A 120,183-nucleotide genomic window follows, 5' to 3' on the forward strand; every position below is an offset into this window, starting at 1 on the left:
AGCCACATGCTGAAGGGGCAGAGCATGAAATCCCACAGGACTGTAAAGCAACCTGTACTGGGGTGGGTGGTGTGGTAGGCAGGAATTCCTTCCCCACCCCAAGAAATATGGCCAACTGTCAGATCTTTAGCACAAGCAAAAAGCATTGAATTGACCCAAGGGCACAGCTCGATGAAAATGTCCATCCAGTGTGCGGCTACTGTAAAGAAGGCAAACTCCATGTTAAGAAAAGGAATTGAGAGTAAAACTGCCTGTATCATACTGCCTTTATACAAATCTATGGTGCGACCACACTTAGAATACTGTGTACAGTTCTGGTCACCACACCTAAAAAAGGATATTATAGAGCTGGAAAAAGTGCAGAAAAAGGCAACAAAAAGGATTAAGGGGCTGGAGCATCTCTCCTATGAGGGAAGGTTACATCAACTGGGATTGTTTAGCTTGGAAAAAAGGAAGCTAAGGGGAGACATAGTAGAGGTGTATGAAATTATGCATGGTGTGGAGAATGTGGACAGGGAGACATTTTACTCCTTCTCTCAAAACCTGGGATCATCCCATGAAGCTGATTAGTGGGAGATCCAGGACAAATAAAAGGAAGCACTTCTTCACACAGCTCATAGTTAAATTATGGAACTCACTACCACAAGATGTAGTGATGGCCACCAATTTGGATGGCTTTAAAAGGGGGTTGGATAAATTCCTGAAGGCAAAGGCTATCAATGGCTACTAGCCCTGATGGTTGTGTGCTATCTCCAGTATTCGAGGCAGTAAGCCTGTGTGCACCAGTTGCTGGGGAACATGGGTGGGAGGGTGCTGTTGCACCATGCCCTGCTTGTTCATCCCTGGCCGATGGCTGGTTGGCCACTGTGTGAACAGAGTGCTGGACTAGATGGACCCTTAGTCTGATCCAGCATGGCACTTATGTTCTCCATGCCACCAGAACCACCACAGATCCCATCTCTGGTTCATGTGGCAGTTCATGATGCCCCACAGGGAGGGGAGGAAAATATACATAAAGCACAGGCAAAGAAACAGCAAGATAGCCTTCAGCGATGGTCTCAATATCCCGTGATGTTCTGTGCTCCCATGAATTAACTCATTATCAAATCTCTTATTCTCTGAGAAAAAAACAGCAAAAACAGCCTGAAACAGGATATTTCCCCTGCCCCCACACTGAAGAAGTTACCGGTTTCTATCCTGTCTTACTTTGCAACACCTCCCCACACGCACCAGTTTGTTTTTCAAACACTTCCCCCTCCCTGCATTTCTCCAGTACTCCATGTGGTTTATTTTCCTGCCTTTTGCAACTTTTGTTCTGGCTTTTTTTAAAAAATCTCACCTTGCGACTTACTTTATCTCTCTCACTCCATATGTAATCTTTCACACCTCCCAGCGGCTTTGTACTTCTTTGCTGTCTCACACCGTCCTCCAGTTTCCATTTATTTTCTCCATCCACGTAAACCTTCCTTGCTTTGATTTGTTTTCTTCCTTTTTTGCGGGGGGGGGGGGGTAAAGTAAATAAGTTCTATTCGCTTCCTCCTCATAGCTCTTTGGGGCTAATTTCACACTTTCTTCTGCAATGCTTGGTCTGCAAATTACTTTTCGCTCTTCTTGAGGACTGGCTCTGAGCAGCATCAGATCTGGAAAGGGGGCACTGAGAAGCCAGCTGTATGTCACAGCTGAAACAGTACCTCCCGGTTGGTTTGTTGATATTGGTCCCAAGGTGTGTGGGAAAGTGACACAGCACTGCTCCTACCTCCTCGGTCCCTTCTGAGCATCGTAGATCTTGCAGGAAAGAAACGGAGGAGAATGTGGGCAAAGCAGCATAAGGTGAATTGCAAGCTTAAGAATCTGCCCAGGTTATTTATGTGGGAACAGACATTTCTAGGGGGTTGTCTTCACAGCGCTGCGTTGGCACTGTGTTGCCCGTAAACCCCATGGTTTTGCTCCTGTGGGGTGGTGTTGGGTAATCTCCATGCCAAAGAGGGAGTGCAGGGTTTCCAGCAGTCATCCGGCTACTAGGGTTGCCCCACCCTCGCCCTCTTCCTGGCTTCCAGCGACCAACCGGAGCGAAGTCAGATGGTGGAAGAGCCGGGGTGACCTCGCTCCCACCAAAAAAGTGGGGGTAAGTCCCCAACTTGTTTTACTGTGCAGCTCTGTGGAACACCCCCCCCCCCCCGGCGCTGGCTGTGAATCTGGGGCTGCATCATGTAACTGATGCAGCGCCTATTCACAGCTGCTGTGGGGTTTTGAGCACCTATAGGACAGCTCCTAGTTCTCCTGTACCACTCGGCATCTCATTTTGGAACTAACAGCGCTGAAGTACAATGGTCCTGGAACCAGAATCTCATTGAAGGCAGCCAGCCAAGAGTCGGCATGGTTGGGCATCTGTTGAGGGCGTATACTCCAGCAAGGGCCCACTGACAAGAGCCCTCGGGGGGGGGGGGCTCCTCCTCTTCCCCATTGCAGCTTCTTCTTGCTCTGGCCCAGACAATGGTACAGGTGTGAAGGAAGAGCAGTGGATGCCACAGCCTACTTGTGCCCTGGTTCCCTACCTGTCAAGCAAGCAAATATTCTGCAGAAGGCCTCCCTGCTGACAATGTCTTGCCCAAACGCCATCCAAGAACTGGAGCCGGCACTGCAGCTGGGCGTTTCTTGGGCTGATAGAAACACCCAAAGACCCATGGCAGCGTCACTGTTGGGTAGGGTGACCATATGGAAAGGAGGAAAGGGCTCCTGTATCTTTAACAGTTGTATTGAAAAGGGAATTTCTGCAGGTGTCATTTGTATATATGGAGAACCTGGTGAAATTTCATCCCAACAGCTGCAGATGCCCTGCCCTCTTTTAAATCTGGTCACTCTAGTATAGCTCCTGCAGCTTTAACTGTTTATTATTTATTTATTTATTTATTTTTATTTATTTATTTATTTATTTATTTATTACATTTTTATACTGCCCAATAGCCGAAGCTTTCTGGGCGGTTCATAAAAATTAAAACCATAATAAAACAACCAACAGGTTAAAAGCACAAATACAAAATACAGTATAAAAAGCACACTCAGGATAAAAACCACGCAGCAAAATTGATATAAAATTAAAATACAGAGTTAAAACAGTAAAATTTAAATTTAAGTTAGAATTAAGTGTTAAAATACTGAGAAAATAAAAAGGTCTTCAGCTGGTGACGAAAGGAGTACAGCGTAGGCGCCAAGCAGACCTCTCTGGGGAGCTCATTCCACAACCGGGGTGCCACAGCAGAGAAAGCCCTCCTCTTAGTAGCCACCTGCCTCACTTCCTTTGGCAGGGGCTCACGGAGAAGGGCCACTGTAGATGATCTTAAGGTCCGGGCAGGTACATATGGGAGGAGGTGTTCCTTCAAATAACCTGCCCCCAAACTGTTGTGATGAAGAGGAAATTTCACCAGGTTCTCCATATATACAAATGACACCTGCTGAAATTTCCATTTCTATGCAACTGTTAAAGATACAGGAGCCCTGTCCTCCTTTCCATATGGTCACCCTACTGTTGGTGCTGAGAACAAAGTCGGGGGGCTTCCAGTAGGGATTTGGGTGTGTCTGGGGGGCATGATGGTGCTATTATTTAAGTGAATTTCAAAGGTACATGCCCAGAGTATATATTTGTTATTTAATCAGGGCTGTTAAATAGGGATTGTTGTTGTTCTAGAAGATATCCGAAATGTAGAAGCAGTTATAAAGCATGGAATGGTGGTGGTGGTATTAGTGTGTGTGAGTGTGTGTGTGTGAGTGAGTGAGAGAGAGAGAGAATGAATATGAATAGAAATGTTGGTTGTGTGCTTCGCAACTGAAGTAATAGACATGGCTGTCTAAAGCGCCTCCATAATAAAATTAAGTCCATGGCTTAAACCAGGTGGGGTCCCCAATGGGGACTGCCTGCAGCAGTCATAAAGCTCTCCACTCCCTGGTCTCCGAAATTTTATTTTAAAAAAAATCTTGGAAAATGTTAGGGTGCCAGGTTCTACTTCAGTGGGCAGGAAGTGAAGAGAAGAGTTGCTTCCTGGCCTCAGCCATCTTCTTCCGTCCCCTCAGACCTTTCTCCTTTGCTCTCTCTCATCTCCCCACTCCAGGCCTCTAGCCTTGCTGTTTCTTCCCCTCCTTCCTAGCCACCTTCTTTCTCTTCCTGTTTCTTCCCTCTCCTCCTTTGCCTCGCTATTTCCCTCTCCCTACCAGCCTCTAGCCTCGCTGTTTCTCTCTCCCCACCACCTCTCTTGACTAGCCAGCACCCCCCCCCCCCACACACACTAACCCCAGCCTCCATTTTGTACTGGTGCCCACTTTCTCAAATTCCCAAAAGTGCCCATGGGCCCCAAAAGGTTGGAGACGCCGACTTTAAGCTGATTAGAGAGCCTGGCATCAAGGCACGGAGCTTTGGCGCCCAGCAGGCAGGACTGCCCACCTTCACCCGTGTGTGTGTGTGCTTGCTTTCTCAGCTTTGTGTTGACCTGTGCTTTTCTGACACGGGCTGAGTTCGGACAACACGTTAATCTACTGGGGGTGGGGGGAATAGGCACAGAATGGGAAACAGCCGTTGATTAGTGTGTTGTCCGAACTCATCCTGGGACTGGGGTTGCATGCATGTTTTTGAGATTGTGGGCCAGGAAGGACGGAGACAATTAACAAGCGATTGATTGCCCAGGCGAATGGACTGGTTGGTTGGTTGATTGATTGGGAAGGGAAGCGAGGTTGAGCTGAAGCTCCCGCCGCCCAGAGTGAGGCTGTTCGGAGGGGTGCGACGCAGATGGCGTTGATACTTTGGCTTCTCCTGGCCCTGTTCTGGGGCGGGGGGCACCTCTTTGAGCTGCAAGAGGCGATTGAGGAGCTACAGAGCGAAAACATGCAACTCCAGGGCAAGATCCAGAATCTCACGGAAGCCCTGAGCGAACTCAGGCTCTTCGTATGGAATCGGTCACAGGGTGAGACCCAATATCCACATCTGAGCCACCCTACCATAATTCTTAATCCCAGCGTGTCTCCCCCCACCGTGCCCCATATCCCATTTTTCATATAGAGAGATTTATGGGAGCCCCATATTTGTTGTGTGCAAACAAGTTCCTAGTCCTCATCGGCGCTAGAACGCTTGCAAATCTCTGGGCGGTATCTGGTGAAAGATGGACGCGTGGGTGGAGGGAGCAGAGTGGATATCCAGGTGTTAGGAGGGCAGGGGTGCAATATTATGTCTGCTCCTGTTGACCAGCAGAAATCCTCTGTATTCTAGGGTTCCAAATATGGGGAGGGGTCAGAAATGTACTTCTTCGATCAGGACAGTGTTTACTATCAAGTAATGGTGCAATAGGCAACGGAGAAGTTCTTCTGTGGCACAAAGTCCAGGTGCAACCCTACCTGGACACAGATACCCTGACCTCAGTTATCCATACTCTGTAAACCTCCATGTTAGACTACAGTAATGCACTGTATGTTGGGTTGCCATTGAAGACTGTTCAAAAACAGCAGCTGGTGCAGAATGAGGCTGCTAACCACCTCAAAATGAGTGTTATGATCATATTACACCTGGCTTATTTTCATTTTGCCACTAGACAAAGACCTCTTTATTTCCCAAAGCTTTTTAGATGCAATTGTAATTCTGCTTATTGTTTTATGCTACTTATGATTTTGTGACTTTTAGCTAATTTGCTTTGTTTGTATTTCCATTTTAATTTATTTATCCTTTTTGAAAAGCATCCTGGGAATATAATTGAAGGGGCAATATAAAATACTTATAATAAATAAACTAGGTATTTTACTTTTAAGGTAATTAGTAGTTGTGTGTGTGTAGTTCAGTACATTACTAGCCATAACAAAACACCAACAAAGTTAAAATGTAAGTATTAAACAGTAAACTATCTTGAATAAAATCAACCATCTGTAAACAATTCATTTTTCCTTTTTAAAATCCATTTGTGACTCAGCCAGTGCTAATAAAAATGCAGCAACGTTACTCCTAACTTTAAAACCATTATCAAAAAGTATAAACATCTGTCTTTTGAAGGACACGACAGTGATCAAGTTTCCTTTAAATATCTGTGACATTTATTGTAATAATTAAATTGTAATTACATGGTATATAATTCTCTAATTCTTTAGTATTTGTGCATTTTTCTTTTTAAGGTGTGCATAGGGTGCCACCCTTTGTATGTTTAGGCAGAAAAAAAGCACCTACAACTGGCTGAGGGATGCTGGGAATTGTAGGACTTTTTTTTCTGTCCAAACATGCATAGATTGTGTCACAGAAAGAAAGAAAAGTGTGGGTCCTTATTGTTAGAGAGAAACGAAGTGTATAGGAAATAGACGCATGCCAAGCAAAACTGAAATGGTTTACCATCAAGAAATGAGGAGTGGGGAATCAGTCATAAAAGTTGGATACCAAATGAGCACAGTTTCCTAAATCTGTTTCTGATGCCTGGACTCAAGTAAAAATTAAGGGGGAAAGGCGCCATGGGGATCTGTTGGTGTCTGTGCCTAAAAGAAGGTATTGTGGAGCTGGGAAAAGGGCAGAAAAGGGCAACTAAAATGATCCAAGAGGCTGGAGCATGTCCCCTATGAGGGAAGGATACAACAGCTGGGATTGTTCAGCTTGGGGGAAAAAGAGGGTAAAGGAAGACATGATAGAGGTGTACAAAATTATGCACGGTGTGGAGAATGTGGACAGGGAGACATCTCCCTCTCTCAAAATACCAGAACCTGGGGTCATCCCATGAAGCTGATTGGTGGGAGATTCAGGACAGATAAAAGGAAGTACTCCTTCACACAGCGCGTAGTTAAACTGTGGAACTCACTACCACAAGGTGTAGTGATGGCCACCAATTTGAATAGTTTTAAAATGGGGTTGGATAAATTCCTGGAGGCGAAGGCGATCCATGGCTACTAGCCCTGATGGTGGTGTGCTATCTCCAGTATTTGAGCAGTAAGCCTGTGTGCACCAGTTGCTGGGGAACATGGGTGGGAGGGTGCTGTTGCACCATGTCCTGATTGTTCATCCTTGGTTGATGGCTGGTTGGCCAGTGTGTGAACAGAGTGCTGGACTAGATGGACTCTTGGTCTGATCCAGCATGGCTCTTCTTATGTTCTTAATGGTTCATTTCAAAATATGTCTTTTCCCTCAGGTTCCGATTCCACCTCTGAACACCTTCTCCATGAACGCCTGCCTTGCCACCCTGATAGCCATCAGAGAAATACGGCTGCTTCCTACATTCTTGCATCGCCCTCCTGCCTTTTTGTTGCTATGTCGCTTATAGTTATGTTGTCAAAAGTCATTGGTTGAAAAACAAAGCAGACCAACAAGACTCCATTTTGGACATTGGGGTACGTGTGTGCGTGATGCTCCTTTGCGTCTTCAAGGACTCCCCTGCATGTTCCTACCCCACCCTGTAAGGGGTGAGATGACTTCCATCCACACAAGCCTCCAGGTGCCTCCTTTTCTCTGACTCTTCTATGCTTCTCTTCCACATAGTGGACTCTGATTGGCTCGCCAGCCCCTGCATTCAAAAAGCAAAGGTGGTTTTCAGCTTCTGCTAGCTTGCCTTCTGTTTTGGGATTGTCTTTTTGTTAGGTCTTTTCTGTTCATCAGTTGTATCTACTTTTGGTTTCATTGCAGAACCGAGATCTGAGAGCTGTATGAAGAGCATTTCCTTTTCTGCTACATAACCTCTAGGTGGCACTGCAGTATAGCAAAAAAAATGCAAATAAACAAGAAATTGTGCTTTTTTCGCCATCAGAAATAAAACCCCGTTTTCCCTGCAGAAAGTTCTGTTTAAAAACAGAAGCAAAAGTGGAGTGCCACAAAGTCATCTAAAGAACCTGTAATCAACTGTGAGTCTGAAATGACGAGTTCACAATGAATGCCTTGTGTAGAACAACTCTTAGAAAGCAGATTTGAAGAGCTCAGAGAACATGGCATTAACAACCAGGGACAAAATAAGGGATAGGAGTCAGAACTGACCTTCTGGTCAGTTATAAACTAGCCAAGTGTCTGATTCTTTCCACTTTAAAAAAAAGGGACATTTATCTGTTTTAGAAAATGGACAACAATGGACAGTTGAATGGATATATGTGAATACTCAATATATGTGAATACTCAATGGCCGTTGACTATTTAATGTTCAACCCTAGATGTTTGTAGGGTATTGGTGTAGAAACCTATGAGGAAGGAGAAGTTTTTAAAGGCTATCTTTGAAAAGTATAACCACACACAGACTGAGCAACCTTATTGAAAAAGAAACAACTATTAATGAAGCGCTGGGCTCAGTCTTGTGTTATCTGTCATCATTGACAAAAAGGGCTTGTTTATGGGAGGGCCCATGAGAAGCAGTCAGGTTGTTGGATTATTACCGTTTCTGATCCTGAGGGAAGCAGTTGGGATCTAGGCCAGCCTTCCTGCAACCTGGTGCCCTGCAGAGGTGTTGGGGTACAACCCCCGTCATCCCCAATCTATTAGCCATTGTATGTTAATGCATCACTCCTCCCAAGCCCTGCCAATTCTCAGGGTTTCAATCTAAAGAGCCTTCTCTAGAAGCCCCTTCAGATGTAGACATTTGGCGTATGTATTTTGCATATCTGTCTGTCTGTCTGTCACTGCCATAGCTCCAAAACCATGAGAGCTCCTTCAGACAGGGTGGGGGTGGGGAATTGCATTCCCTTACTGTTGGCTCTGAAGCTGCATCTCTTCTGCATTGAGCTGCAATTACACAGAGGAAGAGAGCAGGAAGAGAAATGACCACGTGACCCATTCAGTGCAGTGGGACTGCGTGGCCCATTCAGTGTAGTGGGACAGCGCCGTGTAGTGGTCATTTTACAGTGAAACTTTTGCACATGGCCGGAAATTGCAACAAACGTCACTCTAACTCAGAAGTGTTCCGTTTTCGGAGGATTATTTTACAAAGAAAAAAATGGCGGGAGAAGCGCAGGAGGGACACATTTTCGTCAAAATGACCCGCAAAGATCTGTGAGTGGCAGTCACCAGTGCGATAGAATGCTCGTATGAAGAAACTCCTAGTCACCTGAAACCTGCTGTGTATATTAAGGGGACCCCTTGGAGTGGGGCCCTCAGGGTTAGTTTGTTGGCAAAACACAATAATTAAATTTAGCTATCGTAAATGTTTCCATGTGGTTGAAGCCTGAAGTAACATCTTCAGCCGCTAGGAACAGACTTCACTAACCATCACATAAGTTTGCAGTATATCCAGTTTGAAGACTAATAGGCCGAGGGACAGAGTTACACACCTGCCCCCCCCAGTCCCCTGATTTGGAGCAGACCCCCCCCCCAGGGTAATGGAGTAGGCAGACCTCTCCCTTAAGAGGCTACAGGGCTGAACTGTGGCAGAGACTGTGCCTATGGGTGCCAATGGGCACAGCTTCTCTCACATTCCCTCAAGCTGTGTAAGTTTGCCTTCGCTGTAACGATTATTCCCCCTTGTGCGAAGCTAGGTATTATTATTATTATTATTATTAATAATAATCATTTATATACTGCCCCATAGCCGAAGCTCTCTGGGCAGTTTTACAAAGATTTAAAACAGTGAACATTAAAATCAAATATACAAAATTTAAAAACAGAAAATCAAAATATCCATTTAAAAACAACTGTTCTGCGTCAGTTAAAAACAAGCTCAGCAAATGCTGTTAAATGCTAGTCTGTGTATGTATGTTTGCGTTCGTGTGTGTGTGTCTGTATATATGACTGAAGTGGGAGAACTCTGAAGCCTTACTATAAGATTGAGAAGACACAACCTTTTAACAAAGCAGCCTTATTTGTGGTTTTCCAGTGAATTCCAAATTTAAGGGGGAGGGGGGAATTCATGAGTGATTTATTTTGTTTTATTTTCCTTCAAGAAGCTCAAGAAAGCACACGTGGTTCTTTCCTCCCCGTATTTTCCTCACAACAACCCTGTGAGAGGTAGTTTAGGTTGAGAGAAGGTGACTGGTCAATTTGTGAGCTTCCCAGCTGTGTGGGGATTTGAACCCAAGGTCTTCACAACCCTACTCTGACACTCTAATCCCTTCCAGATGTGTTGGACTGCAAATGCTCATCATTCCCAGCTAGCATGCTTGTTGGGAATGATTGGAATTGTAGTCCAACACTTCTGGAAGGCACCAGGTCAGGGAAAGCTGGTCTGACACTATCAGGTACTGACTGTCCCTCCTTCCCCAGCTATATACTTGGGTCTAATGTTCTAAAAAAAATGAGGGATTCTTTATTCTGCTTCGTAGGAAAGTTGCTAGTTTGTTATTTATACCTATATCGGCAGCCTGAAAAATGGGAACGTAACTGCTGAAGGTTTCCCCACTATTTTATCTTCATGCCTGGAAAAGCGTCACCCTGCTAAATTTCTGCAGGATTAAGCTGCCATTAAAGCGCAGGAACAGAGCCAGAAATCTTCCTGGAAGCCTCCTGCCTGGCTTACATGCTTGTGGGAGTTTGGATTTGGCTTCTCAGAAATCATCTGCACATGTTCGGAAAAAAAGGAGGCCTCGATTCTTGATCTGGAGCTGAGTTTTGGATCCTGCACAGTAAATGTGATTACCTTAGAAATGGGCTATTTGTGCCTGTTTAAAGTATTTTTTTTAAGAAAGAAAACTGAGGAATCCATAAAAACAGCCACATTATCCCCACCCCAGGGACAGCTGCATTTCAACAGCAAGCAAACATTCTTACATGAGCAGCTGTTTGATTTTCTTCCCCCAAACCCATACACACATTCCCTTGCACTGCAATGTCCTTTCAATAGTTTATTAGTGACTATTGCTAATTGTGCCTTCCCAAGGGGAGAGGCTGAGGCGCCTTCTGGCAACACCACGATGTGGCAAATGTGGGTCATTCAATGGACTTTTTCCATCACGTAGGACACGTCCCTGAAACTGTTTGCCCTTGCAGGCCATGCTACATCCCTCTCCCCACCCCGCTCAAGCCTCAGGGGCTGATCGTTCCCAAAAGGGCCTGAACAATGAAAAATTATAATGACCCATATTGAGTTGGGTATGTTTGGCTTGGAGAAGGGGCACTTAAAAAAGCGATGTAGGGGCTGTCACATAGATGGTGGCGCAAATGTGTCCCTCTGTTTGCTCCGGAGCAGCCTTCTACTAGGGTGACAATTCTACTAGGGTGACCAATCCGGAAGGGGGAGGGGAAATCCGGATTTTTTTCAAAGAGCAGCTCTAATGGGAATTAACAAAAGTGCTTATAACTCCGTCATTTTTTAAGATAAAGACATGAAACTTGGCACAATGGTAGCTCTTAGGAAGGGCTTTAGTCATACGAAATTTGAAACAGATCCGTTCATCCATTGTTTTTTTTAGGAATTTTTTAAAAATTGAGGTTTTAAAATTATTATTTTTTAAATTGTTATTTTTAAAGATAAAGAGATGAAACTTTGCACCATGAAAGGATTTAGGTAGAGCTTTAGCCACACCAAATTTGAAACAGATCTGTTCATCCATTGATTTTTTAGGAATTTTTTAAAAATTGAGGTTTTAAAATTATTTTTTAAATCATCATTTTTAAAGATTAAGAGATGAAACTTTGTACCTTGATAGGATTTAGGTAGAGCTTTAGCCACACCAAATTTGAAACAGATCTGTTCATCCATTGATTTTTTAGGATTTTTTTTAAAAATGAGGTTTTAAAATTATTTTTTAAACTGTCATTTTTAAAGATAAAGAGCTGAAAGTTGGCACCATGATAGCTTTTCGGTAGAGCTTTAGCCATACCAAATTTGAAACAGATCTGGGGCCAGTAGCAAACCCTGTTAACAACAACAGCAGCTTGCAATGAGTGAAGATAGTCAGAAAAGATATTTGAGGGAAGGGGAGAATGTAACACACAGAGTATAGCAAAAGCTTCAAAGTACAGCAAAACCTACAAAAGTAGGAGTGAGTGAAGTTAATTTCAGATACATTGAATCTCTCACTTGTTCTTTATTTCAGTGATTTTAACGTTAAGATGTTATGTAGAACAGATTTGTCTTAAATGTGTGCTGTAAAATCAGACATGTGACCAAGGCTATGTTCGAATGGGCACGCCCCCTTGGTACTGGACACGCCCCCTTGGGGGCGACCATGTTGTCCTCCTTTTTGGTTTCCAAAATATGGTCACCCTACTTCTACAAACTGGTGCCCTTTGGATGTGTGGGATTACAACTCCTATTATCCCCAGCCAGAAGTCTGCTCCATTGGGTACATCCCGAACCAGCGGGTTCAAATGACAGAAAAGGGGATTTTGACTAAACACTAAGAAGAAAGTCCTGATGGTATGAGCTGTTCAGCAGTGAAACGGACAACCTCAGAAGATGGTGGACAATCCGTTTTGAAGCAAGGCTAGGTGGGTTTCCTGCATCAGCAGCGGGATGGTCTCAGTGGAGGCTGTTGGCTCTGCTGTCAATGGAACGGTGAATCCACTCCGGGTATCAGTCAGGACCAGTCAGAACTCTAAAGGAGCACCTTAGACAGCTTCTTTAGAGTTCTGACTGAAACCCAGAGCAGCAGCACACGCCCCTCACTGACATTGGAGCCTCTGTGGGTTGCACTAGATGCCTTCTGAGGTCCCTTCCAACTCTGAGTGTGTGATTCATATGTCACAATGAATATGACACCACACAGTGATGTTTATAATAATGTGTCCCTTTCAGTGATAATGAGACACGTTTAAGGGGCTGGAGAATTCCAGGAACCTGGCTCCGGCTCTTCCATATTCTCTAGAATTGCCCACCCTACTTGGAGAGAAGGTTTCAAACATTAGCCAACCCGCTCTCCAAAGAATCCGGGATTCCCAGTTAAATGGATCAGAGGACAGAGGAACTTCTACTAACAGACATATAAAGGAGGGAGTTATGGAGGGGAAAGCTGAGGCTGAGTGTTAGAGCACTTGTTTTGCATGCAGACCCAGGTTCAATCACTCCCTGGCATTTCCAAATAGGGCAGGGAAAGAATCCTGCCTGAAACCCTGGAGAATGGCTGCCAGTTAGTGTCAACAATACTAGGCTAAATTGACAAGTAGTCTGTAGGTTTATATAGCAAGTTCCTACATTGGAGGTGTAACCCCCCCCCCCCTTCTGTGGCACTAAGAGGTGAAAAGCTGTACCCAGTGAAATTCCCTCTTCTACCATTGTCCTCTGTTGCATCAGGTCATCTTACTGCTGCCCCCCTTAATCTTCTGACTAGACTCTACTCCCCACAGAATTTAGGTGGCCCTCAGTAAGTCTTCCTGCTGTAATCTGGTAGCCTCACAGTCATGCTCCCCCCCTCTTTTTTTAAAGAAGCCTGGAGTTCTGGCTTCCAGCCCATCCTGCTAGATCCTCTCTGTTCTAATTACTTTGCTGTGTTTAAGTCTGTGCCGGCTTTGGTGAAAGTGGTTTGATTCTTTAACATGTTGATCTTAATGAAAGGGACACACACAAAAATCTCCTTATTGCCAGCTGGAAGTTAATCCCGAGAGATATGGCCCCCAAAATTAAAGACTGTGAACTTGGGGCAGGGGTGAACCAGGATTGGGATGGGGCAGGGATGAGCAAGGGAGATGGGGCCACACATAAAGCAGTCACGACACTCAACAAAAGCGTGCACAAAAAGAAAACCCAAATGTTTCACCACAAGAATTTCCCTCTCCTCTCTCTCTGGATACACACAGCTAGCAGTCAGTCTATTCATCAATCCACCCACCCTTCTCTATATGCTCATATCTACTGCACCCCTAGATATATTTTTTTCTCCATGTTGGCCTGTCTGTGCATCAATGCATCTCTATATATTGACACTTCCCAACCTCCCTGCTTTCATGTAAATATTTTTGTTTGTTTGTGCAGGGACAGGAGTGGTGGGAAGGACAGGGACAAACAAATTCACAAAAGGCTACACCCTTGCGAGCATGTGCGACTTGCAGGCATCGTCAACAACCACGTTACTTTGGTACCATCTGAGTATCTGTTTGAATTTTTTTAAAAAAATGTTTGACCCCCAAATACTGAAGATCTAGGTTTCAGGGAAAGCTTTCATTTCTGAAATAACTATCTATCTGTGGCATCGATCAGTCCACCCATTAACATGCATGTCTCCCACTGGTTATTGATCGATCTCCCATTATCCCTATATCTGCATACAATTTGCTTTTCTATCTACCCACTTCTCTCCGTTCTCTCTCTCCCAAGCCCTCTTGCCTCCCTGTCATCCTCTTTCTCTGCCTCCGTCCATGCCGCCGCCTCTCTGACCCCAGCTGCTCCCTCATCTCTGCATCCAGTTCCTCATCCTCTCCTGGGAGCTGGCCGATTGCAAAGGGAAGTCGCTCTCCCAAGCCTTCCCCTTCCCTTCCTCCCCTCCCCTTTATTAGATGCTAATCCCCAGCACTTGGCACCGGTACCCCCTTGGCACTAATGAAGAGGATTTTTAATCAGCGGCTGCCGCTCTTCCCTGCCTGATTCCTGTCCCCCAGGGACGGTACCGCACTGGAGGGTGCCGGAGCTCTCCGCTGCCTGCTCATTTATCACACCGCTTATGCCACCTCTCCACTCAGCCCAGCCGGCTTGGAGAGAACCTCTTCATTCTTCCTGCTGCGCAGCGCCTGGAGAGCAGTTTAACACATGTTGAACCCTTGGGAGCATCTCTTCTCTTTGACTCTCCCTGCCGAAGGCTCCTCCCGTCGCTCTTTTGGAATGGCATCCACTCAGCACCAGTCCTGCACTGGGGATAGACCTCCAGCAGCCCATCTGTCCACTGGAGGTCCACGTTTGGTTCGACATAGTATTTGGGGGTTGGTCTCTAACTGAGGGACTCAGGACGACACCTGTGACACTTACGTTTGTGAAGTCTTCTTGGGAAGCCTGCGTTCCAGTCTGTTGGGCAACCTGTCCTCGGAAGAAAGAGAACCAAAGGTTCCAGAGCATCTGATTTGATTGGGTCATTTGGAACAGGATCGGGTGATCTTCCGTCGAGCTAGAGCATCTGAGCCACGTTGTCACCTTCCACTGTTAATGGATGACATTTTGGACTATTTTCCGTACTGGCTCTTTCAACGCTCTTAAGTGACAGATCAAAAGGCCCTGTCCAGTTTGTGTCGTACAAATTGCTGCTTTTCTGGGCTTCAGAACCACTGGAACACTTTGACAAAGCAACATACCTTCAGAAAGGACATTTCCTCTCTTGCCTTCTCTCTCTCTCTCTCTTTAAAGCACTATTATTCTCCAGCTTCGTACAAACTTTGGGTTTTGCTATTCCTTTCTGGGCAGCTGTGTGACTTAGCAGATCTCAAGACGCTGAAGAGATTCAAGAGATTCAGCAAGCCGCATACTTCCCTGCAACCTTTTGGGAGAGAACCGGAGGCAATTTTTGAAGGGAAGTGGCAATGGATTCAGGACAGAAGGGAAGAGAGTGGATTCCTTCGTGCCAGGGGGAAAGTGGATTAGGATATAATTCTTAAAGGAGGACGAACAAACAGCCTTCAGAGCTGTCTGATCTCAAAAGGGACACAGCTGTGTGGCGCAGGGGGCAGAGGACTAACCCTGTGTAGGCAGGCAGAATCTGAAAGCAGTTTCTAATAGAATTGGAAAGCCAGAAGAAGAAAAAACAAAACCAGACAGGAGTGATGAAATTGTATGAATGAAAACTGAGGGACATTTCAGAGGGTGGTACGTGGTTTTTAGAGTGTGCAGAGCCATGATGTCTAGGTTTGTCTCTCCACCACAGGGAACAAGCATTGTGGGTGAGTCGGAGACTGAGTCATAAAGGAACGGCAATTGTAGGCCTCTTGACCAAAATTTGGATGCCACATTGTGGGGTATTACCTGGCCCCCATATTGTCAGTCTAGAGCCAAAAGAGGGGCGTTATGTGATAGAACAGGACTTGTTGCCCGCCAGTCACTTTGGAAACTAGGAGTTGTAAACTTGGCCCTTTCTCTGTTCTCAGAATGTCCCCCTCAAAAAACTAGTTGTTCACTTAGCAGAAGAAAAGCAGAACCAGCAAGCACCAAACTCCTTAATGCCTCATAGCAACATTTTGAGTAGCTTACACAGTTACTCTGAATTGTGAGGGAATTCTGCCTTTCACATTTCTTAAGCTGATTTCCTAACCCTAAGGGGGAGATTTTCGCACTTTGGAACTGTTTCCACGCTTCATATTTCCAAGGGCATCTGTGCAGGATTCGGACCACAGCAGTTGCATTGGGGCGGGGGGCGGGGGGGCACAGGGGAAGTCAAAATGTTGGGGGGGACCCCTCTGCCTGTTCAAAGGAGACTTTCTTAGTCGAGAAAATGTGGGCAAGGAATCTGAAATGATTCTAAAATACTTCCCACCCATCTCCTTTAAGCTCCTCAGCACTCTTTTCCAATCTTAAACGAGTTAACATTTTAATTAGAAAGATTGTTTAATCTGGGCAAATGGCCTATAACTACTTTTTAACAAGACATTGAATTACTTTTTTCTTATTAATAGAGTAGTGAGAGGGGAAAAGGTTGGCAATTAGAGAGACAGAGAGAATTTGAAATATCTCTTTAAAGCATTCAGCACAAGCTACTTTGTCTGCCAATAATTAATCTGTCCAGAACCCTTCAGAAATCATCTAGAGCGCCTTAGAGTTGTGGCTCCTAGATTTATCGTGTTCATTTGTCTACCCTCTCTTCTTTCCCAGAGAACTCCCACTCTCCTCCCTGGAGGTCTCTGATGCCACCCCTTGCATTCTCAAGTAACTAGTCCCTAATAAAAACAGAACCCCAGGCTGAGTTTAATTTCTGACCCAATTTTCATTTTGTGGCTTATTGCTTTACAGTGGACATATTTAATTGATCGTCCACCTCATATTAATAAGGAGAAAATCATGGCATTAGAGAGGCAGTTTTCTTATTCTTTGCAAATGGAGGTTTGTTCCAAATGGTCTCCTATCCATTAAAACGAGGAAACACAAGAATTATCCAATAGAACACCGTTTTCTGGAAAGTAGGGTGGATTTGAACACTTAGGTTTGGCTTCAAGCAGCAGAACCGTCGGATCCTGCAATAACTTGGAAAACTGGGACAATGATTAAACTGAGCCGGAAGTCTCGTTCGATGCTCTCCTTGGGCCTCAACTCTCTTGCCCTCTGCTTTTCCGTGTCGGCGTTCTGCACCAGCTATTGGTGTGAAGGGACCCACAAGGTGGTAAAGCCCCCCTGCCTCTCAGCCGTCAAAAAAGGGAACTGTGTGCCTGTCAACAGCAATGAGACGATGGACGGGAACGTGACTATGGATCCTCATGTGGTCCAGTACATCTGGGAGACGGGCGAAGACAAGTATGCTTTTCGGTATTTCCACACGGGCTTCTGGCTTTCCTGTGAGGAACATCATGGAGGTACAAAATGGGTGCACAGCTCAGAGCAGTAGATGTCATGGCTATGATGATGGCAATGAGTGTTAGGACCCCACTCAGAGGGCACAAAGATAAGGGTGACCATAACAGTTGTATAGAAAAGGGAATTTCAGCAGGTGTCCTTTGTATGCTTGCAGCATCTGGTGAAATTCATCACAACAGTTAAAGCTGCAGGAGCCCTGCCCTCTTGACCAGATACAAAACATGTAATATATTATAACAAGTTGCCATGTGATATATTCCTGTTCAGGGCTCCAGCCAGCCAGCCATGTCCTCTTCAAGGATACTCTATTCCATACCACCCTTCATTTTCCATATCCCATCCCTGAGATACAGGGTGGAATCTGATTTTCAGAGACCCTTCTCATTCACCCCCACCCCATAGTTCACAGCATAGCTGTATGGGGAGGGATCATTTCATGCACCTAAATATGGATCCAACACTCTGTGTTTTGGGGCCTGGAGCATGCTCAATCCTCATTAGGATATTTTGTAGTTTTTCTGCCTCCTGAATTCTCTCCCCCCAGACTTTGTTTTGGGGGGTTCTTTCAAGCTTGCTGAGAGCTCCTTGTATCTCAGTAGCTCCAATTTGGCTGTCCGTACTCACCAGCTGAGTTTGGTATTAGAGGGAGCAACAGCAACAGCACTGTTACATGTGACTGACAGGAGTATTTCCAGGCAGTTAGAAATGTCAGCTAGGATAGCTTGTGAGGGGAAAAGGGTGTAGTCAGAAAAGGGTGTGAGAAAAAAAGAGGACATAAAGAGAATTTTCCTACTATTTATAGCAATAGGATTTATTGTTAGTTATTATTAACTTGTTATTGTGATATTGGTTAATACGATGTCTGTTTATTGTTCCGTTCTTCACCAGTTATTTACAAGTTCTTTGATAACCATTGTTCCTGCCTCTTCCAGGTGTCTGAATTTTTTTAAAAAAATGTCTGCCTGGACCTCTTGTGGGTCTCTTTGACATGGTGGAGCCAATAGCTCTGCAGCCTGTCACTGCCATGTGAATGGGCATTTTCTTCACACTCCAGCAGCCTCTCACTGAGGTGTGGTGGAAAGTTCCCAGTCTGTATAGTGAGCCGCTGCCAGCAACCAAGGGCTCTTCACATGATGACAGGCACTCATGTGGAACAATTTAAAAGTGGCCTACGCCTAGCGGCCATGTTGTGTCATGTAGCCCTGAGGTAGTTCTAGAACTGGGGTCCTGAGGAGAGACTTGGAAAACAAAAGACAACAGGACCAATTTCCTCCTCAGTCTGCAAATGAATTAAATGACTATTTAGCTCCCAAACTCAAACAGTTTAATACCACTCAGAATTTTGTTGCCTGAGGCTGCCAACCCATTTTGCTTAACGCTGGGATGGGCAACTTGTGTTCCTTCTGATGTTTTGGCTTACAACTCCCATCATGCTTCACCATTGCTTGTGCTGGCTATGGCTAATGGAAGTTGTAGGCCAAAATATCTAGAGGGCCACAAGTTGCCCACCCCTACCATAAATGCAATGCCAACCTGAACACTTTGACCCTGTTCAGACCTGTTTAACCTGTTAAACCATGGTTTAAACATGCTCACTAACCATTTGCTGCAAAGGGGTTAGTGGCCTAACCATGGCTTAGCATGTTGTCTGAACAGGCCCAGTCTGATGGATTGCATGGAGAAAGTCTATTTTCAGTTACAGGAAAAAGACTTGAGGCACAAATAACAGTGTGGAATTAGGGAACCTTTGGGGCCAATGGTCAATGAACATGTGCAGGTTGCTGGTACCTATATGAAAGGGGAAACAAGGGGTGGTTCCAGACACAGGGCCCCTAGCACTAACCATTAGAAGGCACTGTGCACTATTCCATGTTTTCTTCCTTAACGGTTTTTCTGTGGTAAGAAAAACGGTGGAACAAGTGAGGGGAAAACATGGGAGGGTTACAAGTGGAAGACAATGACACCTGAACCGTTTCACCCCCAGCATCACCTCAAGAATGTGACAGGGCAATAGTGTGATACAAGCCTCATCTGGAAGCACCCAAGGAAAGACATAGGCCCAATTCTAGGGATGTCTGTTGCTGCGAAATCTGGCCCTTTGGGGGCTCGACAGACTCCCACTGAGCACCTGACTCAGCTTGCATTTGCAGGCCGAGCCACGTGGTTTTTCCCAGATTCCAGGAGCTTTTCCATTGTGGTTTTATTTGCGTGGATAGAAATTTGCACGTTTTGCCTGGAATTTGCGCAAAATTCTATTTATACAAATAATAAAAGACACGGAAAACCTGCAAACTGGCCTGACTCAATGCAGATTAAGTTGGGCCAGCTCATGGGGAAACAAGCCTCAGTAGCGGAGTCCCTCTCAGCAGCTGGGGTTCAAGGGGAGACCTTGGGCGAAAGGGCCCCTGATGGGGCGCATCCTTAATTGGTGGCCCCCAGGCCACCGGCTCAGTGGGAGTCAAGTAGCAGTGCTCCAGACAGCACCTGGCAGCTGGGTTTGGCCACCATTTTTATTTATTTATTTACTGTTTTAAGTATTTTTATCCCACTCTTAAGCCGAAACGACTCCCAGATTGGCTTGCGTATAATCAGCAAAACAAGACAGTCCTTGCCTGCAGGCTTGCAATCTAAAAACAAACAACACACAAGGAAAAAGGAATGCGGAGGGAAGAGGAAAGAGTTAGGTAGTGTTGCTCCAAGGCACTGTGGTAAATTTAAATGGCATTAGAACCAACCAGTCCCCTCCCTCACCCCCAAAAATCAGAGGGGGCATCAAGGATAATGTGTGAATCAGACCATATTCTGGAGAGCTTTGAAACTCCTAAACAACATGGGTCCTATGTAGCCATTCATAGACCGTGCTCTCCCCATATGAGATCAGAAAGGGGACTGGACTCTTCAAGCTATGTTGTGGGAGTTACAGGGGATTCAGGGCAGGGCCTTTTGATTGTGGCCCACACCCTTACTTTGCAAGGCATTCTGGGATGCACCTCTTGGATCACATGCTGTATCTGCTTCTCTTGTTCACATTGTCCAATGCCTCATGGTTTTCTACCCCTAATATTAGATCACTCCATGTGTTGTTGGCATTGTCCTACTCCTCCCCCACCCTCACAAGTTCTGGAGCTGTATTCTGGCTCAAATGAAGCCAAAGCTGCCTGTCACTTCAGAGACAACTGCATTTCAAGGCTGGATGGACAGCAGGAATGGAAAGTTCCCATTCTCTGGGGTGGGGTCTTGACAAATATTGGAAATAAGTCATTGTCCTGTTCAGCGCCAGCTTTGGCTAAACTAATATTGTCTCCTTCCATTGTTCCAATTGCGCCAGAGGAGAAGTGCCGGAGTTTCATTGAGCTACCCCCAGAGTCGGAAAAAGGTGAGAATTTGGAAGGGCAAAAAACAGCAGGCCAAGTTGCTTACGTGCAAAATGGATACAAACTGATTGAATACGTGAAGCTGTTTTAGATTGAGACAGACCGCTGGTCCACCTAGCTGAGTGAGTATTATCCAGTGGATGAGTGCAACGCGTCAGGCCCTCTTGGGGTCCCAATCCAGCGTTCTCCTTATGGACATGCTCCCTTCCCCTGGTCACACTCCCTTCTCCCCAGACACCAATCATTTGGTGGGTTCCCAGCTTCTATGCAACTTTCCCACTATTCTAAAATAAATAAATTGCTGAGAGATTTTACTATACTCAGCAGTTTATAAATGCTGTAAATAAAGCAAACAAGAAGGATGCAGACAAGCTGGAGCGTGTTCAGAAGAGGGCAACCAGGATGATAAGAGGTCTAGAAACAAAGCCCTATGAAGAGAGACTGAAAGAACTGGGCATGTTTAGCCTGGAGAAGAGAAGATTGAGGGGAGACATGATAGCACTCTTCAAATACTTAAAAGGTTGTCACACAGAGGAGGGCCAGGATCTCTTCTCGATCCTCCCAGAGTGCAGGACACGGAATAACGGGCTCAAGTTAAAGGAAGCCAGATTCCGACTGGACATCAGGAAAAACTTCCTGTTAGAGCAGTACGACAATGGAATCAGTTACCTAGGGAGGTTGTGGGCTCTCCCACACTAGAGGCCTTCAAGAGGCAGCTGGACAACCATCTGTCAGGGATGCTTTAGGGTGGATTCCTGCATTGAGCAGGGGGTTGGACTCGATGGCCTTGTAGGCCCCTTCCAACTCTGCTATTCTATGATTGTATGAAATAAATAAAAGATTGAAATGCCTCTCCTAAGGCTTAATTACTGGCAGTGAGTGTTTACGCTAACATATGCTGGCATTTGGGGTTTTTTTTTTCCCTCCTCCTGTTGCATTTGGCTCCTCCCCTTTTTCCTACTGGAGTGCCGCCCCCGGGAGCTTTTCCAAAATGTGCTGAAAGAGGTTCTGTACCCCTATTACATGAGTACAATTGAAAGCAGTCCTTCATGGTCACAAGCAGAAGTCTTTCCTGCCCTACAGGGCCAGCCCAAAGCGTTTTGCTGCCTGAGGCGAAGGAGAAGATGGCGCACCGTTCCTCTTCCATGTACAAAAGCTGTCCAGACTGGCAGTTTAATCTTACTTTAACTCTGGCGAAGGCAGACTGGTTTAGAGGCCACAGGGGAGGTTGCAAAGCACATACAACTCTGTCCTCCAGTACTTTCTGCTACGCCCTGCTTCCCAGCATCTGCCGTCTGACCCAGCCACCTCATCCTGTCTAATGGTTGGGCCGGCCCTGTAAAATATTTTAAAACTGATGTTGGAGACTGAAAGCAAGATTGTCTGCATGCAAAGAAGGCGTGCCACCACTGACCTGTGGTCTGTCCCCCATATACAGCGAGAAGCAATTTTGTAACGTTTGAACTGGCATGGCTCCCTCACACCAAAGAACATTGGTGATTCTAGTTTTGTGATGAGAATGAGAATTCTGTCAGAGTTGTTTGCAAGTTCAACTTATCCTAATTGCCCCCCTTGATCTCCTGGTCTAGCCATTCCGGTATCATACTACATGATACACACAAATTGTGAGTGTGTATGTGTGTGTGTATGGATGGATAGATAGGTCCTGTTCAGACATCATGCTAAGCCATGATGGTTAAGCGTTTTGAGCTAACCATGATGACTTAGAGTGACGTGTGAACTGTTTTTTCTAACCATGGTGGCTACATAACCCGGGTTTAACCATACTAACCACTTGCTGCCAAACGGTGAGCGTCTCTAACCATGGCTTAGCATGTTGTCTGAACAGGCCCATAGATTTAATGTGTGACTCTATCTATTCCAAAGGTGGGTATGGGCATGCTTTAAAAAGTCTTTAAACCTTTACAAGTTTGAAGACATGCCTACCCAAAGCTCTGTGGGATGCATAGCTGATATATCAGTGGCTTACCATGTGCTCTTCACCACATTTTCCCCCTAGGGGTGCTCTGGCTCTCTGTTGCCTCAGAATTCCTTTACATTATCCTGTTGACTGTGGGATTCTTGTTGATGTGCTTGGATGCTGTCTACTATGCCAACTTCATCGATGGACTCAAGATCAATGCTTTTGCTGCTGTGATCACCGTTCTCTCAGGTATCTCAGTCTATGCTTCCCACGCATCCCTGCCCAACAGCTATCCATATACAACTCTGAAATACCCATTATTCATGTATTTCATTTCCCTGGTTCCTGAGTTTCCTTCCCTTATCTTAGGGGTGGATAGAAAGTACATCCAAATCTACTGGTAGATCTCGGGGATTTGCAGTAGACCAGCAAGGGTTTTAGACTACCCACGGTTTAACCATAGCAACAACTAAAAGGCTTTTCCCTGCCTCTAAATTAGGCTTCTCTAATGAGGAAAGCTTGGGGGAAAACCAGGAATGAATCAATGTGTGTGAAAGGCTCAGTTCTGGTAATTAACATAAGTTCTTGGGTTGTGCACATGCTCAGAGATACCCTGATCCTTAATTCTAAGTGTACAGAAGACTGCCTAAAACACCACTATGCATCTAGCACTTGATGATGCATCTTAGGGATGTATGAGGATTTTGTATTTGTTGGTCAGAACTTGCCCCTTTCACACCTTGGAACACAAACATGAGCGCATTATGAGGGCAAAGCTTGCATTTTCCTGAGCTTGTGATGCTCGTTTGCAAAATGCATACTTAGGAAAATAGGCACTTTAAAAATGATTGTGTAGAAATCCAAGAGCTTTTTTACATGAAGCATTTATTGCATGCTCATGATTCCTTACTCACAGTTGTTTACAAGTGCTTTACATGATCCTCCAGCTTTGCTTCTGTTTTTCAGAACACTTTCCCAGTTTTTTTAAAAACAGGGAACGTGGGGTATTATTTCTGAACACATTGTTTCTGCTTGGGTATTTGGGCTATTCTGCTAAAGCACAGCTCCACCTAGAGGTTATGTAGCAGAAAAGCAGGAAAGGAAAAGCTGTTTATGTAGGGCTCGGATCTTGATTCTGCAATGAAACCAAAAGTAGATGCAATGATGAACAGCCTTGTGTAGAAAAGCTCATTGTCAGTGGAGGAAAAGTATGCATTTCAGTGCTCACTTCAAAAACAATGTGCACCCAAATGCATACTTTTTCTATTTCAATGGGGGGTGTTCACAGTCGGGATGGGAACAAAATGGATTGAGCCTTCAGGTGGACCTCTAAGAACCCTGATGTGCTCGAACTTTACTGATTGTCTCATCCCTAGTGGATCTTGAGATTCTAGTAAAACCTTGCATTTTAAGCTCACCTAAACTATTGCACCATCTCAACAAGAAGAATAAAATGGAGTCTGCGTCTGCTGCCCTGATGCACAAGATGTAGTGATGACCACCAATTTGGATGGCTTTAAAAGGGGGTTGGATAAATTCCTGGAGAAGGCTACCAATGGCTACTAGCCCTAATGGTTATGTGCTACCTCCAGTATCTGAGGCAGAAGCCGGGGGAACATGGGTAGGAGAGTGCTGTTGTACCGTGTCCTGCTTCATTGGTCCTTGGTCAACAGCTGGTTGGCCACTGTGTGAAAACAGAATGCTGGACTAGATGGACCCTTGGTCTGATCCATCATGGCACTTCTTATGTTCTTATGTTCAGCATTTAATTGTGGAATTTGCGCTTTTGTGCATTTGCGCTATTCTACTATAGCATAGTGCCACTTAGAGATCTCAGTTCTGCAATAAAACTGAAAGTAGATACAGCAGTTTAGCAGCTGATCAACAGCCTCATGTAGAAAAGGTCACTGCCTTTGAACCTAGATCTTTGAACAAAATTCCCCATGGAAGGCAAAACAGTATGCGAGAGAGACAAGCTGGCAGAACCTTTCTTCCCAACATGTTAGCGTCATGTGTGCACGAATATTTCAGCCACCTCCGGCTCTGTGCTGTTGAGAGGTATTTATTTTATAGATTTCTACTCCACCCTTCAAGCAGGTGCCCAAAGTGATTCACAAACAGATAAATCAGAATAAAATGGTGAAAATTCACAAACAAAATACTAAATGTGACAAAATTCTAAAAGAAGGTCAAATCATGATCAGGGATAAAAACAGATAAAATTGAACCCATAAAGCATTCACATCACGTCTCCCCTGAAGCTTGATGTGGTTCATTCCTGGATTTTTCTTATTGTTGATTGTTGAAAATGGTTGAGATTTTGTGTTTGTATGTAAATGGTTTTTACACTATATATAAAATGTATTTTTAAGGTTTTTAATCTTTGGAAGCTGCCCAGAGAGCTTCAGCTATTGGACGGTATAGAAATGTAATAAATGAATAAATTAAATGAAGAGTTTTACCACCAAATTCTGTTGAATGTATAAACTGGGTTTTTGTATGCTTGAGCTCTGACTTGCTTCCTAGTTCTGCCTGGAATTTCTGAAATAGAAAGTTAGACTCCTTGGACTTAGATCTCCTAGTTCGGCCAAACTTGCTTTCTGCTGGACAAGAATGGCTCAATTCCCATCCAGCTCAGGCTCTAGAAAGTGGTATGGTGGCTGTGGAGGGCACTCCTGGGATGTAGGAATACTGTGGTTGGGTATGCTTTGAAATGTCTCTTACTGACCTGACCTTCCCAACAGGGCTCTTGGGCATGGTTGCCCATATGATGTACATGACCGTCTTTCAAGTGGCTGTGAACCTAGGACCAAAAGACTGGAGACCTCAGACGTGGTATTATGGATGGTCATTTGGGTGAGTAACCAAGTCTTGGAGGAGAGTGCATTGTGGGCCTTTCCATTGTAGAGTTTGCCATCTTGCCTTGTGACTCTGTGGACCAGTTAAGGATGGAGAGAAAGAAGTGATATGAGAAAGGAAGTGGAAAGGAAGGAAGAAGAGATGGAAGGATGAACAAGGGTGGAAGACAGGAATTATACAATAAGGGAAGACATTATAGATGTGTGAATAGTGGAGTCCTGTGGCAAAATAGCATTAGAATTTGATCTAATAGAACCCATGTTCAGTTCCTTGTTCAGTCCTGACAACACAGCCTGGTTTTCACGTAACAATAAGCCAGGATTTCTCTGAATTCTGGCTTATTGTTGATAATGCACACTGCCAAATCGCTCCCTCTTGGATCCTTCTGTCAGCAGGAATGGCTAAACTAAGCAGAAAGCCATCAGCAAGCAAAACTTAGTGTTATGTTCAAACTGGGAGTCTTGACTTTCTAATCTCAAACAAAAATCATAAGCCAAGAGCAAACCCTTGCTTAAGATTCTGGCTTGTTAGGAGAGCAACAAGCCAAGAATCTCAGTTCAGATGTAACACTAAGCTTTTGCTTGCTAGTGATTTCCTAAGTTTAGCTGCTCCCCACAGTACAAATTCATAACCCTCTTAATTGATGAGCCAGAATTCCCAGCAATTATGGCTTTTTGTTATGTACGAACTGGCTCAGTTCGTACATAACTGGATCAATTTTTTAAAAGTTCAAATTTGTATTATCTTAAAAGCATTCAAATTTCACTTTAAAAAATTGACTTTAAGGAATGAATACTTTTGAAAAAGGAAATCTTTCATCCTGTTGATTATTTGTACAGCCATGATATCACAGTGATATTCCCAATGTGCATCTTCTATTCCCCACTAAAATCCCTAAATCCATTTTATTTGATTTTTTATAAGCAAAGGCAAAGGAGGAGAGCTGTCGGAGGACTACCACAACGTTTGCAAATTATTTGAGCTCAGCTGTTTGGGGGAAACCATTCTCTTCCAGCCTCAGTTTCTGCATTTGTTAAATGGACAAAAAACAAAACAAAACCAACCACCCAATAAAGTTATTGTTAAGGATGAAATATATGAGCGATTTTAAAGCTCTGAGCTCTGGGACCCGTTCCCATAAGCTCCGGAGTTGGGCTGTGAATGGCCCTAATATGTAGACACCAAAAGAAGGAGCAACAATGTATGGAAAGATGAAGTAGAATGTATGGATAAATGCAGGGACGTTATCAGGCACTTAAAAGATTTAGAGGCCAGGTTGATAGGATACAAATCTGTATATGCTAACTTAAATTTATGCAAATTTATCTATGTATCTATTCAAATTTAGAAATAGTTACTATGATTTAGTTAAATTTCACAGGAGGCAAAGCCAGCCTATTTATTTATCATCCAAATAATCTCAAATAAAACAAATTCTTCAATTAATTTCCATCCTGATAATCTTAAACCAATGGAAAACACACACCCCACCTCCTAAATTTAATTGCAGTGCAAGGAAAGATTGGGGCGGAGGGTGGGGGAGCTGTTGCAGCATGTGGAAAGGGGACAGTTAACCCTTCCTCCCCAGCTGCAATCCCCTTTGAAATTTGCCCCCTGCTTGGCAATTAAGCAGAACCCCACCACCAACGACAACGGACACTCAGGGCTCTTGGGAATAGATGTGTGGCCCTAGGAAACAGATTTGGGGATGGGTCCCTGTGAGCCCAGGCCTAGCAACACCCCGGGTCGGGGGTGGAGGGAGGAGAAACGGGTTCTCAGGATGCAGACGACTTATTTTCACGAAGCCTGACATATTTCGGCCTGTATTTTATTCAAAGACTCGGTCGCCATAGATTATCGTAGGAGATAATGATCTTGCAAGAGGAAATTCTGCAGACACTATCCTCCAACAACGCCCCCTCCCCTCCCCTCCCCTGGGGAAGGCCTTTGAATAAAATACAGGCTGAAACGCGTCAGGCTTCGTGAAAATAAATTATTTGCATCCTGAGGACCCGTTTCTCCTCTTTCCTGACCTAGCAACGCCCCTGGAAAAACGATAGGAGGGAGCGTTACCAGTCCTGATGGAAGATGGGATAGACGAGGCAGTGCAAGGATGAACTTGAGGCCTGTCCTTCTCCCCCACTTCCCTGATCTTCTCCTCCTCCTCCTCCACAGCATGGCCTGGCTGTCTTTCACGCTCTGCATGTCGGCCTCCGTGCTCACCCTCAACACCTACACCAAGACCATCCTGGAGTTCAAGTACCGGCGGCGGATTTTCGAGAAGCACACGGCGTCGTCGGTGGGCAGCGCCAGAGGCCCCGGCTCGCCCGCTCTGGCCCCCGACCTCGAACGTTTCCTGTGGGATAAATACATCTTCAGCGTCAGTGACTCTCTGGACTTCTCCCCCAGCCCGCCGGGCCCCATGGCTCCCAGTGGGGGACGGAAGGCCTATGCGGGGGGTTACGCCGGGCTCGCAGGGGGTTACAGTGGGGATGCTGGCGATGAGGATGATGGGGAGCCATGCTAGAGGGAGGTGGGTGGGTGCAGAAGGAGCCCTTCATGTCCCTACTTGTCGCCCCCCACAAATATACTTCCATCCCGCCTCGTGGCCATTTCACACCCCACGGAAATGTAGATTCTTTGAGGACCCTGCAATAGCTCATCAGATTTAAAAGGTGGGCTTGTGTTCATGGGTCAGCGCCATCCCCGGTAGAGGCTGATGCCTCCGATTTTGGTGGGCAAAGATAGCATTCCGGGTTTTAGTTACAACCTGCCAGAAGTCTAAAGGAGCTATACAACGTGCTGGATCCATTTTGGGGATAGGGTCCAGCACCTTGGACAGCTCCTTTAGCCTCCTGTCTGGTTGGGATGGAATCACCGCCCCCACCAAAATCAGAACCACCAGCTTCCTGTGGCCATCTCAAACCACACAAGTAGGCTAAGCTGCTTCTTGGGCATGGGGTGCTAGCAGCAGGCAAGCTGAGTGGGCCCCAGCAGTGACCCCTTTACTGTGAGGCAAAGGGAGGCGGCCACCTCAAGAGGTGGATTTTGGGTGACTGTAGGAGATGGGCAGATCTGACCCACGGGCCACAATCTTCTAGGGCTGAATTAAATGGGAGCTGAGCAAGAATATTATTGTGCACTTGTGTAGATGTATTCACTTTAGGACGGCCTGCACACAAGAATATCCTGGTGGATTGTACCCCGTACCAGTAATGAAGAGCCATGCTGGCTGGGGATGATGAGTGTTATTGTATATCTGGAGAGCACCAGGTTGGGGGAAAGGCTGCTGTATGTGTATTTCCCTGAGGAGAGATTTCCAAAGATGTGGGGCTACCACTGAAAAGGCCCTACCCCTGGTACCCGTCAATCAAACAACAAAGGATCATGGGGCATACCCCTTGGAATATGCACTGCAGTTGCCTGTTGGTAATGGTAGGACATTTTGGCCCAATACCGTTGCGGATCCTTTGATTTTTCAGGCTGTCCTTGGAAACAACCATTGTGACAAACATTCAGCTTTGTTATTTAGATGTTGCAGCATCCATTTATATTGGTGGATACCCATAGATCTCCTTCAAGCTTGCTGCTGTTCAGTCTATTGCAGCAGAACCCGCTGCTTATCCAACATCAGTTGATGCATGACAGGGAACTTTAATTATCTATTTCTGTAAGGCTGCAGTATTTGTGTGCATTTACTTGGGAGTAAGCAAGTTCCACTGAACTCAGCAGGCCTTCTCAGTAAATCCTGCATAGGACTGGTCTGTAAATAAGATTCCTAGTAAACGCAGCTTGCATCACACAAACATAGCTATCTTTCTAGCTGCCACTGCAAATCTCCCTTCATTCTGCCTGGGGCTAGTTGTGAAGGGCAAATTCCCACAACGCTTCAATTCCATCACATGTTCCTGCCTGCCACTGCAAATCCCATTCCTGCCCCTTCTCCCAAACAGAGGCTGGTTCAACTTGTGCAAAGGGGGAACTTCCACACCTCTGCCTTCTATTGTACGTTTCATGTCTTGGCTTGCTCTTGCTGAGGAGGAGCTTGAGCAATGATGGCTCAAAATAAGATGCGCTTTTAATATGATGTCCTGTTGTCAAGCTTTTCAAGTCATCAGAGCATCTCGGAGTAGTTGTGCATTAAAAGCCATTTTTCTATCTCTTGTGGAACTGCTCTAACTTAATCCTGTGAGTGAGGCCCTTTATGTATATGGTATGTACAATATTTGGTTATTTGCGTAGTAGAGTAGGTATAACCCTTCCCAATTTTCCCTAGAATATGATCCATTTCAACCTGGCATTGAACCTTAGATGTCTCCCTTTCCTTTCCTGAGATTCCTCCTGCCGGCCAGGCCTAGCCTTAGCCCCATCAGCAGTGCCCTCACAACACAACACAACACACACCCCAAACCTGTTTGCAGCTGTCTGCTTTATCTCATCTGCTTTTGCTTTGTGTAATTTTTCCCATCTTCGGGGAACGAGGAAGATCAAGAGTTGTTAATTTTGGGTTGATTAAAGGAATTAAAGAATTAATCAGTGTCAGTTTGCTTCATTTCATAAGGACAAGGGGAGGGTAACTGAACAGGCAGGCTAAGTGGCTGATGTTTTTCAGGCGCAACAGAGATAAAGGTGGGCAGGAGGGTTAGAGGTATCAACCACATAGCACAGGGGTGGGGAATGTGTAGCCCTTTGGGTGATATTGGACTGCAACTCCCACCATCTACTATTTATTTATTACATTTATATCCCACCTTTTTTCCTCCTTAAGAAACCCAAGGTGGTATACATAACACTCCTATCCATTTTATCCTCACAGCAACAACCCTGTGAAGTAGGTTGGGCTGAGAGTCTGTGACTGGCCCAAAGTCACCCAGTGAGCTTCCATGGCAGAGAAGGGACTAGAACTCGGACCTCCTGGCTCCAAGTCCAACACTCTCGCCACTACACAACACTGGCCCTCGCTGGGGCTGAGGGGAGTTGCATGCCAACATCTGGAGGGCCACATCATCCCTACCATGGCCATAACAGAGTAGAATCCTAATTTGCCGTGGGGTTCTCCACCCGATTTCCCCTTACTTTCCCCAGCTTTTGTGCAGTTTCTTCCCCATTCTAAAAGGATGAAGTACCTCTCGTAAGGCTTAGTAACTGGCAGTAACAGCTTTAAGCTACAATATGTAGGTATTTTGGCCCCGCCCACCATTGGACCGTGTCCTCTTTATAGCTGGACACTCCACTTATACTACACTTATCAGTGCCTTTGTCGCTTCAGAGTGGCAGGTCAGGAGATTGCTGATGGCTGGCCATTTAATTAAATAATATTTTTTATTTTTTTATTATTCAATCATATTTTTAAATTGTAGAATGACACTATTCTCTTTCCACATAAAAACACAGCTTTTTCATTTGTAGCCTTTTAATTTTTTTTTATTTCAAATTTAATTTTACCCTTTTTTAAAAAAAACACACACCCTTTTTCTTACAAAAAGAAAGAGAGATTAAAAAAAGAGAGAAGAGACAATAAATACTTGGAAAATGCTCAAAATAAAATAACGTTCAAATAATAATAATAATAATAATAATAATAATAATAATAATAATAATAATAATAACCACAATGACAACAATAATAATTAATAAAACAAACCAGACTTGGAACTGATAAATAAAAAAAAATAACTTACAAGGTTTATAATTTACAACTTATAAACCTCATGGCTTTATAAATACCCGGGAGCAAGAAGTGTTCATCATAAATATCTGAAATGGAGGAAGGGAGTTAACTACAGTCACTAACACAGGGGTGGAGAACCTGTGGTTTTCCAGATATTGGACTACGACTCCACCATCCCCGGCTATCCATGATGGCTGATGGGAACTGGAGTTCAACAACACTTATTTCTTCATTTCATTTCTATACCACCCAATAGCCAAAACTCTCTGGGTGGTTCAAAAAAATTAAAATCATTAGGTACAACATAAAATATAAAATATGGGAGCTTAAAACCACAATATAAAAGTACAACCAGAATAAAACCAAGCAGCAATGCAGAGATTTAAAACACAGATTTAAAACAGCAGAGCTGAATGACTAGGATGCTAAAATGCTGAAATACTGGGAAAATAAAAAGTCTTCATCTGGCACTGAAAGAAGGACAATGTTGGTGCCAAGTGAACCTCTCTAAGGAACTCGTTCCACAGCCGGGGTGCCACAGCAGAAAAGGCCCACTTCATGGTAGCCACCTGCCTCACTTCCTTTGGCAGGGGCTCATGGAGAAGGACCCCTGAAGATGATCTTAGTGTCTCAACAGGTACATATGGGAAGAGACATTCCTTCAGATAACCTGGCCCCAAGCCATTTAGGGCTTTCAGTATTAATACCAAGCACTTTGAATCGGGCCCAGACATGGACTGGCAGCCAGCAAAGCTGGAAAAGTACTGGTGTAATGTGGACTCATTGGCCAGTCCCTGTTAACAATCTTGCTGCCCTATTTTGGATCAGCTGAAATTTCTGGACCGTTTTCAAAGGAAGCCCCACATACAACGCATTGCAGTAATCCAGATGAGAGGATATCAGGGTATGGATAACAGTAGCTAGGCTATCTCTGTCCAGATAAAGGCGTAGGTGGTCTATCAGCCTAAGCTGATAAAAGATGCTCCGTGCCGCCAAGTTTACCTGTGCCTCAAGTGACAGTTCTGGCTCCAAGAGCACCTCTAAACTATGAACCTGATCCTTTAGGGGGAGTGCAACCCCCTGCAGAACAGGTTGAACATCATTTAGCTGGGCAGACAAACCTCCATCGTGTCTGGATTGAGTCTGTTTGTTGGCCCTCATCCAGTCCATTACCATGCCCTGGCTCTGATTCAGAACAGCCACGGCCTCACCTGGATTTGATGAAAAGGTGAGATACAGCTGGGTGTCATCCACGTATTGATGAAGCCGCAGTCCACACCTCTGGATAACCTCCCCCAACGGTTTCATGTAGATGTTGGACAGCATATGGATAACCTCCCCCAACGGTTTCATGTAGATGTTGGACAGCATAGGAGATAAAACAGAGCTCTGTGGAACCCCATGGCCTAGTTGCCGCAGCACAGAGCAATAATCCCCCAACCTGGCATTCAGCAGCAGCAGCAGCAGCAGCAGGCCCAAGAGCAAGCTGGTAAGGCTGCCAGGAACCATCTGATTGTGGGAAGAACCAGAAGAGGGGATAGCTGTAAGGTATCTAGCCCCTCTTCTCCTCAGCTGGCCTGTTAATCCCCTAACACCGTACATTCTCCCACCTGTGACCATAGTTCCCCAGGCACATATTAACAATACGAAATTGTAAAATGATATAAAATAATATTAAGGAGAGAGCAGCAGCTAAAATGGAGCAGATGAAGAGCAGCATTTATTCTTGTTCCTCAAGCTGCTGCCCTCCGTTGCTGCGCATTGCTGCTGGTTGCTGCTTTGAGCTGGTTGTAAGTATCCGAGAAGGCGATAGGATCTGGATGACCACAGCTTGCCTACCCTTACGTTAAAGAACATTAGGTATGGGGTGAACTCTTGTAAAACAACAACAACATTTTTCAGCCAGTCACTGATAGCCAGAGTGGAAGGTATTGGTCATGATTTTAATCTGTTCGGTCAAAATTCAGCAAAGTGGAATAAACATTCTGGCATTTGAGGTCAATGTTCTTTGTCGTTCTAAAACTCTTTTTGAACTTGAAATCAAATTATTTGGTCGTTTTTGAATCCCACCGCAGCTTTATAAAGCAACCTTGTGTTGGCTGGTTTGACAAAATCAAAATGATCCACCAGGGGACGCTGCTGGTAAAGGAAAGCAGAGTTTGTCTTGAGTTTAAATGTTTCAGCAGCATGAAAATTACTTTATAGACTCAACTTTCTAACTTCCCTTCCAATTTTTTTTTACACAACATCGAGACTTGTGTGGTGGTGGTGGTGGGGTGCATGTCATTAAAACAAAAGGAGATTTTGATAACTAAAATCTGCTTCTACAATTTCTCTAAGAAAAGGTTTCCCAAAATCCTAAAAGCTCTCTTAAAAGTTTACCTGAAATTTTAAACTCTCTGGAGTGGCGATCATTTATCTGGCTAATTCATTGTTGAAATCTGCATAAGTGTACATATGAAAAAACACGAAGCAGCCACCCCCAGCTTGGGGCCTTCCCCCATCCTGGTGCTTTGACTGAGATTCCCATAATCTCGTTATGATGATGGGATCTGCAGTCCAACACATCTGGAGGGCACCAGGTTGGGGAAGGCTGCATTAGGCACCAACTTAGAAGAGACCATTTCCTCTTGTGTGAAGCGAGAGGTGGGGAGGGGAGGCCGCGTCTAAAATGGTGCCTGCCACTGTACGGTTTTCATTGGTTATCTCATACTCAAAACAGTAAACTTCTTTTTTTTTTAAAAAAAAAAAAAGATGCAATCCTGTGTCTCCCAATTAATTTGGGGACATGATGAGGATGGGGACCTCTTTTAGTTATCAAAAAGCTATGTACACACACAAAGGCTCCAGTTCAGCACATGCTGTATGAGGCGTGTTGAAGACCATTAATTCTGTGCTGGATTGTGGCCACAGCTTTGGCTTGTTCTGGACTCTGCAGACAGATAGGGGAAGAAACAGGCTGGGGCTATTCCTGAAATCAGACCTGTGGAAAACCAGGAACTACTGGTAGATCTCTGGATGATCAGCAGTTGATTGGCTAGGGTTTTTTTTTTTTTTTAACTCCCAGTTGTTTAACAGTTAAATGACCATCCCACCCACCCCAAATTACACTGCTGTAATAAAGCATAGGGGTTTGTGTGGAAGGAATATGAGCTCCGTTCAGCTTTGGTAGGCGAAAAGAAATTCCTGGGCTCAGAATTCTTTAATTTTAAGTGTATATTTTTTTGTACCAGTCTCCGATTGGAGGATCTGCAGGCTCTAATTAAAAAAAAAAAAAGTAGATCCCACAAACGTGAAGCCTGCCCACCCCTGGACTAGAAGGCCTGGCATCGTGGAAAGAGTTAAATGTTCTATCTTCAGGGGAGTCCTTTCCCCACATCACTCCATATGCCCCAGAACCTACTGGAGGATTCTGGGTCATGTACTGGTCAACCAGCTGGGGGCATTATTGGCCATAGCTTCCTCTACCCCCTCCCCGTTATTGTGTGCATTGCAGGGAGAGATCAGTAATGGCGGACAAGGTGACTGCTGCTCTTTATCCACCATTACTGACCTTTACAAGGCAGGATTCCAACACGCTACACACCAATGAAAGTTCCCCTAGACGTGACACAGATCAATGAATATCTTCCAGATTCCATCAACCGACAGCAGAAGAGGGCAAAAATGTCTCTGGAAGAAGGAGAAACAGCCTCTCCCCAACTATCTTCTCAAGCCTGTAGGGAGAATGAGGAGAGGAGATGGTCCTTCTGAGAGTAAAAGAAACCAACTCTCATTCCACAACATCCCCGCAGTGTAGGAAAGGTGTGAGTGGGCCAAAGGTCTCGGCCACTCCCACCCGGCAGCACCCCCTAGAGGAGGAATCCAGCAGCACCCCGTCTCATCGATTTCCTTACACCCTCCTCCACGGGTATTGCCCAAGCAGCATCCAAGAGTTCCAAGTCTGTGTGGAGGTTTTCCAAAATATCCACGGCGGTTCCGTTTTCGTGCTGTTCACAGCTTGTTCCGAATCAGAACCAGCACACGGGCCGCCCAGTCTAAATAAAGGTGAAACGAGTGGACGATGGCATGTCCTGCTTGAACCACAGACCAGTGGGTGCCGTGGGCTGGGAGGGTCGGCACAGGGTCGTTGGGCCGTGAAAGGCTGAGCTTGGCCATCTGGGGAGAAAGGAACATGGGTGAGTTTGATCTTCTGGAGAAAGAACTGGGGTTCCACTTTAGCCCTCCTCAGTCCCTCATATTAGCCTCTCCCTGCTTTGGATTATAGGATCATAGAGTTGGAAGGGACCTTATAGTTAGGGGTGGGCAGAAGGTAGATCTCAAGATGTTTGGGACTTCAGCTCCCAGAAGCCCCGGTTAGTGTGGCCAATGTACAGAGATCTTGGGAGGTGAAGCCCACAACATCGGCAGACGTACTTCCTGCCCACGCTTGTTGAAGGCCAGGGAGTCCAACACTGCACGTTCTCTGAACCATTCAGGTCCTGCTCCTTTCTCTCAAAGCCTTACCAGGTGCTCCAGTCTTTTGAGAAGGCGCTCAAGTCGGTTGTGCACAGTGCTGATGTCGTGCTCCATGGGCCGCAGCAGTGGGGCCGCCTTCCGCAGCCATTCAAAGTGGCGTTGGTAGCACTGCAAGTCAGAGCTGAGCCGGGCCAGACCCCCAGAGACCTGAAGGAGAGAGAAACGTTATATATATATATATATATATATATATATATATATATATATATATATTGAGAGAAATAGATGACAGAGAAGAACCAAGGGGAAAAAGCAGGTCAGAGGCTGCCTGGTCTGCATATCCCTGAAGGGACAGGCTGGCGGATGTCTCTCACCAATCCCTGCCTGCATAGGAAAACTGGGTGCACTACAGGGGACTGGGTGCAGCTAGAGCCACTATGGGGGAAGAAGAGGCAGCCCAGTTAAAGAGGCTCGCCTGGCGCCAACATGGTTATCTTTTCGGTGCCAGGTTAAGACCTTCCTCTTCTCCCAGGCATTTAACAGCATTTAACAACATATGCTGAGTTTGTTTGTTTTTAATGGACCCCAGAATAGCTGTTCTTAGAAGGATACTGTGTTTTTATGCTTTTTATGTTTTTAAACTTTGTATATTTGTTTTAAAGTTTACTGTTTTTAACTTTTGTAAACCGCCCAGAGAGCTCCGGCTATGGAGCGGTATATAAAATGCAATAAATAAATAAATAAACTGAAGATACAATAAGAACATAAAAAAGAGTATTGTAGCACCTTAAAGATGAACAAATTTATTCTGGCATAAAATTCTGTGGACTATAGCCCACTTCATCAGACACCTGAAATGTTTTTGAGAGTTTCAAGTATATATGTCTGCAGGACGGGTGGAATTGTAAACAGTGAAGTCAGAAGGTAATTAAACGCAGAAATTACTGACAGTGACAATCACATTATTAACGGTAGCCATTCACAGTAATGTTTACCATTACACACACACACACCTCAACGTATTAGATTGTAAGCCTATGTGGCAGGGCCTTGCTATTTACTGTTTTACTCTGTACAGCACCATGTACATTGATGGTGCTATATAAATAAATAAATAAATAAATAATAATAATAATGTACTGTAGATATGCCTAAAATTCTCGATAAGACTCCATTATCTCATGAAGTGGGCGATTGTCCACCTCTGGCTGCCAAAAGTGGGGAAAATGGAGCCGCCAAAATGGCGGCAAGTCAGATCCAACAAATGGGGTGTATGTGTGGGAAACCTGAGCTACTGTGAGGGATCTAAAATCACCTCTGCTGCCAATAAGAGCGCCTACAAGTAGTTAGAGTGGCTCTGGGAAGTCAGTATTCCCTAAGGCCACCATTATGTTCCAGTCAGAATGAAGATGAGGTATGTTGCTTATTATGGGAACAAGCTGTGGCACAAAGGGGAACCTGTAGGGGGCACCAGTGAGGATAGGGAAAGGGAGGTGCCTTTTACCTGGATGTTGGCAAGTTCCACCGCATTCATGGACAAAACCGGCAGCGTTTCCAGCTTGTGTTCACCTTCCGCTGGGTAACGGCTTTTCTGCGCAGGGAAGAAAAATGGAGGGAATCAGATCACAGCAGCAACAACGGTCTATCTGAACAGTCAATTCAAACAACTGATTATAATCTGAGAGTAGGGGAAATAGAACTCCCCCCTCTTTAAAGAATAAACAATAAGATGAAATATTGTTATCTTTTTTCTTTTCTTTTTTTAAAACAAGAATGTTCCTCTCACCCCATCCCCAATTTAAGTGGCTTTTTTTCCCTTTTGCAGATGTATTTGTGCCTTCTTTCATAGGGAAGAAGGTCCCAACTTCAGCCATCTTCTAAATCTGAGCCCCTTCTAAATCTGGGCCCGAAAGCAAAAGGCAATGCCCATTTAATTGACTACATGATGCTACCCAAAACCCTCATCCTCAGCAAGCCCAGTAGCTCAATGGCACAGCACCCAGTTTGTGTGCCAACGGTCCTAGGTTCAATTCCCGGCATTTCCAGGCTACAGGGATTCAAGGATTGGAGTTTTTGCAAAGCAGCTGCCTGTTGGAATACAGGAGACAGGACTGGCGTTCAACGGACCAATGCTCTGACTTGGTTACAGGCCAGCTTCCCACGTTCCCATCAAGGAGGGTGTTTGACTCACAAAGTGGTTGAAGAGGTTCTTGGTGTCGCTCAGCAGGTTTCTTGCCAGGTTGACGATGGAATCGAACTCAGCCCGGTGGTCGTTAGGCCTCATTCGGGGAGCAGCCCGGAGTCCCTCACACAGACTCAGCAGTGCCACTAAGACCTGACACAAACAGTCTGCAAAGAGAGAAAGAGCAAGGTTTATTATTTTAAAAATTCAATTAAGGCAGCAGTTCCCAAGTTTTTGGTATCGGTGGGCACATTTGGAATATTGAGTGTTGTGGATGCTTTCACAAAATGGCTGCCATGGAGGAGGGGCTTGCGCATTCGTAAAATGACTACCATGGTGGATATGGCAAACCAGCGAGAGTATAAGAAAAGAAACGTGGCCAGGTTCCACCTTGGAGACCCCAGTGTTAAAGTTTTCTTGTTTAAAATTGTTGTTCACTACCTTGATGGTATTTTAGCAGATTTTACATAATAAATAAATAAATAAATAAATAAATAAATAAATAAATATAATAATAAGAGCATAGGTAGAAGAGGGAGATTTTAGGCCTCGTCTACCATGGGGTTGTGGTGGGCTGGGAGGAAAGGCAAGGTGGAACTCCGTGCAAGTAGAAAGTACCGTATTTTCCGGCGTATAAGACGACTGGGCGTATAAGACGACCCCCAACTTTTGAGAAGATTTTCCTGGGTTAAAAAGTAGTCTTATATGCCAGAAAATACAGTAAATTCAGCCTTTCTCTCTAATGTGCTGGGTTCTGTTTTAACATACAACATTGACTTTAAAGTCCCCTGTCAAAAATCAGCTGAGGGGATGGGGGAACTTTTTCAAAATGTCAAATGTGCTTGTGGGCCCAGAAAGGTTGGCTTACACTTGACATACAATCGATGTTTGTTATTGTTGTTGTTATTATTTTAATGTGGGGAAGCATTCAAAAATGCTATCCCCACCGGTAGCCTGAAGAGTTACAGTCCATCTCATTCTGCTGCATGGGCAGACAAGTGTAATCTAGTCGTTTTCACCCCCTGAGGCTATGAGTTCAAATCTTGTCCCACACCATGCCTTTGTCAAGTGCAGCTGTGGCATCCATTGAGCAGGAGACCAGATGGACAGGCTTGGCTGTGGGTTAAAATGTCATTTCATAGACATATTTTCTTCTGCAATCCCACCACCCACTCTTTCTTCAAAGGACCTTCTTTTATTCTTTTCTCTTTTTTTGCTGGACATGAGAGAGGAAGTATTGAGATTAATTCTTTAATAATATTTTCTTGGGTGTGTGTGTGTGTTTTCACTACTTTTTTTTCCTAGGGCTTTGGGTGGTCTGATCCCAGCGGCAAAGAACACGGGAAGTCCCTGGTTCAAACTTCTTGGTACTCTTGATTGTGTTCATTCAGCCTCAGAAGAAACCCTGTGATGCTGTGGCATTCTGTTATTCCCATTCTATAGGTTGGGGGGGGGGGGCACTGAGGCTGGGTGATTGTGACTAGGCCCAGGCCACACAACTGAGTGGAAGAAGTGGAACTTCAACCCTTGGGCCTTCTAGATCACTTCAGAAACTCTCAGCCACTTTGAGCAGAGATGGCAGGAGACATTCTGGTGCTTGAGGCAGAATGTCCTAACAGCACAGCCCCCTGCATGGTGGTAAAATAATATATGTAATAATACAATAAATGAAAAAATTTGCTGTCCTGGATGGGCACCCCAAGAATCTGCCACATGCCTGCCTCTTGGTAGAGTCAGCGCTCTCTCTAAACTTCTCTTCTGCCCTTGGTGTGAATGTTATTTGTGCAGAACAGAAAGCCATTTTTTTTAAAAAAAATCCAATGCAGGTTTTAGGCCTGCCTGGTAGGCATGGGGGTATGTGGGGTGGGGTGGGGGGTGGAACTGCCCTGCACCTTTCGAGGGCATGAAATGGTGGGTGTGAAACTGCCCTGGCTTGGATGTAGAGGGAATTTTGAAGGGAATAAGGAATGGCCCAAAGGTGCCCCTGTAAAACATCTGGCAGGAGTTCTGAGCATACGGCTGGTTGGCAGGCAGGACGGGGAAGGAGGGGTTGGTTGAGTTAGGGAATTCCTGCCCCGCGACAGAGTCATCCCGGCGCCTTTGCCGTGAGGTAAGGAAAAAAGAAGCCGCTGGTATTCGGAAATAGTGATGCTGTTGCAGGAGGGAGGGGTAAAGGAGGGGGTGAGTCAAGGTGTTTTCATGGAAAAGCCGTCCTGTGTTGTCTTAGAGAGCAAACTGCATATTTTCCCCTTGCCCAGGAGCTGGGGAATCAGTCTGGATTTCAAAGGAGGTGAGGGTTTGGATTCCCGCCCCCTCCTCCTGCCCCTAGAACCGAAACTGTTCACCAATTCGCGGGTGCAACCAAATAGGCCGCTTTCGTTACATGAGTGGATGTAAAACAATGGGTCCCTTGTTGGAGTTTTGCCGGAGCTGGCTACGATGAAAAGGGTATAGGGTGGCCAAGTGTTTTTATCAGACCGTGCTACTGTGCTCTTAACAGCAGGTCTTGCAGAAATCTTGCACATTCCCATGCTGCGTAAAGCTTTGTCTGCGAACTGCTGCATATCAAGCTGATGGAACAGGAGCGGGCCCAGGTAGGCCTTCTCTGGAAAGCTGGCAACCCTACGCTGATACCATTAATCAGAACAACCTTTGAATATTGAACATGACTTCATTCTGCCAATGTGTGTATGGCCATTTTCACACCTCAAGCTTAAAATTGTTATTTCCCCCTGCCTATTCCCTGCACTGATATTCTAATATGGCACCAACCTGGGTTGAACACACATCTGATTTCAAAATGGCTTGTGTGGGTGTTTTATTGTCCGTCCGTCCCCGTCCCACACACATAGAAATAGAAGGACCCAAAAGGACGAAAGCCGTGGCAAACTCAAGTGGGATTTACTTCTGAGTAAACACGCACAGCCTGGCACTGCAGACAATGAACGGCCAGTTGGCAACCTTACAAGAGTTGTTCTGCAGGGCTTGTATATTTATTCTTGGTTAATTCATCCATTCAGCAAGAGAGCTGACTGAAAACCAGGCTTCCTCATTCTAATAAACAGGCAGGAATCTCACAGAGCGTGCCTCCAGATGAGGCTTTCGTTGTGCAATCGCCCTGCGTCATTCACGGAATTTTACCGGGGCGGGGGGGGGGGGCGCAGTGTCCCGCTAGATGTCGACGTCTTCTGATTGTATCCCCCTAACCCATCGCTTCGTCTCTCTTTTTCCTTTCCACAAAATAATCTATTAAGAAGCAAAAGACAGAATAGCTACACGGTGCCTTTGGATTGGTAGTGCTTGGGAGAGTTGGTGTCAAGGGGAGGCCTGGTCGGGCTTCTGTTGAGGGCCCACAACCCAGCAAGGGCCCCTGGCCTTGGCTCCTCCTCTTCACCTGCTTCTCACCTGCCTTTTGCTCCAGTCCAGACAATGGTCGTGATGAGAAAGGGACCACTTGATGCCACGGCCTGCTTGCTCACTGGCTCTCAGCCTACCAAGCAAGTGGTAGCAAGGATGAGAAACAAGAGCTGCTGGTGACAATGGCAGCGAGAAGGTAGACGCATTGAGGGAGATCTGCCCAAGGCCCTCAAAAACCTGTCACTAGGAGCCGTCCGTCTGGAAGCACCATGATGGAAGCGTCCACCTAAGCCTCGTCACTGGCATAAATGGCCCCAGCACCTGCTTACCCCTGTCGGCAGCATGGAGATAATACTATGGGACTACCTTGCAAGACTGTTTTAAAAAGGGTTACAACATAAGAATATCGATGGAGTATTTTCAACTCAGCAAAATTAGTTGCGTGTCTACTCAGAAATCAGTCCCATTGAGTTCAGTGGGCTTTACTCGCAGGTACATGGGTACAGGATTGCAGCCCAAAGCCCCATACAAACCCAAAGACTCCTTTCTTTGCCCCGCCCCCAGCATGGCCAATGCTGATAGGCACTGGCAGCCACTGTGAAATGCAGGAAGGAAGGGAGAAATGGAGGCAAACAGGTAGTCGTTCTATTGGGATCAGCTGCAGATGGAATGAAACCAAAGTATGTAGCACTGGGCATAATCACAGGAGTGGAATGCTACATACGTCTCTTGGGAGGCCAGTTGACATAAAAACCCAGTCCCAGGGGGATTAAACGTGGAACGGGGCAGTGGTTCCTTCATACACACATGCTGCCCCACTCTCACCCCCCCTCCTCCCTCAGGCCTTGGACCAATCTAGCAAGACAAACCCTCTTCCCTTATGTCACCATGTTTCCTTACGTCACCGTATTTACACCATGTGCTGTAATTGCTTTTCTTCCTACGTTACATACGGCTTGGCTAGCGATATGATTGGAGGCGGATTGGACACTTGAAGCTTTATTTTAATCTGCCTTGGTGGCTTTGTTAAGGAAGGCGAGATAAAAGGACTTTAGAACAAATAGACACTCGAGAGGGAAGAGGGAAGAGGGTAAATTCATCCAAGGACCTGGGCCGCTTGTGTTTACACTGCAAGCTCAGAAGCGAGGAGGCTGGAGAAGGTTCCAGTTTTCCCACCCACGGCCTCGTAAAGAGCTGAGACTGCGACTCTGTTAAACAGCCTTCCTTCAACCAGCTCCGCCATTAAAACCACTGACCCCTGAACTGCTCCAGCTTCTCTTGTGAGCGAGTGGAGCCGAAAGATCAATGGAGGTGACACAGAGCATTAAATCCGCCGGGTGATATGTTCCCAGGCAGCGTTGTGGAGATTCGAGCATAAATGTTGTAGTGGATGTGTCTAAGGATCAATAGGTAGGATGCACGAGGAGGGAGGGGGGCATGGAAGAAAGGATGATGGGATAAATCGGCAGGACAAAAGGGCAGGGAAAGGTTTAGTCATAAAGATGGAAGGACAGGAATGGGGAAAGAGAACGTGCAGGGCCACGGAGTGCAATGGATAGAGGGCCAGGTTGCTTGTCTACGCGGTGAGATGGACTGATGGACAGAGGAGCAAAGGGCTGGCGTCAAGGGTAAGCACAGCCAGGCACATGCCAAGGGCCCACTGACAAAAGAACCCCTGGACTCGCTCCTCCTCTGCACTATTGCAAAGGGCTTGCCCCTTGCTCTACCTTAAAGCTCCATCCGACGGGCGTTTTATTGCACGCTCGTTGCTGGGCACTCACGGATGCCTTAGCTCACGTGACGTCTCCTGCCTCTCGCACGCCTTCCGCCCTTTCTGGTCTTCCTTGCGCCGCAAGAAAAACCAGAAAAACGCCGAAATATTTTTTAAACCGAAGTTGCTGCTCTCTCCTGCTGTGTGTGGGAGAAGCAACGTGTTCACGACGAGGGACTGAATGGCCCTGGTGCACCTTGTTTACTTCCTGTTTGAAAACAGGAAGTAACTGAGCATCCACGGAGAAGCGACGGTAGCCAGCGTTAGCCAGCGTTCCTTCCAAGGTGTGATGGAGCTTTTAGACAAGGCTGGTGGTGAGAAGGAGCAGCAGACTGGCTCTGTGCCTGTCAAGCAAGCAAGTGGGAGCAACGATGAGAAAGAGGAGGAGGAGCCAGAGCAACTAGTGACAACGGTGGAAAGAAGACAGGTGAGGGAGGTGCCTTGCCCAAGAGCCCTAAAAACACAGAGTGAATAAATAGTGAATAAATAGGGCTGCTTTGCCTATCACACGGTGGCAAAATGCAGATTTTCCAACGCAGGTGTACATGTGGTTCCCAGCCGCAACTAATCATGACTTCCTGGAGCTGAAGACCAATAAACATGTTTGCAAAGGTATTCCTGTTGCATGCACGGTTGCATTCTTAGGAGGGCATGTAAAACGTCCTAGGTGTTCACCTTAAAAAAAGTAATGTTGGTGGCTCTTAAACATGACCTACAGATGGAGGAAGGGGTGGCTAGACCAGGGTTTAGTATCTAGCTGGCAGCTTCTCCTACTTCCATTTGGGGTGATTTAGGCCCAAACGGGAAGTTTTGAACTAGTTCCTAGGAAAACAAGATACGATGCGGCAGCCTTTCCCAACCAACACCTCTGGAGGGCACCAGGTTAGCAAAGGCTGTAGTAGGACATCAGACAGCCCTCAGTGTGGCCTTGCGCTTGGCTTGTAGAGAGTGCCGCGCTTGCTGGATCAAACTGCAATGAAGATGGTAGAGAGTGAAGATCCACAGGCGTGGGTGGGTGGAGAGGTGGGTGGCGAGAGCCCATCAAAAAGAAAGACCGGTAAGGTGTCCATAGATAGCAGTGTATGGGGTGGGAGGAAAGGGTGAATAGATAGGCAGACAGAAGTATGCACTATGGAGAGAATAACAGACAGTACTGTGCGCATCTATAAAGAAGGAAGGAAGGAAATAATGGAAGAAGAAAGATAGATTTTAAATTGATATTACAGAGAGGTGGGTGAATAATCCAAGTGATCATTATGGATTGCAGTGATGAAATCGAGATTTGCTGGAAATCCTGCCCTCAAATTCTTCCCAGCCAGAACAGAGACAAGGATTGAGCTGCAAGAGACAGAACAAGCCGGCGTCGCATGGCGCACCACGGAGTCCCCCAGGGGGCCCGTTGGTTTCACAGCTCTGGGATTTATGGGCCTGGCTTAGCAGGACGGAGCCTTGTAAAGTAGCTCAAAGAAGGAGCAAGGGAAGGCGTGAAATGCAGCGAGTTGGTGCAGCTGGCGACCCACACAAACACATCCACGCACACCGATTGTGTGGGCAACAGCCACTCAAACACACCTTGCCTCCAGCGATGGCCACACAGCTACATGCACGAGTGTGCACTAGATACAGCAAGACACGCAACACAAATTCAGCCACAAACGTGCACACACAGACAGACGCACAAGCAAGCAAACCCATTCCCCCAAAGGACACACAGAGACAGGTAGAGAGAAAGATGCAGCTGTGCGTGGGCACGTACATACAGGCAGGCAGCTATCCGGCCATATACCAGCAGCTAGACACACAACTGCAATGGAAATGGTTTCTCTCTTGAGTGATACAAACACATTCCTAACACACAAAGTCGCTCTTTTTGCCACAGCAGCAAGATGGAGCAGAAAAGTAGAACTACATAAAATTGCGGTGAACTGCTGCAGAGGTACAGTGACGTAATCAGAATTCAAGTTTGTTCCTCACGTAGCGTTGTCTTCCTGCTAACGAAGAATTCGGGCTTGGCATTTTAAACTTGATATTACTGTCCTAGGTTTGTTGCAATGTGTATTTATTACAGCCTTAGGCTAGAACAATAGATTAAAAAAAATCTATTTACACAACAGAGGCTATCTAGCATGGGCAAGCAGAAGAAATCACAAAGAACTGCCTGCTTCCAACTCACACCTACAAGTGTATCAAGCGCATGCAGCTGGACTACAGAGACACATACAGAAATGACCACATTGTGCACACAGTGGCACAGTCATATTTACCTACACAGGTCTAAAATGCTAAAACTAAGGTACGTGTGGATATCAGGTGAATAAACACACATGCACACTTAATAATTCCCCTCCCCCTCTATCAAACATGCTGTCTGGCACATCAAGAGTTAAGCTCCTCATTCTCACCACACAGGGGCTGTATGTAACGCTATTCAGGTCAACTCTGGACTCAAAGGCACTTTAGTTTAAAGTCTGTAACTGTTGCCAAGAAACATATGGAAAGGGCAGATCCTAAACATATCAGTCAGAAAGAGAGGAAAGCGGCCAGAAAGAAACAGGGGGACATCTTTTATGGACTTCCAGAGGGGTAGCCGTGGTTGTCTGTTCCAGCAAAAGCAGCAAAGGGGACTTGTGGCACTTTGAGCAGCCAGGTTCTCTTCATGTGGCTAAATACAAAAGACAGCAAATCCGGGGGATCTACACTACAGCTTTAAAGCGCTTTAAAGCGCTTTATAACAGTTTTGACAACTGTTGGAGCCCAGGACACACTGCATATACAGTTTTCGAAACGTTTTCAAAGTGCTTTAAAGCGCTGTAAAAGCAATAGTGTAGATCTCCCCCCTCCCCCCCCCCCGGAAAATACGGAAAGCGAAACATAAATGTGGGAGGTTTTCAGTGGCATGTTAAAATCATGGGTTTTGTCCACGTGACAGAGGGCAGGGGATTGGGGGCGCTTCCAGATGGACCGACTAGTGCTATCGGTACAAAGGTACTGTGCAGCAGTTCCGTCTTTTCTTGCTTATTGGGGTTTTTTTGTGTGTATGTGGGAAGAATAAAGACGATCAGTGGGGAAACATAGGAGAGTTACAAGTGGAAGACTGCCACTATCCCATAAACTCCCATGAATGGGGCAGGGCAATTACACGATAAAGGTTTCGTCTGGAAGTACCTGCTAACCATCCATACAAAGAAGAAAGTAGCCTTTTTCTCTCTTTCTGGCTCTGAAAGGGATTGGGAAGAACAGGTTGCTTACCTATAACTGTGGTTCTTCGCGTGGTCATCTGTGCAGTCACACATATGGGCTCGGCGCCTGTGCTGAGCTCGTTTCGGGAAACTTCTAAAGCTGAGGCTAAAGTTTTCAGCGGGAACCCTTCCCCCCCCCCCCCACCCACTGCGCATGTCTATGGGTTCCCGCCCTTCCCCTTAGTTCTCTGAGACCGAATTGTCGGGCCCATAACGAGGAGATAAACACTTGGAATCGAACAAAAACATCGACACGGATGTGGGGACGGTGGGTGGGTTGTGTGACTGCACAGATGACCACTCGAAGAACCAGAATTACAGGTGAGCAACCTGTTCTTCTTCATCGTGGTCTCTGTGCATCACACATATGGGCGATTAATTAACTCACTTACTGGTGGAGAGTAGGTGGAGATGCCCTAATGTAAAATCGATGACAGGACGGCTCGCCCGAAGGAACAGTCAGCTCTGGCACGGACGTCCAGATGGTAATGCGAGATGAAGGTTGAAGGCTGGGCTCATGTCGCTGCCTTGCAAATGTCCGGTATGGATACACCCTTGAGAAAAGCCGTCGATGTGGAGACGGCTCGAGTCGAATGGGATCTGACACCATGTTCAATAGTTAGTCCCGCTATCTCATAGGCTAACTTTATGGTGTTGACAATCCAACGTGCTAAGCGTTGTGTTGAGATTGGGTGTCCTTTATTTGGACCATCATAGCACATGAAAAGTCTTTTGGTTTTACGGAAGGATTCTGTTCTAGCCTTATACAAAGAAGAAAGTAGCCTTTTCTCTCTTTCTAGCTCTGAAAGGGATTTGGAACCGCTTGTTCCCTTATGGCCCTGCTGTTAGGAAGAGCGAGGCAGCTGCCTTAGGTAGTTGCTTTTGGGATGTCACAAAAGGGCAGCAAATGGTTAATCAGGATTGTGTTTTTACTGCCAAGACAGGGGAGCGGAGCTTGTGGGATTTTCGGTCTCAGGTCCATACCAGCCTTGGGTATGATATGCACCTCAATTAGGGTGGGCAGGGGCAGCGTCAGAGGGCCATTTTTGCTTAGGCAGCAAAATTATCATACCTATGTCTAGGGCTGGTCTATACATGCAGCAGAAGGAGGTGGCATCATTGAAGTGGTACCTCATTTGTGAAGACCTCTAAGTAGAAAACTAGCTCTGCAGGGAGAGGGCTAGGCAAAAACCCTTTTCCTGAAAATGTTAGTTTTTTACTTGCAGGGAGTTTTGCATGGAGGAGCATTCAAAAAATGGTATGAGAGTGGATTCAAATGAAGTAAAGCCAATATTGATGATATGCTAACTTTGCAACACTGATTTGACAGGAAAACTCAAATTTTGCTGTCAAATCAGCAAAATCCTGCACCTAGCATGTGTGTGTGTGTGTGTGTGTGTGTGTGTGTGTGTGTGTGTTGTGGGGCTGAGTGGGACAGAATGCTCCATTTAAGGCACTTTGTGGGGCAGAAACAACCATTTCAAGGGCAGCCACTAGGGGGTCCTATAGCTGATGTCCTGCCTAGATCCAATGGCAAATCATGGCCAGACAAAGGCAACATTTGCTGATCAATTCATTAATCAAGCTCCTTACGAGGAAGAGCATGATATAAATGTGGATAAATAAAATATTTTTTTTAAAATGGTGCTTAAAAATTTATTAGTTGCTGGTGGTGGTATGTGTGTGTGTGTTTAATTGTAATGTGTATGTTCATGTTTTTGTAATATTGTAAGCCGCTTTGTGATGGCAGTATGCCCTGAATTGCTGAGTTAAAAAATCTCTTAAATAAACAAACAAACAAACAAACAAAAATAATAAATAGTGCATCAGAAACTGGCCATTGTGAACACTTCCCTGCTACCCAAGAGGAGAAATCATTTCCACTAATTGCTAGTTCATCCCTATTCCATTTGAACGGCTTCACTGTTTTCTTTTCACGCTGGACCTGATGGGGATTCTGTCCCCAGTGGCCTCTCCTTGGGCAGCCCATTACAGGGTCAGACCAAGGCAGTTTTGGTATTCTAGCAGAAAATCTAAACAGCGCCAACCCACAAGATACAAACAATAGAGCCCCCAAGAGTTGAAGATGTCTCATATATGATCCATTTATGATGCTATGACAAAGTACACTGTTAAATTCACTTCGTTATGCTGAGATCCCTTTCCATCACACTAAAAATCCCCCAAACCTACTGCCTGAATCTGTCACCTCATTCTACCTCATTACAGGGCTATTTAATTACTTAATTTTCCTTCCTGCTATTTTTTCTTTTAAAGTAGCATTATTTTTCTCGTCTTAGTCTGCTTGGCTATAATTCTGCTCTTGGTTTGTCTCACTTTGCAAGACCTGATGTCTGATGCTGACTCCCCATAAAGAAAGGTTTGTATCCAGCAATCAAGTTTTCCCGTCATCTCCAAACATTACTTAATGTTTATAGAGCATGTTTAATGCACAAATCATTTCACGGCCCTTAGATCATTCATTTGGAATCAATCCTCTGCAGTAACCATCACCTTACCTACCTCCCAGGGTTGTTGTGAGGCTAAATGCTAAATGAGATAAGGATGATAAAACACACCATACCCACTAAAAATATCTTTAAATACTCAATAACTATGGCTGGGTATACAGACAGCTGGTGCCAGAAAAAGAGAATCATAGATTAGATAAGTTTTATTTCTTTTGGATCAGGACTGGGTGTTTTTAGTTTGTTTGTTTTACCTTTGTGCCGGAGTATGTAAGCTTATGAGTTGCATAGAATTCTTCACCCACTTGATTAAGAATTCTGTGCAAGTTGAAAGCTTGAACACTCCCATACCAAGAGCAGAAAAAATGGGGGGAAACCAAAGAGACTGGGAATATTTATCATACAAATAAAATGGAGGCTACAATTCGATGCACATTTTCCTGAGAGCAAGTCCCACATGAACATGTATAGGGTTGTGTGGTAATAACAGTCCATGCAAGTTCCATACATCTCCAAAGGCTCAGATAGGGGAAATGGGAGCGAAGTGCAGGAAATCTATTCCGCCTATTTGCCAGCAGCAGCACTAGAAGCCATGGCTTTAAAGTCATAGGAAGGTAGGTCTTAGGTGTGTCATTAGCACACATTTTTCTAACATTAAGAGCACTTAGGATCAGGCAAGATAAGATACACCGCCCACACACAATCTATAAAGTATGTGGGGGAAAGAGTAGAAAAAACCCTGAAGAAAACAATGGTGTATATTTGCATATCTTTGCATTAATCTGCAGTTTACTCCTACATTAACTTTAGTGCTAAAGCACTGCGCTTTTGTACGGATCGTCTTCCGAAGGGAATGAAGTAGTGCTGTCTTTCTCTGCTTTGTCTTCAGGCAATGAAAAAAGGTTGTTGTGAATATCCCTTCATTCCTTAAGGATGCAATCCTATGCATGTTTACACAGAAAAAGACCCTACAGTTCCCGGCATTCCCCAGCCAGCATGGCTGTCTAAACATGCATAGGATTGCATCCTATAATACAATGCAAGGAGAATGGGGAGGGGATCAATCTTTTTAAAGACCACTCTACCCAACTATTTCTGCTCAGGAAGAGAGAAGGAGCCACAAGTTGTTCCTTCTTGGCAACCACTTGGCAACCATTTGCCAGTTCCTCTACCTAAGTTTAACAGCAGTCACCCACAGCTGAATTTTCCAGCAGTGATGTCACAGACACATCCAACAGGAGCTTGCAATACCGTCCCAATTATGATCCAGACAACGGTGACCACGAGTGATGCTGCAGGTCAGGGAACAGTATTTGGCTGCAATCCTAAACATATACGCTTACCAAGGAGTAAGCCCTACTGAACACAGCAATACTTACTTCCAAGTAAACATGCCTAGGATCAGGCTAGAAGTCCAGCATTTTCAACATTCCAAGCTGAGAGCAAGGAGAATGCCATTTCTAAAGCACTGAAGAATGTGGATTTGGGGATGGGCAGGTTTAGAGCCGGAGATATGGGTGTGAGGTGCATCTGTGTTGAGGGTTCTTTATAAGAACAGTAAGCTTGCAACAGCCCCACTTTGGAAAGTTAGGAAAACGCCTTATATCAATTTAGGAAACTACAGATCTAGTCCAGAACGGCCTACTCTATTGGCAGTGGCTCTCTTATGCAAATAGATGCCATTCCCACCTTCTATTGCCTGAGGTTCTTTGAGCTGGAGACGCCAGGGGCTGAAATTAGGATCTTCTGCCTTCAAAGCATTTGTTCTGCTCCTGAGCTGTGGTCTCTCCCTGCCTACCTTGAGCCTAAATGCATAGCTCTGAAGTCAATGTTATCACAATAGTTGGGATTCCAGGAGGGTTTGCACATCGGCACGTGTGCTTCCACGTCTGAATTAGCCATCGCAGATCAAACAGGGCACAACGTTTCAATTGTCTGCTCTTTTTCAGTGGAGTCACATTTCAGCTTAATGCTGATAAATCTCATTCGTAGGAATTCTTAATAGTGCACCCTTTGCTCCACTGATTTCAATAGGAGAAATAAGAACAGGTGTTATGGCTACAGTCCTGGGGACACAGACCTGGGAGTGAGACCCTTTGAACATAGTGGGATTTATTGCCAGCTAAACACGCATAGGATTGTGCTGTAAATCTCGTCCACCAAGATCAATGGAGCTTAAAAATGTTTAAACTTTGGCTGGATGGTGCTGAGTGAATTTTTTAAAAAATCTCTCTCCCTTCCATCATTTTCGAAACCATTATCAAACAACACACCATGGGTTTTTTTGTAACCCAACAAATCCCATACTGCTTATGCTTTTCTTCATGAGGGACATGATCACTGCACAGAACACTCCTTGCGTGTATGCAGGCAACATCGCAGATCACAGCTATAAATGCTATGGGCAAAATTTTCATAGGATCTTAAACAACATTTTTGGCAAAGCTAGTTCACACATTCAGTCATCATGTGCACAGTAACCAGGACATGAACATGCATGTGTGAACCAATCCAGTGTGGAGTTAGTGTCCATTCTGTTCACAGAATCATAGAATAGTAGAGTTGGAAGGGACCTATAAGGCCATCAAGTCTGACCCCCTGCTCAATGCAGGAATCCACCTTAAAGCCTACCGGACAGATGGCTGTCCAGCTACATCTTGAATGCCTCTAGCGTGGGAGAGCTCACTACCTCCCTAGGCAATTGGTTCCATTGTTGTACTGCTCTAACAGTCAGGAAGTTTTTCCTGATATCCACCTGGAATCTGGCTTCCTGTAACTTGAGCCCATTATTCCATGTCCTGCAGTCTGGGATGAACGGGAAGAAAACTTGGTCCTTGAAGAGTGCTATCATATCTCCCCTCAGCCTTCTCTTCTCAAGTCTAAACATGCCCAGTTCTTTCAATCTCTTCTCATCAGGCTTTGTTTCCAGACCCCTGAACATCCTCATTACCCTCCTCTGAACCCCGTCCAGCTTGACTGCATCCTTCTTGAAGTGTGGTGCTGTTACTCTGGTTCTATCCCAAGGGGGCCTTTACAGATCTAAGGGTGTCTTATTTCATGAATCAGGAATGGCTTAAAACAAGGCGCAAACATTTAGGTTTGCGCAGATTGCAGCTGTAAAGCACGTTTTCATACCTAACCAATAAGGTCTGAATCATTCTCATGGGTTTTAAGAAAGGCAAATGCAGGGGAAAGCAAAGCAAGAAGGGACAGTTTTAAGAACTAGGTTCAAATGAGGTGTGATGCCACTAAACAAGGACAATTGAGGTGTGCAAAGAAGAATGGAGAAGAGACGCAAGTTGTATTGTCTAGGACACATTCACAGCGAGACCACTTCCTCATTTCCAGTGTAGCAAAGTGGCTAAAAGGTGTGCTAGTTTAAGTCCCCAATTCAAATCTCACCTCAGCCACAATCTCACTAGGGCAGGATCTACACTACTGCTTTATAGCAGTATTGGTGCACTTACAAGTGTTGGGCTCATGACACATCTACACCAAGCAGGATATAACACTATGAAAGCGGTATATGGCATGTGTCAATGGGCCCCAACAGTGGTCAGTGCACTTCAATACTGCTTTAAAGCAGTAGATCCTGCCTCCGTATACCACTTTCATACCACTTTCATAGTGCTGTATCCTGCTTGGTGTAGATCCGGCCTACGTGGCCTTGGGAAAGCTTCCGAGCCCCAGTGCTGTAATCCTAAACACACAACCATCTGCAATATGAGGAAAATAATACCGGCCTAATTTACAGGATTGTTATTCGGATTACAGGAAAAATCTATGTGAAGCACTTTAAACACTCAAAAAGGGATATATAAATGATACCATCATCATCATCATCTGGTGCTTTATACAACAGAAGGATAGGTCCCTGTCCCAAAAAAATTGTAATCTAAAATGCTGCATAAAAGCTAAGTGTTTTCATTCTCCCTCAGCTGAGGACCAGTTCCTGACATTTCCCCAAAATCTGAATGGCTCTATGGTTGGCTAGATCTCATGGTAAGTATCTGTTTACATCATTAAAAATTGACACGTGTAAGTTAAGAACTTAAGAAGAGCCATGCCGGATCAGACCGAAGGTCCATCTAGTCCAGCACTCTGTCAACAGCTGTCAACCAGGGACCCACAAGCAGGACACTGGTGCAGAACCCACCCACCCATGCTCCCCAGCAACAGCTGTATATAGGCTTTCTTTTGTGTTATAATTTGATGCTGCACACATTGAACAATGGATGTGGCATGTCTGAATTGGTCCCAGCCTATATCAAACTGATTGATGAAAGTTTTCCTGACTTCTCTGTAGGGCCGGCACAAGACATTTTGGTGCCTGCATCCTTCCCAGGTCAAGACGTGTAGCACCAAATGACAGCCAAGTCATTCAGACACCTGAACACAGACTCCAACTAGTGCGTCTCCCCCTTTCTAGCTTTATTGCCATCAGCATGGGATTTTACAGAGGGACCAAACATCCCCATCTCGTGCTGGCAAGGCCCCCCTCAATGGCCCCCCTCCTTCTGTGAACTACCTTCTCACTGCCATCATCACCAGCTGCTATTGCTCCTTTTTTCATTGTTGCTATTGCTTGTTTGCTTGACAGGCAGAGAACAAGGAGGCCGTGGCGTTTAGTGCTTGTCCTCGTCCTACTCTTCAACACTGTTATCTGGGCCAGAGCGAAAGGCAGGTGAACAAGCAGGTTGCAATGTGAAGAGGAGGAGCCACTCCAGGCGGTGCTTGTCAGTGGGCCCCTGAAGGAATGTTAGCCCTGAGCAAGTGCCTGGCTATGCCTACCCTTGGCCCTGTTGTCATCTCCCATTGGTAACTCTCCTTGTAACTCTCACCACGTCGCCCATCTTTTTTCTTATTGCAGAAAATCCTTTAATAAGGGAAAGAAGGAAGAGTTGCACAATGCTTTTTGATTGGTACAGCTAGCAGTCCTCTATCTAGAAGCACGCTAAATAACTACCAGCTTGCTATCCTTTCAGGACACCCAAAAGCAGCTGCCTGAAGCGGCCGCCTCGCTCTGCCCAACGGCAGGGACCGGCCCTGGTTCTGTGCCTAAAGAAGACAGGTTCCTTGTATGTTTGTGTGAAGAGCTCAGCAACGGAAGCAGTGTTGTGATCAGGTAGGTAAAAATGCAGCAGCAAGTGAACTGGTTTTGGAAGGGGAGGGGGCGCTCATCCGACGAGAAGGGAGAAATCTCCTGTGATGGGAAGATGAGTTACCAGGAGTGGGGAAGACTATATCACATAATTTTGCATATATGAGATTATTCCCATTTTATCCTCACAGTAAGTGAGGCTAGGTTAGGCTAAAAGTCGACTGGCTCAGGCTTTAAGACTTAAAGTAGGACGTGAATCCTGTTCCCACCAATCCAAACGGCAAACATTGGTTTGAGGGACTATTCAGCCACGCAATGAAAGGGTTCTAGGGTGAGCCACATTTGTGATGTGAGGATGGAGGGGCAGAGAGAGAAAAACGGAACTACAGAGCAACAACAATGGGATTTTGCTCCTTTCTCTTCATACTGAAATCTTACCAATGATGCTAGTTTTTGATAATGTTAAATATTTAGCACCCTCCACCCACCCTGCAAAATGCACATTAACATATTAACTGCTGACTTTCCACCCTTGCCATTGGTCTTTTGATCCCTTGTATCCTGTTGGACTTGCATCTCAGTCCTAAGACCCCTTACTTAGAAATAAGACTGCACCTTTGTTATTTCCAGGTAAAATGTTTTTTCAGGGCTGCAATCCTATGCATGCTTACCTTGGTCTCAGTTAAGTTCTGAGCAAACATCCATGGAAAAAACATTATAAGACTCTGATGCTGAATAATGAGTCCTTGGAAGACAGGCATGCTCCAGCCCACCCCATTTCTAAAGGTATATTTTGGAGGCATAGAGAAAGGAAATATATATGCATAGACCAAATCTGCCCATCCCCAATAATAGAGCTACTCAAAAGAAAAAGAGCAAAGGGTAGTGGATGAGATATAGGCACAAAGACTATTTAGCCCAAATAAAAGACAATTCAGCCAATATTAAGCTCACTTAAGCCTCAACCATGGGAGTGCTTAATTCTCCCCCTTTGAGATGATTAGGATTAGAAAACAACCAACCAATGTAACCAGAACATGTGCACCAAGCAAAGTGGAATCTGGCAGAAGAAAGGCAGCTACGCTTTTTGGCAAAGAAAGTACACAGCTAGAGGCATACAAGTATTTAGATCGGCAAGATACAAATTGATTCATACTTAATAATCGTATCACTCTTACCCAGTACCAGAAAGATAAATCTACATTGTAAGTACTAAAGACTCAAAAAGTTCTGTCTATCAGCAAGTCTAGGATAAAGAAAACATCTGCGTAATCTAAGACAAAAATCGACCACCCCACAAAAAGCAATAAAACTGAATTTATGAGACCATAAATCATGCAAAGTCAACGGGGTACGTGCATTATCTATCAATGTATACATTTTGAAATATATAGTGCTGTCAAGAGGAGTTTTCAACAGGTCAATGGCACATAACATTAAAGAACATATATATTGCCAAAACAGAGAGAGAGAGAGAGAGAGAGAGAGAGAGAGAGACTGACTTACTTTTCATGATTTGGAGATCTGAGGGTTTCTTCCCCTGAGTTTAAATTCCCCCTTCTTGAGGGCAAAAAAATGGGTGGGGGGGAGACTTCTTTGGTTTTAGTTTAGCGTTCTTCTTTTAGGGTTTTAATTTGGAATTTGCTCGCCTTGTGGGGGTGTTCCTTAAAAAAGTTCTCTTTGGATTACAAACATCTCTCACATCACACCTGTTCAGTTTTTACAAAAAGTTCAGTCCTTTGAGGTAGATGAGTTTAAACACACACTCACAAAAACTTGCAAGATGACAATTGCCTCTCCGATAGATAGATAAATAAATAAATAGATAAATAAATAAATAGATGGATATATAGATAAATAAATAAATAACAATAAAAAGCAACAGCCTCAATCAATTTTTAATCTCCCAAATTTGCCTCTTATCCTGTTCAAAAAGTGTCTTTTTTAAAAAAAAGGCTAGTGGGAGAATACAAACTTAATTTTTTTAAAAAATCACTCAGAGCAGCTTTTAACTGTTCAGTATTTGTATATGTGCAAGTGTGTGTGTTTTACATCACTTAAACGTTCTTCTTTATATACACCCGGGTCTAGTTTTTTTAAGCGGTGACACATCTTGACTCACACACTTTTCCATTCAAAAAAAAAAAAAAAAAGCCAGAAAGAAAGAAATAAATAAAAAAGAAAAACTCTGAGTGGCTCTGGATGATGACACATATTCTTTGTAATGCTGTCCCTTTAAGATGGATTTTTAAGGTGTCGATTTGGGCTGGGGGGGGTTGCGGATTGCGAGTTTGTTGTGTGATGAGGTCATGCTTGAATTCCCTATTTCTTCAAAACTCCACAGGTTTTGTACTGTCTTTGGCTCGGCACTGGGGGGAGGGGATTCCTCCCCCCCAAAAAACCACCCCATTGCCCTCAGTCACACACATTAGACAGAAAGAGAAAGGCGATTGAGAATTCAAGTTAGAGGTAAACTGCTTCTGAAATGGAGTTTCAGTATCTAGCTAATAAGCCGCTGATGGGCAACTTCTCCAGCTTTCATCCCTTTAAAAGCAGCCTACCCCAGTTTTCCTGGCAATATCCAGTGGCAGGGAATTCCATATGTTAAGTATACATTGCATGAAGAAGAGCTTTCTCCTGGCCCTGCTGCCAATCCATTTCGTATGATGACCCAGACTTCTAAGGTTTTGACAGAGAGGCCATGATCCAGCCAAAAGGAAGCACATTTCAGTTCAAATGCTAACTATGGACTCTTAGATTTTTTGCCTACAGATTTTTTTTTCCTACTTCTCCAAACTTTCCCTGAGCCTGTGAGGGGATGGTGTTGTTTTGGCTACATAAAGAGCTTTTCTACATTGTGTGCTTGTGATTCCTTACTCCCGGTTGTTTATGGCTCTTTATGGCATTGTGATCCTCCAGTTTTGCTTTTGTTTTTTAAGAGCAATTTCCTGTTTGTTTGTGTGTGTGTGTGTGGGGGGAGTTTAGAGCAAGGAAAATGGGGTGTTTTTTTCTGAAAGCAAAAAGAGCTACTTGTATATTTGAGCTATTCTGCTATAGCACACCACCACCTAGAGGTCATGTACTGGGAAAGCAGCCCCAGCTTGCATGGCCAATGGTCAGGTATGATAGGGGCAAAGAGTTCAACAACATCTGGAGGGCCATGGGTTACCCAGGATTCCCCCCCCCTTTTTTAAAAAAGAATGAACATAATTTATATTGTGAAGGGTGAACCCCAGTATAATCTATGGCTTTTCCATTTAAATTATTTTCAGGTGGGCTCCCAATAATTTCTCCAGTCACTGAGTGAAAACAACAACCGAACGTTATATATAAGAATATAAGAAAAGCTGTACTAGACCAGACGAAATGCCTATCGAGTCCAGCATTCTGTTCACACGGTAGCCAACCAGATGCCTTATGGGAAGTCCACAAGCAGGACATGAGCACAGCAGCACCATCCCGCTCAAGTTCCCCAGCAACTGGTATTGAGAAGCATGCGGACTTAGATACTGGAGGTAATATATGGCTATCAGGATTAGTAGCCATGGATAGCCTTATCCTCCATGAATTATGCTGCATGCATGCATCCACCCTTCTTAATGCATTGCGTACTTGAGTATCGAGACACAAGTCCAATAGGCACCAATATGAAGCTGCCGCCTACTGAGCCCCATTGCCAGAGGTCGAGAAGGCAGGGGCAGCTTCCAAAACAGAACGACCGCGGACAGCATATATTTTAAAATGTTGAAGCGATGTAAAAAAACAAACCAAAAGGACAAGATTTCCTTCCAGGGAATGCTGGTTGGAAAAGGTGTTTTTGGTAGGTGCCGAAAACCCAGAAGGGTTGGTGCCTGCCTAATTCGTAGTGGTTGGGAGGTCCAGACAGTGGGCGGCATGACATTAAAGGCCTTATTCTAAGCCATGAAGGACCAAATCTTCGAATTCTTGGGTACCATTAGGACGGTATCTCCTGATGAGTGAAACAACCAAGAAGGCCAGTAAGAGATTGGTCAGTCTCTTAAGTATCCTGGTCTTGAGTTGTTTGGGCTTCGTAAAAAAGTTCCAAAGCCTTAAACCTGGCCTGGCAGCACACAGGTAACTAGTGCAATTCCCTCAGCATAGGTGTACCATTCTGGTGATTAGCCTTTCCCATTACCAACCTGGTTGTGGTGTTCTTCACCAACTGCAGCTTCTAGACCAACCTTAAGGGCAGCCCCATGTAAAGCGCATCGCAGTAATCCAATTTTAAGGTTTGATAAAAACAAGAGCAAATCCCATGTCCCAAGCTGGCCAGAGGGTGAGAGCAGAAGGCCTCCGAGAACAGCCCAGACTGTTTATCCCAGCCTTCGAAGCCCAGTGACCTGAGCAGCCCGGCCCAATTTCCTGCCTCAAACTTTCACCTACACTTCAAGGAATTTCATTGGGGGGAAAAGCTTCTTCCTTGTTTGCATCGCCTCAAGCGAGAGCCGGGCCCAGCCACAAGCCTCCCACGTAAGGCCCAAACCTGACAGACAAGGTCCCACTGCCAGACTGCCCCGTGTGGGGTGTGCGCCGGGGTCAAAGGGTCACATCCGCCCCTGTACAGATTTCCAAACCACATCAACGTACCTGCCCACAAACACGCACATTCCAGAAGAGGCTTTCCTTTCCAGAGCAGGCAAGCTCGGAGAAGGTTCAGCTGCTTCTGGGGTAATGGCAGCGGATATTTATACAGGAACCCCTCTCGTCTGGGCCTGAGCTGGAGCTAACTCTGGGGTGGGGGTGGCTGTTTATTCAGAAATCCCTTCTCCAGGCTCAAGCTGCAGCAGACTCTGGGGCTGGGGAGCAGCAGTCAAGACTCCAGCTCTAAAATGAGATGGTGTAAACCCACCTTGTTACCTGCGCAGGGCATGTGTGAATAAAGGAGGCAGACTATTTGTTTATTCATACATTCATAGCGGGCCTGTTCAGAAGACACCTTAAACCCTGCAGGTTAAGGCTTTTGGTTAAGCAGCAGGGTTTAAGGTGGTGTTTGCAATGTGTTTTGCTGAACCCTAGTCACTTTCTAACCCCAGCCAGACCATCTGCAGCAGGGTTAGCAGCTCTAACCGTGGCTTAAAGTGTTGTGTGTGACAGCACGGCTTGTGGTTAGTGCTAACCCCAGAGAACCACAGTTTCACTAACCACAGTCCCTGAAGTGTCATCTGAACAGGCCCAATATTTACAAACCACTTTTTAGGGCCAAGCCGTCACCAACTGATATGCCCAAGAAGAGCTCCATTGGGGCTCATCAGACTGGTATGCATTAGGCACACAAAATAAGTGTGTACAATTACTATTTGATAACTGCTGTGAATTCACACAAGCCATTCACACTCGTAAGGAAGGCAGCAATGAAGAGGTATGTTTTTTAAGGTCTTCTCTAAGGCCTGTACTGAAGGAGCCAATTGTCAGCCAACTACAGTTCCATAACTGTGGGCCACCATTGAGAAGGCCCTGACTCTTGTGCTCATCATCTGAGGGCATTAATGGTAAACATACAAGCAGGATCTTTGACGCATATGCTAGTTCACAGGCAGGGTCACATAGGTGAAGGTGGTTCTTAAGGTAACTTGGTCCCCTCTAGATGTTTTGGACTACAACTCTTGGAGTTTCCATATAGCTATCCAGATTAAGAGTGAACTGAACTGAACCCAGTTCAAGGTAGGGGTCACTACAAGGTGCCACACTCACATCCAAATCAGAAGTCATGATGGACATTCTTACAGGATAGCTGTGACTCCTGCTTGGCAATGAAAAAAATGCTCTCATTGTTGTTGTTAAAATTAATTACCATTCCAGTGGAATACTGGCCATAATGCTACTTTAGCCAGTGATTCATGAAAAGAGGAGTAAATCATGTCTGTGATTTGTTCTAGCATGTTTTGGTTCATGGATCCCTTTCAGGCCTTGGGGGTGATATCCATAGTTCCATTTGTAGAGTTTTAGCTAACCTCTTAGAACAAGGGTCTCCGTTGCAGTACCCATGAGGAGGTCCGCAATGTAATGTGATGCCCACAGGTGCCTGCAGAACTTTTTTCCTGTTTTTTTAAAATATATGTACATGCATTTGTATATATCTATAGCAATGAATACATACGAGATGCATTCAGTTTTCTATACATAGATCAAAAGTGGACCGAATATCCAAATATATCCATTTGAAGGTGGCATCTATATGCCACCCGCTCAAATACTGAAAGCGTTGTAAGGTCCTCAATTAATTGCATTAAAGGAAGTGAGTGCTTATCCTGCCAATGTTGTAATATCAGTCTTTTAGCTGTGAAAAGGGCGTTGAGAATTCATTTACGTTGAGCATTTGTTAATTTCCGTGAAACAGGTAAATAATTTAAAAGAGTATCTACATCAGAGAATATTAAAGACTGTTCCAGTTCAAAATTTATCTGTGAAATAATCTCCTCCCCAAATGAAGCAATTACTGGACATTGTCAAAATATATGTTTAAAAGAAGCATTAGATTTATTGCACCGCCAGCAGTTAGCCAAATTAGAGAATCCCATATTAAAGAAATGTTGTGGTATCCAACAGACATGATACAAAAGTTTTTTCCTGAATAAGATGCAACCTAAGATCCATAGATGAGACAGGTAGATGCCAAAGCGATGATCCATTAGTTAGACATTTTGTGGTGGTGCCTACAGCAGTTTCTCAAATTCCCAAATGTACCCATGGGTCCAAAATGATGGGGGGGGGTGTCTTATAATATAAAGCTTCCATATCATTTATTTGTCACATTCATCCAGGCACTGACCACAGCCAGAGTCAAAAGAACAGGGAAAGAAGATGGAAGAGAAGAAGTTATTTAGAGAAAATAGGAGGTAGTTATCATATTCCTTCAGGGAATAATGTGGCTGTGCCTTATCTTATGTCTTGGAAGCCTTGCTGCCCTGATCTCAGATGTGTGAGGGCTGAGTGTTATCCATCATTAGTAAGAGAAATGTACTTGGCACATGTTCAGAAGCACTCAGCCGAAATATTCTTTCGTATCATGATTTGAGTCATGACTTGTGCACTTGGGCTGGAAGCAACTCATCAGGGTCTCTCAGGCATTTCCCATACCCGCCACCTGATTCTTTGAGTCTGCAATCCTATGTCCGCTTCCCTGGGAGCAAGTCCCATTATGTTTAATGGGGCTAATTCTGATGAGACATGGCTAGGATCACACTGTTAGCTGAAGATGCTAGAGACAGGACCAGGGACATTCTGCATGTGAAGGCTATGTGCACCACTGAATTATGGTCCCTTCTCTTCACAATGAACATTGGTTTGGGGAAGTGGAGACCTAACTCCCCTTCAATGTGGCTAAACTGGGAGAATTGGTGTGGTGTAGGAACAGCAGATCCCTCTGCAGGAGGAGGGGGGGCTGTTTCCATAACAGATCTACATCAGTTCCCACTAGTCCCTCATGTAGCAGATATATCATCCAAAATCAGGACCAGTATGGATCCAGTTAAAGGTTACGAAGTCATATTTTGGGGATATATGTGACTTACTTTCAATCTGGGATCACATGATTGAACCAGGAGTCAAAGGAGCATCTACAAAGGCATGCCTCGAGTCACCATTTTTTTCAGACACCTGTAAAACAGAAACATAAATGGTAGTTATGGCTGCTGTAAGAATGGGATAGTTATTTTGTCCTCTAAACAGCGCTGTTGAAATGTGTGATACAGGCTACGATCCTATGCACGTTTACATTTAAGTCCCATTGGACGGAGATTTACCTTTGAATAAATGTGTGATAGGGCCAAGTTTCTAGATGTTTGGCTGGGTGATGGAGATGCAGCTGCCTCTGGGGTGGAGGCAACTATGAAGGAAGAGTGTGTAGGATGCCAGAAGGGTCAGATGCAGGGAATAGGAGCTGCTGGATAGATTTTAGGACACCCTTCTCAAGCCTGGTGCCCTCCACATGGATTATAATTTCCAGCACTGCTGACCATTGATTAAGTTGGCTGTGGTTTATGGGACTTGAAGCCCAAAACATCTGAAGGGCATCATGTTGGAAATGGCTGTTTTAGGATATAGAAATGCATGAACCAGCAGCAACACTGGGTGAGGTGCAACATATTTTCAAGAAGCACTTGGCAAGAAAGCATCTCAGACCTGGGAGGAAATCCCTCCCTTTACCAGTCCTCTAGTGCAGGGGCAGGCAACTCTTTTGGACCCAGGAAAACATTTGGCAATTTGAGAAACTGTGCTGGACATCACCTCAAAATGGCTGCCATGAGAGGTGTGGCAAAGGACAATTAACCTGCCCCAAAGACCTTGGTGGACACCAAGAAATGTGTTTGTGGTGTATTAGTGCCCATGGGCACCACGTTGCCTGCCCTGTAATTAGAGTGACCATATGGAAAGGAGGACAGGGCTCCTGTATCTTTAACAGTCACATAGAAAAGGGAATTTCAGCAGGTGTCATTTGTATGCATGCAGCACCTGGTGAAATTCCCTCTTCATCACAACAGTTAAAGCTGCAGGATGCCTCTTCTCTTTAGCTAGAGTGACCAGATACAAAAGAGGGCAGAGCTTCTGCAGCTTTAACTGTAGTGATGAGGAGGGAATTTCACCAGGTGCTGCATGCGTACTAATTCCCTGTCCTCCTTTTCTTATGGTCACCCTACCTGTAATCAGATGTTTCAGATCCATAGCTGTGTAGACAGATACCAAGCTTGAGTTGAGTTGGACATTCTCAACTAAAACGTCCAACTCAAAATTAGGGAAGCAAATGAATGGCACAAGAACAGGGAGGATTTGGGAGAGAAAATATTTGCATGCTTGAGGTGAGTTCCTTGGTATCAATGGTGGCAGTGGCCTTTTCCCTTTAAACTTTGTTTTGGCCACCACATGGCAGTATTCCTCTCCGTACCTCTTGCCGCAGGCAAGAGGTACTGAGACAATTACAGGAGACAATTATTTTGCTAGAGATAATTCTGCAGACATTACCTTCTAGCAATCCCTTGAGGCAGCCCTAGAATAAAGAACAGTCCAAAATGTGTCAGGCTTCTTGAAAATAAATATTTTGCATCCTGAGAACTCCTTTCTCTTCTTTTTGACCAGCTTGGGATGCATACCTCCTTTTGTTTTTGGTTGATAGGCCCCCATTTCCACACACCTACAATTTCCCCTCAGATCAGGGGTTCTTCCAGACCGATACCTAATCCATTGTTTTCTATGTTTCATTATGCTACATGGTGACACAGCATCATTATGATTGGGGGGACGAAGGGGAGGCAATTGCCAGAGGAATTCTGCTGCTGCTTATAGTGACGGCAAAACAAAGTTTTAAAAAAAGGAAAGGGAAAGTTACTGTTGTCCAGTAAGCAACCTCCACTCAAGGAAGGGGTCATAGCTCAGTGTGATAGAGCATATGCTTTGCATGCAGAAAGCTTCAGGTTTGATCCCTGGCTTCTCCAGGTAGAGTGAGGAAAGAGTCCTGCCTGAAACCCTGGAGAGCTGCTGCCAGTCAGTGTCAGCAATACTGAGCTCGATGGGCCAATGTAGCTTAGTAGCTTCCTCAGTAGCTCTGAGTTGTCGATAATGTTTGCTCCTTCCCCTTAAAATGGCTTTCCCAGATTTGCTGCTGGTGCAGTGAATGGGGGAAGGCATTTTCACTCATTCAAATGTATAGATAAATTGATGGATAAATATACATACACATCTTTCTCTTTGTTTTGAGAGCTAGGAGGGCAGGATTATACACCATTAATCATTGTGGAAAGAAGAGAATTTTGGCAGAGTTTCCCCCCATCTTTTTTACAGAAGTGAAAAGCTTTGGCTCAAGAATTTCCTTCTTCTTTACAACTATTGACACTAAAAAACCAACCACCTGTCCTCTTTTGCGTTAGGACACCCCTTGAGACCTCCCTCTGTTTCTTTCTCTTATAAAACTATTCTCTAAAAGGCTGGTGACTACCTTCAGTCAAGCTGAGATGGGTCCTGACCCAACTATTGGAAGACCAGTGCTCTGAGGACCTAACAGCGTATTCTATGAGGGAAGTATGCTTTATTCACACTCGACGGCTTTCAAGTTTAAGGGCAAGAAATTTTGTCATTTTGTTTCCCATGCCACTGTTTTTAGTGCAAGGAGGAAAGCAAGATGTAGCAAGATCTGTCTCTTTATGGGAGACAGATGGAGCATTGCATTCTGGGAACCAGGAGACTTGGGTTTCTGAAGACCGAAACTAAAAAAAATCTTATTAGACTAGGAAGGCCTCAATGCACAGGGAATGAAAAGAGGGCTCTAATTAAAGGGAAGTTGGGAGTCAGGAATCTTGGAGGTTTCGCTGCCACTTGATCACTTTTCACACAGCCCCCAAGAAGATCAGAAGCATTTTGAGAGAATTCTTAGTTTTTACCTCTTCCAGGTAATATAAAGACCACTGAGGGTACATTGCATGAAAGAACTTCCATTCCTTCAGCAGGTTCTTGATGTAAAGAAACTTTAGTTTTTTTTAACTCAAGCAAGCAAAGCGGAGGGTGGGGGAGAATTCCTGAGGTTTCTGGAAGTAGGCTTGAGGCCTCATGGGATATGGGACTCAGGGGTTCTTAGAGAAGAGACAAATGAAGTCTAATCTATGTTCCACCTCTTAAATCTGCCTGGGCGCCATGCCCTGCGACTATAGCCCTAGACGTGCAGAAATGTGTTGTGTTTAGTTTTACCTCGATATGGTGAAACTGCACTCTGCACATGTTAAGAGATACTCCACTCAAACGAGACTGCTGGTTTCCGGAGGAAAGCCTCCAAAAATGTGAACACAGCTTATGGATACAGTACAGTATGACTTTGGAGACTGGTTTTGGGGGGCTGATCTCTTCAGCAAGAGCCAGTGCAAACTAAGCTACAAATCACAAGAGTTAGTTAGCACTCCGGGGGTGGGGGACCTCAAGGAAAAGGAATGGGGCAGACAAAGAGGAAGTCTTGGAGCCAGGACCCCTCTGGATGCCATCCTGCCCCTGAGTCACTCCTGGGTAGTCCAAGCAAGCAAGACGAGGTAGTTAGGTCAGTCACCTAACCCTATGGTCAGATTGTGGTTTTGAGGCCAGAAGATGAAAGTTTGTGATCGGAGACTCTGAATCTGCAGCTCTGACTCTCTCCAGGCCAGTTGCACAAGATCACAGACCCCCCCACACACACCTCACCCCACCCCACCCCAGGCACATACACACACACCCATGTCCTGCTCTCTGAGTCAAGGACATGCACCCTTTAACACTCTCATTAAGTGGAGTCACCAGCCGCTTAAAAATCATTGACACACAAGCACGCAACGCCAGGGGACCACCAGTCTTCCGGACCTAACAAATACGATGTGTCAGCTTGACAGGAGAACCTACAAATCACTGACTGTGTCACAGCTTAGGGTGGGGGGTGTTGCTGGACAACGTCACGCTGCTGACACAACGTTCGGGGGCTGCGATGAGAAGGATTCCACGTACTCTGGGAAGAGAGTAATAGGGTGTCATGAGCGAGAGCTCAGAGTCAACTAAAAGCCAGGATTCCTGGGTTTTCTGGGATTTTTTTATTTTTTTTGCAGGCTAAGGGTTAACAGCCTCCTCTCCTTCCACGCACACAGTTACAGGTGCCTTTTCACTTCCTCTATGCCTGGCAGAGATGAGAAGATGTGGGGTGGGAGCCAGCCAGGCTGGCTGGGAGGGGAACGGGGCGGGGGGGTGGGAGAAGAGGGTCGTAATTGGGAGAGACAGTGACACAAACTCCACACAAAAACTGTGCAGTCATCGCATGGTGCAGTCCGTCTGGGAAAGCAGTATACAGTGGATGGGAAATCTTGCCTCTTCCCAGACTCCTCTGCTCTAACCCATGAGGTCGTACTCTGCTCCTCTGCTCACAAAAGAGAGCCCTGTCTCCAAGTTCTTTTTACAATCATATACATGCTGCGTGCGCACGCACACACACACACACACACACACACACACACACACCCTATTTAACCATATAATTCCCACTTTCCTGCCAGACAAGTTTCCCCCCACTTGGGGGTGTGGGGGAAAAGTCTTTCCAGCCCCATTTAGAAGCCTGTTTCCTAGCAACTCTGAGCCTTTGCTGTGACCCTTGAGGGCAGGGGCATCAATATCATAAGTCTTCAGTGTTGCTAGGAAAGGGCCTTTTTGGGTGGTGGGAAAAGTAGGGTGCTGTAGTAGATATAGTATTGGATTTAGATTCATCATGTTCAATTTGCTGTATCGCTAAGAAATATACTGGATGATCTTGGGTTGGCCTGCAGTAGCCTGTCATGGGGTGAATCAGTCACGTGGTATGGTACCTGCCACACATTTTAGTAAGTGTGGAACCATTTTTGGACACTTGCCTCCTGCAGCAACTTCTCATGTTCTTCAAACCCAGTGACTGAAGCCAATCCAACTTGGTGGGTGGTGGGCAGAATTCATACAGACTGTGGTGGGGTGACTGGAAGTCAGTGTGGCTCAAAGTAATCTTGTAAATGAGCCTTAATAAGGCAATCAGAATAAAACACACACACATATCCCAACATTCAGGCCTACCATGCAGGATCTTCCCACACAACATTCTGCAGTAAACAGAAGCAAACCAGAGCCACCAAACTGTGCTGCTTCCAGAGTACGTAGATCTAGATGGCTCGAGCAAGTTAGTCAAACTACAATGCTGGAAGAAATATACACACAAAAATCTCAGGCTTTGTTGTGTTTGTGGGGTGGGGAGCTGCTGCCAACCCTAAATACAGAAAATCAGAATGAAAGATTATTTCAGTTCCCTTCATTCCCAGCAAGAGCTGCTGAAGGAAATCAGATAGACCCACACAACCAGTGCAACTCCAGGTTTGGATGTAACCTGCCCACTGCCCTAGGACTTTCTGTCTGTGTTGCCCCACACTGCCACCATGTGGCAACTCACCCACAAGCCATTCATTCCAGGGGAAAGTGGGGTGGACATCCTCCACTAGTGAAAAAAAACACCCCATCAATAAGACAGATAGTAATGCTACCTCGGGATATGGCTGCCGGTTAAAAAAAATCTGGTAGGGGCTTCTATGCCTTTAAGAGCTGTGTGACAGACAAGAAATTCAACTAATGATACTTTCTCCATCACAGCTTCTCCATATTGGGAGTATCTGCACCTGCTGAATTTCTGCCTGCTATCTCTCTTTCTTTCTCTTAAAGACACCAGAGTTCTTCCAGGAAAAAAGTGGCAAGAGAGAGAGAGAAAGAGAGAGAGTTCCAGGACGATCTTAATTCCCAGAAGGAATGACTTCCAGTTCTCCTTCATACACAGTAGGTCCAGGATAGCCAATTTGTGGCTTACCGGATGTCTTGGCCTACAACTAACATCATTCCTCACCATTGCCTATGCTGCCTAGGGTTGCTGAGTTGTAGGCCAAAGGATTTAGAGGCCACAAGTTACCCCCACTGGGAGAAGTGACCGTTTCAGGGGGTGGGGGAGAGAGCTTGCTCCCCCTCCAGTCTCCAAAGGAAAGAGCAGAAATGCCAGGTCCTTGGAAGTAGCTTTGCCGCCCGTGAATGGGGCCTGTGTCAGCCGAGGCTTCATAAACGCTCTGCTCTCCATAACAACGCAGGAAAGCAACGGAAAACATGGGTCAGATACGTCTCTGCCAGGGAGGTGCTGGGGAAGGGCAGGTGTGCAGCAGGAAGAAAGGAGAGAGCCCCACACACGTGTGCCCAGGAACAGTGGGGCGTGTGGGGGCAAAATGAGGGAGGAGAGTGTATTTCTTGCCTATTGTGTACTCTTATCTCGGCTCTGTCTTACTCAACGGCCTTTCACATGCTGCCCCTCCCCAGCCAGGTGTATACCCGTGTTATCTTTGTGCAGAGAGCTTGGAAAACCTCATTGTACCAGCCAATCTCAGGAGATATATGCTAGTCTTTACTGTATCAAAATGGAGGGCATCTTCCCTTGCTGATTTTTTACCTCAGGACATTGTTAGTAAGAAGATGGAATTTAAGAGGAATTTCCAGTGCCCGAAGGCAAGAAGATTCTTCACCCCAGAGTGTCATACACAAAGTCCTTGCTTACTGGGCCAGGTCAAAGAATTTTTGGTGCCCGAAGCAGAAAAACTCAATTAGCATCCTGAATTGGCAACTCCCATATCCTTAGGGGGAGGCTGAAACTATGTGAAACCCTTTTGAATTTTACTCAGAGATTCCAACAAGGTTTGGCCTTAAGAAGAACATGCTTTGAATTTCATTTAGGGCAAAATCAGGCAATAATTTTAAGACGTGGAAAGCCACCCCACCCCACCCTTCTTATCGTCTCAACTTTCTTTTGGCATTCCTCGAAAGTCCTCAGGTATTTTGCGTCAGGTGTTTGCTTGAGGCCATTTTTGTATGTGGCAACTCTGTGGGGGAAGCTCACCAAGCTTCGTCAACACCACTGAAACAAACAAGGATTCTGTCCATGGGCAAGAGCAAGTTGTCTACCACCCTGTTGCCATTCATCAAAATCTACTCCCTGAGGGGCTCAGCTCACCTTGCCTCATAGCAGACAGTCTCACGCAGTTGTGGATGTGGTCAATTTCCTCAACTGCCAGAGCATTTTTCCCCCCTCAGCCTCTGGAATGTTGGAAATTACTGCTGACTATATCTGGGCCTCCCCAAATTACTTAATTATATTATTACAATGTAAAATACTGTAGATAAATATTTATACCCCATCCTTCTTTGTAAAATTTGGCATTTGGATCACAATCGTCAGTATTAATATGGTATTAGCTTAATTAAAAGACCTTCATAAACAGCCAGAACTAATATATCATTATAACAATGCTCCAATGTCAGTTGTGACTCCCTAGTCTCTTCTGAGTGCTACTCAGCATGTTGATCAATCTAGAAAGCCCTACATGGCTTAGGTTCAAGATACCTAGAAGCACCACCTTGTCCCTTGTGTAAAGAATATGATACCTGTGATGCCCTCTAAATCAGGGGAGGATAAACTTTGGCTCATGTCCCATGGCCACCCTCCTCATGCCCTGTTACAGCAATCAGCTTTAGAAAAAAGGTCTCATCTGTGTGAATGGGAGGGATCTTTTTATGAGGTTAATTACTCCTTGGGTAAAGGGAGGAAAAGCAAGCGACTCAGAAGGGGAGACAGAAGGGAAGATGGAGAATTTTTCTTTGGTCCTGTATAGGGTAACCATATGAAAAGGAGGACAGGGCTCCTGTATCTTTAACAGCTGTAGAGAAAAGGGATTTTCAGCAGGTGTCATTTGTATGCATACTGCATCTGGTGAAATTCCCCCTTCATCGCAATAGTTAAAGCTGCAGGTGCCCTCCTCTCTTTTGTATCTGGTCAAGAAGGCAGGACTTCTGCAGCTTTAACTGTTATAATGAAGACAAAATTTCACCAGGTGCTACATGCATTCAAATGACACTTGCTGAAATTCCATTTTCTGTACAACTTTAAAGACACAGGGGCCCTGTCCTCCTTTCCATATGGTCACCCTAGTCCTGCAATCATGTAGCACCCAGAAGGTTGCGCATGAGCAATACCAGCCCTCATGGTGAAAAATATTCACCACTCCAGCTCTAGATGATACCTTCAGGTTAGCATCACGATGTGACAGCAATGACAATCTGACTGCCTGCAATTTCCTCTCAGTGCAGGCCCACCAACGTCTGAGGCCCCAGGGCTTTTCGGGACCACTGTTAAGTTATACCCATTTGGGGTTCAGGGTTACGTTTGCAAAGGGTGGGGAAATGAAGTGCAATTTTTGTGTGTGTTTTGTTACCCACTCGTAGCCCTTGAGATGAGATGGGCTAGAAATATAAATAAATACCTCTCATATTGTATTACTCTTGAGAAGTAAAACTTTCCAATGAAACAGTGCATACAGCAGGGAGGAAGAAGGAGGGAAAGAGATGAAGATGGCCAAGAGAAGAGTGAAGGGGTGGGTGGGAGAAGCAGTATGCTAGCAGTAGAGGCAGCTACCCTCAATTATTTCCCTTTCTCCCCAAAAACTTGTGAGATGGGTACAAATTTACTGAGGGTGGCTGGGGAGACAGAGTCACACAATCATGGAGGACCATGTAAGCCACTTTGGGTTCCTTGCAAGAGGAAAAAAGACAGGAAATCATCATCAACAACAACAACAACGTCTCTTAGTGAGGGATTTGTAGTCAAGGCAAAACCTCCCCTAATGATCTTCATAAACCGAGGCACAAGCCCAAATAAGGGCAGGACAGTTTTGTGAACAATTGTGTTTACTGCCTTTCACTCTGCAGTAGCTGTATACTTAATGGGGTGACCAGAGAGCAAATCCTTTCGCGGCCAAGAAAGCTCACCTAAGGAAGCTTCACTTCCATCTGAGTAAAAACATGAGTAAAAGTAAGATGCCTCAACTGTTGATATAAGGGTAAATAAACATTTCATACATAAAAACAGCCACAGAAATTATTAGTAGCACAGCACTCCATTTTCAGTCTATGTCTCATTACAGGCTGGTAGCTATCAGAGGGTTACACTAGACATTACCAACAGATATGTGTAACTTTTTCCTGACTTTTTTTTTAAAAAAACTGAAAGCTGCCTTAGGAGGCTGTGAAGGTGAGCGGGACGAGGTGGCGGAGGGGTGCTAACAGACCCCTTTCCCCTAGAAAAATAGCCCTCCCCAAGGTACATTTCCCCTAGCGGGGAAATGACATGGGAGAAAAAAGCAAGTGGGGGACAGTTTTAATTGCCTCCTTTGCCACCCACCATTCCTCTACTCCCACTAGCAGCCTCTTAAGCCTGTTTTTTTGTATTTAAAAAATAATATCAGGAAACAGTTACAAACAACCACACGTAACATCTAGCTTGGTTCAACAACTCAGGGCTTGAACTACTGTCTTAGGCTAAGGCCTAGACTAGCAAAATGTATACTCAAGCCTCTCAAGTCTGGAGCTGGAAGAGACACAGTTCATGTCTGGATACAGGGATGCTCTTAGGTGACCTTGGCCTGGCTTATGGGATCAAAAGCAGTAATAGGAACTTTCTTGTGGCACTGGTTTTGCGAAGAAGTAGGGGCTGGCCAATCAGCTGCCTCTACATCTCTAAAATCAGAAGGTGGGCTGCCGATATGATAGGACTGTACTATAAACTTCTCAATCAGTTCCAGGCCAGGGAAGGAGGTGTATCAGCATATTATCATGAGGGGAGAGCACAGTCTTGAAATGCTGGGATCGATGTGTTGTCACAGAGTTGATTTAGGACCTTACATGCCTTTTGGGGAGTTTCCAGGCAGAGGGCTCCTGGCAGTAGCAATTAGAAGGCATGGTGCAGTTGTTCTGTCTTTATCTCCTTAACAGATTTTCTGCATTAAGGGAAAAGATGGAGGAAGCAGTAAGAAAACACAGGAGGGTCATACACAGAAGACGCTACCATTTGGAACCCCTGTAAATGTCTGTTAACGAGGCAGAGCGATAATGCCGAAAAAGCCTTGCCTAGAACCACCCCTAGATGGCTTTGAATGGCACCCCTTATTCTTTAGTGTTTTTATTGAGCGAACAATGTCTCTTGAAAGGAAACTTGAGATCAGAAATTGATGCAATCTGGGCTTTTCCGGGGCCTGCCCCAAACAGGGCTCCTTGAAATGTCACTGGATCAGCAAGAATGACCAAACGCTTTGCTGCAGTTTACAAAACAAACAGTTTGGAAATCCTGAATCTTGGCCAAGGAATTAAAATCCCAGCTCACGTCAGCAATGTATTGTAAACGGAAGTGCCGTCTGAGTCCACTGTAACCACAAGGTATGGGGCTAATGACTGTTCCTTACTTGTTTCCCCTAAGTGCCCTCTGATGGGAATGGAGTTGGGGATCACTCTGACCCTTATCAACATTCCTATCCCCGGCTCCTGCCAGCACCCCCTGCTGGGGTGAAACATCAAATTAATATGCTTGATCAGACCAACTTCTTTTGGGGGCAAGCTTAGCTAGGAAGACTCTTCCATGTATAAACTCTCCCCTAAGCCTCAAGGCTCTGCCTCTGAGGAGTTCAATGGGAGAATGAGTTCTTTGCTGTGGATGCAAAGTCCTTGGTTCAAGACTGGCTGGCACTGAAAAAGCTACCGTAAGCTTATGATTTGCACAGAACTAGCACTGGGTAGATTTGGAGGCAAGAAAGTTATGGAGGAGCTAAGAATTCCCCTTTGTCACACTCTTAGGCGTTAGGAAGTCAGTACAAGCATTGAGATCAAATGCACAAGGTTTTGGGGGATAAGATGCGGGGAAGAAACCATAGGGCAGAACCTATAGATGGAAGAATACAACCTTGCTCATACACACACGCACATGTTCTTGCTCTCTCAAATCTCTCTGCCCCCCCTTACACACACACACACACACACACACACACACACACACACACACACAGAGCTTTCTCAGGTAGACAGTTTCTATCTGTCCATTGGAAGGCTGTTGTCCAGCCCTCCAGCCGGGCGGGCCCAGACGTAGAGTTTCCCCCACTGTGACTCATAAACACAGCCCCAGGCCAAGGTGTATGTGCAGTGAGGTGGCGTGAGGGTGTGTGTAAGCGTGTGTGCAATCGGAACTTTACCATCAGCCGGCCACTCGCCCGAGCGAATGGCGCGCTTAAGTCTGCGAGACAGACAAAACTGATGTCTCACACGCTCCCCTTCAACTCTTTTTTTAGGGGTGGAGTGGGGGCTATGAACCATCTTCTTGCCTGAAGTAATTTCAGCCTGTGTGTCTTAATGGGAATTGGTGGTCTTTTGTGATCCCCAACCCAGACTGTCTCATGTTTCTAAATAGAATGTTATTCTAACAGCATCTGCTCCTATCCCTTCACATACAAGTAAAGAACATGATATTTAAGCATCATCCATATGGAGCTAAACATTATGGCAGGGGCCTAATCTACACCAAGCAGGATATTCCACTATGAAAGCTGTATGAAAGCGGTATATAAAAGGCACGAACCACACTACTGCTTTATAGCGGTATTGAAGTGCACTGTCAACTGTTGGGGACGCATACCACTTTCACAGTGTTATATCCTGCTTGGTGTAGATGTGTCACGGGCCCCAACAGTGGTCAGTGCACTTCAGTACCACTATAAAGCAGTAGTGTGGATCCTGCAGTGCACTGCAATACTGCTACAAAGCAGTAGTGTGACTCCTGCCTTTTATATACTACTTTCATACCACTTTCATAGTGGAATATCCTGCTTGGTGTAGATGAACCCTCGGACGCTCATCATCAGCCATGGCCTTTGGGATATGCAGACCCCACCCAAGGTCTTTGAAAATCTACACAAAGAGACCGAATTCAGAGAACTGGAAATCTTCAGCTCTGCTCCCGGATAACTCAACCAGTTGACTATCATGGTAAGGGCTATATACACCATTCCAGCCACTCTCAATCTTGGATAAGCTCTGAATATCGCTGAATATCAAAAGAGAGGACATTCCTAGAGCAGGAGCCGGTGAAAAATGGACTTGCTAAATTAGCACTTCAGATAAAGCTGGCCCTTTATCTGTAGTACCTTGGAAGTGTGATCTTGTGTATAGGACTCAGATTTCCAATAAGAGAAGATGGTGAGCTGGATGGGAAAGGAAAAAGGGATAGGAATGTAGTTTTATCATTTTAGCACAGTTCAAGGGATAGGAGACTCGCTCGGAGCTACTGAAAGTCCGGAGAGCTGTAACCTCCTGCTCCTCTGTGCCTGAAGCATTTGGAGTGTAAACCCTATAACCAGGATTTATTTACTCCATCAACCCGCACAAATGTAGGAAAAAAGCAGAATGGGCACAGAATTCATCTTCCTGAGAATCCTAGCTTTCTTAAAATGAAATAAGTTTCTAGCCCTTATGAGTTAGACTTGAAACTGTTGGCAATGCCTTGTGTAATGGTCAGCTTATTAACTTTTTAGAAGCATGCTGGGTTGAAAACAGCCTGTGCATGGATGATATATAATAGCAAAACCTGGGATGGAATATCAAGGAGCAGTGTTGGTGCCAAGGAAAACACAAGCCGGATAGGTAAATATTTGGCCATGAGGTGATGGGGGAAACCTTCTCTCCACCTTTGGCTTGGAGCCCATGGGGGCTTTTCCAACTGTACACCAACTCAATGGAGTGTCAGAACAGGATGCCCAGATTAAGCAACTGGGAACAGGTCCATGCACAAGAGAAAAGCCTCTAGCAGAGTTCATATGAATGTACATGCTCTGCCCGCCCCCCATTTTCCAAACGCTTCAGTCTGTGAGGTTTGCAAAGTGGCACACGTACCATCTGCCTGAGTCACTTTGCAAGCATGCAGCAAAGAAGCTTCTTCCTGACTGCATACATGGTGTGGGCCATGTACAACAGGAGGGTGTGTGTGTGTGTGTGTGTTCGTTACTAATAATCCCCAGTTTTATAACCCAGAAGCCCACAATTCTTTGAACGGTATGAAATAATAAAAATTATAATTATAATTATTATTATTATTATTTTGCTTATGTTGTCCTATGGATAACATCTTTAAAGTATCCCCTCTTAGTACCTTGCACCAGGAATGGAACTACATAGACCAGGGAATCAGGATGCTTGAGATCACAGGTGCCATGGGGCTGGTTCACAATAAGTAAATGGGACAAGAGGCATGGTGCAGAAGGTGGGATATAGTTTTACTCTGCTCAAGGAAGGCTGGAGAGCCACACAGACCCAAAGCAGGGAGAGGTTGCTGGCTGCCTATCACTGTGCTGCGAACTCATACATTACACTTTTCAGCCTCAGCTGGTTCAAAATGTGTGAATGCGACAAACACCTACAAACATGGTTATCGTAGAGACATGCTTGACAGGGAGCTAGAATTGCTCCATGTTGAGTGTGCACAGTGGTTAACTCAGGCCTGCCCCAAGTAATGTGTGGAATGATACTGAGCAATCCTTGCGAGAGATTTTTGAACATCACACTTGCAGATTCCTCGTGCTTTTTGGAATGATCAGTGATTCAGTCCCATTTATTTGAGAGTCTGTTACGGTCTGTCTGTTTCCACACAGCAGTAAAATAAAAAGGAACTGTAAAATGAAATACAGCAAAATGTGAAGTGTAAAATACCTAAGAAGATAGTTTGGGCTTTCTCTGTTGTGTATGTCCATTTGCTAGAATGCAAAAGAGAGCCAGTTGCTGTCTACCCAACTTAGATTCTTCAGACATTCACGTCTTTGATGCAGAGCTCACAAGACAAATGTTACTACTGGTTTCAACACTTTATATGTAAGAATGGGTGGCTAAAAGAAATTTTATACTCTTGAGGTAAAAGATAATGAGTCTTTTCCTATCAGCAGGGGCTCCAACCACTGCAGTCTTAAAAGCTGGTAAAAGGAACCATAAAAACGAGCAATAGAGAAAGAAAACCTCAAAGTTACATGGCCAAATCTGATTAAGGCCTACTTCTCAGTATGGTACTAAATCTGTGTCTCCACAGGACCCACTTCTCCCTGCAGGTGGAGGCTCATATGACTGAATGCTCCTCCATTAAAAACGTACGCTGACTTATTTGGGAAATAGCAAGCTGAGACCCTTGTTCTTGGGCATGTTGGTTCTCTATGTCAGTGTGTGGGTGTATGTGAGTTTGCATGGAGAAGCATTCAATCACATCTGCCTTCATCTGCAGTGTGAAGCAGTACAGCCTGCCTTCAGGCTTACCACTTGAGAGACAAACGAGACATGTTTATGCATGTTTGTTTAAAAGATTTCTCGACCGGTCTCCAGCAAAACTATCTGTCCCTACAATGATGAGAAAACGTCAGTATAAATTAGAAAATCACGTACAAACAAGACGACACAGCAGAGCAACCACATAAAACATCAACACAGCAGATTAAAACCAAAATCATAGGGTGAACTGATATTCCCTGTTCAAAGCCTGGTCAAATAAGAACTTGTAGTGCAGGAATGACATCAAAGTTGGCTTCTCTGGGGAAGGCGTGTGCACCACAGGATCTACACTACTGCTTTATAGCAGTACTGAAGTGCACTGACAACTGTTGGGGCCCATGACACATCTACACCAAGCAGGATATAGCACTATGAAAGCAGTATGTGTCATGTGTCAATGGGCCCCAACAGTGCACTTCAATAACGCTCTAAAGCAGTAGTGTGGCTCCTGCCTTTTATATACCGCTTTCACAGTGGAATATCCTGCTTGATGTAGATGAGCCCTTCGTGCGTTTTGTAGAAATGTCCACAGAACGTGTGCAAGTGACTTGCATATGCTCTTTTTAAAGTTCTGGAGGCCACAAATTAAAAGCTGCCATTTTATACAGAGTCGGAATCTGTCTGATCCAACATCGTCTACTTCTGCCTTCTACAGCCTGGTGCCCTCCACATGTGCTGGGCTATAACTTTCACCCCAATGACTATTGTAGGACACCAGGTTGGGGAAGGCTGTCTACTTTCACTGGCTACAGCTCTTCAAGGATCTCAGGGAGGGGTCTTTCCCAACCCCACTACCCCAAATCCGTTTTTAAATTGGAGATGCCAAGCACTGAACCTGAGATCTTAGACACACACAAAATACATGTGCTCTACCACTGTGCAGTTCCTCAGCCCACCCCCTGTGCAAACGGAGGAAGAAGTCTTGTGCCGCCTCCAAGGCAAAATGCATGCGCTTCCAATGGTGCTCAGCAAGCCGTGCTTCTGCATAAGGTAGAAAAGGCGCAAATTGGGGCTGCTTCCTGACTCTAGTGACTCTGGGCTCATCTACACCAAGCAGAATATTCCATTATGAAAGTGGTATGAAAGCGGTATATAAAAGGCAGGAGCCACACTACTGCTTTAGAGCAGTATTGAAGTGCACTGACAACTGTTGGGGCCCATTTACACATACCATATACCACTTTCATATACCCTGCTAGGTGTAGATGTGTTATGGGCCCCAACAGTTGTCAGTGCACTTCAGCACTGCTATAAAGCAGTAGTGTAGATCCTGCAGTGCACTTCAATAACGCTATAAAGCGGTATTGTGGCTCCTGCCTTTTATATACTGCTTTCATACCGCTTTCATAGTGGAATATCCTGCTTGGTGTAGATGAGCCCTCCATCTACCAAAACAGGTTTGCCAAAACTGGAGCCCGAACATCTTCTGGAAGTAATACAAGAATTTCCTATTTGGGCAAGTATTTAGAAGGTGGGAGGTTCAATTTGGTTGTAGACTAAAAAAAAGTTCTTATTATAATCATGTTCAAATTGGATTTTATAGCAGATGGTTTTATGTAGCAATATTCTTTAAAATAAGTATGATTGAGTGTTTAAAGTGCTTCATCAACATTACTTCAGTAAGTAATTCTTACAGCAATCATGAAAGGTAGGTCAAATCTTAATGGTAGGAAGGGTTATAAATCAAACATGACTTGGGTTGAGTCCAGACTTGGTTAGTTGTACTTGGCTCCCATTGAAATCAATGGGACTGGAGCCATGGCTAAGCTATCCCACTGATTTCAATGGGAGCTGAGTGCAACTAACTCTGGATTGAAGCTAGCTATGTGTGAGTTCTTGTATATGTAACTGTGCATTCAGTTGTGTGTTGAAATGCAAAGGACGGCATTATGTTTCATGCAACTCTGTAAAATTGGGCTGGTTTGTGGATTGAAGTAATTTTGTGTATGTTTTCCTTCATGGGGTTTGGTTGGCTGAACATCTGTTTTCATTGGTAGAATTTTGGGAGTGGGTAACCGGGGAACTGGAATTTATGAATCTGTATATTCTTCTGTGTGGGGATGTGTGTGGTTCTTTGCTTCGCTGCCTGTGTGTGTGTGGTTGTGGTTTTTCCTCCTTGGGCAAAACTTTCACATGGTATGTATAATGGCGTAATAAGATCAGTTTGTGGATCTGTGTATATGTGTGTGGTTCTTTGCTTCAGTCTTTGCATCTGTACAATGATGAGTGCTTTCAGGTACATGTAGACATGTACTTCATTCAGTGTGGAAACACCCCTTTTATGCACATGTACATGTTGCTGTGTGCACCCAATTGTTTTCCTAACAACAAAACTGAACATTTTGTATGTATTTTATGGCTGTGTGGGGTCCTTACTTCATTGTTATATATGAAGAACTGCCAATTTCCTGGTATGTAGTAGTATATCATCTATGCACAAGGATGAGTGCAGTTATGTACATACTTGTGAATCTGCTTGTGGATATATGCATACGGTTTGCATATTTTCACTCTCTACATATGGAGGAAGTTGATGGGCATATGCATAATGTAACTCAGTGTGTGTGTGTGTGAGAGAGAGAGAACACTCTGCTGTCTTTTATCGCCTCCACCCACCCTGAACCACTCACATGCGGAAACACTATGTATTCTTGTCCATACCTTATGCTTGGATATTTCTGAGTTTTATATTGAGCTGGTCCGCATGTAATTGAAATAGTTTAGCATTATGTGGATGAGCTGCCAGCATGCCTTGGGCTTCCCTGCTCCCCGCCCCATTCCTGTTTGGCTGCAAGACGTTTGGAAGCATTTGCTTCCTTTGTTTGTGTGTTTTTTTTATTAACCATGGCTTTCTGTGTCACTCAAACAAAACAAACTGTGGTTAATCTTAACTGTCATTGGTTGAAACAAGCCAACTTCAAACCATGGCTTCCAAAGCTGGCTTGTTTTAACAAACCATAGTGAAGATTAAGCACACTTTAGGAGTTTGGATAACTAAGCTATGTTTAAATGGGAGTTTCCTTTCTCCTGTACCCAGCCACGTTGCAGGAGAGAACAGCATTCAAGACATGGATTAGCAGTACGTGCAAACTCTCTGTATTTGTAGATATACATATCTAACTAGCTAGCAGATGTGAACTTCCGCTTGTGTAAATGTCCACTGATCTCTGTGTTTGTAATGTTGACTGTATGATATCAGATCCATTTCCCCATCTACATCATCAGGTATCCCTCTGCTTGTGTAGTTTTGATTGTTAACTTGTTTAGTTTGGAACAGGCTGCCAACTTTGAGGTGGGAATGAATTTGGTAGGGTAAGGGAGCAGATCAGGATTGAGGGGGGCTTGATAAACATGGAGGGGGAACCCCTGGGCTGGAATATCGGAGGGGGGAGTGAAGCCTGTGGGTCTCTTGACTGCTTGCCGTGCTTTGTGGGTGAGTTGCCAAAAGGTCATTGTGGTTAGCGTCTGTGTCGGCTTTATTGTTTGCATATTCCTCAGACTCTGCCACAGCAAAAGGCTAGGATGAGTCTCCGTCCCGGCGTCATTTGCCCCCACCCTGGTTCTCACCCCCACCTGGGGGGAAATGGACTCACTATGAAAATATCAAGCCCTAGAAAAAGAAACAACCCCTGAGCAAGAGACGGAGAAGGGGAAAAGACCACAAGGATTTCAACAGGAGAGCGGGGGGACGTTTACCCACCCTTCCCCCTGTCTGGGTCTCTCCCCTGCCTCTAAAAGTCTGCTGAAGGCTCTAGCAGATCACAGAACGGTTTCCTAAATTCACCGTTCCTTTTATGGTTCTTATTTCCAGAGCCACATATCCCACTGTGGGAATTTAGATGCTGCTTTATTTGCCAGGTGGAAATGCAGGCTCTAAAACTTGCTCGGGAGTTTTAAATTCGATATTGTCAATCATGTGGGCACCAAACCAATGTGTCTGAGGAGGGGTTACTACAAAACTACACACACACACACACACACACACACACTTTACACACATCCACAGCTTAGAAGGAGCGAGCACATTGGGTGCTCTCTACACTGGTACCCTTGGTGCTACTCTTCCGTGTTTTTAAGGGGCATGGTTTTGGCATCAGCAGTGACTTCTACAGCTGGACCAATCACAGCTCAACACACATTCACTAAAGCCTTTGCAATGTGCACCCTTTTTATTACCCGCCCCGCCCCTACAACATCCATCAATGTTTAAGCAGCACTAGGACACTTTTCCTAATTTCAAAATGCAACTTTGGGCAGGGTGCAGAACCTCAGAACATCCCAGCATCCACGCATGGCCACGTCCCGTTCCCCTGGCTCCATCCTCTTTCCCCCAACCTGTTTAGCGTTTCCCAGCTTTAGTGCAGCTTTCCCCCCCAAATTCTAAAAGGCTGAAATACCTCTGCTAAGGCAGTTCCTGTCATTAAGAGGTTTAAACTAAAATATGCAGCTATTTTTGACCCTTCCTTTTTCCTTTAGTCCCACCCCCCATTAGCCTTCAGCACTGCCCACCACTAGGATGCAGCCCCTAAAAGCTTTTCTGAAATGGCATTTGGCCCTTGGGTTCCACATTCTTGATTCAGATGAAAGCGTGTTATACTGCTATGCAGAAGGCCCCACGTTCAATCTCCGGCATCGCCTGGTAGGGCTGGAAAGCAATCCCATTGGAGAGTGAGAGCCACTGTTGGTCAGTTTAGAGACAATACTGGGCCAGATGGACCAATGATCAGATGGTATATAGCAGCTTTATATATTCCTAAATCTATATATCTATGAGCTTCTCTACATGAGTGATTTATTGCACAGTCATGTTGGCCACTCACAGAAGTTTGTGGGTCCTTTACCTGATGGCGTCAACCTCCAGGACATTTCCTGCATCTTCCCCTGGTAACATCGCTTTAAAAAAGGTCAGAGATAATGCACTATTTAAAATTATTGCGGGATATCGAGAGCCACTCATTTAACTTTATGAAGTTTTCAATTACAAATCACACGGTCGCTGTCTAAAGGAGCCGTGGTCAACGCGAAAAGACTCCAGAAGAAGAAAAGTGGTAAGGGTGTGGGTTTTTTCCTTAATTTAAAGACGTTCTATAGCTATCTAGTAGTTTCTTTAATGAGCCTTTTATAGCATGCTTGTGACTGGCCACTCACAGATATTCACGGGTCATTTTGATGATGCGGTCAACCTCCTGTGTGTCTCCCATTCCATTTCCCGGTTTTTAGCGTTAGAAATAAAGCCACAAAAAACCTGACTCTTCTGAAATAAGTTGGGATTTACTGCTGTGCGCAGGCGAAGTTGCACTACAAAACCCACTAGTGGGCTCTGTTCCTATTAAACTGTATGGGCCATGTGGTCACTGCTCTCTTCCTTGTGTAATTTCAGCTCCTTGCAAATGCAGAAGAGAAGCAGGAAGCAAAGCCACAGTAAGGAAATATGGTTTCCTCCTGTCTGATAGCAACATTGTATGACACTTCAGAGTTCAAGGTGCTTACTTCCATGATCTCAGTCATCTGTACGGCAGTCCTGAAAGGTAGATCAGTATTCTGATTCCTACGTTGCAGATAGAAAAGCTTCAGCTCCCCAAAGTGAGTTACAAAGGTGAAATTTGGCAAAGGTGAAAATTGAATGAAAGGTTTCGTCTAGTGTTTTATTGATGTATGCTCTCAACTAGGGATGTGCTCCGCTTCTCCTCGAACCGGAGAAGCAGGAGCGGAGCGGGGGGATTCGCCTGCCCTTAAGGCAGAGGCGAAGAGGATTGTGGGGCTGGCGGAGCGTGGCGAAGAGGATCGAGGTGAAGGCGGATCCTTCACCTCAATCCGGAGCTCCGCCAGAAACGTAAGTGGGGTTTACCGGGCCCTGCTGCTGTCGCTGTCGCCCATGCGGCGACAGTGCCAGGGCCCGGTAAACCCCCCTCCTCTCCCTTACCTGCGTCCGTCCGCGGTCCCTCGGCTTCTTCAATTGAGCCCGCGGTTCAACCAGGAAGTCTAGGCTGCACTTGCGGCCCAGACTTCCTGGTTGAACCGCGGGCTCAATTGAAGAAGCCGAGGGACCGCGGACGGAGGCAGGTAAGGCCCCCCTCCCCCTTGGTCCCTTACCGGGCTCTGCTGCCGTCGCCGCACGGGCGGCGACGGCGGCAGGGCCCGGTAAAGAACCCCACCCTCCTCTCCTGGCCTTACCTGGCGCCACTCCCCTCCACTGCGGAGCTCTGATTCGGAGCCGGAGCTCCGCGGCAAAGAGGAGCAGAGTATGGGCGGAGCGGCGCGGAGCAGAGCGGGCCAATCTGAAATTTTCGGATCGGCCCGCGGGGCGGAGCGGGGGGTCCGTGCACACCCCTACTCTCAACGACCAACTGCCCATTTTTGCTAGAAATGCCTAAGGATGCCCAAAAGTTAAAACATTTGAACAGAGTGCCCACATGTGGATCAGTATATGTTATCATGCAGATATGGGGACATTTGAAACACACACAGGCACCCAGCGAAACTGTGAAAGCAGCTGAGGAATGGAACATGTGAACAAACAGCACATGTATATAAGAAACTGCACCTGTGATCTATGCACTTATGTTCCATCCATGCCATAAACAGGAATGCAAGTTTTACCAGAGAGAGGGGGGGGGGGGGCTGGTAGAGTAGTGGATAAATTGAGCAAACCATTTTCTGTAAAGAAAAGAGTGTGTGCTTGATTGTAGTCACAGAACTCCAAAGTCTGAGAGAAAACACATGTGCTTTCCATAGCAGGTGCCTGACATCTGTGAACTCATCATTCGCACACTCTCTGAGGCAAGAATGGCATTTCCCAAGCTGCAAGATGCTGCACTTTAAACGCACACAAACAAAAAGCAATATCCCAGCAACAGAAGTGCTACTTTGAAGAAAGACATCTGGATCTTGCACAATGAATGAGCAACAGCTGCGCATTTACTGTATGACATAAATCCTTGTAAGAAGCAGCGCATAATTGCGCATGTTGGCATGTGACAGTGCATTCTCTCTAAGCTTGTGTAAAGTATGGGTGTGGGGAATATGTTTGTGTACATTTGCGCGTATTTATAGCACATTTCCTGTGTGACATTTGTGTTCATGTGTAGGTGTGAGCATTTGTGAGTAGGTAGCTATGTAGAAATGTTCAAGTGAGTGTGTATTTTGAGTGGTGTGTGTGTGTGTGTGTTTGTGTTTATATGCGTCTTTTCCTGGTTATCCTTTTCCCTTTCTCTTCCCACTGACTATGCACACTTTCTTGTGACTCTACTGCTCTCACTGTCCTGATGACACAAGAGCCAGGATTACGGTGTTGCTGACGGCAAAGTTTGGTCCTGTCTAAACATCCCCCTTGATGCTTCCTGCCACGTAAGAGCTACTGTGGGGGGCAGGGGGGGGGGACGAACTGGCATGTCCGACCACAGAGTTATGACTCCCCTGGGGCTGGACAGGAGAGCTATAACCACAACGACCATTAGTTGACACACACACGGCTGCCTAACCTTAGGCGATAGCTATCTAGACAGATAGGTCAACTATGGGAAGACAAATGTGAGTAAATGGTGTGGAAAGGTTTGGTTTTTTTCTCCCCCCAAAAAGTGTGAGTGGTTGGAGAACCGTTTTCACGCACTCCATATACAATACGAGAACCGTATTGTGTATGGAGTGCATTCCCAAAATGTATCTGAGAAGCATTTTAACAACTTTCAGAATTACCTTTTGGAACATTTTAACAGATTATTTTACAAACACACACACGCACACACAATGCATAAAAGCAAATTTTGATAATTGCAGCACACTCAACAACAATTAGAAAACTATGCAATGCCAGACGGTGAGCAGGGAGAGTGTTATATTTTTTAATGCTACGCCACATGAAAAATCCCTTCCATGTTTCAATAGACACACTGAAAAGAAAGGGTTAGCTTAGCTTTCTGCCCAATGCGCTAGCTTTGTGAGTATATGCATGGTAGAGCATTAAAAATTAGAACCCTACCCCACCTGCAGTATGAAACGTTATACAGCCTCCATTCTCTGTCATACGTGGAGCCGCCTCTTGGTTCCAGGGGCAGCCAAGTGCCAGGGCATGGGAGAACCAGTCGGGCGGAAAGTGGCTGATGCAAACGCAGGAATGCGCGCTATGTCCGGGAATCTGGATTCTACACACCCTCCGGGGAAAAGGCACAATGGGGAAAACGACTGCAGGTGCCCTCGCGTAAGCCCTGTCTGGGAAGCAGGGTGAGTCAGTAAAATTGTTCACGGATGCCCTTCGAGCATGACCTCCACCTATACTTTCCTGGTAGCCAAATACAGTCGCCGGCTCCCTTACTTTCCCTACTTCCGTTCAGCTGCTATACTTTAATCCTGGCCTATAGTTCTCTTCTCTGTCCCAGCCTGAATTCTGCCTCTTCATCCCCACTATGGTGCTCAACGTACAACTTGCACCCATCCGTACATCCTGTCTTGCAATTTGGGCTTTTCCCAGTTGTACCAACGACCTTCGATCCTGACCCCCCCAAGTACACCGCTCCAACGCATCAGGATGACTCTGAATCCCGTTCATCTTTCTCCCCCCACCCCACCCCACTCCCCCTTGTCTTGAGCACGGTCCAAGCACAAACAACAGAGAAACACTGTTCCTGGCCAGAGAGAATTCCTGGGTCGTGGAAAATCTGCTGAATCAGCAGCCTGGTAGCTGAGGATTAAAGAAATGTGCAGACATACAACTCTCTCTCTTTCTCTCTCTCTTTCCAACCCTCCTCGATCTAGCCTACCTATGCTAATAGCCCGGCATGATCCTCAGAGACACCACCCCACAAGTGCCAAGTGCCTCCCCTCCCCCATCCCCTCCGCTCCCAGCAAACGAGGCCTAGACTTTGCCCAGCCTTTTTGTGACGCAGGCAAGCAGGGCCGGGGGATGGTGGAGGGACTGCAGTGTGGTTTGGCTAAGGAGCTGTTTGGGGGGGATTTGGATTGGTTTATAGGGGAGGTTGTGAGGACAGAGAAGAGGGTAGGAAAGCAAGAGCATCTTGTACCCCATGCAGGAAGTGGTACACACGTACAAGCTTACGGCTGCAGACATTACAACACACTCAACCCCAAGTACACAAAGCCTGGAGCGCATCGAGACAGATGGACCGGTGCATGCGTATAGGCGCATGCACTCCCAACATTCCCCCCCCCTTTAAAGTCTCCAGAAGCTTATCAGAGGAAGTTGAGTTCTGAATGTTTTTTTGGGGCCCCTTTGCATGAATGGTGGGGAAGAACCTTTATTTTTGTGTTTAGGGGCAGGGCTGGCCCTACCATTAGGTAAAGTGAAGCAACCGCCTCAGGTGGTAGATGCTGATGGGGAAGGCGGCAGCAGTGACAGCCTCCGGGCTGTTCCCCTCTGTTGGAGGAGTACAGAGCTGTTTATTTATTTATTTATTACATTTTTATACCGCCCAATAGCTGAAGCTCTCTGGGCGGTTCACAAAAATTAAAACCACAAAAAACATCCAACAGGTTAAAAACACAATTACGAAATACAGTATAAAAAGCGCAACCAGGATAAAACCACACAGCAAAGTTGATTATAAGATTAAAATACAGAGTTAAAACAGTATAATTTAAATTTAAGTTAAAATTAAGTGTTAAAATATGCCACATGGCCTGTTCTGAGCCCCCTAAACAAGCTTGTTACCTCAGGTGTGATGGTGGACACTATCCCATTGCTAGGGTGGAAGTAAGGTTCAACTGCCAGTCCAGACACAAACTGGGGAGGGGGCACCCATCTTGTCCTTTGCCTCAGGGTCTTGGGCCGGCCTTGTCTAGGGACCAGACCTTGAGGCCGGATAGGCTGTAGTGTGACAGGTGCAGCTGCCCTCAGAGCGAATGTGCACGCAGCAAGGGTGAGAAAGAAAAGCCATTTGAACTGCGGACTGATGGCGGGGCAAATCGGCCATATCCTCCCTTCATTACTTGGCATGGAGTGGACCAGTTACTGCTGGTCCTCCATGTTATTTGAAATAACAGGATTTTCAAAAGGTCTTAAAGTACGTGTGAGGGACAGAACCAAATGCAGCGACCTAGAATTGCAATGGTCATTTTGCTGCAAGGCTAAAGGCAGTGGGGAAGGTGCAGACACGTTAAGTCCACTCCAGGTGCTAAACCGTGTTAACGCAACCCTTCCTTTTCACATCCTACACGCTCAAAAGACCCACGTCACTTGGGGAGCCACGTCACAGAAACCGCTTGCCAGGCCTTGCTGCTTCCTTGCAACACTGCTTCAAAGGGCTCCCATGTGGTTGTCTGAATGCCTGAATGGGGCCTACTCTCTAAAACAGGGGGTGCAGAACCTTTTTCAGCCCAAGGGCCCAATTCCATTTTGGGGATACTCTTGGGGGCTATATTCCGGTGGTAGGAGAGGCCAAAGGTAAAAGCGGCAGTGCCAAAAGCAAAAGGAATGGGGCACAATATTGTAGCTTAAAGATCCAGTAAATAAGCCTTAGCAGAGGTATTTCTGCCTTTTAGATTGGAGGAATAACGTGCAAAAGCTGGAAAACTTCAAATAAATGGTGGATGGGGAAAAGGGGAAGGAGATGGAGCTTTCTGGGGACTCCCAGGGGCCGGATTGAGCTCCCAGGCCTGAAGTTCAACACCCCTACTTTAAAATAAGAGACACCAAAGATCAGGTTTGATTGACACCATGTTTCCCTAATCCCAGGTGTGGGGGACAGGGTGAAGACTGTGGTTATGCAGCGAAGAAAGTAAAGATGCCCTTCACATGCTCTGATGCAATTACTTACGAACTCACAGATTATGGGGATCTAACCTACAGCGCTGGAAACAGAAGCTGGTACAGAGACCTGGATCCGTTATCTCCTTTGGCACAATCCCCTATTTCTCATGCCCTGATGTAACTTTGTTCAGACGACACGCTAAGCCACAGTGGTTAAACATTTTGAGATCAACATTATGGCTTAGCATATTGTGTGAAACATGGCTTAGAATGTCGTGTGAACCATTCCTAACAACGGTGGCTACATAACCATGGTTTAAACACTCTCGCTAACCATTTGCTGCAAAAGGGTTAGCAGACTAACCATGGCTAAGCGTGTTATCCAGTATATGCAACTGAAATAATTGCGTTTGCCTCCCTTACTTTCCCATGCCTCCGCTACCCTCCTCTGCATCTCTGCTGTTTCCCTGGAGTAAGATTTTGGCCTGTAAGCTCCTCCGGGCAGGGACCTGTCCTCTTGTACTCTGTAAAGCTCCAGAGGACTCAGCGGCACTAAATTAACGCGGTTATTCTTAGTGACACAATGGCATCCTCTTGCGTTGTATACTAGAGCCCGGGGAATCCACAGCGCGGAAGCCCTCTTGCGTGCCCAACATTTGAGCCAGCCCAAAGGACATGACTTCACTTCTTTCACTCGGTTATAGCCTGCAGGGAATCCCCCAGCACCGAGGCAAAAACATACAAAAATATAAAAATAAAAATCCAACCACCGAAAATGACATCCCCTTCTGCCATGTTCCAAGTCCCCATTGCCAGCCTGGTTTGGCTCCTGTGCGACAGGGAATCCCGTGCAAAAGGGAAGGCTGGGCTTCTTGTCCGGACTGGCGTCTAGACATTCCAGGAGGATCCGGGACGCGTTGCCAGGGGTGGGGTCACTTTTTGGGCACGGTGGTTAGACTCTTGAGGTTGCTGCGCTCATGGGGCAGATGAGTCGTTCCAGCGAGTCCGTGTCATTTTTGCGCTGAGACGGAAAACTTCTTAGCTAGCAGGTGACGGAGCCGAAAGAACCACGGTGGGAGGTTCCCGTGTGTGTGTGCGTGTGTGTGCGCGTGCGTGCGTGTGTGTGGCGGCTCTCCCCATTCTTTTGGCAAGATGAGGTATTCAGCAGCCGATGCTGCCAGATGGCTGCTAAAAGACCCTTCCACGATTTGACAGATGAAAATAAGCACTGCACTGCATGGAGCCAACAGGCGGGCGAAAAAGTCCAAAAAAAGAAAAGAAAACAGGAGAGGCAGGACACACACACACACACACACACACACACACACACACACACATATATAACTGTTTCCTGAGATGGGGTGGGGGAGCTAAGGATATAGGAACAGGAATTGCCAGTATACCCCAGGGATAACCGAAATCTTAGCATCAAAAGCCAGGCAGTGTTCCGCAATGCTGAAAGCACATTTTTAACATTTGGATGCCACAAATATTCAGCCAGTTTAGGATTTCAAACAGAAGGCTCCCAAGGAATTAACGTCTGTCTCAAAACAGGGGAGGGAAGGGGGGGATTTCGGTACCCACAAAGCTGGCCTGTGAAACAGGCCCAAGCCCATGTATTCATCCTTTTCCAAAGGTCACGTATGCACACATCCCTCTCTCCCTTTATGCTCCAAGCTTGTCCTACCTCCCTTTCCACCCTCATAAGGACCTAAGAAGAGCCACACAGGATCAGACCAAAGGCCTATCTCGTCCAAGATTCTGTTCACACAGTGGCAAACCACATGCCTGTGGGAAGGAATTCCACCCATGGGCTAGAAGAGGCTCAACACCTCCTCTGGCCATTTGTGAAAACCCAGAGAGGTGTCCATGCTATCCCATCGTAGGCCCAGCCCTGAATGTATATCATGAAAGGATTAAGTCAGGTGTGGGAAACCTCAGGCCCGGGAGGCCGAATCTGGCCCACCTGTGGTCCCAATTCTGCCCTCCGTATTCCCCAGATGGCCCCGCTCCTTCCCCAAACAATTGGTAGTTGCCTGCCAGTTTTGCATCCCCCCTCGCCCCCCCCCCCCCCCGCTCCGGAAGGTTGAAATGTCTCCCTTAAGGCTTAATTGTTGGCAGTAAAAGCTCTAACCTACAATATGCTGGTACTTTTGCCTCCCTTTTGCCCCGCTCCGCCTTTCCTTCAGCCCCATCCGTCCTGGAATGTGGCGAAATTCAATGTGGCCCTCGGGCTGAAAGAGGTTTCCCAGCCCAGGGTTAAGCCCTCATGGTGGCTAGCTGTCCTATATAAGCCCCAGGGTCACAGAGAGCCAATGTGGTCCTAAAGCATGGGCTCAAACCACACCACAGGGCACAGAACGAGCGCTTCTCCACACTTCTGTGTAGAAATGAACATGCCATCTCCATGTAAATCACAACATGCTCCGGTCTTGCACACAGGTTTTTGCTCTATATCCACGAGCTGGAAAACTACAATTGTTGGCTGTGGCTCCCTGTTGCATCCTGAGAGAGTAAGAAACCTACTCAGGCAGCAGCAGCAAAATGATGCCAGTCTTCCCCATCTATAAAATGGACTAACAGTATAGTAGCTCCAGGGGCTGACCTAAGAACAAGCAAGGTAGAAATTGTAAAGCCCTCTGGGCACATGCAGAGTTCTAGATGAGCAACTAAGGGTGCAATCGTATGCACGTTTAAACAGCAAAGAAGGCCTACAACTCCCAGTATGCCCCAGCCAGCCATGCTGGGAGTTATAGGCCTTTTTTCTCTCTAAACATGGAGAGGATTGTGCCAACCGATGCATCAAGGATTATATTTTGAAACAGGACAGCGTGGAACCTGGCTTCCTGTCTGAAATCCATTATTAGCTCCAAATCTAATTCCTGCCAGCCAAATGTTTGGACACAATGCACTCGCCAGCTGTTGCAGAATTCTGGACGATTTCCCCCAACTCTCTCTCTCTCTTGCCAAGTCCTGCCAGGAGTTGCAAGTTATCTAGCAAAAGCCCTGAAAGATGCAGTTAGGTCCTACCCAGGTTGGTCTGCTCCACTGCCCCAGTATTTGCGCTGCGTTTCTTGGCAGCACTAGCGTACCTAAGCTGGACATCTCACCAGTCCCGGAAGAGCCCTGGCACCCCAAAACCATTGCCATAACCTAAATCTAGGTCCTGCTATTTACCCACAGGATGCAGAGAAACTTTCCTTGCAACCCCTAAAAGGAAGAATTGGAGGGGAATGGGGATGGAGGTCAGCGGAAAAAAGGGGGCAACTCCTGCCTGGTCCAGTTCACACAACTGTGGTGTGCAAAGGGTTGTAGCCCTCCGGCTCTCTGCCGGTTCCTTTCGGGGGAATTTGGCCCAAGTCAGCACATTCCAACTTTGAACCTGCTTGCCCCCATGGGCTCTTCCAAGCATCCCCCCTACAAAGGGCTCCAGGCTTCCCCCTCCCTTGGAGCTGGCCAGCCAGACCTCCAGCACCATCAGACGAGCTAAGCCTCCGCTGTTCCATTCCTCGCTCGCTCTGAACTCTTGCCCAGTCTGAGGTTTGGGAGGCAGCCTACTTGAGAGGAAATGGAGCCAATTCCTGTCCCACTCCCTACCGTCCGTCCGTCCCTCTCTCCCTCAGACAGAGCTCTGATCCTACTCCCTCCGGTGGCTTCCCAACCACCACCACCACCACCACCCCAGCTCTCCAGAGAACCCAGGAGTCCTGGCTCCCAGCCCCTTCATTCTGACCCGTCAAACCAGTCCTGAACTGGCTCACTTTTCCTCCCTCTCCCTCTTCTGGCCACCAAGCCATGTGTTCTTGTTTTGTTTTAAGTTTAGCCTCAATGCTAGACAATGGTGAACTTTAAATCTGCATGCGTGCCGGTTAACTTACGCTGATGTTAAGCCACAGGCCTATCTCACTACCTACAACGACGCACAACGGCTTCGCAAGTAGCGCTGTCCCGTTCTGCTCCGCTCCCCTTCATTGGAGCTGCCTCTGTAAACCACCCACTCCACAATGGTTTTGTTTGCATTCTTCCCGCCCTGCTGGGCCAGTGCCTGGTGTACAGGGAGTTCCCTGCTAGCTGTGGCTCTAGTTAGAGGGCCCCCGGTGGGTTTGTGGTCGGTTCAGACAGGACGATCGCGGCTATGACCTCCTGTTTTCATCACGGCTGCCTGCTGTCTGTCCCAGCCGGAGGGTGTGAGGCCATGACGGAGGGGAACGAAAAGCCAAGTCCTGCTGCAAGGGATCATGGGAGTTCAGCCCTGTGGGAAAGAGAGGCCTAGAGCCCCAGGAAAGATGCCCCCTCTTAAGTCACCGAGTACGGCTGGCACCAGCAAATGGGCATTGTTAGGCCATCAGTCCTCACCGCCACAAAATGTCTGGGATATGTCTTCCTATGATGTATGCTATTAACAAGAACCAGTAATGTGATCAGACGCCATATACCAGGTCAGACCACTAGTACATCAATGCCAGCCTGATCCTTTTTAACTGGAGTTGTCAAGGATTTGAACCTGAGACCTTCTGCATGCAAAGCAGGTGCTCTGCCACCCAGCCATGGTCCAAGGAATAGATCTACAGGCCTTGATTTCATACATATATGAAGCACAGGAGAGAAGAGCCATTGCCTTGGTAGCCCCTTCTCATACGGCTGACTTAACGCTTGCATGGGAATTAAGGTGGTAGAATGGACTGCACCACTCCAGAGTGCAGGTTAAAAGCTCCCTGCAAATAGAAAATAGGCAGAGCTGGCAAAGTGCTAGGACAGGATCTTTCTCCCTGCTGTGCTAGTTTTCTATTGCAGCAAGTTTGGACTGTTGTTGTTTTAAATATAAAGGAACATTCAGATCTGGAATTTGACAACTGCAGTCTGACATGGTACAACTTGTAAGGGTGGTGTCGTTCTATCCCTGGCATCTCTATGGTGAAAACTCTATGAGTTGTACCCAGACTTACAGTGTAACCCTACATACGTCCACTCTATATACCACTCAGAAGTCCGATTGAGTTCAGTTGGACTTACTCCCAGGTAAGTACACATAAGGAGTGCCGTTTAAGACTGCTACGCATAAAGCGCGACTAACATGGGCTGCAATCCTATATGGATTTACGTAGGAGTAAACCCCATTGAACGTAATGAGTCTTACTTCCAAGAAGACCGGTTTAGGATTACACCAATCTTCCCCAACTTGGTACCCTCCAGATGTGTTGGACTGCAACTCTTGGGAATGATGGGAATTGCAGTTCAACACATCTGGGGAAGACCAAATTGCACTCAAGTCTGGATCCAATGCTATATGGACTGCCCATACGGACTGTCGTGGACCTGGGTCCCCCATATTCCTGGCCTCCCTTTCTCAGTTTCTCTTACCCAAACAAATGACCATGTGGCAGCAGCCTTTTATACATTGCTTTTTAAAGGCAAAACACATGAGCACGAAGATGAATAAGCGTTTCAGGAGATGGAGGTACTTACCCTGGAAAACGATGGCAAAATGGGTGCACCCAGAAATAACCAGGACATGGGTGCTTGCAAGTTCCACGTTCTTGAATTGAAGTTTGGGAAAGCTGCAGAAACCAGGTTTTCAGGGCAACAACCATCAAGATCTAAGCTTCTATGGCAAACCATTGGGAATAATAACTAATTGGTTGTTGTTTGCTCAGTTTCAAATGCGGGAGTTTTAGCCCAGCTACAATTTACAAACAAGTGCCATTAAGATATGCAAATGTTCAACAACTGAACGTTTGCTGCTATACATTCTTTAATGATGCAGTCCAGTCTATTAGTTCCAAGAAACAAGGCACTTTACCTTTAAAGAAACAAAAATAATAAGGAAAGACCTTGACATAATTCCATGGAAAAACCTGCAACACTGAGTTGCTTCTTTTTGCTTGAGTGTCCTGCAGAGATGCTTCCCTCTAGACAACAATCACTTAAACACTTTGGTTCCTATCCTAGGCCATTGTCATGAGTTCCTCCCAGAAAGTGGTTTCCTTAATAGACTGAATGGGTTTTTGAATGCAAAGTAGTAAGGAAAATGAGAACCAGGCCTGGGAGAGCATGAAGTGAGAGTAGTCAAGGGTGAGATTCAGAATCAAAGTTGCCAGTGTAACAAAGGGGCACGTGTGTGAAAAAATGAAATGAAAAGGAAAAAAAACCCAAGTTTTTTTCTGGGGGGGAAACTTCAGAGGTAGGCAACCTGGTGCCCTCCAGATGTTTTGGACTACAGCTCCATATAATCCCTGAACATTGACCATCCTGGCAGGGGCTTATGGGAGTTGTAGTCCTAAGGAGGGCCAGAGACCTCCTCATTATTAATCTTTAATTTTCATTATTAATGTAGGAGCCTTTTCATGCTCTATGATGACCGATGAGTGTGGGATCCGTTCTATAGTTCAGTCTATGGAGACAGGTTGTCTCTGTGATTTGATTGTGGTTTGGGGGATTTTTCCTGTAAAAATCATTAGGATCCATGAGGAACCGTGCCTTGGATCCATGTTTTTGCGCCGTGGTGGCTCCAACGAGTGCTGGTCCCATGGTTGTTATGGTTCAATCCATGCAGGCAGATATGCCCTGTAATTTGATTATGGTTTGTGGAATTTTCTCTGTAAATATCTTATTAAATCAAGAGGATCCGTTTTTGATTTGATGAATCTGGTTTTAATTTCTCCCCCTTTTTAGGCTGCAGATTGAAGTAAAAATACTGAAAATAAATAACTCGAGGGTACCACGTTGCTTACCCCTGAGTGAGTTTACGTGGTGGTATGGAGGTTCCCAGATATAATCAAGGGAAAGTTTCTAGATTTCTAGCATGGAGAACTCTAAAATCCAGATATTCGGAGTATAACGGTGTCTGATTCCTTTTCTTTATTTAATAGGGAGAATTCCTCAGATCACAGTTTCTCCCTCACCAATGAAAAAGCTGCAATCAAAGTTTACCCTTTCGATCCTTCTAATAAAGACACAGGTAGTGGTGGAGATACCTGTATTTAATCTGGCAACATTTGGTGTAACGGAGGAATTTCAGATGAAGAAATAATCGCAGCCCTGCTTCTTCTCAAAAAGGGGTTGGCGACCTCTAGTGCCCAAAACGTGTAACTGCAGAGGTTAAAAGACGACCCCTGTCGCTTGGTCCTAAAATGACATTTTTGGCCCTAAAATACTCAGCTGGGATAGGCCTGTACAGACCCCACCAGGCATCCTGAGTCCCCCTTCTCTTTCCCTTGTTGTAAACTGCAGCCCTCCAGATGTCTTGGACTACAAACTCCATCATCACTGACCATTGCCCATGCTACCTGAAACTGATGGAAACTGTAGTCCAACATATCTCAAGGGCACCTGGCAGGGGAAAGATGCCTGTCCAACCCACCCAGTAGCCCCAGAGAACCCAGGAGTCTGGGCTCATGCCCCCATCCACGCTATCAGACTTAGTTCCTATCTAGAAAATCTAAATATTTTCGTTGCCTCCCAACTTAAGTCAACCCTGGAAGTTCCATGGAAGGATATATAGGCTTGCAAAATCAGAATTTTCTGGGTGCGAATTGGAACCAAGCTGTGTCCAAACATCTATTTATTTATTTTCAGCTTATTGTCAAACGTTATGAGAAATGGAATAGTGATTTAATGTTGGTCTGACTTATTCAAACAAACAAAATAAATATACATACTTACAGGGCATTAATATATGTTCTTTATTTATATCCCTTCCAAGGAGCCCAGAGCAGCCTAGACGGATTCTTCATTTTATCCTCACAAAAACCCTGAGAAACAGGCTAAGGTGAGAGATAGAGAACTTCTCTACATTAAGCAAAAATCCTGCATTCTTACCAGCCTTTTTTCTTCCAGAGTCTTTCTGGGTTTATGATGGGTTTCTTTAGATGGTGAACAGGTGATTTGGAATTGAAAACTTCCTTTCTCCATGATGTTATATATGTTCAATGAAACAGTGCCATCTACTGGCTGTATTATAGTGCTACACCAGCTTTACACACTGCCACCATGCCACTTTATTTATTTCAGTTTATCTCAAATCTTTTTGAAAGGGGGAAAAGCATGGGAGATATCCTGGAAGTTGATGATGTCATGTAAAGGACCTGCAAAAATCTGTGAGTGACCAATCATGAGTGTGCAATCAATCACTTGTGTAGAGAAGCTCAGTGACAAACCTAGTAAACAATAGTTTAGAGACAAATTGAACTAGTCTAGTTTAGAAACACCCAATGGAGGCTGGTGGGTCTGATGTCAATGGGGTGGTGAATTCACTCTGGGTTTCAGTCAGAACCAGTCAGAACTCTAAAGGAGGAAAGCTAATTTAGAGTTCTGACTGAAACCCAGAGCCGATCCACCACCCAACTTGACATCGAAGCCTCCACTGGGTACAACACTATCACTCAGCCTTCTTCTCCATTCTGATGCCCTCCAGCTGCATTGGACTGTAATTCCCATCATTCCCAGCCAGCATGGGAATGATGGGAGTTGCAGTCAAACACAGTTGGAAGGCACCAGGTTGGGGAAGGCTACTACATATAGCCACCACACTACACTGGTGCTGACTTTGAGCCTGACTATCCATGAAGGGGGTCAGGCCATGCTTCCGCACGTTGGATAGCTCCTTTAGAATTCTGGCTGGATCTGACTGAAACCCCGCGAGGATTCACTGCCCCACTGACATCGGAGGCACCAGCCTCCAGAGCTCCTTACCCTGGATTTCTAATCCAGAAGCAAAAGAGGGGGAAAATAATAGAATGAGCAGCACTTGTGGCAACAAGGTTTGACAGCAGTTTCTCAGTGAATGGAGCTTGAGTCCTCATCTTGCCTGAGTCTACTTCTAATCGATTTTATTGGGTGACTCCAAATTCTAGAGGTGTAGGAGAGGAGAGGGCCAGAAAACAGCTAAGGGCTGGATCCAGGATCTGCCTCCTGCTAGAGGAAGGGCTCTACTCGCAGAAAGTCCCTCCACCTGATTTTTGGAGATCCCCCCCTCTCCTCCACACACCACAGCTCACGCCATTCAGCAGGGGTCTCCTAACGCTCTGACCTGGTTGGCATGATCACAGCGTGGTTAACAAGCCATGGTTGCTTGTTAACCCCACTGCATGTGCCGGTCAGATGGGCTATTGTTGGGTTATTTGAGGGTTGTCAGATTTCCTTCCCTGCCGTCAAACAAGCCAAGGAAATCTGACTGGCACGTGTGACGGGGGAAATTTCCCTCAGTGCGATCATGTGAACCAGCCCTCTATGTATCATTTTCAGGGGGCTGGAGAGACTGTCGTGGGGAAGAAGGAACAGGGAAGTCCATTTCTGTCAGTGCATTTGATCCAGTGTAAATCTGGATCCAACCCAGCCATGCATAGTTTTATAAGCCTCTATCATGCCCCCTCCTTAATAATTTCCCCCCTAAACTTTTAAATATAAAACTGAGCTCACCTCCCACTCCTTCATCCTTAAACTGTTAGCATTATAATGATGTAGTATTTTGAGATGCAAAATGCTTTTTGTGCATTTTGTAGTTTATTAGCACGTCCATTTTGCAGAGGAAAGGACTGAGGCTGAGAGCTAGTGAATGGAACCAGGAGGCTACCCTTATCCCTCCATAAAGCCTGACCAAGGGATCATCTACACCAAGCAGGATATTCCACTATGAAAGCGGTATATAAGCCACACTACTGCTTCATAGCAGTATTGAAGTGCACAGACAACTGTTAGGGCCCATTGACACATACCATATGCCACTTTCATACCACTTTCACAGTGCTATATCCTGCTTGGTGTAGATGTGCCATGGGCCCCAACAGTGGTCAGTGCACTTCAGTACTACTAAAAGCAGTAGTGTAGTTCCTGCGATGCACTTCAATACTGCCATAAAGCAGTAGTGTGGCTCCTGCCTTTTATATACCACTTTCATACTGCAATGATCTGCTTGGTGTAGATGAGCCTCAAGATTGGGAAGTCATGTCTTCTGAACTCACTCTGGTTCCTGGGCCACATTTGCAGTTAAGCCCAGGACTGAGGAAGATCACTGTGGGAGGCTATAGGTTTGGATCGAGAGCCTTTTCAAGAGATATTAGAGGGGGCAGATCTGGTGTGAGTTAGGTGAGAGCACTTAGGATCAGACATGGGAGCAACTGCAGCTACAGCAGGGTAGGAAACGGCCTGTTCCCATCATTTCCCTTAGGGCAGCCAGCCATGACCTCAGTTCCCAATAAACGCCGAGGCTCCAGATTTTATAGCCTGAGCCCGACGCGGAGAGAAAGGGAGGGGGAGGGCTCTGCATTTAATAACCCTTGATTAGATTGTCCTCCTGTGCCGCTGGGCGCCAGGAACGGCGGAGCCACGAGTGGCCGGGAATTTGTAAGATGGCTTCCCGCTAGGCTGGGGAGCAAGGACGGTGCCCCCTCGACCCCCGCCAATGAACGCCACTGCCCTGTTTGTTGATGAAAAGCAGGGAGGACGAGGATGGGGCATGTGGGACTGAAGACAGCAGGTCAAAGTAAAGAAAACATCAAAGGATACATTGGAAGGAAGAATTTTTTGGGGAGGGAGGTGGCATTAAAGCAGCCTGGTTTTAGATCGATCTAATTAAACATGTTTGTTTTCAAGCTACTTATGTCCCCTGACCCCCTGCCCTCCTCCAAGTCAAGGCACATCTTACCCGAGGCCAAGCAATGTATTTTAGCATCTGAGGCAGAAAATCCCATAAGCAGTAAAAAATATAACAACAATACATGAATAACCATAGGTTGCCTTTTTATGCCACTAAAACGCTGATGCCTGAGGCGGCAACCTCACTCTGCCTAATGGTTGGGCTGGCCCTAATCCAGGTTGCTGTCTGTGCAAATCCTCAGGGATTGGTACTTGCTCCTCTTGAATGAATCCAGAGTTATAGAGGACTGAGTTCTTGTGTATATGCCCTTGAATCAATAAAACATGGCAATTGGAATGCAGGTGTGTCGGTGAAGGGACTGGCGGCTTTTGTTTAATGTGATTGCTTGCTAACGACTGCTGAGGGTACCTTGATGTTTCTAGCTAGGGAAGATGCCTGCATAATGGCTTTTGACGGGCAAAAGATGTCCCTTCAGTGAGTGTTGATGGCTGGGGGCTACTGAGGTAGGACACACCATGCGCCCAGATCTGAGAGAAACAGGCTTGAGTAGTTGCAACATGTTCAGTGAAGGAAAGAGAAATCTAGGTTTTGCAGCTGTCTGGCAAGAAGGACCCTTAAAAATGGGGGGGGGGTTTTGTCCCAGGACACTGCTGTCTGCTTTCCGGGGGCACTGGCAGCATAATACTGCTTTACAGAGTTAGCATTGCCTTTCTAGGCCAGTGTTCCCCAACTTGGTGCCTCCAGATGTGTTGGACTGAAACTCCCATCATCAAGATGAAGTGATGGCCACCAATCTGGATGGCCTTAACAGGGGATTGGACAAATTCACGGAAGAGAATCATAGAATAGTAGAGTTGGAAGGGACCTAAAAGGCCATCGAGTCCAACCCCCTGCTCAGTGTAGGAATCCACCTTAAAGCATCCCTGACAGATGGTTGTCCAGCTGCCTCTTGAATGTCTCCAGTGTGGGAGAGCCCATGGCCTCCCTAGGTCATTGGTTCCATTTTAGAACTGCTCTAACAGTCAGGAAGTTTTTCCTGATGTCTACCCGAAATCTGGCTTCCTGTAACTTGAGCCCGTTATTCCGTGTCCTGCGCTCTGGGATGATTGAGAAGAGATCCTGGCCCTCCTCTGTGTGACAACCTTTCAAGTATTTGAAGAGTGCTATCATGTCTCCCCTCAATCTTCTCTTCTCCAGGCTAAACATGCCCAGTTCTTTCAGTCTCTCTTCATAGGGCTTTGTTTCCAGACCTCTGATCATCCTGGTCGCCCTCCTCTGAACATGCTCCAGCTTGTCTGCATCCTTCTTGAAGTGTGGTGCCCAGAACTGGATGCAGTACTCAAGAGGAGGCCCAACCAGTGCTGAATAGAGGGGAACCAGTACCTTGTGTGATTTGGAAGCCATACTTCTATTAATGCAGCATTGGCTTTTTTCCAGCCACATCACAATCAATGGCTACTACTCCCGATGCCTATATGCTGCCTGCAGTATCAAAGACAATATACCTCCGTACACCAGTTGCTGGGTTACATGGACTGGAGGGTGCTGTTGCATTCATGTCCTGCTTGTGGGTTTCCCGCGGGCAGCTGGTTGGCCATTGTGTGAACAGAATGGTGGACTAGACGGACCCTCGGTCTGATCCAACACAGCTCTTCTTATGTCCCCCCACTCCAGAATTTAACGCTTTCCACTTCCTAGAGGGGTTAATCCAGGGGTCCCCAATGTGGGGCCCATAACACAAGCGGGCACCTCCAGTGGCTCCCATAGAACCCTTCACTTCCTGCTCCCTTCTAATAATAATAATAATAATAATAATAATAATAATAATAATAACAATAATAATAATACATTTGGGCTCCAAGTTCTCCTTCCTGTTCCAGAACCTGTTGCTGATCAGCTGTTCTGCAGGCAGGAAGAGAAAGCAAGGCAAAGGGAAAGCAAAGGGAGGTGGCTTTCATATTGTATTTTATATTATGGTTTTATACTGTTGTTTTATACTTTGAATGGTTTTAATTTTTGTGAACCGCCCAGAGAGCTCCGGCTATTGGGCGGTATAGAAATGTAACAAATAAATAAATAAATAAATAAAGGGAAAAGGTCTGTCCAGATGGAGGAAGATTGGGTGGGCCGGAAAGCAACTCTTTCCATTTCCCCCTAACCCTTCCCCCAGGCTCTAGCCTTGCAAGGCCCCCATGGGCAGCCATTATGTGACTGGCCACATTCTCCATGGGAGGCATTTTGTGGTGGTGTCCGCAGCACTTTCTCAAATCCCCAAATTTACCCACAGGTCCCAAAAGGTTGGGGAGCTCTGGCTTAAACATTTAGAGAGCAGCACTGGTGGGTTCTTTCTTCTGGATGAGAGAGAGCACCAGAAGCTTCATGGGGCCTTTATAGCATTTGCTTTATTTACAATCGCACAAGCAGAGCATGGGGAGAGGCGAAAGGGCACACTCCCAGAGGCCCCGTTGGAACAACTTGGGCAGCTCACAAAGGCTGTAAACTAGTGTGACCGTATTGGCAAATTTCCCCAGATTGGCCTGGGATTTGGGTGTTGCTTGGGTATCAGGGGGGATTTTGCATAATTACCCCCAATTTGATGTCGGCCTAGCAAGACACTCTCACCTTTCTCAGCTGCCATCCGCTTCCATATCTAACTTCTAGATGCTTGGTTTTGAAGCTCTCCTCAGCCTTGGCCCACGCTGTCTTCCAGCCCTTCCTTTTCATTAGTCCCCCACCTGGGAGCCTCCCTCCAACTCTACAGCTCTCAGGCCTCCTGCTTCCTTAACCGACTCCCTCCTCCTCCCATGCTGGAGGGATCTTGCTTCCTAAATACATATCTCAGCCATCTGTGTTGCCCCCTCTGCCCCTTCCCTCAACTCCCTCCTTGAAAGGCAGTGGAGGCTGGTGGCTCCGATGTCAGTGGGGTGGTGAATCCGCTCCAGGTTTCAGTCAGGACTCTAAAAGAGCTATCCAAGGTGCTCCCTCAGAGGTCCCTGTTCCCTCTGCTTTGCTGAAATCCTCACAGTAGTTGGTTGGAAAACAGATTCCCCCAGCTTCCCTTTTGTAATTCAAAGTATTTTGGAAGGGGTGGCTCGGTGTGGAATGGATAATTAAGACCCATTAGTTTTACAAAAGACAAATATAATACACAGAGAGATGGATGGAACAACTGCCTGCATTTTCGGCCTCTCCTTTGGGAGGTGGCTACAGAGACAGACGGTCACGATGAGTGCCCCGTGCTTTAAAATGTACCACTCCACACAGACCCTGACCCTGGTCTCCTGGTTGCTAGGTGGGTGAATAGTCTAGAACTCCCAGGTTCTATGACACTACTGTGGAGTTCTGAGACCACTCATGTTCCAGGGCAGCCTCATGCCCTCGGCCTACCCCTTCCCACCCCATTAGAAGAAGTCATTTCGTCAATCCCGGCAGTTTCTGTGGGGAGCCCTGCAGTGGGTGCCAGAGCCACATGGAACTGGCATTCCCAAAGGGAGAGAGATATGAGCCAGCCTAGGCTGGCTTTACTTCTTTGCCTAGTGCTGGTCCTAGAAGGTAAGCTGAAGAGCCCCCAAGGCTGAGAGAACAATAGATATGCGAGATGTGGTGTCTCCCTTTGGTGTCTCTCGTGGCCTTCCCTTCCGGCTCTGATTTTGCCTTTTTCCTTCCCCCAGGCACAAGCGGAAGTTTCTTCAGGCCTCTCAGTGAGTAACGTGCGGCTTTGGCTTCCTTCCCTGTCTGTCATCTCACCCTGCTCCCCTCCACCCCTTGACCCCAAAGTCACACTCTCCAAAAGACAGGTCAAAGTTCTTCCTTCGGAGGCAACACTAGGAACCACACTTTGACTCTGGGGGAAGCTTCCAGAAGAGGCTTTTAATTGCTTTGCCTCATTCATGGAACTTTCCTGGGGGTGGGGGTGGGTATTTCCAGACATTGCCATCATCCACCTGTGATCCTCCTCAACGTTTCTTCCAAATTTTCTCTTATCACGGAAAATCCTTAGGATGCAATGCTGTGCACCAGTGTGGTGTAGTGGCTATACTTGATGGCTCTAGATTGAGGGGATCAGATACCTTCTTTAAAGTGGAGGCTGGTGGCTCCGATGTCAGTGGGGCAGTGAATCTGCTTTGGGTTTCAGTCAGAACTAGTCAGAACTCCAAAGGAGCTCTCCAAGGTGCGGAGCTCCTTTGGAGTTCTGATTGAAACCTGGCGCAAATTCACCACCCCACTGACATCAGAGCCACCAGCTTCCACTGCTTCTTTTTGCATGTATCCAGTCATCGTAGCAGAGAGGGATAGGATGCTATGCTGGCTTTGCACTTGAATTAGGCCCTGAGCTCAGGACCTAATGTGTGCAGAAAGCCTCAGGTTCTGCCCCAGGGCCTAGCTGGATGGACCTCTACTTCAGACTTTGGGTAACTGTGGCAGTCAGCCTAGAGCCTTCCCTAACCTGATGCTCTCCAGAAGTGTTGGACTACAATTCCCGTCATTCCCAAGCTGTCTCCCTCAAGACTGTGACCAGGTTGCCCTGTCTGCCTGATCAGTCTGCTGTCCAGTGGTGCTAACTTTGGATGAGCCACTTCAAAGCCCCTGCGGATCCCTCTTCTTCTAGTTCTTTGTCTTTAAAATGGATTGGGACTGGAGAGAACCCTTCAGATAAAGGACTGTCCTCCCTCCAACAGAACATATGGCCACCATAGTGAGACAGGCCGGGAGTGTGTGGAATTGCTAAAAACAAAAATCCAGAGCAAGGTCAGGCAGGTGGTGGTGTTTGGGGGCTCCCCTGCCCCACACACTTCTTTTAGTGTAAAAAGCAGACCTCGACCCCCCAGTTTTATCTGTGTGAATGTAGCATCCTCGTGGATAAAATACACGTGGCTGTCCAGTCACATCTAATTTGGCTTTCAGCAGGGATTTGAACCAAGGTTGCCCCAGACTTAACATTCTAGCCCTCCTCCACTCCACTATGCTGTTTTCTTGGTTTGAATATTATTGTCAACACATGTTGTGGTGTAGTGGAGCTGAGGCTCATAGAGTTGACCCACTGGAACTCTTTGATTAGCAGGGACTCTGGCATCATCTGTCACCCCCCTCGGTCTTCCCTATTTTCTTTGAGCTTCGCTGCAGTCCTCAGAGTAGCTAGGGGGAAATGGATTTTCCCAGCAAGACAGATACATAGATAGATAGGGAGGAAGAGAGAGATGGATCAACTCAACTGCTTGCATTTTTGGACTCTCCTTGGGGTCCTCATTATGGGAACAACTATCATGATAAGCATGAGCACTTCAAAATTCGCCCCTACACCAGTGCACACACAAAGACATTGGTAGCCATTTTGTTTTTCTGTCTGTCGCCCTCTTGTGGTTAAAAGCCACACAAGATACTGTGTGTACGTGCAGAGAGACAATGGGCTTCTCTAAACGAGCTACTTATAGCGCCATCATTTCTGGCCACTCAGGGAAGTTTCTGGGTCAATTAAATGATGCTGTAAACAAACAGGATGTCTCCCTTGGTTCTGCCTCCCCACCCTTAAAAAACCTGGAACAAACACTTAATGGCACGAAACCGGCAGTGTGTATGAACTTGCCAAGGAAGGACTTTAAACAGAGGGAGAAGAGGGGGAAATGTCTCTCTGAAACAAAAGGAGGCAGATCTAATCCCCATGTGTCTACTCAGAACTAAGTCCCACTGTGTTCAATGGGGGTTACTCCCAAGTAAGTGTGCCAAGGGTTGCAAACTTACAGCGCAATCTTACTACTACTCAGAAGAAAGTCCTGGCTTTCCTGGTAGCTGCAAGGAAACAGGTGAAAACAAAACTTTCCCCCACCTGCTCCTTTGCACACATGCCAGGGAGGGAGAGTCTCCCTCAATTCAGCCATGCCTGCCATTTAAAGGAGCCCCATGAAGCAGCAGGACCTTCCCTCTTGTTGCCCGTCTCCTCCCGTGTAATCCAACACATAGCAATCATGCCAAAGAATCAGGAAGCACAACAGCACCAGATAAACAACGGGATTTCCCTTAATGTTGAGACGGTCAGTGTGAACAAGTGCTCGGATAGTCATGGATATTTAAAATGATGCCAAGCGAGACCTGTGAGGAAGTCTAGATTACCTTTTTAAATGTCACCATGCATGCTGTTTCTTTGCAAGTAAGATACTAAGGCCACAGCTAGACCTAAGGTTTATCCTGGGATCATCCAGGGTTCGCCCCCTGCCTGAGCATTGGATCCCCCGTGTGTCACCTAGATGAACAGGTTTGACCCCTGGACAATCCAGGGATAAACCTTAGGTCTAGCTATGGCCTAAGAGGGCAGACAGAAGTGGCTCCGAGACTGAGGTGAAAGCTTCTCCATTTCTTCCAGCATGCCACCAGGACCCTTCACATAAGAAAATCTGTGGTGGTCAACCGGAAAGTTTCTACCCTAGTCAATGCCTGAAGAAGAAATGCTGCTATGAGAACCATACCTGCTACCACCATGTTATCGATGGTAAGACTGAGAGCAATTCAAGGCCATTCGCTTATTCGTTGTTGCTTATTTCATGCACTGTGTCTAGATCTCTTTCTTTGGACGTATCTGTTCCGGAGAGGTCACATTTGTACGCAGATAACAAGGCGTGTATCTGCACAACAAACCTCTATTGGTTTTATATCCAGCGTAACTGTCATTAGCTTCACCCGCAGGATCCTGGGAACTGTAGTTTGATGAGTGTGCTGACAATTCTCTTGGATATCCACAGCCTCCCTCATGGAACTACAATTCTCTGGGAAGAGACAATGACTGTCAAACCAGTTTTGAGTTTGTGGTGTAGATACTAATGGTATGTTGTGCATGGTAAAAACAAGCAAACACATTATTCTTTCTTCCCCTGAGAGTGGAGTCCTTGTGCTTTGGGAGAGCATTTGGAATGTGATTGTGTCGGTATCACAAGGACCTACTGGACAGTGCCTGCGATGTGGTGATCTGGTGTTTCTTGGTGTCAATCACATCTGTTTTTATTTTTATGGTTATGTATTTTTATGATGATATATTTTTATGAATTATGTATTTTTAAACTGTAAACCTCACTGTTAATTTCTGTTGAAAGGCATTATATATGTGTATTAAATAAATAATACCAGTCCTAGGACTTATTTGCTAAAGCCAAGATATGATAAGAGCCATCAAGCTTTGAACTGGTCAGACAATCCCTGGGTTGAGGTAATAACTCCTAAATCTAAATTCCAGCTTGCAGCTCATATGTAATTTTTTCCAGCGTTAACTGTGGAAAACCATGTCTAAATAGGGCTGCAGGGACTTGGCAGAGCCCAGCACTGAGGTCTGACCTGGGCTCCCCTTTAGATAATTTTTGTCCAGTCAGTGGCGAGTGACCTGGTCTGTGAGCCGCCATTTTAATATCCATAGTCCCCCCAGTGTAGATCCACTCCAGTGCATGTTGGGAAATTCTCAGCCTCCATGCAAGGTATTCACTGGGTAAATAACTGCCTTTCTCCTGACAGGTGCCAAACAAAGCCGGAACGCAGGAATCATTGGCGGAATTACTGTCTCAGTGGTCCTCTGCAGCATCTGTCTCTTTTTCGGCTGGTAGGTCATGGGTCTTCCGTCCTTGTGCCCGCACAGTCTGGGCACCCACTGAATTTGGTGGCTGGATGTTATGAGGAGACATTTGTTCATTCTCAATCCAATGGACAAAATTAATCATTTTATTCCCTTGGACAAATTCAGGCTGCTAAGCATGCAGGATCTTGAGGCTGTCAAATTCAGGGCTCTTCCAACCTTAAAAAGGAACTGTTTTGCCTGGCATTGCAAAACTGTGTGGGGTTTGAGCACTTAGCAAGCCACGACACCGAGTTGGTGGGTTGCAAATTTTCAGGCCAGATCTAGAGACTTGTCTAATGTACAGATTTCTCAGTTAGGATTCTGAACAAGGAATGCTGGGAAATGGGGCTGCTGGGAAGGTCATGGGAATATGGGGACCCCAACACCTCCAAAAATGAGAAACCTTGATCAAGAAAGCGGACTTCCCACTGGTTTTAAATAACAATAGCAGTAACAGTGGTTTTGCCCAGTTTGAAATAGACCTTAGCCTGACGCAGCAAAGCTTCAAGCACACTTACACAGCTGTCGGAGGTGGACACATTCACTGAGGGAAGTTGGTACCCCTAGGCATGGTCCCTGCCAAAGTGCACCTCTATAGCTACCCAAGGGAGGGGTCAGTCCTCTCCATTCCCCTTAAGGGGCGGGTCTGTCCCACAAGAGGAGGCAGGCCTATAACTGGTAAGGCGAGGTTTGCTCCTAGTGGCCAAAGATGAACACATTTAAACTGATGTATTTTAAAAACAAAATAAACCTAGGAGCCCGTAGTATGCGTGCCAGGTTTCAGGTGAGACCCCATGGGTTGTTGGGTTGCTCATTGTGGTTAACAAGCTACCCTGCGGAAAATGGGCTGAGTTCAGACAACACGACAACCTGGCGCCAACATTGTTATCTTTTCGGCGCCAGGTCAAGACCTTTCTCTTCTCCCAGGCATTTTAACAGCATTTAACAACGTTAAGTTTGTTTTTAATGGACCCCAGAATTGTTGTTTTTAAATGGATACTGTTGTTGTTTTTATACTGTTTTTATGTTTTTTTTTTAATTTTTGTATACTTTTAATGTTTACTATTTTTAATTGTTGTAAACCGCCCAGAGAGCTTCAGCTGGGGGGCGGTATATAAATGTAATCAAATAAAATAAATAAATAAACCAGCCTCCCCCAAATTACATCTGAACAGGGCCTGACTCTGGGTGTGAACCCAAGTTGTGGGTGAACCCAACCACAGTACTGAAGGGGTAAGGAAAACCCTTCCTGTAACCCACAATCCTGTCCTAGTTTTCTCTCTCTCTCCCTCTCTCTTTCTCACATACACACACCTGACAATTCACTAGAATTCCGTTATTTCACAAAGAAAATTGGATTCTCAAGATAGTTCGTTCAAGAAAAATAAACCACACTACATGGTTAACAAGCCATCCCGTGGAAAACATGTTGCGTTCAGACAACATGATAACCCATGCTTATCTGTCCCAGCTACACTTGTTTTTACAGAAATCAGGAATGCTGCATCTCTCAAACTTAAATTCCCTCTCTTCCCAGGTAATGCAGTATTTGTCTAACCTTGCCCAGACAGCTCCCATTTTAAAAGAGAGGGGAAAACAGGAGTTTTGCATGCAAACCTCACTTTTGCTCCACCTTTCTAAATCTCAGGAGCCACCTTTAATACAATCAGAAACATGGAAGCCTGTTTAGTGTTTAAAAACAAACAAAAACAAGCAAACCTATATGTTACTTTCTCTGCTTTCTGGTTGCTTCCGCACTATGGCTCTTTAGGGTTGCTAAGTTACTGACTTTCTGTAATTAGGTTGGAAGTGGAATTAAACAGAGGTTCCACACAGGCACTTACTATAGCTCATGATCAGTATCCTTCTGTAATGTTTACTATATCATGGTAAAAAAGATGAAAAGAAAAATATAATCGAATAAAGCTTTCCCTCCTACACAAGCACACACCTTGTGCTCCCTCAGGAACTGACATTGAGGCAATTGACGGTATATTCATTAACAAGCCCCAGCCGCAATTCACAGGAAGCAATACAGTTGGTAGGCCAGGAAACTTTATTTAAAAGCACAGGAGCCCTGAAAAGCTTGAACAAAACATTGCTTACACTACTTAGGCTGGTGCTGTAATTGTGTTTTATTGTGCACGTGCACACACAAAGTGCTACAAGTCAAGTTGTTTAAAAGAAAGGGGATCTAATTACCAAAAAGCATTCTTTAAACGATTTTGCTTCTTCGTTGAGTTTGGTTTCGGATAGGACCCTTTTTGATAATTACAATAGAAGCAGTGGCCCATGGCATCAGTCGCCTCGTAGTTCTTAGTGAGGCGTACTGTAGGGGGGGGAGTGGTGTTGAGGAAAACACTAGAGAATGTACAGATGGATATTATTTTAGTGGAGAGGACACTGTGGATGTACGCTCGCCCTATTTCTGAAGCACGCACCATCCTCTTGCCCCTGTGAGGCTCAGGCCGAAAACTGTTCTGGTTTGGAACAGAAGGCGCGTTTGCACAGCTGCCCCATCCATTGGGAAGCAATGTCTCTTGCCTCAACCCAGCCCACTTGCGGAGCAGGGATGTGCACAACAACGCTGATTGGATGGCCCTAGTGTCTGGCACAAAGCCACCTCCCCCTGTCCCATTGGAGCAGTTTTCAAAACAGTAAAAACAAAAAAAGGGGGGAATATTGCATAAAGCTCTGCAGAAATGTTTTGAGTAGATACAAATGGTGGTGCTAGCAGGGCTGGAAGGAGCTAGCCGTCCAGCCTGAAGCACCGGGAGATGGGCTGCATTCTGCTTTTGATCAGAAGCCAGGTTTATATGTCAGAGGGGGAGTGACCCCTGGGGGCAAGCAGAGCTCACCCCACAGCAATTGTGCTCCCAACTCTGCATTCCTGTCTCCATGTATGCCTGCGCATGATTCAACCCTAAATACTCACCCAGCCTCAGCGCAGAGTTCAGGAGTAGGGAACCTTGGGCCCGGGGGCAAAATCCAGCCATCTTGGGGGTCCCAATCCAGCCCTCTATGGGGCCTCAGAAGGCAGTTCCCGCTCCCTGCCTCCATCGCCTTTACCCCAACCATGGATCACTTAGTGGTTTCCAGGTGTCCCCCTATTCTCAAAGGCTGAAATGGCTGCTCTAAAGTTTAGTGGCTGGCAGTGAGAGCTTTAAGATACAATATGCTGATACCTCTTGTATTTTGTCCGCACCCACTTTGCGCTTGGATCCTGCCCACCACTGGGATGCAGCCCCTTACAGTTTCTCCAAACTCGAATCCGGGCCTTGAGTTTCTCATCCCTGCCAGAGTTCCTGAGGACTAGCCCTGCATTCCTGAGGGAAAACCCCATCCCCATATCTTCCCACATCCTGATGTGTTTCTTTCCCATACAGGAAGTTTAAGGAGTTCCAAAGGAAGGAGAGGGAATCTGAGTTACCACGGAGCGAAGGTGAAATGGCCGATTATCTGGTCAAACTCTTGGATGAAGAAAGTGAGACTGATGAATACAGAAGGGCTGAGTCGATGGATCAGGGAGATTCCTGGGCACCCCAAAATTTTAGACAACCAGCCTGGAGGCCAGAATCGCCAGAGTTCATGGGAGGAATGGAGGAGACACTGTGGAGTCCAGAACCAAGCCCAGAACTGAGCCCTGAAGCAATGAAACTAGCGGGACCAACGCCAGCACTGATGCCAGAACCGGCACCAGCACCCCCACCCCCACCAGCACCCCCACCGCCCCCAGCCCCGGCACCAGCAGTACCCCCAGCTCCGCCTCCAGCGGCACCCCCAGCTCCACCCCCAGGGGCTCCGCCTCCAGCAGCACCCCCAGGGGCTCCGCCCCCAGGGGCTCCGCCTCCAGCAGAACCCCCAGCTCCACCTCCAGGGGCTCCACCTCCAGCAGCACCCCCAGCTCCGCCTCCAGGGGCTCCGCCTCCAGCAGCACCCCCAGCTCCGCCTCCAGGGGCTCCGCCCCCAGATGCACCACCAGCTCCGCCTGGAGGAGCGCCCCCGGCTCCTCCTCCCCCAGGAGCAGCACCAGCACCAGCAGCTCCGCCCCCACCAGCACCACCAGCTCCACCCCCAGCAGCTCCCCCAGCTCCGCCCCCATAACCGCCCCCAGCGTAATGACCCAATATTGCAATTCCCATAGATATTTCTATCCATCAATAAAAGAGTTTAGTTTTTTGGCCGCTATTTCTTGATGTGGTCAGGGTATCTAGGTTCAGCATCTATGAAACCATTGATCCCTTGCCAGGAGTCCTTGTTCCCAGCCACCTCTGTCAGTCACCCATCTTTCTCAATCCCACCTTAAGCTCTTTCTTATGGTTTCAAAGCCTTATGACCAGAAGAAATTCAACAGATGCAGCTTTCTCAGTCATGGCACCCAGGGCTGGTTTCAGCGAGCAAGTAAGCCATGGTATCTGTAGCTCCTCCGTCTCACCACCACCATTGTCTGGGCCAGAGAGGGAGGTGAACAAGCAGGCTGCAAGGCTGAAGAAGGGGAGCCAGTCCAGGGAGCTCTGGTTAGCGGGCCCTTGCTGGGTCGTGGGCCTTCAGCCAGGGCCCAACCAGGTCTACTCTTGATGCCAGCGCTGATGGCATCACCGCTGGGTGGAGTGAATTTCTAGCTGTTACGCAGCTGTTAAAGGCACAGGGGGCCTGATGGGGCTAGGCGGGGAAGGGTCTGCCAACCCAGCTTGCAGCAAAAATAAAGGAACGGAGACTTTGGTTGTGAAAAAACAACGCATTTTAAAAATGTATGTAAAGCTAAATTCACACAAAAGATACTGGGGGAAGATCAGCAACAGCTTCAGGGCAAGCAGTTGAAGGGGTGAGTCCGAACATCCTTTTCTTGGTATTTGGTGGGTCCAAGGTCCAATCCAGTCCTAGGAGAAGAGCATCGCCCATCCAGGCAAGTCCATCCATCCATCCTGCAGGTGGAGCAAAAGATCCTCCAGTTAAATCTCAAGCTCATGATGAACAGAGACTTACAAAAGAGTCCTCCAGTTTAGAGCCAGGTCAGAGGAAGCCTAGAGGGCTTTTTAAGGGCCAAAGGAAGCTCAGCGCTCCTGTGTGTATTATACGATTGCCAGCTTTTCAACCAGCCAATGTAGCTGCCCCACATTGGGCAGCTTAAACTACGGATATTTAAAGCACCACCTGCCAAAAACAGAAGCCTCGTCTGCAGCAAAATGGGCCAAGAGCCGGTCTATTCTTCCCCCTAGTCATGGTGCTGGCAGAGGAGAGGGATCCACCTGTGAGGAGCAGGTGGCTCTGTCTTGTAGAAAGAACATGGGGGTGCTAGTTATAGGAGGCTAGTAGTTGAGAGCAGACGTGGGGAACCTCCACCCTGCAGACCTAATTTAGCTCAACGAGGTTCCCCATCTGGCCCGCGGAGGTTTGAGCTCCCTCCGCAGGCTCCTGTCCTGTTTCTCAAAACCTCCTGCCTTCTTGGGAGACAATAACGAGGCCTGCTAAGTAATCCACAAAGCTTTATTCAAGCAATAAACATCTCTTCCCACCTGAAGAGAGCCTAATCTCTAGGAACTTTCCCCTAGGCAAAACTAGGCAAACTAAGGGAGACAATTGTCCTTTCAAGAAGAAAGCCTTTTCCCAAGACGTGTTATCTTCTGAGAGACTAGTTCTGAGGCAGCTTCTGACTGGGACGACTTTCTCTCGCTTTCCATTAGCTCCGCCTGTTTTAGTCTGCGGCATACTCTGTGATCGGCTAACCTCTCTGCGCTCTCCCCCTAGGAAGAATATTGGTTTCCCACTGACTGTGTATTGTTTGGCTTTGAAGAGATAAGCTCTGGAGAGGGTTCACTTCCAGCTGGTGAAGAGCCTGTGAGAGCTTTCTCCCCTACTGGTACAGGCTGGCCTGCTTCTGGCGCCGACTCCTCTGCTTCAGAGTCTGATTCTGATTGAGCACCTGAAACACCTCCTTCCAACCCAGGGGGAGCAGGGCTAGACATGACAGCTCCTTTCCTTGGCCTGGAGGCTTGGGGAGGAGGCAGAGAGATTAATCCCCTTGTTATCACGGATTTGTGACTGGCCCGCAGAAGGCTAGGGTGGATCATCTGGCCCTACCACCCAAATTTATTTCTCTACCCCTGGTTTAAAGGGTGGAAGGAGAAGCACCTCCTGCCCCATCATGTTCTCCAGGACAATTTCTCAAAAGGGAGGGTGGGCCCCAAGGAGCAGGGCCGTTGCTTCCATATTTCAAAAAGCTTGAAATCAGTAATAACCTTAAAATTGGAAGGGCGCAATCCTATGCATGCTTAGACAGAAAAAAGTCCTACAACACTGGATGTTGAGGGACGTTTTTCTGTCTAAACGTGCATAGGATTGTGTCCAAAGAAGTACAGTTTGGGCTGGCCAAAATTCGTTCCCTGGGTTTGTTCCCAGAATTAAATTCATTCCCTGATTCTGTTCCCACGGATTGAAAACAATTTCGCATCCTTGCTCTAGAACCTCCTTGCTACACCTGCTTCAATAAGATAAGAATAATATACGAGGACAGAACAATTCACACGGACAAGACAATGCCTTGCAACCGACCAGACATAACAGTTATAGACAAAAAAGAAAAACACACTTACCTCATTGACATAACAATAGCTAATGACAAAAATGTTGTAGAAAAGGCAGAGGAAAAGAGAGGAAAATATACACCACTGGCTATGGAAGTTAAAGAACTATGGCAACAGGAAAAAGATTACAATTATTCCATTAGTCACATCAGTCACCAGCATCACATCATTTATTTTTTTTACAGAAAACCTTCAGAAACTGAGCCTACCAAAATACATCCACAGCAATGTGCAGAAAGCAGTCATACTGAAAACATGTCAATAGTCAGGAAATTCCTGTATCAGTAAAAGCCCATCATGTCCATCTAGAAAAACCACCATGAGCAAGAAAGGAGAGATGGCCTATTAACAGCCTCCCACTTCATGGTCTGAAGTTTAGACGCTAAACATTTCTTGGTTTGGGCTGGCCACCTTTTTGTTAACTCTTTGGTGATGCTTGAATATATCACTCCTGCATTTGTGCTTCCTGGTTCCCAGTTCTTAGGATTTTCTGCCACTAATGTAGCCTCTTTAAATATTGTTCAATGTAACTTGAAGCGGCAAGCTCTGTGCACACACACACAAGGAAATTGCACACTGTACACACAAATGGGAATGACGTACATGTCCAAACTTTTCCTTAACAAAAGTCCTGACGGGTGGGAGGGCCTGGGTTCGCACAGGTTGAAGCAGCTTGACGTTTGGTACAGAGAAGCCTCCTAGAAAGCATACACAGCTGTCAGAAAGCTTAGGGGCAGGGGCTGCCCAACAGCAGGGGGGAGGGTGCAGGCATATAACTACATCCTGGATGTAGTTGTCCTGGTTGCCCTCCTCTGGAGCGTGTTCAGAGGAGGGCAGCCAAGATGATCAGGGGTCTGGAAACAAAGCCCTATGAAGAGAGACTGAAAGAACTGGGCATGTTTAGCCTGGAGAAGAGAAGATTGAGGGGAGACATGATAGCGCTCTTCAAATACTTAAAAGGTTGTCACACAGAGGAGGGTCAGGATCTCTTCTCGATCCTCCCAGAGTGCAGGACACGGAATAACGGGCTCAAGTTAAAGGAAGCCAGATTCCGGCTGGACATCAGGAAAAACTTCCTGACAGAGCAGTGCGACAATGGAATCAGTTACCTAGGGAGGTTGTGGGCTCTCCCACACTAGAGGCCTTCAAGAGGCAGCTGGACAAGCATCTGTCAGGTAGGCTTTAAGGTGGATTCCTGCATTGAGCAGGGGGTTGGACTCGATGGCCTTGTAGGCCCCTTCCAACTCTACTATTCTATGATTCTATGATCCCTCGGCCTACTAATTTCTCCTGGTATCAAACTCTACGGACTGCAAAGCTATGTGCTTCTTATAGAAATCTGCTAGGATTTTACCCATAGACACATTTATATTAATTAAAAGTAATCAACATGTTTTAAAAACAAAATTGCCCTAAGGTGTGCACCCCTAGGGCCCTTTTAGCATGAGTGCCAAGTTCCAGGTGCCTAGGCTTCATAATATTAGCGCTTTGGTGTTGAAGGATGGATGGGCGGATAGACAGACCCTCGCCCAGTTTTGTTATTATAAGGTATATAATAAGGTTTAGATACAGAGTGGCAATGTTATGAAGTCCAAGAAACATTGCCCCTGATCAGGGCTGCGGACGAGTTGGCAGTGCCACCCACTAAGATGAATTCAACCTGCTGAGCACCATTACATGGCCCATCGCAAGCAGGCCGGAGAACCGGCCCTTCCCTCAGCTGCCTCTTGTGTTCGACATGGCAGGCTGCAACTGGCACAGGTCTACCCAGAACGATGTGGCAGCTGTGAGAACTGGGAAGGATGGGACGGGTAGGTCTCTTATTTCATCCCGCTACAAAAACAACATCTGCTGTCTCTGGTTTCGAGATGTGTGCCATTAAAAGTTTAATGAAGATGCTGAAAGAGGAACTGAAGTGAAAAGGGAAGTAACATAGGGTGACCATATGAAAAGGAGGACTGGGATCCTGTATCTTTAACTGTTGTACTGAAAAGGAAATTTCAGCAGGTGTCATTTGTATATATGGGAAACCTGGTGAAATTCCCTCTTCATCACAACAGCTAAAGCTGCAGGAGCTATACTAGAGTGACCCGATTTAAAAGAGGGCAGGGCACCTGCAACTTTAACTATTGTGATGAAGAGGGAATTTCACCAGGTTCTCCATATATACAAATGACACCTGCTGAAATTCCCTTTTCAATACAACTGTTAAAGATACAGGAGCCCTCTCCTCCTTTTCATATGGTCACCCTACTTCTATTCAAGCAGCTCAAAGACACCCATGATGTAAATTTGCGGACGTTACAGTGCTGGTCAAAACTGGTGAAGCGTCAGTTGGGAAGTCCCCAGTTTCACTCTTACTTCTGCCATGAACTTGCTCTCAGTTTCAACCCCTGCCCACCCACCTCCCAGTCTTCAAAATGGACACCCTAATAATCCCTGTCTTTTAGGAGGATCATCAGAGTTAGGATAAGTTTAGGGGTGCGCAGGGCCAAGAAGGGTGTGCGTGTGAATCAGGCAGCCATCTTGGGTGCCATATTCCTGAAGTGCCAAACAATTCTCTGAAGGGGGCAGCAGCTGTGCGGTGGGGGTACACTGCCTCCTCCCTCTCCTATCCAGTGCCTCTGTAGCCACAGGCCCCTCCGCTGACCGGAGAGCCACACACCCTCTGCAATGGCAGGTTGGTGCCCAACTCTGAGGAGAGAGCTGCACTGGCAAATGCCGCAACAGGGGAATGCCAGGGACAACTCTTTGGAGTGCCACCCGCCCCATGCCTAATTCTGAGAGCCCCTCGAAGGTAGGCATGGGGCAGGAACGCTCCCTGGAAAGCCCCGCTGGCTGCTTCTCTACTGTGGAGATCTCTCCTCATCCTTCCTCATAGCGAGGTATTCTGGGTGAGGTGGCCATAGGTACACTCCTGAGGCATGGGAAGTGTTTGGAACACTAAAATGGTAAAATAAACACGCTAATATTTATGTCCACAGAATTGCTTTTCAGCGGACAGCGTTCTGGAGGTTGGCCAAACACACCACCTGGGCTGAGTGTCAGATTACTATTTCTGCTGTTGTTATTAATGTCATATATCTTTGGCTCCTTCCTGTCACATGCCTTATATATGATGGGAATACAACTACTACCATCACGGCTTGAGTCTCTCCTTTCTTCTTCTTCTTCTTCTTCTTCTTATTATTATTATTATTATTATTATTATTATTATTATTATTTATTACATTTATATACCACGCCATAGCCAAAGCTCTCTGGGTGGTTCACAAAAGTTAAAACCAGTGACCATTAAAAAGAAATATACAAAATTTAAAAACATAAAAAGCATAGAATACAAACAAAAACAGGCAATATCCATTTAAAAACAACTATTCTAGGGTCAGTTAAAAAACTCAGCATATGCTCTTAAATGCCTGGGAGAAGAGCAAAGTCTTGACCTGGTGCCAAAAATATAACAATGTTGGTGCCAGGCGAGACTCGTCAGGGAGATCATTCCATAATTGAGGGGCCACCACTGAAAAGGCCCTCTCCCTGGTTGCCATTCTCTGAGCTTCCCTCGGGGTAGGCACCTGGAGGAGGACCTTAGATGTTGAGGGTAGTGTATGGGTAGGTTCATGTCAGGAGAGGCATTCCGCCAGGTATTGTGGTCCCAAGCCGTGTAAGGCTTCATAGGTTAAAACCAGCACCTTGAATTGGGCTCAGAAACATACAGGCAGCCAATGCAAGTGGGCCAAAGTTGGTCTTATATGCTCAAACCTTCTGGTTCCAGTTATCAACCTGTTGTTATTACTACTGAATGGATCTGGCTTTGCACGGGTGGGAATACCACCAACATTGAAACAGTGAAGGTTGCAAGGGAACGTACACCATTCTCAACATTGGACCCACTGTGCCCCTTTCCGCTGCCTAAGCAAAGTCATGCCCACTGACACCCCTAGGTACAGTCCCTGCCATGGTACATCCCTGTAGCCCCCCTGAGTGAGCGGGTCTCTCCACTCCATTCCCCTAAGGGGGCAGCTGCCCCACAGAAGGGGGTAATGGGAAAGTATAACAATGTGTCCCTGTGACTGGCCCAAAGTCACACAGTGAGCTTCTGAGTGGGAATTAGAACCCGGCTCTCCCGACTCCCAGTCCAACACTCTAGCCACCACACCACACTGGCTATTTATGCAAATATCTTTCCCCTTTTCTCTCTCTCTCCCCCTCTGTGTGTGTGTGTGTGTGTGTGTGTGATGCATTTCCTCATTTGGGGCAATAAGACATACGTGGCCACCCTAGATCCAAAGCAGAAATTGAACCAGTGCAGCTTCTGGCACAGAGACACAGTGATAGGGAAAGCTTTTCTGGCTGAGTTTCTGCCTGCTGCACAGTTGCCCAACACAAGGGAACCTCACCACAAAACAAAGGTAGCAACCTTAATAAAGACTATGAACATCCATACTGGGCCACCGTGCATTAGGGCTGGATGGAATCCTGAAGTCCCAACATTGGCCCTCAATTATAAGCTTATCATGTGCTTCTTAAAACTTTTATAAATATTGGTTGCTGAATATTCCATCTAGGCCAGCATTGTCTCCCCTCTAACGGGCAGCAAACTTCTTTAACTGGAGATACTGGGAATTGATCCTGGGACCTTCTGTATGTTAAAGCACGTCATGTTCTACCACTGAGCTATGCACCAAGATCAGACAGGAAAAGGCTGGAAAGTTCAGGGATTTCCATCAGAGCAGGGGATGGGGAAGCAGTAGCAGTATGAAACTGCAGGGTAGAAATCAAATGGAAAGCTCCAAAATGCGTTGGGTGACAGCAAGGAACAGAGAAAGGTGGCTTATGCAGAGTCAGACTGATGGTCCATCCAGCTTAGTATAGTTACACTGATACTGTTCACATGACACACTAAGCTACGGTGGTTAAGCATTTTGAGCTAAACATTATGGCTTAGTGTGTCGTGTGAACCATTCCTAACCATGGTGCATACATAACCACGGGTTAAAAGTGCTCACTAACCATTTGCTGCAAAAGGGCTAGCAGCCTAACCATGGTTTAGCGTGTTGTCTGAACAGGCCCAATGTCTGACTGGCAATAGCTCTCCAGGGTTTCGGACGGACAGGTTTCCGGACCTGGGTGAAGATGCCAGGGATCGAACCTGAGATCTTCTGAACGCAAAGCAGGTAATCTACCACTGAGCATCTTTTTGCAAGATGCTGGAGTGGATTTGGTCCCTCTGCCTTTAAGCGTTGGGCAGGAAAGGGAATTCTGGCAGCAACTGGGCAAGAAAAATGGTTGCAGCTCACCCAGCTGATCGGATCACACTCTTGTTCTAGCATAACTACTGCAGTTTTCCCTAACCCAGGGCGCTCCAGAGGTGCTAGACTACAACCCCCATCATCCCCAGCCAGCTGGGCAAGAAAAATGGTTGCAGCTCACCCAGCTGATCGGATCGCACTCTTGTTCTAGCATAACTACTGCAGTTTCCTCCAACCCAGGGCCTGCCAGAGGTGCTGTACTACAAAACCCCATCATCCACAGCCGGCACAGCTGGCTGGGAATGAGGGAGGTTGTAGTCCAGCACCTCTGGAGGGCCCTGGGTTCGGGAAAGCTGAACTCCTGGGACTGGGTTCACAATCATTAGTGCTGCTTAGAATCCCCGTGAAAAAAGCTGGGGAAAATCCATCTCTTTACTGCTGATTTCAATTACGACAAGGTAGGTATAAAAACGATGCTGAGCGGGCAAACAAATCCAGCTTCGCGTATGACTCCCAAGATGTTAAAGGGATGGGGGATCGGGGCGGGCATTAGCACCCCCACCCCCAAATGTCCAGATGGCCTTCAGGGTTGCTAACAAGGATCTACACTACTGCTTTAAAGCGCTTTATAACAGTTTTGACAACTGTTGGGGCCCAGGACACACTGCATATAGAGTTTTCAAAACGTTTTCAAAGTGCTTTAAAGCGCTTTAAAGGCTGTAGTGTAGATTCCCAGGCGTCCTGCCAATGTCTGCCCAGCGAGCGGCTGCTAAAGGCGCAGTTACAGTGGCTGGTTGAAAAGTTAGCAGCCCTTCAGGGCCGTAGGGACCAGCCGAGGAGGAGGAGGAGGAGGAGACCCGCCTTACCTCTAGGCCGCTTCCCGGCTGCTCGGCACCGTCCGCATGGCCAGCGCGCCCCCTTGCCGCCGGGACCAGGTCCGCGAGATCTTCCTGGCCAGCCGGGCCAACGTGCCTCCCTTGGCGCCGTAGTCCCTCGCCAGTTCCTCGGGGGCGATCTCGATGTTGCCCGTGTACCACATGATCCAGCCCAGCAGGCTCAGGAACACCAGCACCGCCCCCGAGTAGATGAAAAGGTCCCCGAAATCGCGGCCCCGCAGCCGCAGCCTGGCAAAGATGCCCGTCAGCAGTGCCCCGGTGCCCGCGGCGTCCATGAACACCGCGAAGGCCAGCGCCAGCCGGCAGCGGCCCAACCCCGAGGCACCCATGGGACCGGGCACCGTCGGCAGGCGGGATCCCTCTGCCCCGGCACTGGTGCGTCCCAAAGTGGCGGAAAGCCGAAAGGAACTGGTTCACGGGGGCAAGAGCAATGAAGGGGCGATTTCAGGGGGCAGGAGGACGGGAGCAAGGCGTGGATCTGCAGGCAAAAACCCAGTCCAGTTGTCTTAGGAGGAAGGACAAAGAGGGGGGAAAGGAGGCAGCAGGAAAGGAGAATGGCCTGCTCGGTCCAGGGAGGGAAGAAGGAGCGGCCTTGCAGGTGAGGGACCCAGGAAAGCTGTCCAACCAGTTTCAGAAGGGGAGGGACCAAAACGCAGGTATTAGTGGAATTAACTCTGCCCTGTCCTCTGGAGCCAGGTCTCCCCAGACCCCACCGAAGCTCTCCTGAACCCCTTCCAGGGGACCCAGGAGTCCCAGCTCCTAGACTCCCCTAGATCTTCAGCCCCAGATAAATTGGGACTGCTGGGTTCCCAGTCGCCCACCCCACCCTTGTTGTCTCACCATTTGAAATAACTTCCTCCGCCCTCACAGAATCCAGGAAGGTGCTGGCTCCAGAAATCTCCTTTCTAGCCTACTAGAAAGACCACCACCACCACCCCGTCCAAATTTCTTAGCAGAGAACCCAGGAGTCCTGTCTTGCCCTCTCATTCCCCCTCCCTTCACAATATACGGAACAGGTCATAAAAAGAACCTCACCCTTTAAGAACTTTTCCTCATGCACAGGCAAACAGACACACACAAAGACCTGGACTGGTGTGTGTTTCAGTCCAATCATGTTGCCATAATAAAAGGCTTCCTGCTCACTTTTCTGGGGCCGCCCACCGGAGAGAAGGAAAAACTTGGAAGGGGTGTGGTGTTGATACTGCTAAACATGGTATTTGAAGGAGTCGATGTGCAGGAATTCGGCCGGAGTGTTTTTTTTTTAAAGTCTTCTTTTGTCAACGCTGCACCCCTGCAGGAAAAATTCCTATCAAGGCTGCAATCCTAAACACACTTACAAGGGACTAAATCCCATTGAATTTAATGGGAATTAATTCTGAGTAAACATGCTTAGGGTCTCACTACACATTTGCTCTCCTCTGCCCGAAGTAAGGGTTTGATCCGGTGTTTGCATGACCTGCTAGCGTCCTGACAAACAGTTTTTATTTCTCCGAATGGTCCTGCTCGTGGGAGAGCAAAGTCATCCCTCACAAATCCGGAAATTACTCTGAATAGCTTGTGAAGGTGCCTGAGCAGATTTATCACAGCAAGTAACCTGAACCCAAGCACATTTTCTCAGAAGTACATCCAGTTCAATAAAGTAACCACACCTAAAGTGACTTACAGTCCTAGTGTGAGTAAGCTATCCCTTAACCAAGCCTTCCCAACTCAGTGACCTCCAAATGCACTGGGACTGCAACTCCCATCACCCCACCAGAGGAAGCTGGGGGATGATGTGTGTGTTAGTCCAAGACATCAGGACCTAACCATCCTGTTGTATTCAGAATCAGGGAGGTGAAACTAACCAGGCAGGCCACTATAGGACACAGTCTTGCCTGCAGCATTGCATCGAAAGGGTGCAACTGCACAGCCATGAAGGGGTATACAGAGCCTACAGACAATCTGGAATGGGGAAGCGGGGGGGGGGGGGGCATTTCTGCCCTCTGATCAACACAGAAATCTAGGGCCAGAAACTATGCAATGCCCCTGTAGAAGAAAATCCAGAATGGAGTTTGTGGCACCCTGGTTGTGGAATGAACTCCCCAGAGAGGTCCGCCTGGCGCCTACACTGTACTCCTTTCGTCTCCAGCTGAAGACCTTTTTATTCACTCAGTATTTTAACACTTAATTTTAACTTAAATTTAAATTATACTGTTTTAACTCTGTATTTTAACCTTATATCAATTTATTCTGCATGGTTTTATCCTGGTTGTGCTTTTTATACTGTATTTTGTCTTTGTGTTTTTAACCTGTTGGTTGTTTTATGATGGTTTTAATTTTTGTGAACCGCCCAGAGAGCTTCGGCTATTGGGCGGTATAAAAATGTAATAAATAAATAAATAAATAAATATTGCATGTGAGAGAAATTCAAAATGGAGGTTGTGTTGGACCCAAAGGAACTTAAAAAATGGAGTTTGTTGTGCCTAAAATGGAGTTTGTTATGTTGAACTATGTATGTGAAGTTATAAAGGAGAAGCAGTGTATACTAAAAGAACTGACAGGCATGTTCAGAAACTTGCTATCTGGAAATAACGGAACACAGGCTTCTAACCTTGAAAGCTGAGTTCATAAGATATTTTGCTAATTCTCACGGAAAAGAGACATGTGCACTGAGATTGTTTACTCTGCAGTATGAAAATCTTGCTGTAACTGTTCTCTGGGCCTCCCCTCTGCTATTGGGGTTCAGCCCACATATGTGCTAACTCTGCTTTGCTTCTGAAAATAAAGCTGTTTGATAGTGTTGCACTGGTCTCATCAATGCCTTGGAAATCCACGGCACCCCTTAAATGCTTTCTATGTATTTTGCCTCTAAATCAAGGGTGAGCTACTTCTGGCCCTCTAGATTGTTTAGCCTGTGACTCCCATGATCCCTCAGCATTGGCTATAATGACAACGGCTGATGGGAGTTGTAGGCCAAAACACCTGGAGGGCCAGACGATGCCCACCTCTGCAAAGATGGCCAACTTTAGCTTCTGACCATGTAGAGAAACCCACCCTTTTCTCCTCTCTGGAACTGTTCAGATATTTCAAAGAAGTGAAGCTATGCTCGGTTTAGCTACATGGTTAAACCACAGAACCCCAATTCATGCCTGTGT

The 120,183-nt window shown here is 46.2% G+C and overlaps 3 protein-coding genes across 4 annotated transcripts; 1 reads left to right on the plus strand and 2 right to left on the minus strand.

The window, feature by feature from the left end:
* The first annotated feature begins 17,028 nt into the window (after window positions 1-17,028).
* Window positions 17,029-28,044, plus strand: LOC134406307 (germ cell-specific gene 1-like protein). The gene is made up of 5 exons (XM_063137664.1): window positions 17,029-17,338; window positions 20,668-20,715; window positions 22,734-22,886; window positions 25,382-25,493; window positions 27,672-28,044. The coding sequence occupies exons 1-5, from the start codon at window positions 17,029-17,031 to the stop codon at window positions 28,021-28,023; spliced, it is 975 nt and encodes a 324-aa protein (XP_062993734.1). The 3' UTR covers window positions 28,024-28,044.
* A 7,116-nt stretch (window positions 28,045-35,160) lies between these two features.
* On the minus strand, window positions 35,161-107,313 carry IL11 (interleukin 11). The gene is made up of 5 exons (XM_063136898.1): window positions 107,253-107,313; window positions 37,817-37,974; window positions 37,130-37,216; window positions 35,674-35,832; window positions 35,161-35,325 (listed from the first exon to the last, which is right to left on the minus strand). The coding sequence occupies exons 1-5, from the start codon at window positions 107,311-107,313 to the stop codon at window positions 35,161-35,163; spliced, it is 630 nt and encodes a 209-aa protein (XP_062992968.1).
* TMEM238 (transmembrane protein 238) lies at window positions 107,306-117,390 on the minus strand. 2 transcript variants are annotated; one of them, XR_010025985.1, is made up of 3 exons: window positions 117,020-117,390; window positions 109,100-109,242; window positions 107,306-107,785 (listed from the first exon to the last, which is right to left on the minus strand). XR_010025985.1 is itself a non-coding variant. In XM_063138506.1 (2 exons), the coding sequence occupies exon 1, from the start codon at window positions 117,376-117,378 to the stop codon at window positions 117,022-117,024; it is 357 nt and encodes a 118-aa protein (XP_062994576.1). In that variant the 5' UTR covers window positions 117,379-117,390; the 3' UTR covers window positions 109,046-109,242; window positions 117,020-117,021. The 2 variants fall into 2 exon arrangements, 1 of the variants encoding a protein (XP_062994576.1); XM_063138506.1 differs by lacking the exon at window positions 107,306-107,785 and having other exon boundaries at window positions 109,046-109,242.
* Between the last annotated feature and the right edge of the window lie 2,793 nt (window positions 117,391-120,183).

This window comes from Elgaria multicarinata, chromosome 11, assembly GCF_023053635.1.
Source record: "Elgaria multicarinata webbii isolate HBS135686 ecotype San Diego chromosome 11, rElgMul1.1.pri, whole genome shotgun sequence".
NCBI classification, from domain to species: Eukaryota; Metazoa; Chordata; class Lepidosauria; order Squamata; family Anguidae; genus Elgaria; species Elgaria multicarinata.

Bases quoted from the DNA above. Each gene is read 5' to 3' on its own strand.
- TMEM238 (XM_063138506.1), bottom strand. From the start codon at position 117,378: ATGGGTGCCTCGGGGTTGGGCCGCTGCCGGCTGGCGCTGGCCTTCGCG.
- LOC134406307 (XM_063137664.1), top strand. From the start codon at position 17,029: ATGATTAAACTGAGCCGGAAGTCTCGTTCGATGCTCTCCTTGGGCCTC. The intron at 17,339-20,667 runs GTACAAAATGGG...CAATTGCGCCAG, and splicing joins CTGTGAGGAACATCATGGAG to AGGAGAAGTGCCGGAGTTTC. The intron at 25,494-27,671 runs GTGAGTAACCAA...CCTCCTCCACAG, and splicing joins TATTATGGATGGTCATTTGG to CATGGCCTGGCTGTCTTTCA.
- IL11 (XM_063136898.1), bottom strand. From the start codon at position 107,313: ATGGCTGGATTTTGCCCCCGGGCCCAAGGTTCCCTACTCCTGAACTCT. The intron at 37,975-107,252 runs GTGAGTATTTAG...CTCTCTTTGCAG, and splicing joins GAACTCTGCGCTGAGGCTGG to ACTGTTTGTGTCAGGTCTTA. The intron at 37,217-37,816 runs GTGAGTCAAACA...TTCCCTGCGCAG, and splicing joins AGAACCTCTTCAACCACTTT to AAAAGCCGTTACCCAGCGGA.